The sequence below is a fragment of the Opisthocomus hoazin genome, chromosome 10, assembly GCF_030867145.1.
Source record: "Opisthocomus hoazin isolate bOpiHoa1 chromosome 10, bOpiHoa1.hap1, whole genome shotgun sequence".
Lineage (NCBI taxonomy): Eukaryota > Metazoa > Chordata > Aves > Opisthocomiformes > Opisthocomidae > Opisthocomus > Opisthocomus hoazin.
The window spans coordinates 11,961,341-12,095,269 of NC_134423.1; the positions used below are offsets into that span (position 1 = coordinate 11,961,341).

At 58.2% G+C, this 133,929-nt stretch overlaps 8 protein-coding genes across 14 annotated transcripts; 4 read left to right on the plus strand and 4 right to left on the minus strand.

The window, feature by feature from the left end:
- Positions 1–874: 874 nt before the first annotated feature.
- On the minus strand, positions 875–6,054 carry SNX33 (sorting nexin 33). 2 transcript variants are annotated; one of them, XM_075431564.1, is made up of 3 exons: positions 5,969–6,054; positions 3,736–5,590; positions 875–1,802 (listed from the first exon to the last, which is right to left on the minus strand). In XM_075431564.1, the coding sequence occupies exons 2-3, from the start codon at positions 5,174–5,176 to the stop codon at positions 1,549–1,551; spliced, it is 1,695 nt and encodes a 564-aa protein (XP_075287679.1). In that variant the 5' UTR covers positions 5,177–5,590; positions 5,969–6,054; the 3' UTR covers positions 875–1,548. The 2 variants fall into 2 exon arrangements, with proteins under 2 accessions (XP_075287679.1, XP_009939521.2); XM_009941219.2 differs by lacking the exon at positions 5,969–6,054 and having other exon boundaries at positions 3,736–5,662.
- SNUPN (snurportin 1) lies at positions 5,899–15,871 on the plus strand. The gene is made up of 8 exons (XM_075431565.1): positions 5,899–6,341; positions 6,477–6,627; positions 7,574–7,678; positions 7,816–7,912; positions 8,508–8,605; positions 8,930–9,007; positions 10,897–10,977; positions 14,857–15,871. Exons 1-8 carry the CDS (start codon positions 5,929–5,931, stop codon positions 15,181–15,183), a joined length of 1,350 nt encoding a protein of 449 aa, XP_075287680.1. The 5' UTR covers positions 5,899–5,928; the 3' UTR covers positions 15,184–15,871.
- A 2,103-nt stretch (positions 15,872–17,974) lies between these two features.
- On the plus strand, positions 17,975–28,669 carry PTPN9 (protein tyrosine phosphatase non-receptor type 9). Of its 2 annotated transcripts, none has more exons than XM_075432201.1 (13): positions 17,975–18,329; positions 22,313–22,456; positions 22,535–22,624; positions 22,709–22,833; positions 23,587–23,692; positions 24,331–24,441; positions 25,124–25,452; positions 25,869–25,962; positions 26,049–26,118; positions 26,241–26,319; positions 26,511–26,700; positions 26,798–27,005; positions 27,248–28,669. In XM_075432201.1, exons 1-13 carry the CDS (start codon positions 18,297–18,299, stop codon positions 27,472–27,474), a joined length of 1,806 nt encoding a protein of 601 aa, XP_075288316.1. In that variant the 5' UTR covers positions 17,975–18,296; the 3' UTR covers positions 27,475–28,669. The 2 variants fall into 2 exon arrangements, with proteins under 2 accessions (XP_075288316.1, XP_075288317.1); XM_075432202.1 differs by having other exon boundaries at positions 17,987–18,329; positions 26,550–26,700.
- A 4,098-nt stretch (positions 28,670–32,767) lies between these two features.
- SIN3A (SIN3 transcription regulator family member A) lies at positions 32,768–66,816 on the plus strand. The gene is made up of 21 exons (XM_075432200.1): positions 32,768–32,953; positions 40,240–40,460; positions 42,087–42,263; positions 44,263–44,369; positions 44,788–45,070; positions 47,251–47,502; positions 48,044–48,196; positions 48,540–48,698; positions 49,954–50,043; positions 51,406–51,524; positions 53,589–53,799; positions 55,922–56,038; positions 56,764–57,002; positions 58,098–58,281; positions 58,465–59,038; positions 59,555–59,724; positions 60,827–61,000; positions 61,840–61,932; positions 62,275–62,369; positions 62,931–63,138; positions 65,628–66,816. The coding sequence occupies exons 2-21, from the start codon at positions 40,272–40,274 to the stop codon at positions 65,856–65,858; spliced, it is 3,825 nt and encodes a 1,274-aa protein (XP_075288315.1). The 5' UTR covers positions 32,768–32,953; positions 40,240–40,271; the 3' UTR covers positions 65,859–66,816.
- A 1,817-nt stretch (positions 66,817–68,633) lies between these two features.
- On the plus strand, positions 68,634–83,581 carry MAN2C1 (mannosidase alpha class 2C member 1). Of its 2 annotated transcripts, XM_075432287.1 has the most exons (26): positions 68,634–68,743; positions 69,289–69,414; positions 69,971–70,094; positions 70,999–71,069; positions 71,303–71,480; positions 71,964–72,153; positions 72,627–72,733; positions 72,893–73,003; positions 74,212–74,304; positions 74,672–74,788; positions 75,534–75,629; positions 75,946–76,091; positions 76,582–76,705; positions 77,207–77,328; positions 78,151–78,236; positions 78,783–78,953; positions 79,238–79,320; positions 79,492–79,586; positions 79,714–79,818; positions 80,020–80,176; positions 80,504–80,647; positions 80,733–80,842; positions 81,441–81,520; positions 81,634–81,779; positions 82,787–82,890; positions 82,971–83,581. In XM_075432287.1, exons 1-26 carry the CDS (start codon positions 68,649–68,651, stop codon positions 83,086–83,088), a joined length of 3,099 nt encoding a protein of 1,032 aa, XP_075288402.1. In that variant the 5' UTR covers positions 68,634–68,648; the 3' UTR covers positions 83,089–83,581. The 2 variants fall into 2 exon arrangements, with proteins under 2 accessions (XP_075288402.1, XP_075288403.1); XM_075432288.1 differs by lacking the exons at positions 68,634–68,743; positions 69,971–70,094 and having other exon boundaries at positions 69,325–69,414.
- Positions 78,594–88,397, minus strand: NEIL1 (nei like DNA glycosylase 1). Of its 3 annotated transcripts, none has more exons than XM_075432290.1 (9): positions 87,857–88,397; positions 87,640–87,759; positions 87,224–87,302; positions 85,999–86,098; positions 85,715–85,839; positions 85,195–85,222; positions 84,711–84,772; positions 84,342–84,543; positions 78,594–81,908 (listed from the first exon to the last, which is right to left on the minus strand). In XM_075432290.1, exons 1-9 carry the CDS (start codon positions 88,273–88,275, stop codon positions 81,835–81,837), a joined length of 1,209 nt encoding a protein of 402 aa, XP_075288405.1. In that variant the 5' UTR covers positions 88,276–88,397; the 3' UTR covers positions 78,594–81,834. The 3 variants fall into 3 exon arrangements, with proteins under 3 accessions (XP_075288405.1, XP_075288406.1, XP_075288404.1); XM_075432291.1 differs by lacking the exon at positions 78,594–81,908 and adding an exon at positions 83,834–84,186 and having other exon boundaries at positions 87,857–88,394; XM_075432289.1 differs by lacking the exon at positions 78,594–81,908 and having other exon boundaries at positions 83,834–84,543; positions 87,857–88,395.
- An 88-nt stretch (positions 88,398–88,485) lies between these two features.
- On the minus strand, positions 88,486–91,121 carry COMMD4 (COMM domain containing 4). Of its 2 annotated transcripts, XM_075431721.1 has the most exons (8): positions 91,066–91,121; positions 90,922–90,993; positions 90,769–90,834; positions 89,334–89,373; positions 89,125–89,244; positions 88,938–89,018; positions 88,709–88,867; positions 88,486–88,626 (listed from the first exon to the last, which is right to left on the minus strand). In XM_075431721.1, exons 1-8 carry the CDS (start codon positions 91,066–91,068, stop codon positions 88,586–88,588), a joined length of 582 nt encoding a protein of 193 aa, XP_075287836.1. In that variant the 5' UTR covers positions 91,069–91,121; the 3' UTR covers positions 88,486–88,585. The 2 variants fall into 2 exon arrangements, with proteins under 2 accessions (XP_075287836.1, XP_075287837.1); XM_075431722.1 differs by lacking the exons at positions 90,769–90,834; positions 90,922–90,993; positions 91,066–91,121 and adding an exon at positions 90,037–90,046.
- An 11,558-nt stretch (positions 91,122–102,679) lies between these two features.
- On the minus strand, positions 102,680–112,949 carry C10H15orf39 (chromosome 10 C15orf39 homolog). Its single transcript, XM_075431712.1, has 4 exons — positions 112,870–112,949; positions 105,023–108,176; positions 104,446–104,536; positions 102,680–104,260 (listed from the first exon to the last, which is right to left on the minus strand). Exons 2-3 carry the CDS (start codon positions 108,114–108,116, stop codon positions 104,448–104,450), a joined length of 3,183 nt encoding a protein of 1,060 aa, XP_075287827.1. The 5' UTR covers positions 108,117–108,176; positions 112,870–112,949; the 3' UTR covers positions 102,680–104,260; positions 104,446–104,447.
- Positions 112,950–133,929: the final 20,980 nt, after the last annotated feature.

A 133,929-nucleotide genomic window follows, 5' to 3' on the forward strand; every position in this document is an offset into this window, starting at 1 on the left:
GATGGATGGTGCCAAGGTAGGATGGGGCTGGGTAAGATGAGGTTGGGATGGGATGAGGTTGGGATGGGATGGGGCCATGATGGACAGAGCTGGTCAGCTGTGGGATGCAGGAGGAAACAGCCCTGGGGCTGGGGTGGGATGAGGCTGGGATGCGATGAGGTTGGGGTGGGATGGGGTGGGATGAGGTTGGGATGGGATGGGACCGTGATGGATGGGGCCAAGGTAGGACGGGGCTGGGCAGGATGATGCTGGGATGGGATGATGCTGGGACGGGATGAGGTTGGCATGGGATGAGGTTGGCATGGGATGGGGCCATGACAGATGGGGCTGCCAGGCTGCGGGATGCCAGAGGAAACAGCCCCAGCCGGACAGAGGCTGCACCGGCTGCATTTCGGCGTGCTCGTCCCCACGGGCTGGGGCCGGGGAGGGCTCTGGGCGGACGCAGCGCAGCCCGCCGCATTCCCAGCACCGCTGTTATTTTCACAATACCCCGCCAGCCCGCGTGCCGGGGCTAATTTTAACCCTGGAACCAGGCCAAGCCGGCCCTAACTTTCCTCGCCGTGATTTATCCCAGCCATTTCCCTTGGAAAACAAGGTCCCCCCCCCGCCAGCCCCGCTGTCTCCCCAGGCAGTGGCACGCCGCGCCGGGTCCTGCCCCGCTGGATTTGCCCCTCGGCGGGATGTTTGGAGAGCGGGAGGGCGGCCGGTGCAGCCCCCCCGGCACTCAGCCCCCTGCCACCCACGGCATGGGGATTTTCGGAAGCTGGCTGGAAGCCGGGGGACGCTCGGATGCGGAGCCTTGCCCGGGATCCCGCGGCGGCGGCGTTTTCCACACACGTCTCTGGGAGGGAGGTGGGTGGGGTTTTTTTCTACCGACAATTTTATTGAAAAGGCTGCGGGGCTTTTTTTTTTTAATGTCTTTTCTCCCTTTTCCCAGTCAATGGCCACGCTCGAGAAAGAGATTCCCCTTCGCCTCTGTGCATCTATTTAAAAACTGATCTGTAAAAATGCTGCAGAAACGTTTGTGAAAAATGGAAAATGTTGAAAATACCTCGTGACAAAATAAAAAAAGAAATCATTCTCTTCCAAATAAAGATCTTTTCCTTCTCTTTTTTTGTTTTTTCCATCAGAAAAGCTTTTAGTGTGCAAAATGTCAACCGCTTTTGATTTCTTCTCCCAGCAGGCCGGGACGCACCCACCTCTCTGCTCCAGGAGGATGGGTTTTCAGAAAGCTAAAAATCACTGGGCGGAGGCAGCGGCACCGTCACCTCCACGCCCGCCTCTCTCGCGACCTCCTCCCAGTGCCCCTGCCAGACCCGCGGCAGGGTGGGGGTCCCCGGGGACAGTGGGGGCACGGCCGGCCCGCGGGCGAGCCGCTCCCCGTAGCACCGCAGCCTGCCCACTCAGGAAGGGGGAAGGAAGCCCGGCGGTATTTGGTCACTAGCATCATGAGTTCCCGTTCGTTCTCAGCCCGCCGCAAGCAGAGGAGGTCTGCAAGGCTGCGGACAGAGAAGCGCACGGTTTCAGCAGGGGCAGCAAGCGGAGGCGTTAGAGGTTGTCGTACATGCGTAACGTCTTCTCCAGCTGCTGGCTGACGCGCTGGTAGAAGACGATCTGCTGCTTCAGGTAGGACTGCATCATCCTCTTGAAGTCAGCCACACGCCGCTCGTGGAAGTGGTTCATCTCGGCTTGCAGGGCGAAGCCCACCACGCGGCAGCGCTTGCGGATCCCGTCCGCCTCCTCCTGGTCCATCCGGCCCTCGTCGCTCATCCGCTGGCTCTCCTTCACCTTCGCGAAGGCGCCTGGCGAGGCAAAGGGCAAGGGTGAGCAGAGGCTGACAGATCCGTCCGTCCCTCCAGCCCCCCTGCCCGGGCACCGGCAGCACCGGCGCGTCCCACCGCCCTCCGTGCCGGGGCACGGGCACCAGCCTGGCCCCACAGCGTGGGGCAGTACCAGACAGGTCGGCGTGCTCCCGGGCTGCCAGCTCCCCGTGCCCATCGATCCCCATCCCTCTCCTCCAGGCGGGGAAAGACCAGGAGCCTTTTCCCTTGGGACTCCAACCTCCCCAACTCCCTTCCTGCCTCGTCCCCGGGGCGGTCAGTCTCGTATTTGGAGGGGCTTTTGGCGGACTCGGGCTGCTGGAGGGGTGCAACTCAAGGCTTGGGGGTGCAAAGCCAATGTGGGGCGGTGTTACCACAGCCAAGTGCCCTGGCCAAGCCTGCCCTGACGATGTTCGACGTCACTCCGTGGATGGAGGTCAGGAGCGATGAATCGGGGAGACCCCCACCCGGGGGGCAGTGAACTGGGGAGACCCCAGCCCAGAGGGCAATAAATCAGGGAAAGCCCAGCCCGGGAGGTGGCAAACTGGGGTGCGGGAAGGGCGTGCGGTGCCGGCTGGGAAAGCGTCTCCCCCTCCCAGAGGCGGCTGGTGCTCTGACACTGGTTTTTTCCCCCTCCTTGCATTTATTTTTACAGCTCGGTTTCGAAAGAATCCCACCTGGCTCCGGCCCTGCATTCCTCCCCCCTCATTAGCCTGAAATCAGGATCTGGCCCACTTCTTGCCGGGCTTTTTTCCCCCCTCTCCCAGCTCCTTGCCGGGAGCGCTGAACCCAGGGTTACGGTGCTCCCACCGAGCTAGCCCTGCTCCCAGCAGAGAGGAGGAGGAGGAGGAGGAGGAAGAAGCAAAGGTTGGAGGCCAAATCCTGCCTTCCGCTCTGCCCACGCGGCATCGCTTCCGGATGGGATCCGGCCCCTGCGCACCCGCCGCGGTAAACAACGCGGGGAGAAGGAGAGGCGAGGGCTGCATCGCGCCCTCCCGGTCTCCCCTCGCCCTCCCAGCCTCGCCCAGGGGTGCGGAGTGACGCACGGACACCCGGACACCGACAGCCCGGGCTTTGCCCCGGGGAGATCTCCCTGCCCCTCGAACTCTGGGGACACGGGCGTCCCCTCCCCGCTGCGGGCTGCCGGACCAAGAGGAGCGCAGGGACTTTGGCCCCGCTCCCGCCCTGCGTCACCGCCCGCTGCCGGGGTGCAAAGCAACACCGAGCCCTCCCCAGCAAGGGCACAGCAGACACCCCCTCCTTCTTCCTGACCCCCCCAGATACCTACAGGACCTGCAAGCACAGGGGACAGGGACAAAGGGGACGTGGGGAGCCTGGGGTGTGAAACCCACCCCTCCCAGCTCCCTGTGCTTGAAGACTTCGACCCTGGATGTCCCCAGAAGGTCCAGCGTGTCCCCCTCAACCAGCGAGGCTGGTGGGAAGGAGGGAGGCGGTCACATCCCCCCGGCCCACCCAAGGCCATGTCCCAGCCTCGGGGGAGCGAGCCCAAGCATCCCCGCTGCCTACCCGACCGCTGCCTCGGCTGGGGAGGGAGGATGAGGAGGGACAAGCGGTGGTGAGTGGGGATGCGATGCAGCCCCTCACTCACGAGGTGCCGGGCAGGCCATCCCGGAGCCAACAGCTCCTGCTCACGGCTCAGGGGAAGCGACGCCTGCGCGGACCCCCACCCCGGCATCACCTGGGGCAAAACCTGGACCCCACAGCCCCAGCAGCCACTCCCAGGCTGGGGTGACTGGGCAGCCATGCCAGCGGGGACCATGCTGCTTGCCCGGGATCCGCGGGCAACGGTCCCCATCCCCATCGCTGGACTTCCTTGCTGTGTCGCCATCCCGCTCCCCACGCAGGGCCACCACACAGCAGAGGTCATCGCGAGGGCAGAAGGAGCCACCCTTACCTTTCTGGAGGTGGATGATGTCTGGGAAGTTGGAGAGGAGCCCTTGGTACAAAGAGAGAGTGTCCAGCATGAGGAACAGATCGTTCTTGGGCTGCTCGGCGAACATCTCCCCCACGGTCTCATACGTCTTGCCTGTGTGGGAGATGGCATTGTTGAGGGCGTCCAAGCTGTATGGGGGGTCCATGTGGAAGGAGTGGCTGATGGCTTGGAAAGCGTTTCCCAGCTTCTGGAACTCCTTCCGGAAGCCCCCCACGTGCTTGCGCACCAGCTCCGAGGCCACGTTGGTCAGCTGCAGGACACTGTCGTCCATCTTCTTGCTGAAGGCCTTGAAGGCGTCCACGCGGTCCTCCACGTCCTGCAGGTCCTGGTGCTCCGTGGGGATCTGGATGGTAAGGAGGAAGCTGGCGCCCACCATCTCGTCCTTCTCCGCCCGGCGTTTACCCAGCTTCCACTGCTTCTCGTCGCGGCAGCAGAGGAAGTGCTGGAAGCCCTCGTACTGGGAGAGGACCGGGTGGCTGGTCATGTGGTCCATCCAGAGGATCAGCCGCCGCTTGCGCTTCTCGATGAAGTCCTCCTCAAAGCGCCCGGTGGCCTGCTTCTCGGGCAGGTGGGGCACCGAGATGACCGTGAACTTGTGCAGGAGGCGGTTGTAGAGCCAGTCGAAGTGCTTGTACCGCCGGTAGACGGGCGAGTTGATGTTGCTGGGGGTCAGCTTGTAGGAGATGTAGCTCTTGATGCCCTTAAACTTGGTTTGCTTGGTCGGGTCCTCCACGGAGCAGATGAAGGGGTGGGGGTTCGCCCTCCACTGGGGACCTTTGGAGCCCATCTCGATGCAGTAGGCCTCGGCGATCTTGGACATCAGGGGCACGTCGCCCAGGATGAAGGCTTCCACCCCGGAGCGGACAAAGCAGGAGAAGCGGTTGAGGTTCCTCCCCACCACGCTTCCCCTCTTGGAGGAGCTCATGCTGTCCTGCCTCTCCAGCACCGGCTTGGGACGGTAACCAGTGCGCTGGTGGTGGCCGTACGCCGACGGGTGCTGCAGCCCAGGTGAGGGGTGCCCGTTGGTGCCCGGTGCGCTCCGGGGCTCCTCCACCACCGTGCCAGCATCGTCCCAGTCGTCCCAGTCATCGTCGTCGTCGTCCTCGAAACTGCCCTGGTAGGAGACGCCGGGGTCGGCAGGAGCTGCGTAGAAGGAGGAGCCGTGCCCGGGTGAGCCGGCCGGGCTGCCGGAGTAGTCCGTGTAGCGGGAGCCCGACCGGGAGCGGAGGATTTCGACGTAGGAGGCAGGGAAGAGGCCGGTCTCCCCGCGGCTGTTTTGGCCCTGCAACCACCCGTCCAGGGAGTTCTCGCTGAAGATGACGAGCTCCTCGTTCTCCTGGATGCTGATCTCCTCTTTGTTTTCGCTCTGGAAGTTGTAAAGCGCTCTGGCTTTCAACGCCATGGCCGGGGCGGCGGGGGGGGACGCACGGTGTTCAGGCAATCCCCGCAGCCAAAACCAAAAACCGACCCCGGCGATGCCGCAAGCTCGCTCGGCACCGGGCCAGCGGGAAAAGGCTCGGCCGGTTTCTCCGGGAAATGGAAAAAAAGGGTGGGAGAAGAAAATACACCCCCCCCCGCTTACAAGGCGACGCCAAGGTCCGCACGCCCGAGCGACCCCCGCGATCCCGCGCCCCCGTTCAAACCAGCATCCCCTGGTTCAGACCAGCGTGCCCCCTGCCCGGTCAGCAACGGCGCTGCCCGGCGAGGCGCACAGCGTGGCCGTGGCTCCCCGCAGAGCTCCGGCACCCCGAGCCCGGCTCGGCCATGTCCACGCAGGTTCGGTCTCGCCGGGACGCCAATCCCACGGTTTCGCTTTCTGGGAGGGAAAAAGATCCGGTTGGCAGCAAGGAAATCGATCCGAAGCGGCTCTTCTCGGGGTTCCTGCGGATTCAGTCTCCCCCCACCCCCCCGCTGCCCCCCCCGCCGGCGAACCCCCCAGACCCAGCCCAGCCTCCCGCGATCCCGGCCCGGGGCTTTGGCAATTCCGGTTTTCCCGGGATTCGGGGCGGGGGGGAAGGTGTTGTTTTGGGTGTATTTTTCCCTCCCCCGAAAGCCGTTCCCCGGGGGGCAGCCCCCGTGGAGGCCCTCCCCCGGTGCCGGAGGTTTGGGGGAGGGGAGTAGCCCGGCCACTGTCGGTGCCGGTGCCGCCGCGCGATGTCGGTGCCCGGGGGCGGGGGGCTGGCCGCCGGCCTACCCGTGACGCTCCCGCGGTTCGCGGCTCCTCGGCGGGACTTCACGGCGGGGGGGGGGATGTCCCCCACTCCCGTGAACGGACTCTCCACGCCCGCCTCCCGCCGTGAGGGGAAACTGAGTCACGGAGCGCGGCGGGGGACCTCCGCGCCGCCAGGGGGTGCCTGCGCCTCCGGCCAGCTCGAACCAGAAGTGACGCGCGCGGGCGGGCGCGCGGGCGTTGCCATGGAGGAGCTGAGCGCGGCGCTGGCGGCCGGCGCGGCCTTGTCGGGGCCCAACAGCCCGGCGGCCCCGCACCCCCGCCTGGCCGCCTACAAGGCCCGCGGCGGCCCGGGGCAGGCCGAGCGCCGCCAGCGCCTCCTCCGTCTCCAGAGAGAGTGAGGCAGGGAGCGGGCGGGAGGGAGGGGCCCGGGGGAAGGGGAGGCCCGGCCGGGGGTGGCCCACGCTGGGCAGGCGCGGCCCGGGGCCTGGCGTGTGGCGGCGAGCCGGGCTCTTCGCTCTTCCTCCCTCAGGAGGCGGCTGGACTACGTGAACCATGCCCGGAGGCTGGCGGAGGACGACTGGGGAGGGCTGGAGAGCGAGGGCGAGGAGGAGGAAGGTGGGGAGGAAGAGGAGATGGACGTGGATGCCGGCAGGAAGCTGCCCAAGCGCTACGCCAACCAGGTGAGGGGGGCGAGGCGCCGGGGGCGACGCATCCTGCCCGGCTTGGCGCTCCCGGAGGGACCGTGCCTCGGCTCCGACCCCGAGACCCGCTGCGGTCAAGTGGAGAAGGTGGGGTGCCTGCGTAACCGGGGGGGCTTCGGCTCCGCTGGCAGCGTCTGTGTCCCCTTGTGCAGCGCCCTACTAAGATTTCTGTCTCTCCACGTGTTTGGGACGCTGGGATGGAAGGGAAACCTGACTGGGGCAGGATTTCAGCTCTGCTGGCAGCGTCTGTGTCCCGTTGTGTAGCACCCTACTAAGATTTCCGTCTCTCCCAGTGTCTGGGACGCTGGGAAGGAAGGGAAACCTGCATGGGGCAGGATTTCAGCTCCACTGGCAGTGTTTGTGTCCCGTTGTGCAGCACCCTACTAGGATTTCTGTCTCTCTGCATGTCTGGGACGCTGGGAAGGAAAGGAAACCTGTATGGGCCGCTTGGAAAGAAGGGGAACAGCAGCTGATGGGTTCTGTCAGCCTTGGCTGCCATGTGGGTCCTGAAAGACAGGCAGCCCCTCAGGTGATCGCAGCCAGACGGTCGGCTCCTCTGGGCTCTTTACTCCTGGTGCTTAGGAATCTTTGAGCTCTGCCGTGAGTTTATAAATAAGTGAACTAAGAGCGCCGGAGTGGGGAGCAAGGTGTGGGGGTGCCCGAGCGAGGACTGTGAGCCCCGTGCCGTGGTCAGCAGCTGGGCAGCAAGAGGAGAACCCGGAGCAGGATTCTGGTGTGCGGGTTGGTTGGAGGGAGCGGCGCCCCTTTGGCGCTGAGACGTGGGGTGAGGGGCAGTGTGGGTTGCCGCTGAAGCACCCAGCTGTGTAAGCCAAGCGGAAACCTGCTTGCTTTATCCTCGAGCTGTGAGTTTTCCATAACTTCGGGAGGGTTGTTACTGTTTTTTTCTTTCTGGATTTCTCCATAGCTGATGCTATCTGAGTGGCTGGTCGACGTCCCCTTGGATCTGGAGCAGGAGTGGGTTGTAGTGATGTGTCCCGTCGGGAAAAGGGCGCTGGTGGTGGCGGCCAGGGTAAGCGGCAGCAGCGGTGACATCTTGCCGTCCGGTGCGGGCCCTGTACCCGTTTCCCAACCAACAAAAAACTGGCCCCTGTGTCTTGCCTGACGTTCTTTTTTTTTTTTGACTTTTTCTCTCCCGTTTCCTCACAGGGCACAACAGCGGCTTACACCAAGAGCGGCTTCTGCGTCAACAGGTTCCCGTCCCTGCTGCCGGGGGGGAACCGGCACAATTCAACGAGCGAGAAAGGTAACGGTGCGAGGAGGCTTGTGGGCTGGAGCGAGGGGAAGCGCCTGCCACTCCCCACGAGCGCCTGCACCAGCAGGCTCAGCGCCGCTCCTCCAGCCCCATGCGCCCCACAGCTGGGCCCTTTCCTGGTGCCAGGGGGTAGTTAGCCGCAGGCCTGTTTGTTTATCCCTGGGGATAATCCCCCGGGCAATCTCAGCTGCTTTTGCGCTAGGTAAGAACATATTTTAATAGGCTGCCAGGTTAACTGACACTCTTGGGCCTTGACGTCTCTGTCGTCCGACAGAGCTGCGTACAGTGCCGTCTTTCTTAATACCTCTCACGGTTGCTTCGCGTGTCACGAGGAGGGGCTGCTGTGTGATAAATGCCATTTTCTGAGACGTGCCTTTGCTTGCTGCACTGCCTTGGTAGCTTTGTCGGGCTCCTGGGGCTAAAGGCTTGTAGCGATCACAGCTTCTGTTAGCAGAAGGGGAGCCATCGGCACCTCTCAGCCTTACGTCAGGGCAGGCTTGACGCGAGGGAGGTGTAACCTGGCGTTCGCCCGTTGGGTTGGGAGGCCCTGGAGCGTGTCTGGACCTCCCTGTGTTCGTGTGCGCAGTGTACTGCATCTTGGACTGCATCTACAACGAGGCGAAGCAGACGTACTACATCCTGGACGTGATGTGCTGGAGAGGACACCCCGTTTATGACTGCCAGGTAGCGGATCTGCCCCCCTCTGCCCTGCTCCCCCTGTTGTTGAGCTGCTCTGCAGCCAGCACTGGCCGTAAGCCCCCAGGCAGTTGGGTGGGCACTGCATCCAAGCATCCTTGCAGCTTGTGGACTGCTGGCTACTGGAATAACTGGATGCATCTTTTGGGGCGGGGGGGGGGGGAGAGCGGCAGAGTTTGGGGTGCTGGCTGGTTCCGCCAGTGAAACTGAGTTTGCAGATCTCCTGGGTAAGTGTGGAGGAATGGAGACGCTCGGCGGGTGCTGGTCGGTGGTGTGCGGTGGAGAGTCACTAAGTCTTTGCTCCTTTCACAGACCGACTTCAGATTCTTCTGGCTTTTCTCAAAGATCCAAGAGGAGGAAGGGCTGGGAGAGAAAAGCAGAATTAATCCAGTAAGTTCTTTTGTTCTGGGGGGAGGAGGAGCATGGGGGGTAAGCTCTCCCGTTCAGCAGGCTTCAGCACTTTCTTTCACAAGCGGAAGCTTTTTTCTTTCTATTTTTTTCCCCCTCGCAGATCAGGCTTCAGAGTGTACTTCTGATGAAATGGGATGCCGTGTTCAGGATGCAAATAGAACTACGGAGTATTGTAAATGAGTGTAGGGCTGGTTTTTTCCTTTTTCCCCCAGCCAAAGTGCCGAGGCAGATCAGACTGCAGGGTATCAGCTAACTTCCATGCCATTTTTAGCTTTCCCTTGAAGCGGAGTGGAAAAACCAGTCTGGTTTCTACAGGGGCAGTGTTGGTCGGCAGCCTGACTACAATGGGGATTATTTTACGTAGTCTTGAGGGCTCACAGGCAAGGGGGAAGGATCGTAAAGCTTTAGCCTTCCCTCCTGCTGACGCTGATCACTGAAGTTGTCGAGGTGGAGGCCGGATTGCCACCCGGAGTCCCTGCTGGGCAAGGATAAAAAGTCTTCCTTTGAAGGCATAGCGTGGAGGTCAGGCCTAGAACCCGCAGCAGCTTGGAAGGTGATTTTTGGGGACAGACGTGAGGGATTCGGCAGCCTGGCTTACAGAGCACAGCTTGTAAGCGGGACCCGATGGCTGCACCGCCCCGTGCGTGCACAGGCACGGCTCAGCAGAGCAGCTCCTGTGGGTTGAGCAGATCGGTCATAAATGGGGAGGACTGCTCCTCTGCCAGCAGCGACGGTATCTGTGTTTGAAGAACGTCCCGCTGTGACTCCAGCGGGAATACCCAGGAGGCAGCTACCTAACGAAGCGGGGCTAGTTTCAGCTTTCATTTCCTGGGTGGAAAGATTTGCTTGGCAGAGCCAGCAGCCTGGAGCAGGCGTCTGTCTGCTTTGCATCCTGCCCAGGGGTCATCATTTTCTATTTTGGTTAAAAGAGCATCTCAGGGTCAGCTCTCCTGAAGAGCCCTTCTTGCAGTCTTAGATGCTTGGAAAGAAGGTAGCGGGAGCGTGTGGGAGCTGTGCGCTGAGTCTCTGCCATCCACAGCTCTCAGTAAATGCCGGAGAGAGGGTCAGCTGGAACGGGGACGATAAAATACCTGAAGGAGATCTGGCTGGGCATCACGGTGGCAATCCCCAGGTCGTCTTGTAAAGGCTGTCTTCTGTTACTGCAACGGGATTTGTAAAGTTGCAGCGATGTACGTGCTTTAGCCAGCATTGCTGGAGAGGTGGCAGGGATTATCTCTAAAAACGTTTCCCACCCCATCTTCTCCAGTGGCTAGGGTGATTTCTGTAGGTTTTCCTGCAGGCACTTCCAGTTGCTCTGGTGGGATGTGATCAGCACCGATGGACAGCTTGGTCCTGTTGTCCCTAGATGGGGGGTTTGCTTAGGAATTGCTGTTCTGAATCGCATCAGAGGTCTGTCTGGCCCAGTCATCTGTGGCAATCACAGAGACCAGTTGCTGTGCAAAGCGTAAGGAGTTGGGGATACCTGTCACGATCCCTCTGACTTCATCGGCCAGCGGTTGTACCTAGACCATGGAGTTGGGTTCCACTGGGGGACCTGCCTTCCAGGAGCTGGTCTAATCCTCTTTTGAGGATTAATCCTCTTAATCCTCTTTTGAGCCCGCTTGTGCTTTTGGGCCCCAGTACCCTGCGGCAGGAAGGCCAGCGGTTCAACGATGTGGTCCCTGCTGGAGATCTCCTCTCTGGTTACTTTGTCTGACGCCCGTCCCTCACCCTGTCTCTCTCGTGCTGGATCTTGCGCTGGGGGAAACCCTGCCTTCTTAGCCGCCTCCACACCAGTGCTCGATTCAGTGACTTGCTCTGCTTTAGGCCATGCCGTTGTCCTTTCTAACCCTCTCTTACTCTTTCAGTTCAAATTTGTGGGCCTGCAGAACTTCCCCTGCTCCTCGGACAGCCTGTGTAAGGTGCTGGCCATGGACTTCCCCTTCGAGGTGAGAACACACAAGTGGGCGCCTGGACCTCGGCCCTAGAGACAGCCCGGCTGTGCATCTGCCGGCGCTCAGGGAGGGGGGCATCCCCTTCGCTTGGGAGCTGCGCTCGCCCGAGGCCCGCGGGAAGCTCCCCAAGCCGTGCTGTGGTAGGGGCGATGGCTGCCTGTCGTGCAAGTGGCCGAGTGGTTACAATCGGCGAGAGTTAAGCCGCAGCGTTCCCTGCGTTTGGGCTGCCTTTGCTGCTGTTGACTGTTGTCTGAAGGAGCCCTTGGGGAAGAGGGGGGTTGCTGCGGAGACACAGACTGCCTCCAGAAGCAGCGTAGCTCACGTTCACACGGCAGCATGACGGACAGCTGACCCTTTTAGGGCCAAAGCTGGTACTGCCCGCTGCCCCGGGTGGGCTTGCGGGGGTGTAGATCTCGGCGGTGCGCTCCCTTAGGTGGTGGTGTTTCTCATGAGGGGCGGGCAGAGTGGTGTCTTGTCTCCACCTCTGCCATGGGTTCTGTGTCTCCTGAGTCTAGCTGCTTCCATCTCTCTACGTGCGAGGCACCCAGCTGTCTCGTGCCTCGTGGGGAGGACAGGCAAGGGTGGTGGTAAGCTCCCGATGGTTTCTGGGGGGTGCGGGTGTCAGTGGTGAGCCCCTGGGACGTGCTGGAGCCGGGGGCAGGTGGCTGAGCAGAAATGGCTGGGAGGGGTTCAGAGGAGTCTGTCCTCCTGCCGTGCTACTGTTGGAGGGGACACTGCAAGCTCTGCTTTTCGCTGTGGTGCCAACCTGGCAGCTTCCTCCCTTCGGCTTCTGCTGCTCTTGACTGGCTCCGAGGTGGCCATCTCCCTGGCAAGGGGGAGAACAGGACACCTGCATTTGCTTCAGCAGCTTTAGAAGTCGGTGCTGTCGGGGCCTCTCTGCTGACCCGTGGGAGAAGGGCAGGACGGCAGCTTGGTGTGCCGCACCGCTTCAGCTCTGTGTGCTCCGCGAGCAGCAAGTCGGAGGCCCTCGCGAAGCAGCTCGGGCTGCTTTTGGTGGCTCTCCTGGCCGCCTTGGCACTGAGGTGGAAGAGGATGGAGGAGGCGATGGCACTGCGGCACGGCGTCGGTGACAAACGTCTGGGAGCCAGAAGCTCCTCCAGTGGCTGCAGCGGCTCCGGCAGAGTGCCTGGGCTCGGCCCTGGATTGGGAGCAGCCTCTGCAGAGGTCGCTTGTCCCACTGAGCCAAGAGCCACGTTGATCCGACTGCGTCTCTCGCGCTCGCTTGGCCCAAGCTAGCGATTAATGTCAGCGCAGGTTTAAGCTTAAGGGACCCTAATATGGCTCTGAGGGCTGACTTTGCCTTCAGCTTGTCAAAGCCAGGATGGCCGTTAGAGAGAGTCGGAAAGTCCCAGCCCGTCGCTGGTCTTGCCAGCCCCTGCTCTGAGCACAGAGCAGGGAATGGTGAGGAGGCAGCCCAGGTCTCCCGCCACTGGCTTGCTCAGTTGCAAATGCTCGGAGTGCCTCTGTGGAAACGCTCATTCCCGTCTTTGCTGAAGAAAGCTTCATTCCTTCCGGAGGCATCTGCTCCCACGAGGAAAGGCTGAGGAGGATTGCCCCACTGCGGTCAGAGCAGAAACGTTTCGGCCCACGAAGGAGAGCGTTGCGAAACGCCGGCAGAGGGAGGTGGAGCTGATCAGACTCTCCCGTGCCATCCAGCCGTGGTTTGCCCCTGGGTTCTCTGGCCGATACGTCGGGGTGCAACCCCAGCAAGCGAAAGGCAGTGGAATTTGGCGCAAGGCAGCCGGTAACCCCGCAGAAACCGTGGTGCTGCTTCCAGGAATGGAGGGGAGCGCGGGTTTCTTTGTGACGTGCCGCAAGAGGGAGCCCAAGAAATCCCCGTAAATAGCTTCCGCCAACAGAACTTGGAGAGGGAAACTTTGCAGAAGAGAAAATAGAGCCTTGCTCTAGAGAGCACGGCGTGATAGAGGTCTGCGTGTGCCTGGGCACGGCGTCCCGGGAGCCTTACGAGGAGCTCGTGTGTGTGGTGGCAACAGATGTGGGCAGCACTTCCAGACCTGGGTTTTCAGGGTTAATCTGTAACCATAGAGTTAGGACCTGAGCCGCTATATCCAGCTGATTGTGGTTTTTTCTGCTGAATTCAGTGGACTTTGGAACAGTTGGCTGGCACTGCATCTGAAGTGGGTTTTGGAGTGGATCTGAAGAGCTATTGTCCTGCTCGCAGGTCTGAGTAAAACACCGCCTGGGTTTCCACGAAGGCAGGGGCAGCCAAAGTCTCTGAGAACACCCCGGCGCGAAGGAACGGGCATGCTGCTAAGCACCGAAAATCTGACAAGTGTGGCCGTGAAACGGGCAATCCTGCCCGGCCAGTTTCTTGTCAGGTTCCATTGTTTAGGGATGGTGTCAGCCCTTGTCAGCGACGCAGGGCAAGGGACCCGGCCAGCGAGTTCAATAACTGGGATGAATATGGGAGTCGGAGTAACTTGGGAGGAATGAGGGGAAGGAAGAACATGACCTAACTCTACACCAGGCTGAACTCCTCTGAACTCTCCCGTTTGGGGAAGATCTTTGGAGTGGTCTGGAAGGCAGAAGCCTTTCCGGGCTGTGATCTTCACCAAAGCATTCCGGCGGCTCCCCAAGCACCGCAGACTCGCAGGGATGGGCTGGATGTGTGGGGTGCCGCAGAATCTGGCGCTTCCCAAGTCTTCCTGGGAGGCAGGGGGAGGGAGAAGCTTTGTGCTTCGGATATCTAGAGGGTTACACAAGCTCACCATGATGCTTACTGTCCTGGTTTTATGTTTTCCTAGCACAGGAATCCCCCTTTTTCTGGGATTGTTTTGCAAGATCTTAACAGTGACTGAAAATTATGGACAGAGTAGGGCGAGAAGCTCTGCCCTCTCTGCTGGAGGTCAGCATCCACGGAGCAGAGGTGGACATACGCTGCTCTTTGCTCAGCCTGGCTCGCGGGCCAGCGTGGGAGCAGGTAGGTGCTACCTTGGGTCTGCTTGACTCGCTCTGGTTCGGCTCACTGCCCGTAGGTGCCATCCTGCCGGATATATTCTGTAGGCTCGGGGCAGGGCCTGCGAGCAACTCAGCCCCAGGTGGGCTCTTTCAGCGCTTCTGCCCACTCAAAATGCCCTTTTAGGAACTTGCAAGGCTGAGCTAAGAGGAGCAGCACCTCCAGCGTGAGTCAGCCCGTCGGCAGGATCGAACCTCGCAGAGCGCAGCCCCGGGAAGCGCAGGAAGAGAGGGGGGTGAAAACCCCCGAGCATGGCAGGGAAGCGGGGATAACGTCAGCCAGCTGCAGGATTGCAGAGTGTGGAAATAGTAGCACAAGAGTTAGGGCCTAAACCTTCAAAGCCCTGAGTGCCCTTAACTGCCATTGATTGCTGGAGAAGTTCTCTCTCGGGAAACATGAAGAGTTTATTTTGCAGAAGCCAGCTGAAAGAGCTGTAGCAGCATTACAAAGTGGGGCTCCTTGGCGTCATGTGCTCTGACTAATTACTCTCCAAATGTATTACTTAAAATAACTTTAATCCGGTAAAGTGGCCTTTCTGTGTACTGCCTTGTTCAGAAACCTGATGGCTTTTCTCCAGAAGGGGATCGTAGCAACCAGAGGAACAGTGCCGGTCCACGCCGACGTCGGGCTGACATTGTTTGCCTGTGACGATTTCGAGCCGTCCGGCAGTTGCTGCGCTTGCGCTGGTCTCTCAGGGCAGCAGCTCTGTAGGTCTCTTCTTTCCCTTCCGCTATTTATTGCACTGCTTGAGGAAAAACAATCCAGCTGGTAGTTTTGGCCTGTAAACGGAGAGCGGTGCTGTTGTCTGGCGCTGCGTCGTCCACCTGCCGAAGCCTCCAGCTCTGGCCTCTCATTCACCTCTCTCCTTTTTACAGGTCGACGGACTTCTCTTCTATCACAAGCAAACCCACTACACCCCCGGCAGCACCCCGCTGGTGGGCTGGCTCCGGCCTTACATGGTTCCCGAAATCCTGGGGCTCGCCGTGCCTGCCACGGTGCTGACGGCCAGGCCGGACTACGCCACGCGCCAGCTCCAGCAGATCATCGAGAGCAAGAAGAGTAAAAAGCTGGCGGCGGAAAAGGGTCGCCCGAGCTGTGCGGCGGCAAGGAACGGCCATTACGAGCTGGAGCACTTGTCTACGCCCGAGCCAGCAAACGCTCCGCAGGGCCGGGATGAAGCCATGAGCCAGATGGAGAATTAGGCCAGTGGGACAGACCCGGGGTGGGAGGAGGAAGCAGAAGGTTCCCCGCTTCTCGCTGTTGCTCACGCTCCCTGAGAGGGGGCAAAGGTGATGATACAATGGTGGCGTTTAAAGGGCATGGAAGTGGAGTAGCTTACGCCAAGTGCTGCTGGATTTTCGTTTTGTTTTGTTTTTCCCATTTTGCCAAGGTTTCTGTGAGGCCTTAACAGGATTCTCTGGTTCTTCACTCGGGCCGTTGTGTGCTGGGAGGCGGAACGATCCTGTTCAGCTCCTGCCCCGGCTTCTGTGAAGACCTCTGGCAAAGCTCCAGCGTAGGAACAGCCCTCGGACTTCCGAGGTGCAGCTGCTGCTCCCGGCCCCAGGAACTGGGGCCTTGCAGCCTGCAATCCAGCTGTTTACCGAGGCCTTCGCAATGAAAGTTTTGTGGTCGGCCCACTTCCAGTCACAAAAAGTTTGCGGCAGGCTGCTGTAAAATGCAGAGGCTGGGCTTTCCGCACCCCCTGAGAAAAACCAAATTCCCTTGCATCGCAGCGGGCCCTGCCTCCGCGCGGAGCTTTGTGCGGTGCGAGCCGCGGCAGAAGCCTGTGCTCGAGGCTTTTCTCAGTAGGGGAAGGAAGGAAGGAAGGCTTGCACTCTGAAAAATGCCAGCGGTGGTCGCGCCAAATAAAAGGTTTCTCAGAAAGACAAATTCCCGAGCCTCTTGCTGCTACCTACGGGTGGATGCGTGCCGTGCCTCCCAAACAGGGACCGAAAAATCGGCTGGCGGAGGAAATGCTCCGGCGGGTTTGGTTCTCTGGGGTGCTTCAGTCCCTCCTCGCCACTGCCCCTCTTCTCCCAGCTGCTGCCTTTCCCCCGTGTTACGGGGGCAAAATGGTTGTGCTTGCTGTCCCCGGGGTGTTTTCCAGAGGGGGGTTAGAAGGCCGGAGCGGGACCGCTCTCCCGCGGAGGAGGGAGATGGAATATCAAACGGAACGCTGGGGAGTCCCCTCCCCGCCGACTGTGAAGATGCCCTGGGGGAGATATCGAGAGCGGGGATGGCCGCCTGCAGATAGCAGGGGCACTTCTCTCCCACCCTCGCACCCACCCATCCCTGGTTTTCCTGGAAAAACGCTCGTTTCTGTGCCAAGCGTGCGATCACCCGGCCGTGCAGCCGCTACCAATGGTGGCAGCGGGCACTGCCCCAACGGCGGGCTGCAAGAGGGGGCTGCCCTCTGCGTCCTCCTCCTGGCACCCCGCCTCCGCAGCATTCGGATGCACGCCTTCCCAAATGGCTGCTTATTTAATTTTAAATTTATTATTTTTGTAGCCTGTGAAGCAACTGGCCCTGGGGAAGAGGCAAATACCTGGAGCACCTTGTCCTCCCGGTTGCTCGAGGCTGCGCCAGCTGCGGGTTCCCCCTGCACTTCGGCCTCGCCGGCTGGCAGAGGACCACGGGGAGAGCCCCAGAGAGCGAATCCAGCCTCCGGTCAGCGCAGTTTTCCTTCCATCGGGGAAATTAAACCCAGAGGTGGGCAGCTGGATGTCAGATCTGCGCATCCCTCCGGGCAGGGAACACTGCAGGGCTCAGTTTACTGCCGCCCTGCAGCCTTCCCGGCTCTTCCAGCCAAGGGCAGGAGGGGAAGCGCAGCCGAAGGACGAAGGGCTGCCCGCGGCTGCTCGCTCTGAGGGACGGAGCAGAGCGAGAGGGAAGCGAGCACAGCTTTCCACCGGCTCCGGTTGATGCCGCAGAGTTTCCCTTTTAAAAGCGTGAGGTGGGCTGGAGGAATAAATATTTGCATTACAATTCCTGTTGGAAACCCGAGGCTGTGTTTGGAGAGAGGGTGTCGGACGGAAGTCGCCGGGGCCAGCGCAGTTCGTTGCCGTGAGCATTTTATTTGCTGGGAGCGATCCCGCTCCCAGCTGTTCCCTGCCCTGTTCCCAACTGGAAACGGCGGCAGCTTCGGCACCGACCGAGGAGAGGTCACACACACCCCCGGGGGAGCTTAAATTTAGTCTGGGGCAGGAGAGCTGAGGCGGCAGCTCAACCCGGAGCCGCGGCCCAGGGCTGCGGAGGATGGACGGCCAGCCAGCCAGCCCCGGAGCCCGCGTCCAGCTTCCCGTGGCATTTTCTTCCATTTTCTCCGAGTTAGGTGCAAAGGCTCCGGCTGCGGGCACATTGCCAAGGCACAAAATGTCCCCCACGGCCCAGGGCCTGGCACGTAGGTGGGGTGGCTGCGCGGTGGCATGGGGGGTCCCCGCTCCTCGCCGGTGGCCCCTCCGGAGGAGCCTCAGGGGTCCCCAGCCAGGGAACACCAAGGAGCGATGGCGGAGGAGCGGCTGGGAATCCCACGCTCCCGCAAGGAGCCCACCGCCCCCGGCCTGGCCTTGCCACTCACACGGTTTGGGGGTCTCGTGTCACATCTAGGATTGGAAAAAAAAAAGGGGGGGGGGAGGCTGATTTTGGGTGCTGGGGAGCTCTGCTTACGGGTGGGCTTGCACACCACATGGCCTTGGGGTCTCCGCGAAGGGGCCCCGGGCTGGAAGGCAGAGCTTGGGGGGGGCTTCAGGAGCTTGGAGGGGCTTCAGGAGCTTGGGGGGAGCTTCAGGAGCTTGGGGGGGGGCTTTAGGAGCGTGGGGGGGCTCCGGGCCCCCGTCTCCAGCGCCGCCCCCCGGCTGCGGTTCCCCCCCGGGCGGGGCAGGGCTGCGGGTCCCCACGCCAGCCGCAGCCGGGGGTACCGGGAGGGTGGGCTCGGCCCCAGCCCGCCCGCGGCCCTCGCCCCCCCCCCGGGAGGGCTTCCTGCCGCCGCCCGGCGGGGGGAAGGGGAGGGGGCTGCGGGCGCTTCCTGCCGCCGCCCCGCCGGGGCCGAGCCGAGCCGGGCGGGGCGGGGAGCGGAGTGCGGCCCAGCGCCGCTTCCCCGGGCGAGCCGAACTTCCCGGGGGAAGGGGAGGGGGGGTACGCATAGAGCGATTGATATTTTGTTCATATTTATGATTTTTTTTTTAATCGTTTCTTTCCTGTCGGCGGGGAGCCCGCGGCGGCCGGCGGGGAGGGGCCGGTGCCCGCGGAGCCGCCGGCCCCCGGGGATGGGCTCCGGCGGGGGGACCTTCCCCTAGCGCGGCCCGGCGAGAGCAGCATGGCCGCGGAGCTGAGCGCCGAGGAGGAGCAGGTAGGACCCGCCGGGCTCCCCCGCCCTGTGCAGCGCTGGTATCTCCCAGCGGGGCTGTTCTCCCCCCCCCCCCCCCCATTCGCAGGGCCTGCGCCGTGGGGCTGGTGTCTGGAGGCCTGGCCCAGGCTGCCCATAGGGGCTGTGGAGTCTCCTTCTCTGGAGATATTCCAGACCCGCCTGGACACGGTCCTGTGCAGCCTGCTCTGGGTGACCCAGCTTCGGCAGGGAGTTGGGCTGGGTGACCCACAGAGGGCCCTTCCAACCCCTGCCATGCTGGGATTCTGTGATTGCCCCCTCCCCCGGTGCTGGGGTCCCCCCCCCCCAGCCGTGGGCAGCCGGCGTGGGGGTGCGTGTGCACGCGCTTCCCACGCCCCAGGCCTCCCGTGACGTCCCAGCTTCCTCTGCCAGCCTTGCGTCAGCGCCGGGGGATGTCGCTGGGGCTGGGGGAGTGGGGCCCCCGTCGCCCACCCTCCTCTGGCTCCTGTCTGTGTGTCCCCCACACCCCCGAGGGTGCCCGTCCGGGACGGGGAAGCGGGGTCGGATGTGCCGCCCCAAAGCCGCGCTCCCACCGGCCTCTGCGGCGATGCTCGGGCTGGCCAAGGGCACGGCGTCGCATGCAGTGCCGAGGCCGGAGGGAGCGAGCCGTCTCTCTCCCGTTTGGCTGGTCGGGTTGGCCTGTTTTCCTAAAGTGTCCTTGATTTCTTGATTTCTACCCTCCTAAGGGTTTGGAGTGTCCCGAACACCCCTCGGCCTCGCGGGGAGCTGGAGGAGCCCGTCCCGCAGCCGGCGCTGGGGAAATGTGGCACTCCCAAGGCTTTCTCCTCCACCCCGCCTCGCCCTGCTCGGTGCCGCGATCGCCGGGGTCATAAAACCTCGAGGAGCGAGGGGTGTCCGTGCCCCACGTCCCCGCGGGCGCCTGCAGTTCGTGCTTCCCCCTGCGTCACGCAGGGAGCAGAGCTTCCGCTGAGCGAGGTTTTAGAAGACCCTGCTCTGGCAGGGAGGGGTTGGTTTGCGGCGAGACTCCCCCAGAGTCCCCGAGATGTTGGGTTTGTGTGGGGATACCAGAGGGAGGAGACGAAGGGAGCTTTGCGATAATGGCTTCAGGTTTGGAGCATCGGGCTGGGGCGGGGGCAGGCCGCCCTCCATGGCCTGGAAGCTAAAATAGTGGAAGTTTCTCTCTTTCTGTGGGTAAAGCACTGGCTGGGGCTGCGACATCCCCTTCCTGCCACCCCTCCGTCCTCCTCGGGACCGTCAGGATTTCCTCCACTCTCCCCATTACTGACAGCGATCCGGGAATGGGGGGAATTCACCCCTCTCCTGCTCCGTAGGATCTCCGCAGGTCCCTCCCCAGCCTCCCCCGGAGGAGCCAAACCGATTTTCCTCGGGGGGGTTTCAGCCCAGCTGCGATTTGCACAGGACTCATTTCCCCCCATCCTGGCACTGAAGAAGGTGGCTGGGTTTGCTGCCTGTGCAGCCCAGGGGACGAAGGCTTGAAGACCCCCCCCTCCACATCCCCGCAGCAGTGGCTTTGTCACCACCCTGCCCCGGCGCAGCGAAGCAGGGACGCGGATGACGCCAGCACTCCAAAGACCAGCATTGTTCCCGACGCCCGGCCGCGGACAGTTTCACCCCACGGCGCTGCCGTCGCTTGTGGAAACGGGGCTGCTTGTGGCGGGGATCGATCCCTGCCGCGATCGGCTCGGCGTCTGGACAAATCCGTATAGGACTGGTCCAGAAACGATGCTGTGACACGGTGGAGCATGCGGGGGCGGGGGGCAGAGCTACGGCTGGTTTTGATGCTCGGCTTGGTAACTCCTGGCTCACCCGCTGTTGAACATCAGCACTGGTGAGTTTGAGGGTTCGTTTTGCTCCCCAGGAAAGCTGGAACTCATGGCCAAGCCACCCTGCAAAGCCGGCACCGGTTCTTGTGGGTCTTCCCCCTTGCAAAAAAAAAAGCCAAACCCCCAGCATCCCTGGTGACGGGTGCTGGAGATGGGACCGTGTGAAGCGTGGTGGGTCAGGTGGTGAGGAAGGAGACCCAAGCTGCAGGTCGCATCCTCCCCCCGCTGCCACCGTGCCCCTCGGCGCGTCCTTCCCATCGTCTCGGGGCATCTTTCCCATCTCGAGTCACAGCGGCAGCTCTAGTCTCCATCCGAGGGCGGTGGGAGCGTGCCCGTGGCTGGCCCCCGGCTCCGTGCCATCCTGCACGTGCTGTGGAAGGAGCATCTCGCTGGTTCTTTGGGCTTGCATCTCCTTGGGTGGCCGGGGACTCCCTGGCGAAGGTGGGGTATGGCCGGTGAGGTTCCCCGTCTTCTACAGCGGGGAAATCGTTAGAAATTTGTGCCGGAGAAGAGTTGCTTTTGTTGTGGTGAAGCGGAGGCGGTTGGAGATGACGCTGTGGGGATAAAGGCATCCCGTGGGTACAGCTCCCAGGAAAAGCTCCCGCCGGCCGAGAAACGGGAATGCGAGGCAGGGAGTGTGTGTAATGCTCCCCTCCAGTCCCTTCCCCCCAGCATCGGCAGAGACGGGGGTACCGATCCATCTGCCAAGCCGTAGCCGGCTGACCATGGCACGCCGCCACACCGGGAGGGCTCGTGATGCTTCAAGGGGGATTTTTGCGAGGGCTTGGAGCTGGGCAATCGAAATCTGCTTTCGCATTCCTCCCGGCACTGTGGCGGCAGATCCAGCCCAATTCCGCGAGTTCCCTCCCAGCTGGTGCTCGCCCAGCCGCTCTGCGGGGCTGGGATACTGAGCGAGGGGGCTTCTGGCAGCTGGGGGTCTGGGCTGGCCCTCAGCAGCTGCCAGCAGCCGGGTGAGCTGGTGCGCCTTCCAAAAATGCCTGTGTGATGGCAGGCGGGCTGCGGAGAGACCCTCAGACGAGCCAGGCTCTTGCGGTGTGTCCCATGAGAGGGGCTCGCTGCCCCCTCTGAGCCGATAAACCCCGGCCCTTCGCTTCCTCCCGTCGGAAGTCATTAACGCCGACGAGCTTTTCTGGCTGAATGGCTCCGCCGTTGACATCCAACCCTGCCGCCTTCCCGCGTTCCCTGCTGGGGAGCAGGCCTTCAGCGCTCACCATCCCTCCTCCTCCTCCTCTTTGTGCTGTCATCGCCATCCTCTGCTCCTGTGAGGATGACAACCCCCCGTTTTGGGGTGTGCCCTGGTGGGAGCGGGGCGTTTCGGGGCAGGATGCTTCCTCCTGCCCGCACCCTTTGAGCGGTACGCGGTGGGAGGCTGGGCCCTGCTGTCCCGCCTCTCCTGGTCACCTGGTCAACGGGGGGTCAATACACACAGAAAGCAAAGCTGCTTCCGTTAGCGCGGCACTCAGAATCACTGAGCCCACAGAGCTTGTAAAAATAGTACATTTTGGAGGTGTTTTTTCTCTTGCCTTCAGGGCTTTAAGCCTGCCAGGAGGTTGCAGGTTGGATTTTGAAACTCTGCTCCATCGGCGCTAGGATTGGACGAGGGTCTTTCCTCGGTTTATCATGGTTTCGGGTGTGTGCGGTGCCGGTGCTTTGGGAGGGGAGCGTGCTCATGCCGGGTGGCCTCGGCGTGTTATGGGACTGTGGGGAGCAGGGTGGGATCCTCCTGCACCGAACCCTCCTCGCCTGGTCTTGTGCAGCCGTGTGAAACTGGCCTTACTGGGCCAGTTGGTCCACGTCCCTTCACCCGGGTTCACTGCTCTGCGCCGGAGCTGCAGCCCCAGGAGGCCGCTGCCGGCTGATGGGTTCCTCTGCGCCTGGGCTGCTGTGCCCGAGCGGGAGTTTGCTGCCTGTAGAATCCTCCTTTCGCCCTACTCCAGCCCCAAAGCCGATTTTCCTCTGCCAGCACTCCTAGCACTTCCTCCCAAGGAGCTGCTGGGTTTGCCAAGCCGTGCTTAGCCCCTGCCCGCGCACCAAGGACCATGTGGCTCCTGCAGCGACCAAGGATGCTCCTCGGGTGCTCCTCCTCCCATCTCCCTTGCACGCCCCTCTTCTCTCCCGCAGGCGACCAAGCAGTTCCTGGAGGAGATCAACAAGTGGACGGGCCAGTACAATGTGTCCCCGCTCTCCTGGAACGTGGCTGTCAAGTTCCTCATGGCCCGCAAGTTTGACGTCCTGCGGGCCATCGAGCTCTTCCACTCCTACCGGGTAAGCGAGCAGGGCTGGGTACCCAGTGGTGGGGTTGGGGTGCCCATGCTGGCTGTCACGCCGGCTCCCTGCCCGCAGGAGACACGGCTGAAGGAGGGCATCGTGAAGCTGAAGCCACATGAGGAGCCACTGCGCTCGGAGCTGCTCAGCGGCAAGTTCACCATCCTGGTAGGCGGGGGTGTCCCTTCCCTAGGTTGCTCTGCGCGGGCGTCCTCGGCTGCCGGGGAAGCCTGACCTGGTTTTCCTCACCAGAGCGTGCGAGACCCCTCGGGAGCCTCCATCGCCCTCTTCACGGCCAAGCTGCATCACCCCAGCAAGAGCATGCAGCACGTGGTGCTCCAGGCGCTCTTCTACCTGCTGGACCGAGCAGTGGAGAGGTGAGCCTGGTACCCGAGGTACCACGTCGTACGGCCGCGGGTTCCCAGGGAGCCCCTTCCCTCATCACCGGGGCAAGGGGAGATGCTGCTGCGTGCTGAGAGTTCGGTGAAATCCCTTCAAAAGGCTTCGCAGGGGAAAGATGTGCTGTCTCTCCTGGGAATGTGGGTTTCTGAAGGTGAAATTGTGGCCGAGTCCACATGCCTCCGTGTTGTCCCATCTGTAGTTAGGGGACAGAAGGGGTCGCAGCTCCCCATGGCCTGAGATTCCCCGTCTTCCCCTGGTTGGGACTCAAGCCAGTCACCCCCATGGGAAACAAAACCCCCGAGCCCTGAATCAGGCTCTTCGCAGCCTTTCCCTGCCCATGTCCACGTTCCGGCTTAGCAAAGCCCCTGATTCCTGCAGGCTTTAGCCAGGGTGGGGGCAGCCCTGCCGCTGGCGAGACATAACGTGAGCCCTGCCAGAAATATAAAGCCGGGGATGTCCCATTCCTCCTGCTGGGCTCTTTCTGGTTTTCAGCTTGCCCATTGTGGGCGGTGCAGAGCTGGGCTTAAATAAGGGTTGTGGGAAGAGGTGGTGGAGCAGCTGGGAAATGCAGCTGCAAGCTTTGGGTCCCTGAGTCCTTCTGGAAGCACAGAAGGGGATTTTGTGGGGTCGGCAAGTGGAGGATGAAGTTAGCGTGGGGCAGGTCTGCTCGTGCGGGAGCTGAGCAGTTGGATGTCGCGGGGTTGACATCGCTCTTTCGTCTCTCTCAGCTTCGAAACCCAGAGGAACGGGCTGGTGTTCATCTACGACATGGCGGGCTCGCAGTACACCAACTTCGAGCTGGACCTCAGCAAGAAGATCCTCAACCTGCTGAAGGTAACGGCCGGGTGTCTGGGGACGTCAGGCGGGCCACTCGCTCAGCTGGTACCTGAAGTCCTGTGGTTTTGGTGTAAATTCTCGTGCCAGACCGTGCTGACCGCGTCTCAGCCGCAGAGCACTGGCTGTGGCCCCGCAGGACCTCAGGACGGTGTTGGGAGCCTGCGCGGCCGGACTCGGCCGGGGCTGCCGTGTCCTGCGGGTGGGAGGGGATGATCAGCTGTCCCCGTGCCGGATTCCTCTCGCAGCTGCTGGCAGCGCTTTTGGGAAAACAGATGCAGATTATTTTTCAATCGTGCTGGCATTTTGTGCCTCCTCCCTTCTCCGGAAAAAAGAAATGACAGTAAATATTGGCCGGGGTGTGTTCTCCGTGCAAATTCCAACTCCCGGGCTTTACCTCTCCCCCGCGGAGCCAAACCCTCTGCCTGTCTAATTCCAAGGAAATAATTTGTTTCCGTATCGGAGCATGAAAATAAGTGCAGCCGTGGGCTCGGCATGCTTCGTATGCGGCGTTGCCACCTCAGGGACCGTCTGCTGGTCATCACTTCTGCTGGGACGCATCCCCCCGCCCCAGGCAGAGCGCGGAGAGGGGCCGGTTCCTCACCGGCGGCGTGGGTCTGAGCCCCTCCTGCCCGCAGGGTGCCTTCCCGGCTCGGCTCAAGAAGGTTTTCATCGTGGGAGCGCCCATGTGGTTCCGCGTGCCCTACTCCATCATCAGCCTGCTGCTGAAGGAGAAGCTGCGGGAGCGGGTGAGCACGGGACCTCCCGCACGGGATCCTTGGCGGGGAGGGCTGAGCTGTTCTCCCATTGGGACAGAATGGTGTGAGCAGCCCGCGCCCCTCGGCTGCATCCGCTGGAAGCTGCTGAGCCCAAATCCACAGGGAACGGAGGCTTTCTCGGCCCTTTTCAGTATTTTTAGCAAGTATCTTGAACCCCTTTTGAAATCGCCTTCGATTTCTCCTTCCGCGGTGAGGCTGCCAGCGGCAGCAAGTTAGGGCGATGGTAAATGATTAAAAGGAAAAGAAACTCTGCTGAGTGCGCCGGAGAAAAGGGAAACTTGAATACCTGTGCTTGGGCCCCGTCCAGCAAAGCCAAAAGTACCTAAAGAAATCCCCTCGGCGTCAGCGGTGCCACTGACAGAGCCCGTTTCCAGCCCGCCGTCTCCCTGGGCTGGACTTTGCCCCTCTGCTTTTGGGAGGAGCTCGGAGCTGCTTGCAAAGTCGGAGCCGGGTGTCGGTGTAGGGTACATGGAGGTGGGGGACAGCGCCTGCCCCACCGCTGGCGTTCCCCTGGGAAGACCCCAACGCTGTCGTGGGAGAGCTCCGAGCTCCGTCGGAACTGCGGCAGAGCATTGGCGCCCCTGTCACTGTCCCCAGCCGACCCTCTCCATCCTTCTGGGAGTCACTCCCGGCCCTCCTTTTCCTCCCACAGGTGCAGATGGTGAAGATGTCGGAGCTGAAGGAGCACCTGCCCCGGGAGTGCCTCCCCGAGTACCTCGGGGGGTCCCTCAAGCTGGACCCTCTGAGCTGGAACTGCCGGTTCCTGCCCCAGCAGAACGGACAGCCCGACCCCCTGGATGAGCTCATCCTGGTGCCACTGGTGGCCCCCAAAGATAACGGCTCCGTCCACGTCCCCGGGCCCAAGTCCGTCACCCTCCAGGAGCTGCTGGAGCATGTCAGTCGCAAGCAGAAGCGGGGCATCTACGAAGAGTACGAAGATATTCGGCGCAGGAGCCCGGCTGGCACCTTCGTCTGCTCTTTGTGAGTCAGGGGGAGGAAGCTGGGTGCAGGCCAGCGTGGGGAGCCCGCCCCCCTCACTCCAAAAAAGCTGCATCTCCCCTGTCCCCATGCTGCTGCTGCTCTAGTGGTGGCCCAGTCGCTTCTCTGGGGTGCGGTGCTTTGGCCTAGTGCTGGAGACGCCCAGCTTAGCGCTGGAGACCCCCAGCCTAGCGATGCTGCGAGCCCCTCTGGGGGCTCCCGCAGCCCCCCGGGGTAGGAGGGAGCAGCGCAGGGGACCCCGGGGACGGGGACCCGGCCGAGGCTCGGCTTCCCGAGGCTTTGGCCAGGTGATGGCAGCAGAGCCCAGGCTACGGGCACCGGAGGCTTGCGCGGAGAGAGGGATGCTGCCTTCCCCTTCCCGCCTGGAAAACCACGCTCCCCGCTCCCCTGCCTCCCAGGGCACCCTACAACCAGGAGAAGAACCGGTACGGGGACGTGCCCTGCTTGGACCAGACCCGCGTCAAGCTGGCCAAGCCATACAGCCGCCCGGAGGTGAGCCAGCCTGGGGGGGGGTCCCGCCCGGAGCCCCTCCGCGGGGCTCCGGAGGGCTCACTCTGCGCCCGCTCTTGTCCTCGCAGCTGACCGACTACATCAACGCGAGCTTCATGGATGGCTACAAGCAGAGGAACGCTTACATCGGGACTCAGGGTACGGCCCCGAGGGCCAAACCGCTGGCGGCTCCGGGCAGGGCTGGTGGATCCACGCTGCTGGGCGAAAGGGTTGGCCCAAACCCGCCAGGTTTTGGGCCGACGCGCGGGCTGTCCCCGCAGGGCCTCTGGAAAACACCTACGGTGACTTCTGGCGCATGGTGTGGGAGCAGAACGTCCTGGTGATCGTGATGACGACCCGGTGAGTGTCCACGGAGGCGGCGCAGCCCTGGTTTTCTTCGCGAAGTGAGCGCGTTTGCTGTTGGGCGGGCGGCGATGTGCTCCCTGCAGTGACCCCGCCTCCTGGGGACACCGTGTCAGGGACCGACCATCCGGTCCCTGTGAGATCCCCAGGGGACCGAGGCTGGGTGGCACAGGACGCATCCCTGGCAGGGCGAGGGGGACGTCAGAGGCTTGTCCTTCTGCTCCCAGGCTGGAGGAGGGGGGCAGGAGAAAGTGCGGCCAGTACTGGCCCCTGGAGAAGGACTTCCAGGTGTGCTTCGGGGCCCTGACCATCACCAACCTGGGCGTGGAGAACCTCAACCATTACAAGAAAACCATCCTGGAGATCCACAGCTCGGAGGTGCGTGGCTGCAGCTGCCTGGCAGGGGGGCACCGGGGGTCCTGCATGGCCCGGGGCGGAGGAGGGGAGAGGGTCTAACCCCTCTGCGTTCCCCCAGATGGGGGAGCGGCGGCTGGTGTCCCATTTCCAGTACCTGAGCTGGCCGGACTATGGCGTGCCCTCCTCGGCGGCCACCCTCATTGACTTCCTGGGGGCCGTGAAGCAGCAGCAGCGCGTGGCTGTCAGCGCCCTGGGACCGCGCTTCAAGGGTCATCCAGGGGGACCCCCGATTGTGGTGCACTGCAGCGCCGGAATCGGCAGGACGGGTAACGGGGTCACCCTGCTGCTGGGGTGGAGGCCTGGGGGGGGGAAGCCATGGACCTGGGGCGCGTTCGCAAGCTGGGGTGCGGTGTCTCGCAGTGACCTGTGACATCTCCGCTTCTCCTGATGCCGGCAGTCTCGTGCAGGGGGTTGGTGGAGGGGGGGCTGAGGACCACCCTGTTCCAGTTCTCTCCGGGGACCGTGGTGGCTCTTGGGTGCCCGACGCCATCCCCGCCGTTGTCCCCAGGTACCTTCTGCGCACTGGACATCTGCCTGTCCCAGCTGCAGGACGTGGGCACGCTGAACATCTCCCAGACGGTGCTGCGCATGCGGAGCCAGCGCGCCTTCAGCATCCAGACCCCCGAGCAGTATTACTTCTGCTACACCGCCGTCCTCGAGCACGCCCAGCGCGAGGGCCTGCTGCTCGCCAACCACAGCCAGGCCGGCCCGGAGCGGAGCTCGCCGGGACACTGAGAGGCGCCGCCTCCCCGCGGAACCCCCTTCCCGTCGTCCCGGGGTGCCGGAGTTTGCTCCTTGGCCGTTAGCACTGCTGCCGAACTGTGCCTTAAACCAAACCGCGGCTGCCGCTCGGCTCTCGCTCCTCCCCGGTTTTTCTGTTGGGGGGTTTGGTTGGTTGGGGAGGTGGTTTTTCTTTTTTTTTTTTTTTTAATTTTATTTTTTCATTGGGACCATCTAAATTGTGTCTAGAAGGGGGGCTTTGCGAAGCCCTGGGAGATGCATCTCCAGTCCTGCCCTGGCCTGGGGCTTGGGAAGAGGCGCCTGCTTCAGCCTTGCCTGCCCCGAAGTCTGTGTGTCCGTACGTACATGTGTATATAACGTATCCTCGCTGTGCCCGGCCCTGCCTGTGCTATAGACACATATATACAAGCGCCTGTGGTAGCAGCTCTGGCAGGTCCCCGCCGTCCTGTGATCCCCGGAGCAGTGAGTTTGGTCCTGGCTCTGTCTTGTCGTCCCGTCCCCCCCCCCCCCTTATTTTCCCCTTTTCCTGCCCTTGCTCGTGGGCAGCGCTGGGACCCGGTACCCACTCGCGTGCTCATCCCGCGGGAGGCAGGGGGATGCTCAGCGCCACATCCCCCCCTTTCCTCGCCTCGTCTTCCCCATCCTTGTTTCCCGCTGCGAGATGGCACCTCTGCTCCCGGGAGGAGGATCTGGAGGATTTTGGCCCGGGGTGGGGCAAGGAGCTCGCTGGAGTCCCCTGCTGCTCGGGGCGCACTAGGTACGAGGGGCTGGGGACGGATGGGGACCGACTGGCTCTCCAGGTCACTTTCCGGAGCCGGCGGTGGGAACCACCAGGCCCAGCCCTGTGGCGAGTTGTGGGCTGGAAGGCGCTGAGCGGGAAAAGCCAAAACCCCCGGCCCCTCCGTGCGCCCGGGCCTTGGTAACTGTATACTGTAATAAGCTCTTTGAATGTGTATATTCTTATTTTTTTTTAAATCTCGGGGGGGGGGGGGGGGGGTGTTATTTTGTTTTTTGTTTGGGGTTTTTGTTTTTTTTATTTAACATTAACTTGATCCAAGCCAGAGCCGGAAATATTTGTAAATGTTCCTGGTTTGCTCTCCTTAGAGAAACGTTTTTGTTGTTGTTACTTTTTGGGTTTTGTTTTGGTTTTATTTGTATCGACATATAAATATACCACCAGTGACCAGTCCTCTCGGCTCTCGTGGTGGAGTTGGTCAGAAGCAGGAGAGGAAAGGGGGGGTTATCAGGGCTTTGCACGCCCCGCGGTCCCCAAAAGCGAGGTGCTGCCATCCCTGGGGACCCATCCCTGGGGACCCACGGGCCTGCTGCGGCCCCCCCCAGCACTCTGGGGGCAGAGGGCTGTGTTCAGGGCCGTGCCAAGCGCAGCAGCCGCAAGAGCCGTCTGGCCTGCTGCCGGGTGAGATAACCGGGCTGCGGGCAGGATAACGGCGGGGGGCGGGAAGGCAGCGAGAGGGGGCTGTGCCACACACAGCCCCGTTAGCCTGGGGGACCAAGCCATGCCTCGCCGAGCTCCCACGTCTTTTCCCAGGGCCTCGCCGAGCCCCAGAGCATCGGTCTGCTGTCCTGCCCCGAGCAACGGGCTCTCCGGAGGCTCCTCTTCTTTGCATAGTCACTTTCTCCAGTTGTCACCTTCCAAATATCTGTATTTATTAGTCATTATTTAGAAAGTCCCCAGGGTGCGTTGACCGGGAAGCCAAACCTCTGCCTGCATGGAGTCTCTGGGTCCCGGCCGGAGAGGCAGCACTGTGCCCTGGATGGGGAGGCTGAGCAAGCGGGGCCGGCCACAGGCTGGGATCTGCCTGCTGCTGCCCGCACTTCAGGGGGCTCGGCCCTTTCGGGGCGGCTGGGGGGGTCCAAATACTGTCAACAGAGAAAGGACGGGCAGCTGCTAATTTGAACGAGACACGCTTGACCCCCTTGCTGCTCCATGTAATGCTTGAGGGATGGGAGTGGAGATTGAAGGACTGGAGTTGCTGGGCTCTTCGGGTGTTATTTCCCAGCCGGCCAGCCCCAGCGCCTGCGGGTGCAAGCGGTGGCAATCCCCGACCGGCAGCGCAGCCCGAGGCTTGGGGTGAGGGAAGGCAAGGAAGAGGCGACTGGTGCAAACTGAGCCCTAGAGCCAAGCGGGAGAGCACATGGCCCGGAGCAGAGCAGCCATTCCCGGCGAGGGAATGCCGGCGGGTGGGAAGAGCAGCGCCTGTGTTTGCGCAGCTGGAGTCCGACGAAGCCAAGGATGCTGGCATCTTTCTGGGACTGGCAGAGGGGGAAGCTCTCCCCGCTGCGCTCAAGGCGTCGACAGGCTTGGCTGTGCCAAACCGGGGCCAAATGCCTGGGCTGGATGGCTGCAGAACGGGAGGCAGCACGGCGTCCAACTTAAGGGCACCCATCCTCTGGCTCGGGCAGGTGTCCCTCCCGGCGCCCATCGCAGGGTGGCTCCAGCATCCGAGGGAGCCCCTTGTCCTCAGAAGGAAGGATCCCTGCGCGCTCCCTCCTTGCTGCCAAGCATGCTCTCCGCCCCAGTGGGCTTTCTTGCCTGGCACACATGCAGAAAGCAGGTGTTTGCAGCTTGTTTCCAAGCTTAATTTTTCTTTTTTAACTTTTAAAATGCTTCCTTTTTCTACTCTTCTTGTGGTAAGATCAGCCGTCAGCGGTTTTGGACTTTAAACTTGAGGTTTGGGGATTTTCAACCCAGTCCAGACAGACAAATGACAGCAGAAGACGAGCCAGAGGGCTTCTTCGGCTGCCTCCACCCCTCAGGCTCACCCTGGGGCAGCACAGGCAGAGAATCAGCCTCGAGGAAACTGTGCTTAGGTGAAGACAAGAAGGAAGGAGATGACCGACGCCGGCTCTGAATGGGAACTGCTTGCACATGGCACTGCTGTAAGCCTTGAGGAGGGACGAAGATCCCATCTGTACCTGAGCTAGAGGAAAGGGTTGTGTTTTCCACAGGGAAAACAACCCAAACGCTCCAGCCCCCCCTGCCCTGACTATCTCTGTGGTTCTTGTCAAAGCCAACGTTTTCGGTCCTCTTGCACAACGCCAGGTTTTGTTCCACCCTCTCCTTCAGATGTGAGCAGGTCCTGCTCGGCAGCAGAAATATGGATTTCTGTGGAAACAGCTTCTTCATGTGGAGCGCCAGGCGTCACTGGAAAGTAAAACTTTGTGTTGTTCGGAGAACGGTGGGAGAAATGGGCCGCTGAGTGCAGGTAGTGAGTTTGTCTGCAGCATCGCTCCTTCCCCGGAGTGCCCCAGGGATGCGGATTGGTCACTGCGGGCACAAGTCAGGGCAGGGACATCCTAAACCAAAACAAGCCCAAGGAGGAAATCCAAAGTCAAGGCTGGAAAGGGGATTTAAAGCCACTGCAAGGAAACCCCGAAGTGGCGATGCTATCCCTGTGCCCACCTGTCTTGTTTGGCTTTCTGGGCTTCTTGGCTGTGTGCACACCAGCTCACTAATTACCATTACTTTAGTGCTAGTAATTTGCCCAGCATGTGTTGAGCCCTGGGAATTTGGAATCAGCCTGGTTCCGCAGCACTTCATTTCTCAGCCCTCCTCCTTCCTCGCCACCAGCTTCCCAGGCTCGGGCTCGATCCCCAGCGGCCCAGCAGCTCGCGCAGGTCCAAACACCCCTGGCCAGAGACCTTTCGGCAGATAAACTGATCTGCAGCTCCCAGCCAGAGAGGCGAGATATCCTCCTCCGCCGCTGTGTCTGCGTGTTGCCTGCTCCCTGCCCTGGCTGGGGGGGGTTAGGGCCGAGCCAAGGAAGAGCGGCTGGAAAGAAAGAAAGAAAAAAAAACACGAGAGGTTAGACCTTGTTTGGGTGAAGGTGCTCGAAATACGCCGTTTATGTGTATTTTTATCATGCTCCAGAGGAGCAGCAGGCCCAGTGATAGGTGATCTAAGGGCAGGCCTGGCTCCTCCAGCCTTGCTCTGGGGCAGGCGGGGGGGCCAGTGCCTGCAGCTGAGGGGAACCCAGCGACTCCCCCCGCAGCAAATAATAATAATGATAATAATAATAATAATAAACTAAACCCGGCAGCCGCTGCCCCATCTCCACCTCGTGTTTTCGGAAGGGCAGAGGGGCCTGGGCAGGGCTCGGGTCTCGCCTCAGGACCCTCAGCGGCGAGCCCTCTCCCTCAGGCCGCCCTCAGCCCCGCCGGTGGGCGGCCCGGCCGTGACGACGGGCACACGGCAGAGCCAATCGGCCCCCGGGGGGGAGAAGTTCCCCTCCATTCAGGCCTGCGCTGAGGGTAGGGAACAGCTGCTTGCCCACCACCCCCCCCCCCCTCCCCGCCCAGCTCTCGGTCCCTCCCTCACCGGGGTTCCGGCGGGAACAGGCCCAGCGCCGCTGAGGGAACGACGCGCGCGCCACAACGCCCGCCGGCGGGAAGCGCGCGACGCCTCAGCGAGGGAGAACGGAGGGTTGGGAGGGGGAGCGGGGGCTGGCGCCGGCCCCGCCCCTCGCTCCTATTGGAGGAGGGGTGGCGGGCACGCCCCCGCGGCGCGCGGGCCTCTCCTCCCCCCCCACCCCCCCATCAAGTGCGTGCGTGCGTGTGTGTGTGTGTCCCCCCCCCCACGTGGGGCGCTGCCATCCCGGAAGTGAAGGGGTCGGGGACAAAAGGCAGCGCCGCCCCCCCCTTTGGTCCCCGCCGCCAACCCACCCCCGCCCCCACGTCGCCGGTTACCGGCGACGGGGGGGCGGGGATGGGGGGGGTTGGCGGCGGGGACCGGGGAGGGGGGGGCCGCGCGCGCCGCTGCCGATGTAAACATTCCACAAAAGCGCTCCCCAGAGAGGGGGGCGTGGCCTCGGCGGTCGGAGGCGGGGCCGCTCCCGCCGCGTGGGCGGGCTCCCCCCGCCGTGACGGTCGCTGCTGCCCGCCCGCCGGTTGGCTGGCGCTTTTCGGCCTCCGCCAATGGGGCGGCGGAGGAGGCGGGAAGGGGGCGGTGCGCGCTGCTTATACGGACATTTTTCTTCGGCGGTTGCTCCCCCCCCTCCCCCGCCCCCCTCTTCCCTCCCTTCCTCTCCACATCCCCTTCCTGGGGGCCGCGGCCAATAGGGGCGGGCGGGGTGGGCGGGACCGAGGAGGCGATTGGCCGTGAGGCTGACGGGCGTGCGGCGCGCCCAGTGCGCCTTCGGGGCTCCCCGCCCCCCCCGCGCGGGGAGGGGCGGGATTTCCCGGGGAACAGAGAAGCGGGCAGCGCTCCGCCGCGGCGGCCGAGAGACGGTTACTCCATCTTATCCCCCCCCCCCCCGCCCACCCCCCACACCCTCCCGCCCGCGGCTCCGGCGCCGGCCCCGCCCGCCCCCCCCCCCTCTCCGGGAGGAGGGGCACGGGGACACTCCCCCACCTCGCCGCGCCGGGGACAGCCCGCCCCCGCCGCCCGCCCGGGAGGGCCCTGCTGCCCCCTCACCGTGAGGGAGACTCGGCCGCTGCCGGGGCCCGCTTCGAGGTAAGGGGGGGGGGGGGGGGGGAGGAGAGGAGGGGGTGTCGCCAGGCCCGGTGGCGATCCGTAGGGGGCGGGGCCTGGCGCCGGTGCCGCCGGCGGGGGGGGAGCGGAGCGGGAGGAGGAGGCGGCGGAGGGGAACGGGGAGGGGGGGATGTGTGTGGGGGGGTCCCGGGCCGCGCGTCCTCCCGCCCAGCACCGCCCCTCCCCGCCGGGCGCGAGGGGGGCGTCCCGGCCCCGGCATGGCGGGAGCGGCGGGGCGGAGCGTGCGGCGGCCGCTGGGCGCGCGGCGAGGCGGGCCCCTCCCTCTGCCCCGCCCCCCCACACCCCCCCCCTCCCTCCGCCGCCACCGCATTGCACGGTCCCGGTACCGGCGGCGGGGGGGGGGGGGAGACGACACGACGATGATGATCCCGCTCCCCCCCCCCGCTCCGGGCGGACCCGCGGCAGCGGCGGATGGATACGCGGGACAGGCCCCCCCCCCCCCCCCCCCCCCCCCCCCGGGGTTCCCCCGCCGGGGTTTCCCCCCGCGCTCCCGCAGCCTTTTTTTTACCTCGCCTCCGTCTCTGCCGTTGCGTTTCCCCAGCCCCGCAGGAGTTTTTCTCCCCCCGCTCTGCGCCCGGATCGCGCCTGCCCCGTGCGCTGCTGGGAGGGGGTGCGTCCCGCCGGAACCCCCCGCCAAAACGGTACAAAAGTTAAAAATAATCCGTTTAAAACGGCGAGCGGGTGGCCCAAGGCGTCCCCGGTCGCGCCAGGGCTCATTGCCTCCCGCGCCGGACCGAAGCCGGAGGAGACCCCGGCGGCCCATTCCCGGCCGGTTGGTTCTCCCCTGGTCGGGCGAGCCGAAAGCTGCGGGGCCGGCAAGCGGGTGGGGATCCGCTGTGTGTCGCAGGACGGCTCCGTCTGCGTGCCGATCTGCTGCTCCCAATTCGTAGTGTTTTATTTAAAACACAGTTCAAAAGAGCTATACGGCGTTCAAAGCCACCGTGCCGCTAACGCTACACAATAAAATGGCACCTAATTCCAAGATTCTTGTTTTAAAGCACCTGTAAAATTCCTTCGTCGTGCAAAAGTGCCTTGGCGGCCTGCTGTCAGCCCGTGCTGGAGCTCTGGGAGTGGAAAAAAACCCCCGTTTTTAGGATCTTTTCTTCCCTCCCCGGGTGAAGTTGGCAGTTTTTACATCGGTGCGCTCCTTGCAAAGGGAAGCTGCGCTTTCTCACCCCAAAGTATCTCGTCCCTCCCGCCCAACCCCTTTCTGGTTGAGCCACACGGTCTCGGCATGAGAAGCTCCAGTACGCCCAATAAAATGGCAGAAATCTGGGGAAACTCCGGGTGATTTTGGCTGCTTTTGGAAGCAGGGTGGGGAGGGGGGATGCTGTGCCCCCAGCCCGGATTGCCGGGGGAGCCCCTCTGCACAGGCTCCTGGTGCGTGTGGGTCTCGGAGCCGGGAGCATCACATCGGAATTGGCAGGCGGATCGTTTACCTTGCCAGGATTTACGAACGGTTTTCCGTCCGGATTGCTGCTCTGGTCTTCTCCAGCGTTGGAAAGCTTTTAGGGCCGTTAAACCTGGAGCAGAAGAAAGAGTCCCGTAATCGCTGTCATTTCAGCCTGGTCGGTGAGGGCTGCGCTTTTGGGGCGGTGCTGCATTTTTCCAACTCCCATGGGGTCTTGTCTCTTTTTATTTAAGAAAAAAACCAACAACCCACAATGGAATAAATACAGGTGTTCTGATAATTCTCTCTGTGCATGGGGGAAGTGTACGCGGGGGGAAGTGATGCCCAGCTCAGTGCTGAGCGCAGAGCTCGGTTTGGATGCTCTCTGCGGTGGGGTTTAGCACTTGGGCCGTTAGCTGCTTCAGCAAAGCACAGATTGGTGCTGGCCCAACTTGTCACCCATCTGGACAGAGATGAGTGGGCTTTATTTGTGTCCCTCGTGGTGGGTGCCGGCACGTGATCTGCAGGCTGTCACCACGTCACCCAGCGGGAAACCTCTAACTGCTCTGGAAGCTTTGCGTAATGCTTTTCCAGCATCTTTTCCTGCTGGGTACTTCTCATTTGGTTTCGGAATGACTCTCCGCAGCGGGGCCAGCGGCTCATTCCCATCTCGCAGGTGAGGGATCCGGGCTGTGTGGCACCCTGCGAAAAATACATCGATGACCACTGAGCAAGCCAGGTCATGTTCTGGAAGTCGTGCGGCTGGGTCAGTGCACAGACAGCAGCGCTGCCGCAACCCGCGCCGGCTGCGTTCTAGCTGGTGTCGTGATATATGGCGGCGAAATCCTCAGGGCCACTCGTTCCACAGGACATCCGCGATGGCTCCAGCCTCAGAGCCGCCCCTCCGGTGTCCGGAGCCGTAGCTGAGCCTTCCACTTGCTGCTCTCGAGTTTTGATTCCCTTCTGGCTTTAAAAAGCCACCACGTGCGTTAAACTCTGCCGCGGTGCGATTTCCCTGCTCTTTTTCAGAAGGGCCCTCCCTCTGCAGGGACCGAAATCCTCCCCCATGTGCTTTCTTCCTATTCCCTGCCTGCCTTTTTCTTTTTGCTGTTGGTTCTGACACCTGATTGATAGCTGATCTCTAATGCTAGAAGACCTTGCGTAACTGATTGGAAAACACGACATTAAAAAAAGCAGATTTTTGAGATCGTTTGGTATTTGGTGTAATTATAATGTGGATAATTATTTGGTGAAAAGCTGGGGAGCGGAGCTGCCCTGGGAGAGGCAGTTTTGCGTGGGATGAGGTGGTTGTCTGGGCTCTCTCGCCTCCGTTGCTCCAGCAGAGGAGTGAGTGGGCCAGAGGGGAGCTGGGCAGTATCCAGCCTTGTCCCCGCTTTGCTCCTTCTCTTTCTGTGTCAGTGCTCCTGTTCCTCTCCACGGTACCGGGGGGAAGGGATGCGCTCCACTTGCGTTCATCGGTCCCGCCGGCTGACATGAGGCAGATGGGTGGGGAAATCCTCTGCTGAGGTCGGCGGGGTAGAATTCCCCAGTTCTGGTGGGGTTTCTGAGATGCGGTGTACCTTTTTCGAATTTTTTTTCTTGCTTTACCAGCTAAAGATCCTGTGCGCGTTCGTGGTTTGGCTGCCCGATGCGCCCTACCTGTAGCACTAAGCAAGGCCGGGGAGCTGGGAGGTGGTGCGGGTGGGAAGACCAGAGGCGCGTTCCTACGCGGTCTCCTTCACCCGAGGAGGGGAACGCTAAAAACCTCGGAAAAGTTTTTTTTAAAAAAAAAAAAATAGACCCAGAGTGTGTATTTTTCATCCTCCTGTAGGCAGAATGCAGTGTACACTAACTGAAGGTGCCAGGGAAAGGGGTTGCAGTCCTCCATGGACTGCGTGGAGTGGAACTCAGTCTGTGCAGCTGTCGCTGGGCTCTCCTGCGTGCCTCCGGTTAATGCTTTTAACGAAGGAAAGTGCCTGAAGCGCGTGCCTTGCTTTCAGTCTTGTGCGGTCCTTGCTGTATTTTGGGGGCTTCCCCCCCCCCCCCCCCCCCCCCCCAAATTAAGTTTACAGATGATGCCATTTGACTTGGGGCTTTCTAAATCTTGGAGTCAAAGTCCGCAGGGGGATGCCAGAGGCGCGCGTTATGTTTCTGAGAAGACAGCATAAAATTGGCGTAGTACCCTTCGCCGCGCCGCCGCGGGGGAGGGCGGATAGGGGATACGAGGCTTTGACACTGCTGATTGCGATTGTGTATTTATCCTCGAAACGCCTTGCCGCGTCCGCTGGGCCTTTGCCGTCAGCCAGGAATCGGCTCTGGCTGAGGGTGGAAGGGGGCGAACGGCCCCTTTGAGCGGCGGGCTGCGGCCGAATCGGTTTAAAATGCTGTGCCTAGTCTTGGGTTTCGTCACAGCCCTTGTCGGGCATCTGGCGTGCCGTCGGAGGGGCTGGACCTGCTGCACCACAGATCCCTCCAGCTGCTGGGTGGAGGAGATCCCTGGGAGACGCCGGGTCACGATCAGCGGGACCTCGCTGAGGAGGTGAATGTGCTTTGGGAACATTCAGCAGCCCGTTTTCTGCCACAAGATGTGGGTGGGTTTCTGCTCCGGCGCTGGTTTGCTCACCCCTCGGCGCTTTCCCTTCTCTGTAGAGTTTCGGTGCTGGTGGGGGATGCGCGGAGTTAACATCGCTAGTCTTCCTCTGGGTATGGCAGAGTGTCGAGATCATCCCTCTGCTAGGATTAAAAAAGCGTGTGAATTAGTAATCTTCGTTAGGTGGTGGTCCGCTGCGAGCTGCTCTTATGCAGCAGACACAGACCCTAACTAGGAATTCAGCGAGGTGTTATCAAGGGAGACTGACTAATGTTATTGACTATTGCCTATACTATTGACTCTTTATACTCTTTTTATATGTGTGTGTATATATGTATAGACTACAATATGAAATTTTAAAGTTGAAGCAGGTACAGTGCTTGGATAGAAGCAGAGTCCAAGCTCAGTTCGTGAGGGTGAGAGGAATTCAGAGGCAAAAAGAACCTGCAGGAGCTTGAGTTTTCACTAAACAGAAGCTTTAATGTCAGCCATACAACATACTAGGTTTCAGGACGATGGCTCGCTTAGTCTGCGAGAGTCCGGAGCTTCAAAGCCTGATGGTCAGGCTGCTGGTGTGGATGTGGCAATGCGTCCTCAGTGCTACTGCCGTTCCCATGGCCTCGCAGGGCTGAGATGTTTGGTGGCTCCACGGGGAAAAGGCTCCTCGGTCAGCCTGAGGTGGCATTTTAATCCTCGTGAGGGTACGTGAGTCTTCCAGCCAGCCTCTGTCCTCAGACAGCCTCTGCTGTGAAGGCTGGTTAGTCTGTGCAAAGCGACAAGCGCGGAGCGTTGCTTCGGGAAGCGCGGCACGCGGGTGGGACACCCAACAGCCGCCACACCACGTATGCACCAAGTATACATGTATCTATACAGCCCACTTACGGCAGACGGCTTGCTAAGCCTGCGGGAACCGTTCCACTTCTTCGTAGCGAATCACAGGTGAATTTTTTTTTCATTTTGGGGCTCGTTGCTGCTTGGTGGATATTGTGTGTACGTGTCTGCGAACCAGCAGCTCTTGGTTGCTCCTGTCAGGAAGGAAAGCTGTTGCCCCGTTGAGAGGGTAAGGGGCGAACCAGCCTGGGAGATCAAAAGAAAGTGGAAGGACTGGCTGGGGTACCGGCGTGGAGAGCAGAACGGTGTCTGAGGAGGTGAGTGGGTGACCAGCCGATGCCACCGAAGCTTTACCTGGCCTTCGCTCGTGCGGTCAGCCGTTGTCACGCAAAGCTGTGGCTAGCTCTGCTCACCAGCTGGAGGTGCATGGCCAGATTTGCTGGCCTTGCTTGCTTTAGTCCCAGCCCTATTAGCATAAAACTGTGTGTTTTTACAAAGCTGAGTGCGGGCTGTGCTTGAAGGGAGTATCTGGAAGTTCACCTGCCTGGCTCTGTATTTGTCAGCAGAGAGCAGCTGGATGACAGGACAGCCAACGCAGGCATCGTTAGCAAAGTGAGCTCCTGGAGCGCGCTCCTCTGCTTTCGGAGTGCGTGCTGGAGGCCAGACCTCCTTGGGATTTGTAACTTGTAAATAAGATCCGGTTAGCGAGCTTTCTCCTTTACTTTGGGTGAGGAATCCTCCTCTGCCTCTGCCAGCTGTCTTCTACTTGCCAGCTGCTCTGGGGACCTGGTGAGGGACTGTTCTGAGAGGTTAAGCTTGAAGAGCAACTTCAAAAAGAAATGAAGTCATCTTCCTTCTTGTCCTACCCCCTCCAAGCGAAAGAAGAGCCTAGGAGAGAGGGACACAGAGGGCAAAATGCTTTGTGGCACAAAGCCTGCTTTTTTGAAGCCCGCCTCGATCTGTTCTGAACCTCTGTCCTGCCGGTTCCCGTCTACATATTTGATGAATGATCTTTAGGTTATTTGGTTAATGACGGATTTAGACTGTGAAGAGCTGTCCTGACTTGGTAGAGATGTCCCTGCTCGTGGCAGGGGGGTTGGGCTAGGTGACCGTTGGGCTAGGTGACCGTTGGGCTAGGTGACCGTTGGAAGGTCCCTTCCAACGGTAAGCATTCTATGGTTCTATGACCCTGTGACTCAGGAGAAGAGGAGTGGCTTAGCTGTGCTGTCATTCTGGGGGGAACTTCGTTGCCTCCTGTTTGTCCCTGTGTCTGTGGTAGCAGTGAACGTGCTTCACTGCACTGGGACTGAAGAGGACTTACTTCGGAGAGGTCCTGGTGGATTGGAGGCGGAGGAGGGTGAATTTCACTCGGTTTTCTGTCCATCCTCGATAGGCTGCGTGTGCTCTTGAGCACCCAGCAGTTTGATCAACAGCAGAGAGCACCTCAGGGATGGTGATAACTATTGATGCATAGAAAACAGCCCTGGAATTTGCTTGCAGAAAAAGAGCAGGTGAGTAGTTTAATCAGAGTGAAGAATTTGTGGTGCTTCTTAGAGCGGGACAGTGGCGAAACGACCTGTCAGATTTGAAGTGAAGTTGCGTAAACTTGGAACAGGAACGTGCCTGCGTGTTGGGGGAGAAAAATGCCGGAGGGTAAGTGAGAAAGCTGCTGGTGCGTGCTCGCCGGCGTCCCTGGCAGGCGCGCAGGATGCCCGCCGTGGTGCCTGCTAGCACCGCTCCGCATTGCGCTCTGCGGCTTGGTGCTGCTCAGCGGAGCTGGGGAGCTGGGAGCACCACGGCCAGCCGTGCGGTATCCGAAACACTCCTGGCGTGGGGGGTCTGTGGCTTTCACCGAGGTTACACCCGTCCTACGTGCGTTAAACGGAGAGCGCTTTACTTTGTGGCTTTGTGAGTGATTTCAGAATCTGGCTGCGCATCCTGCTGTTCACTTCCTTCTTCCCCACTCGTCCCACGTTTTTAAAGCGTCTCTCGCAGCTGGCTGTCACCCTGCCTGCACTGTCCGGGAGGTTCTGTTTCTGCTGGCAGCTTCAGCCAGGCTGTGGGTGCGTAACGCGCCCTCGCCCAGCCCGCTGTGTTCAAAAGCTGCGTTCGCTGAGCTGCGCGCCGCTCGGGGTCTGCGTCTGCCTGAGGTGCCCAGGCTAGCACCGTCCTTGAAGTGAGACTGAAGAGACTGTTAACTTTTAAGCAGAGTGTTTTATTTCCAGGGGTAAGGCTGGGGTTTTTTTGTGATGAAACACGATCGCGCGTTTTAGGCAGAAAGCCGGATCTTCATCCCGCTTTCCTATCTCGAGATATCAGTAACCTAAATGAATAGACAGAAACTTGCCCTACCTGCTCGGGGTGAACTTGGCGTCCGCGGCGCTGGCGGGGAGCAATGAATCAATGGCGTTTGTTAATGGGTCTGTTTTTTCACAGGTTTTGCAGTGCTTCCCGAGCATGAGTTCAGAATGAAGCGGCGATTGGACGAGCAGGAGTCACCCGTGTATGCGTCGCAGCAGAGACGTATCACCAGCAGCACCGAAGCTTTTCCACACCAGCACCGCGTGCTTGCCCCAGCACCGCCGGTGTATGAGGCCGTTTCGGAGACCATGCAGTCGGCCACGGGGATTCAGTACTCGGTAACTCCCAGCTACCAGGTGTGTGCGCTCGCCCCTTGGCCGCATCTTGGCTGCGGTCCTGCCGCGGGACCAGCCAGCACCGCGTCATTTCACGGCAGAATTCTGTGTTTAAGACAGGGTTTTATTTTAGTAACCAGGGTTTCCTGAAGAAAAACTGAGATTGGACAACGTGCTTATCGTTCATCTCATTTTAAGCTCTCGCTTTAGGATTGTCAGCTTCATTCGTGTTCAGAGCTACCTGAACAAACGTGGTGTGACTTGGCCTTCTTGAACACAATTCTTTTAATAACTATCTCCAGTCGCGGTCTCTGAATCCTAGAGCCAAGTGTGTGCAGGGCTTTTTTCTTTTTTTTTTTCACCGGGAAAAGGTTTCTTCTTAGGGTTGCTCTGTCAGAGGCGTATGGTATCTTGGGTGATCTTACGCCTTGACAGACTGGATCAGATCAGCATTTAGGCTGGAGACTTTCAGGAAGCTTGAAATATTTCAGAAAACATTACCCCAGAGTCATTAGGTGGCACTCTGCCCTCTCTTGCCTCCTTTGTGAGGAGCTGGCAGCCGGGGAGAGGGAAAAACGTACTGGAAGAGTGCGCTGGAGATACCTCCCGGGGAGAGACCAGGGAAAGGCTGTTCCTGCGTTACTTGTCTTTGCCACGTTTCTGGCATGTTGCATCTTCCACGCTTGCGTTGCTGGTGTGCTGCCCTCCCTGTCTAGTGCCTAATTTTACACACAGCTTCTTCCTTACTTCTGCAGGAGGGATGTTCACGCTGACAGTAGCAGCCGCAGAGCTGAAGAGCCTGCAGGCAGACACTTGCAGGGACTGGAAGATGACGTGTTTATGCTGGCAGTCCTTCCCAGAAAGAACTTGGATGGACCAGCAGGCAAATTGTTTCTTGTTCATGGGAAGGATTAAGAAAAGTATATTCCATCTAAAAGAGGCCTGAATAGAAAACAAAATTTGTGTAAAATGAAAAGCTATTGGTTTTTTTGTTTTTTTTTTTAAAGACTCTTTTAGTATATTGTCCAAATTGAAACTTTTCTGGTTTAATGTGTGAAGGAGGCCTGAGAAGTGCACGCCTTCTGTTCCTTTCCCAGGTTTTCTAGGGGAGATACCGAGCTGAGTTTTCCCCTGAGTCTGCTGGGGCCGGAGCATCACACTTTGACTTCCAGTACCCAAACTGAACGGCAAGAGCGTGGAAGCTCTTGAAAGATTTGTTCCTTCAAATTATTGCATATGGCACAAAGTGGTTTGTAGAGAAAAGCGAGAACCTTGACGCTATCAGTCTAAAAATCCCGTTTCACGCTCCTCTTGCAGGTCTTTGTGTTAGTGGCTGAACAGCCAGCGAGATGCAGGCTGGAGAGGACCTGCGTCTGTAACGTGTTTGCAGAGAGGGCTCTTCTGTGTTGGGAGCGTAGTAGGAGAGTTGTCTGGTTTCGGTTTCAGGTCTCTCTGGGTCATTGCTGAAGAAAACAGAGACATTTTTTGAGTAAGGTTGTTAGCAGTCATGGTTAAAGGTCAGACTGACTGTGTTCTGCTTCTGTAAAACGTGACTTGTGTGCCAGGGTCTGGGAAGAGCGGTGCTGCTCGCTCTCCGCGCGTGCGGTGAAGCCGCAGCCGTAGCTGATGCCCTCTTTGCCTTGCCAGGTGTCGGCTGTGCCGCAGAGCTCGGGCAGCCACGGGCCAGCCATCGCAGCCGTGCATGGCGGCCACCACCACGCTGCGCCGGTGCAGCCGCACGGGAGCCAGGTGGTGCAGAGCCACGCTCACCCCACGCCGCCCGCCGTGCCGGTGCAGGGCCAGCAGCAGTTCCAGAGGCTCAAGGTAAGGCGCGGCGTTGCTGCCTTCGGTCACCCGGCCTTTTGGAGGGGGTCTGCTGTCAGGCAAGAGGGGCTCAGCCAACTAGCAATAGGACGAGAGGCAATGGCCTCAAGTTGCATCAGGGGAGGTTTAGATTGGATATTAGGAAAAATTTCTTTACTGAAAGAGTGTTCAGGTGTTGGACCAGGCTGCCCAGGGCGGTGGTGGAGTCCCCATCCCTGGAGGGGTTCAAGAAACGTGTGGATGTGGCACTTTGGGACATGGTTTAGCAGGCGCGGTGGTATTGGGCTGACGGCTGGACTGGATGGATGATCTTAGAGGTCTTTTCCAACCTTAATGATTCTATGATTAATTGCGTGTCTGAAATGAAAGCACAGTTAAACTGGCTATGGGGATGCACGAGTAAGCTCCTCTGCTTCTGGGTGAGAGCAAGAGGGACGGAGAACGTCCATCTACACTGAAGACATATTGCACTAAGCGCAGAGAAGACTGTCCCACATCGCCTTGGGAATCTAATAAGCTTCAGCGAAAGTTTTTGTAGCAGCCTGGAGGAATGGAGAAAGTTGTTGAAGTTATTTCTGACCTGACTTGTGGAATTGCTAGGTCTGTGCCCGAATCCTGGGGCAGCCGGGAAGCTTTTTCTGTTTGGTGTGTAGGGGAGGCCTCTCTGCAAAGCCAGCCTTTGTGACAAGGCTTAGATGCTTCTGCTCAGAGGGCCACTGAATGCAGAAAGGGACTTCTCCTTCTGCTGAAACCCTGTTGTTTCAAATACTGGAATAAAAAAGTGGACTTACTAGGAAAAGGAAGAAGTATGGCTCAGAGCATGCATACGAATGGGTTAAATTACCAAAACATTTGGTGCTTTCTGAACACATGGCTTATGTGGGTGGTTGTGTGGGCGTAATTTGGGAGTAAGGAAGGCTCTATTCTCGGATTATGTGCTGTAAAATCCTTAATAAAAGAGACAACTCTGCCAAAAATAACCCATGTAAGTAGCTCCGTTTGGTTCGGCTCTAGCGAGAAGGCACGTACGTATGAACCGATGCCTATTTCTTAGTCTCTTCCAAACGCGGTGCCGGCCTCTTCCAGTGTTGGTGGAACCCACTGCCTCGCTGGGTGAGAGGCCCGTTCCTTTTGCTGAACGTAGGATGCTTCATTTCTAGACACCTCCAAAAATGACTTCATGATGTGTGGTTCTTTCTCCCAGTGAAACTGGTGGCAGATCCTCTGCCGACGTGAGGCTGGGGCTGTACGTAATAGTCTTTCTTCCTTCACTGCCATTTAATCTCAGACGAAAGAGAGGTCCTGTGTGTAGCTCTTGCAGCTGGCGAGCTTGTGGCCCAGCTGTCGCAGGTGACGGGGACCCCGAGTTCTCGCTTTAGGTTGGGTCTGTTCCTTCAGTAGGTCTGAAAATTGGCTGTTGGTACACGAACGGTTCATGAAGTTCTTGCTGTTTGAGGTGTAAAACAATTTACCGCCCACAGTTGCCATTTTCAAAATCCTTCTATGTCGAACTGAAATGTCTGGCTTTTAGAAAAAAAGTGCAAGCGTGTACCTGGCAGACATCTACTACACTGAATATGTCATTTCCACTTTCTGCTTATTCTTAGACTTCCATAATAATTTCCACATATGAATGCAGGAAAAATACTCAGTCTAGTTCTGTTTATCCTCGCAGCCCCTTCAGTGATGGTAAATTTGGAGTATGTTTTTTTGTTGTTTTTTTTTTCTCTCTGAGTAATTCTGCTGATCTATGTTGCTTTTTTTCCGTTTTGTTTCTTTTTGGTACAGTTTTATCTTGTGAGCCAGGAGTGGGGAGTGAGTATCTCTTATTCAAATAGTGCTGGTAGTACACTAACCAGGCTTACAATCTTTTGCTCCTTAATTCCCTGCCCAGGCTCAGGGCTAACAGCTGTGTTTTCAAATAATGCGTGTTTTGCAGAACAATGGGAGGTGAAATAAAATCTGCTCTGCTAATATAACCTGTCTGTTCTGTCTCCAGGTGGAGGATGCCTTGTCTTACCTGGACCAGGTGAAGCTGCAGTTCGGTAGCCAGCCACAGGTCTACAATGACTTCTTGGATATTATGAAGGAATTTAAATCTCAAAGGTAACAAGCTGTGCTTTGCTTCTTCCTTCCAGGTTAGAAAGAGTGTGTGCGGGCATAGGAGCACAGAGCAGGAGCTGGATTCTGTCCTTCCACGTGCAGAGTAACACACCTCTAGCAGCAGTGTAAAAGCAGTGGTGTGCTTCCTCGCCCGAAAGTTGAACGCGTCCCTTGATTTCTGCCGAATCTCTGCTTAGAGTGGGAGCTCACAAGTTCAGCCTTGGTAGCTGATTCATCTGGCTGTCTGGTTGTCTGCCCTTTAATAATGGGCAGATGTGGGACTAGATCTCCTAGATATAAAAAGCTGTCTGGGCTGATAAAGTAATTCGAATGCCGTTCTTAAGTTCTTGTGTGGAGAACTCTGTGCACCACTGAAAGGGTCTTAGAGGATCGTGACGTTTTGATCTTATTCCTTCTTCAGTATTGACACTCCAGGAGTGATCAGCCGCGTGTCGCAGCTCTTCAAGGGCCACCCAGACTTGATCATGGGTTTCAACACCTTCTTGCCACCTGGTTACAAGATTGAGGTGCAGACAAATGATATGGTGAATGTGACAACGCCAGGGCAGGTTCACCAGATCCCCACTCACGGCTTGCAGCCCCAGCCGCAGCCCCAGCCACAGCATCAGTCGCAGCCTTCGGCGCAATCGACCCCGACACCAGCACAGCCAGCGCCGCAGCCTCCGCCTGCCAAAATCAGTAAGGTGAGAGGCTTTGGGTGACATACCTCGATAAAACGGGGATCCTGCTGCCTCCTGATAATGGAGCTAGAGGATGAAAAAGGAACTTCCACGCTGCTTTTTCATAGTATTTGTGAACACTGCGTGGTTGTGCTTCTGCTACTGGATTAGTTCTCTTTTTCAAAAGTTGCTCAGAACATCTGGTAAAATGTGCATGTGCTATTCAGGGAGCAATCTGGGAGCCTTGGGAAAAGGTCCTGTTTGACTTTGCGAGAAGGGCTTCCCAATTAAAGCACTGGGCACACGTTGGACTGCCTGCTTTTGTGTATGTTTTCATAGAATACCTGAAGTCCCAAGAAATCCCCCATAAACCAGAGGCCGTGATAAAGATGTTGCTGTTGCTGTGAACGTTAGCATGTGATTTCAAATGCTTGGGGCAGTTAAGCCTTTGGAAGAGCTTGATTAGTGACGTGGTAGATTCTGTGTTGATGAAGTCTTGCATTTGGATTGGACATTTGTTGTACAAGAGTACTCTAGTTCAGTCATCGGTTAGATGGGCAGAGGAGTCATTGGCAAGTTGAAAAGTGCAAGAGTTCAGACAAGAGAACGATGATATTGCCTTTAGGTATCAGTCTGTGTGTCTGAAACGGAGACCTTTCCTTTACAAAGGGAATTTGACTCTCTGCTTTAGATATAATCCAGATGCTGGTGTCCAACAGATGTATTTAATGTGATTGAAAACAAAATAGGATAATATAACAGGCATTCAGGGAGCTTACTCTAGATTAAATATTATATATTTCAGCCTCAAAATGTGGGAAGATGTGAGAGCCTTAGGGAGGGAGAGAATCCCCAGAGTTTCACGGGTTCATCTCTAAACTGTATGATTAGCTAACGATTGGCTGGAGTAGAAGGAAAAAGGAATATGCAGTTAGAAAGCAGCAGGATTTAAAATGTGGCAATGAGATGATCTCTAGAGAAACATCGGTGGGACTTGCAGCCTCCTGTTCAGAAATGGCAAAGGAAAACGTGCTAAAAGATTTGCAAAGCTGAAAGCTGCAGAGCTAAGGCATTCCGGAGTTAACTTACCTGTACCAGATTTCAAGGTTTTTGCTCCGGAGAAGTAATACGTGCTCTGAGTGAAGAGGTAGCAGCCTCTTGCTCATCACTCTGGGCCAAGTGGTTTTCTCCCCGTGTCATCCTGCAAAGAGTTGAACTGTTCTGTGACAGGATGCTTCTGGCTGTCCGAAGACAGGTATCTACACTGCCAGTAGTGAAAACTCTGCGTAATCCTCAGTTTGAAGTTTGGAAGGTGACAGGAATGAGTGCTTCCGTTTGCATTTAAAATTGCCACTGCAAAACTGGTGATAAATTTTCCTGTGGCTGTTGGGTGTCTATTAAGAGTATTCAGAATAATTACTCCGAGAGCCTGGTCTGCCTGCTCTTTGTCTCAATATTGAAAGAAATTCCAGTTTTCCCTTGCTGTTGCCTGACTTTACGCATCCCAGAGTTGTTCGCTAGGGGCGAAATAACTTGCAGAGCTGGAGCAAGCCATGCCTGTGCGTTTCGGCGCTGTTAAATTTTGGAGACAGTATGTGTCAGATTTCAGTCAAAAGCAATTAGCAAGGAAAACCAGCTGTTAGTGACAACAGCTCTAATGGTCCCCGTGTTTTGTCTTCCTGAGGAATTGTAGTCTGTGCTGGCCCACTAAATTTTTATCTGTTTATTTGCTTTGGGTAATGGTTTTCTTCTGCTTAGTCTACCTGTGTTTGTGCTCCTGTTAATCTTTAAAACCCAACTCTGGCTGTGGAATGGTACTTCTCAATTTTGAATCTTAACAGCAGTTTCTGCTTGGACAGCCACTAGGAAACGTTCACTTTGTGGAAGATATTGTTAAAATTCTCTGGACCTGTAAAGGGAATAACTGTTTAGCAGCAGTTTAAAAGACCAGTCTTTTAAGGAGGCACAGCGAAAGTTGTCCAGGGCCGGTATAGGGGTAGAGGTGGTTTGACTGGGTGTAGCAGCAGGAGATTTTGTCCACTTGATACATTCCAGCTCAGAGGCATCTCTACAGAATCCATGTCGTTCCACCATTATATGCTGGGCCATTTCCTCTGGATACGGTCTGTATAAGAAATAAAAATGCCTTTATTCCAAACAGAAAGGAACCTGCTAATTTCTAACACGGCTTCTTGTCTTCCTAGCCGTCGCAGCTGCAGGCACACACCCCCACCAGCCAGCAGACTCCCCCGATTCCACCATACGCATCACCGCGCTCGCCACCGGTCCAACCTCATACGCCTGTGACAATCTCTCTGGGAACCACACCATCCCTGCAGAACAATCAACCCGTTGAGTTTAACCATGCCATCAACTATGTCAACAAGATCAAGAATCGGTTCCAGGGACAGCCAGACATCTACAAAGCCTTCCTGGAGATCCTCCATACGTATCAGGTGAGCATTACCTGGGCAGACTAGAGCATATATATGTATGGTTATTTCTCTGTCTTTGCTGTGGGAGCTAACTGTGCATGCCCAAGACTTGCCTTTGGGTCTTCTGCTGGATTCATATTGGCCAGCAAGCTAAGCAGCGTTCTTGCAAGTTGAGAGGTTGCGTAGAAGCATGAAATAGTAGACTTCAGTCCAGCATCTTCATTTGCAAGCTTTTTTTAAAATCCTGTTTGGCGTTTTTCCATGGGCATGGATCAGGAAGAGACAGCATGACTGTAGTACTGTGTTCAGAAGTAAAGAAACCCCTTCCTTGAGCAGGGTCCTGCTAGTCTGGGGCCAGCTGGACACTCAGTATATATAAGTACATATATTTAGTATATATAAGACTTATGCTATTAGTACAGTATAATTCTTCATGTAAGATGCTGAGACCTTTGCTGTTTCATTCTTTCTATCACTGAAGGGGTTTTTTTGTTCTTTGTCACTTAAACATAAACAGTTTGTGTGTCCTTTCTTCTGACGCTTCTCCTCGTTCCTATGACAGAAAGAGCAGCGCAACGCCAAGGAGGCAGGAGGGAACTACACGCCAGCTTTGACCGAGCAGGAGGTGTATGCGCAGGTGGCTCGCCTCTTCAAGAACCAGGAGGATCTGCTCTCGGAGTTCGGGCAGTTCCTGCCCGATGCCAACAGCTCTGTGGTAAGTCGTCTTGGAGATAGACTGGAACTGAAATACCTAGCAGAAAACTGTTCTGTGCTTAGCCAGAGTTCAGAAAAAAATGTGCTTCTGCTGTTTGTTTCTTGGGGTTTTTTTTGAGTGATCTTTTACTGAGTGTGGGAATGGGGTCAGGGTGATAGACTCTGTTTTCTGGCCATAACTTGTCTTTTAGATACAATCCCTTTGCCTAAAAGGGTTGTTCTAAGACTGCGATAACTGCAGTAAGATACATTGGTCATGTAGAGCTAGGAGGAACAGGCATATTTTTTTGCCTGGATGCGTGGAACTCAGCTCTAATGGTCTTGTGGGTTTGTCTCTAAATAAGCTGTTAAGTAAGACAACTGCAGAGAAAGTGGAATCGGTAAGAAATGATCACGGTGGCACGGTGAAGAAGCCACAGCTCAACAACAAACAGCAAAGACCCAACCAGAATGGCTGTCAGATCCGACGGCACTCGGCAACTGGAGCAACCCCTCCGGTGAAGGTAAGAGCTTGTGCTGCTCGGTCAGCAGCCCTGTTTCTCCCAAGAGGCTGTGGCACAGTGCGATGCCTTTTACGAGCCTGCGCGATTTTTGCGGCGCACGCTGCAGCTTGAGAGAACGGAAGCTAGTGCTTGCCTGTAGAGGAAACGTTTTAAAGTCCTTGTTTCTGAGCGCAAGGCTTTGTCGCTGATTTTTACAAACTGGTGGTGTTGTCTGTACCTGGGGACGGTTAAATAGTTACTTTGTTAGGATGCCGCAGAACGCGTGGGGGTAGTTTTATTGGTTAATAAAGCAGTGCTTGGTGACGAGGGGGAGGTGCGGAGGTAAAAGTCTCGGCCAAGTCGCATAATAAATTTGTCCAAAATTTGCAGCGCTGTTTCTAAGGCACATCGGAAGATAAGCAGAGGAAAAGATAAAGGTGTGCCTGAAAGCTTCCTTGTAGTAGAATTTAGAGCAGATGCGGTGGAACCGTGTTTGCTCATCTTTCCAGTGCTAAACCTTATAATAAAATGATGAATGATTATTCTCTTAGCAGAGTTTGCCCTTTTCAAATGACGCACGTTTTGAGGGAGCGAGGCTTTGTAGTGTAATAAAAATGGTCTCATGGCCAGGTGGTTTAGCGTTTGTGCATCAGGGACAAGTTCACCTGCTTTACTTGAAGGTGGTGTATCTTGCTTTTTGATGAAAAGCATTAGCACGCGTAATTGTGTCATTTAAATCCAGTGATTTACTCCCACTTCTGCCCTTTCTCCTCCCCTTCAAATAAAGGGCAGCAAAATAAAACACATTTTGGAGGCAGTTTTCTGAGGATGTGGAGTGCAGTGCTGGTGTGGGGAAAATAACGGATCTTGCAGCGGAACACAAGAGAGAAAAACAAATACCATAATTTTAGGGAGGTGTAGTACTTGAAGAACTGGGTTAGTGATAGGGAAAAAAAACAGATTTATTTTGCTAATTTTGCAGACTAGTTAGAAAAATGAGATATGCTGCAACCAGCGACTGTTTCAATCAACTAGTTACAGAAAAGGATACAACAGTGTATTCAAAATATTTGGAGTCCTATGCTACTGGTTAACCGCTAATAGAAGAACTTGCAACACACACTTCCACGCAAGTTTCCTTCCAGAAAAGCCACCTTTCTTTGTTCGAAAGCGAATGGTGGGGTCAGGAAGCTGAAACCCTTGCATGATAGATAATCAAAATATCGCAACTTGCTCTGCTGAACAGCCCTTTTTTTTTTTTTTCTTTTGTTAACAGAAGAAACCGAAGCTGCTTGGTTTAAAAGACCAGTCTTTGGTGGAAGCCAGCAAACATGGTGTGGGGACAGAATCTCTCTTCTTTGAGAAGGTGAGAAGCGAGATTCAGAGCAAGCGGTCTCGCGTCGCTGATTTGTGTTCTTAGCGTGTGTACATCCGGATCTTATCGCAGGGAAGTATGTGATATACATACCACCCTGATAACGTTTGTCAGCTTGGCCTCAGAGGTATCATGCGACCTCGAAGTCAGATCTGTTGGACTTTTTTAAAAGACTGGTGGTCTTTTTTTATGTGGGTGTTTGTGTCTTTTTCCCCAAAGGTCGTTCTCCAGCTTTTCTCCCTCTGCTGATGCAGTTTATTTGCAGGAATGGGAATTTTTTCCTATATTGCGCTCTCCAAACTTTTTTCGCCTTTGTGAAGTCCCCGTACAACTGACGACGTGCGTGGCGTGTCTCGCCGTGTTGGCACAACTTGCTGTACCCATCTGCAACCAGCTGCCTGCAGTGTGGGAGCTGTTTACAAAGCAGCTGATTCATGTCGGCGTTGGGTTTTTTTTTCGCCCGAGAGATGAATCTAATTAATTGCACAGTCATTACCTGTTGCTGGTTTACTACACAGAACAGAAGAAGGATGTGTGGGGTGTTTCCAAGTGGTACCTTGGTGTCTTCCCTAAGAAGTCCATACATTTCCTTATGGCTCAGAGGGGAGCATATAGCAAATGTAAACAAGCCTTTCAAGTAATATCTATGTGTTGATGAAAGTCTTGCTTGCACTGTGATGATGTGGTGCACTTTGCAGCACTCTGTAGACCAGCTAATGGTAACTGGGAACCAAGCTCTTGCTCGGAGGGTGTGTAGGTGTTAACATGAGTAAACCTAGAAATCCCTGCTGTAGAATTATAACCGTACTGACGAATATCTTAATGATGATAGATCTCCGTCTGATGCGTAGATGCTAACTGTTCTCATGGGACAGGTAATGGTGTTGGGATGAATTGCTGGGTCTCCTAGTACCGTGAAGATAAGGGTTACAGAAGCTGGCTTATCTGTGACAACCCAGGCTGTAACGCAGGCAGAGGCCGGCGCGGTGTTACCCAGGGTGCAGGTCTCTTACCCCGGCTCTCTACTTGCAATATCTTCTGGTGTTTAGAGAGGACGATTTGTGGTGCTGCAGTTACGACTGACGTTGTCCACGATTCCAGCATTTTGTAATCCATCTGTTAGGGGGTTTTTTGAGGAATTTCATTCTTCACTTGCAACTCCGTTCTTCAGAGTGATGCACTGGGTGCTGATGTTGCAGAGCATACCCAGCACGGAGACGGCTCACACTGGTATCTGCTTGTCTGGCCCGGCGTATGGGGGGGAAGCACAGTGTTAAATCCAGGTCTCCTGGACAGCAATAGCTTGATCTCACCCTGACACCAACTGTTCTCCTCTTTTCTTCTCGCTATAAGGTCCGCAAAGCTCTACGGAGCACAGAAGCATACGAAAACTTTCTTCGCTGCCTGGTTATTTTCAACCAGGAGGTGATCTCCCGGGCTGAGCTCGTGCAGCTCGTTTCTCCATTCCTGGGGTAAGTGGAGCCCGTTTCCTTAACGTGAGGTGGGAAGTTTGATCCACTTGGTCTGTTCCCATTGGAAAGCCAGGAAAGAAGTGCTAACCTGTGTGGTCTTTGAGGGGGAATGCATCTTGTGTGGTTGCGTGGCACGGAGGAGGAGGAGGAGGAGGAACACCGCTCTGGGAGCTGGGAGGTGGTTTCCTGGGCCAGAGAGTACATCTGAGATGGAGTCTCCCTGCGCTGCCCACTTCCTCCGCTGCTGGTTGGCTCAGCCCTTATCTGGATAGCCTGCCACTGCTTAATGGTCAGTCCACCGAATGATTGCAGGAGTTGCTTCTACAGCAGAGCATTCTCTGCCATCTCCCATTCCCTCCAGCTCCGCCTGAGTGTCACGGATGCACGTGGTAAGGTGCCAGGGAGATACTGGTGCATCTTGGAAGCCCTTCAGTAGTGTGCAGGTGCCATGTGCTTTAGGCTTTCAGACTTTTCCTGTATTGGAGCAGGACAAAAGCATCCCGCTTCAGTTTTCCTTCCAACTTCATGCTCTTCTGCGCTGCCTTTTTTTCTATTCATTATACAAGAGGAGGTGAGAGAGGCATTCCTAGCTATGTCTTGGCAGGCAAGCAGCATTCAAGAGCAGTGCCGGTACTGCTTGCTGTGTTTCTTCCTTTTTCAGAAAAGCAAACAGAATTATTTAGCAGCTTGTTATTGCAGTCTCTTGCTCTGGAATCGCGGACTGTTTCATTTGAGAAAAGACTTGACTGCCTAATAGCATAGGAAATGTCTCCTATAAAAGAATGCTGGTATAAACTCACTGAAATTTCCAAAAAGCAACTGAACTCTGTCATGAAGCCAAAAGTGATACAGAATACTATAGTGTAAATAGGAATTATGGGTTCTGTAATTGCCAGTAGTGTACAGAGCAACTCTATATAATATAATCAGCTAGAACCAACCAATATCCTCTCATCAGCTTTCGGCAGTAAAATTAATGTTCATTCTTCCTGTGAATTGAGTTCCTTCTTCCAAGGGAGAAGGCAATAGCAACGTAAATTGGGTTCGGGACCCCATTACACTACCTGTGCAAAGAAACTGCCCCGAGGAGCTTCCACTCTCTCTGTAGCTCCACTGGAATTAGTCAGGCATCAGCAGGATGCTAACTTCAGCTAGGAAAGGTGAAATATTTGACAAAACATTCCAGATTTCTCCCTCTACTGTCTGTGCTCCTAGCTTTAAGGGTGAATATCTGTGTTGGGAAAGGTACAATACAGTTTTCTTATTCTGGAGTTGGACATTCATGTAATGAAAAAGCAATAAATGAGCAGTGATTCAATTAGCCTCAGTAACAGGTTCAATTCCTCACGTTGCTGGAGCTTTGCATGAGATAAGAGGGGTTGAACAGAAGCAGTGTTTTAGGCTAATACATTCTTCAGAAAACTTTTCTCTGCAAGCAGGCGACCTTGGGCCTTGCAGACAATTTGTGCTGGCCTGTAGTCTGGCGAGGAAGCTCTGGTTGAAGCGGTTGCTTGGCACTGAAACTCTTTGCCATGTAGTCACAGAATCACTTTCCAGTTTCTTGCTGCTTTTGGAAAGGATGGGTTTCTTTTAAGGTTAAGAACGTTGGCAAACAACTGGGGATCTGGCCTGGGTTCGCTGCTGGGGTGGTTTGGGAGACCCAAGTGTGGCCCCACACCTCGCAACAGGTGCTCCCCTTGCAGTGAAAGCTTTGGCTTCCTCACTGGTCACTTGTCCCGCGGGGACTGTACCCACGAGGGGTGGGGAGGATGTCTGTGCTTGTCTGTGTATCCCTGGCAATATCGGGGGTGGTCCTAATGCACCTTAGTCGCACCAAGAGAGCAACCCACCACCTGATCAACAAACAGGTACTTGCTTCCCCTTTGATCGGGCTCTGTGGAAGTGGGACTGAGCAGAGAGGGTCCTCTCTCACCAGACCGATAATTCAGAGAGTCTTCTTGGACACAGGCTGCCTGTAGCAATCCGTTCTAGCCTCAGCATCACAGCTCGGCGCTGTTTGGTTTCTACTTACTTAGTTTTTCTCTTAATTCATTTTATTTTTAGGAAATTCCCAGAATTGTTCACTTGGTTTAAAAACTTTCTGGGGTATAAAGAGTCTGTTCACATGGAGACATACCCGAAGGAACGGGCTACCGAGGGGATTGCCATGGAGATAGACTATGCCTCCTGCAAAAGGCTGGGCTCCAGCTACCGAGCCTTACCCAAGAGCTACCAGCAACCCAAGTGCACGGGGCGGACTCCGCTGTGTAAAGAGGTAAGATACTCTCGGACAGGAATTACGTGGCAGAGGAAGGCTATTCCTGGCCTGCTTGGAGGGATGGAGCAAGGATGAGCGGAACAAAAGAATAGGCGGGGGAATTTATTTTGTATCCCTGCACTGGGCTGAAAGGTTCCTGGGGACGTCAGGGCACGTCGGCTCTTGTGCCGTGGAGCTGTGCTGCTGCCTGCGCCCCAGAACTGGCGCTGGGCATGGGGCTGGGGCCGGCGGCTGCCGGGTTAGCACTGATCCAGCTCTGTGCCACACCGCTCCTGCGCCCAGGTGTGTGCGGGCACACTGTCCTGGCTCGGGATGGCTGCGGTACATGTCGGAGCCCGAGGTGAGCACACCCCGAGGTGTGCCTAGGGGTGAGTGAGCGTCGGCACCCCTGCAAACATCTGGATGGTGTCCAGAAGCTGTTGCATGGGGCAAGGCTTTGGTCTAGGGATGAGTTAAGCAGGAAGCTGGCTGGGAGATACCCACATGGCTTTGATGGTTGGCATCAGCTCTTCTCCAGCGTTGCTCGTGAAAGGGTTACGTAAAGCATTCACTGGGGAGCAGCTGGAAAAAAACCCCAACCAAATAGTTGTGATGTTTAAATAAATTAAAATATAGGGTTATTAGATATGTGTGTTTTATGTAGTGTAACGTGTGAAAAGAACATAAGGATTACAAACTTAAAAACTCTTAAGTAGGAAAGGGCAGAACTATTTTTTTGTATGGTCTTAGTGCGATTTCGGGGATCTTTTACAAGGCAGTACATAATTCAAGATTATTGCTACCTTTTTAACCAAATTACCACTTAGTCTGCTTTCAGAGTTGTCTCTAGCCCAACTTTAAAAGAAAATAACATTTTCTGTAGACAGATCCTCCCACGTATCACTCGCATGCTTCTTTCTTTCTACCTGAAATGCTAAGAAGACCTCTTGTCTTCAGAAATGGTGTGTTGCCTTGGGAAATGGGCTCTCTACAGGGAACCAGCCTTCTTGGCCAAGAGTCAAAGCTGGTCTCCCAACAAAGTCCTGTGGGATCAGGTGTACTCACCGAGTCCTTTAATGTGCTGTAATGACCTTTTGATCAAAGTGGGAATGGTACTGGCTGATCCTGTTCCTTCACTGGTGTTGGAGGTGAGTGAGCAGGACTCCTGCTGAAGGCCGGTTAATAAACATGCCGCTTAAGAGCCGTCACTGGAGGAGGGAGAGCCCCAGAAATCCTTTCCCTGGGTGACTGCTGTCAGCAGTGGCACCCACAACAAATAGCGAGGAGATTGCTCTTTGGGAGCATCAGGGTTATTGTGTCCTTGCACTCCTTGAGAGACGAGGACGACGAATGTGGGTGACCAAGTCACGCAGTTAGCAGTGGTGATAGGTGTTCAGCAGAAGTGGTGGCAAGATAGCGGAAACAAGCTGGGCAAGAGACAACTGAAAGTTTTTTAATCTAAGTCTTGACGCATCTCCCAAAAGTGTCTTGTGTGATGCAGTTATGAGCTTTTCTTGCTGTGAGAATCTAATGACTCAGTAGTTCAGGCTTCAGGTTTGTGAATACTGGGCCTGACTTTCAAGACTGCCTGCCAGAATCCTTGTTTCTTTGCCTTTGGCCTCTGAGGTTTTTTTGAATCTTCTATTCCTGTTTTGGAGGTGGTGAAAGCTGCAGGTGCTTGGCTGCTTTGTCAGTAAAGGTGTTGCTGAGGTATGGATTTATGTTCCCAATTAGCCTTATTTGGAGGTGGAAACCACGTATTGTCTAACAGTCGTGGCTGATGTGATGACCACCCAGTGCTGTCGACGGTGAATCACGCACACGATGAACCAGCTGGTTGCAGTTGACTAATCCAGAGTAACGGAAAAGCTCCTTTCATCTTTCTTTTTTCTCTTCCTGTGCAAGTTTTTTTTCTCACAGCTCCAGCTGATAAATTTTCCAGACTGCCTGGATGTTTCGGTTCTGGCCGTTCGGGGTTGCCCCCTGAATGCTGGGCTTTGGAAGGGGCACACGCAGTTTTTGCAACTGGGGAATTAGATTCCCCCCCTCCCCCCATCAGTGGACTGGGCTCAGAGGTGGCCAAGTGTGACCCACTCAAAGACTGACTGTGACTCTCGTCTCCCCCCCATATCCCTCAAAGGTTTTGAATGACACCTGGGTCTCCTTCCCGTCCTGGTCCGAAGACTCCACGTTCGTGAGCTCCAAGAAGACGCAATACGAAGAGCACATCTACAGGTGTGAGGATGAGCGTTTCGAGGTAAATTGATTTTCCTTGATTCGTGTCTCGGAAAGCTTGGGGCTCTGTAAAGAGTTAACAATCTTGATGTATAATTACACCTTTAGTACTGCTGCTTAGAGTCTGTTTTTATTGTGTGTCTGTCACATGTTTTTCGCTTAGAAGTTTGCGTTCTCTTAATGCAAGAAGCCGTGGCTGCGTAACCACCTCTTGCTCCAAGCTACCACCCCTGCCCCTCGCTTTTTGCACAGAGCTCTTCATTCACACCGCTCCAGATGAAATGGCTCAATGGCCAGCATATAATCGAGGCGTCTCTTCCATTCTTACTGCCCACGCAGCGCACGAGAACATGCATTCCCCTGTAATAATCTGAAAAGCGATACGTTCAGGATGTTAAATGATTGACATCTTGACTTGAAATGGAAGTTGGCTTGGCAATTACCTGAATATGCTGGGATTCAGCATGTCCTTTTGTAGAGTAACTGTCAGTTGTGTTCTGTTCCCAGGTGGAAACTATAATTTCCTAACAGTATCATTCTGGTAGCCTTTAAATTCTTAGGCAGTATTATCTAGGAAGCAGATAAAATATAATTGCGTTATTTTAAAGCAGCCCAACGTGGAAACCAGGGCTTGAGAACATCTTGTTAAACATGCACGGCTTCTTGTTTCGTGTCATTTAAATGTTACCCTCTGTGAAGTATCATGTTTTATCTATTCAACGATGGCTAATGCACTGTTCGCTTCAGCTGGATGTTGTCTTGGAGACCAACCTGGCAACGATCCGCGTCCTTGAGGCAATCCAAAAGAAACTCTCGCGCTTGTCTGCCGAGGAGCAGGCCAAATTCCGGCTGGACAACACTCTGGGTGGCACTTCGGAGGTGATCCACCGCAAGGCTCTCCAGAGGATATATGCTGACAAAGCAGCCGACATCATTGATGGACTTCGGAAGAACCCATCCGTGGCTGTTCCCATTGTCCTGAAAAGGTACTGACGGCTCTAGCACCCTGCCGCGGGGGCTCTGCTGAAGGGTAACGCACCATACTTGATCCAGATTTATGTAGAAGTAGCTAATTTCTGCCGCTAAAGGGTGTGACCTCCACAAGGCTGTAAATTAAGAAGTGCATTTGATGTTCTGGTCGGTTGCTGGATTTCATAATAATCACCAAGAGAGAGGGAATTACCCTTCTGAAACAAACACCTTACCAGCTCAGCTGGAGGGATGCAGAGCTTTTGTTTTCTCCTTTTAAACTTTATTTGTTCCCCAGTGTCAGTGTCATGTGTAAGGTGAGGAAACTGTATTGTGTGGCTTGATCCAGGGCTAAATTTGATCCCTTTCCAAGTTCCGCGGCTGTACCTGGCCGTGGGCTCAGACTGCGGTGGCTGTGGTGCCCTCAGACTCCCAGTCCAGTTTCTGTTGTCAGCCTTCCCTTCCTCGGTCAAGAAAAGGATGCTGCAGGTCCTTGGGGAAGCTGGAGGAGATGTGGAAGGAGGAGATACACTTCTCATCACTGCGGGACTCGCTCCTGCATCTCAGGGCTCTGAGAGCCGGGGGTAACAGCCTTACCCAGGATCCCTGCAAGGTCACAGCTTCCCCACCCTGCTCTTCCTCTGAGCTGAGTCTTGAGCTGCGTCGGGTGCTTTGCTTAAGATGCGGAGTTGAGGTCCAGGAGTCTGTTCCCAGGAAGCGCAGGTGGCTGCAAGGCAGTAACTTTGTTGATCATCCAAACCAAGCTGCTCCTTGTCATCAGCTAGAGCTGCCTGACTTTCTGGGGATTTCTGGGGGAGCTGGGGCAGCTCTTGTGGCTCTCCGGTCCGGGGAAGCGCCAGCCTTCAAGCTGCTCTGTTCCTGAGCTGTGTTCCTTAAACATGAGAGATGTCCGGAGGGGTTTATTCAGAAGAGCATGCGCAGGGCCCCCTGCTGTAAAGCCCCATTCAGTGGGACAGCTTTCGTTTATGCCTGTTTCATGAGGAGTTCGTCTCTCCTCAGCACTGGCCAGGAACCACGGGCCTAGGTTTTCCTTACATGCTCAGAGTGGGACCTTTATGTGTCTTAGTTCACCTTTGTTTTCTTGATCCAAGGTTAAAGATGAAAGAGGAAGAGTGGCGAGAAGCCCAGAGAGGATTCAATAAAGTCTGGCGAGAGCAGAATGAGAAGTATTACCTGAAATCCTTGGACCACCAGGGCATCAACTTCAAGCAGAATGATACCAAGGTCCTGAGGTCAAAGAGTCTCCTCAACGAGATTGAAAGCATCTATGATGAGGTGAGATGGTCACCAATAGTTTCCTTCCCTCAAGCTTTTGTAGTTTGCAAGTGCTGTTTCAGTTCCCATTCCTCACCGCTCAGTGAGAGAGGAAGTCTGCGCCACTGGCAGAGCTTTCTGAAAGGCTTTTGGGTAGAGAAAGGTGTTTGGGGCTAATTGCTGCGCTGTGTTTCTCATTTGTAGAGGCAAGAGCAGGCTTCAGAAGACAATGCTGGAGTCCCCACAGGCCCACACCTATCGCTAGCCTATGAAGACAAGCAGATCCTGGAGGACGCTGCCTCTCTCATCATCCACCATGTGAAGCGGCAGACGGGAATCCAGAAAGAGGACAAGTACAAAATCAAGCAGATCATGTATCACTTCATTCCAGACCTGCTGTTCGCTCAGCGAGGTGAACTCTCGGATGTGGAAGAGGAGGAAGAAGAGGAAATGGATGTGGATGAATCTACTGGGGCTGCGAAAAAGCACAACGGTGTTGGGGGTAGTCCTCCCAAAACCAAGCTGATGTTCAACAACACGATGGCCCAGAAGCTGCGGGGCATGGATGAGGTCTACAATCTCTTCTACGTGAACAGCAACTGGTACATATTCATGCGGCTGCATCAGATCCTGTGCTCGCGGCTGCTGCGGATCTGCACCCAGGCCGAGCGGCAGATCGAAGAGGAGACACGGGAGAGGGAGTGGGAGAGGGAAGTGCTGGGCATAAAGCGAGACAAGAGCGACAGTCCTGCCATCCAGCTACGACTGAAGGAGCCTAGTGAGTGATTCTGGTGGGAGGCTGGGGAAGAAAGGTGCTTCTACTCGTAGCGTGTTGACAGGGCTTACTGGGTGTCTTCAGGCACGTTACAGCAGCGACCCGCTAAAATGGGAGGCTTTCTCTTTTATTATCGCTGGGCAGCACTGAGGTGAGGGAGGAGATGGGAAGGTGTAGTGTACGTGGGACTCGAATAGCAGAATGGTAATGTGCAGCAGTTGTTTCATAAGAGATTTCAGTTTGCACATTGGTATCTGAAGTATCCGTGAGCTCCCTAACTAAAAGCTGGTTTTAAAAGTCTTTCAGAAGTAAAGACCTCATGGAGAAGGCTAGATCTAGAAAGCAAGAAAATACGAAAGTCCCCCTGGCCTTAAAAGGACTCGTTTAAATGCCTATAAAAGGCAAACTTAAGTCTATTCCAGTAACTCTTCACCTTGACAGGGTAGTCTGAGGACCAAAACTCAAAGCAGCCCTGCCTGGCTGTGGTGTGCTCATCTCTTCCATTCTCTCTTGTTGCAGTGGACATCGATGTTGAGGATTATTACCCAGCCTTCCTGGACATGGTGCGCAATCTCCTGGATGGGAACATGGACTCGTCGCAGTACGAGGACTCCTTGCGCGAGATGTTCACCATCCACGCCTACATCGCCTTCACCATGGACAAGCTGATCCAGAGCATTGTTCGACAGGTGACTGCCAGCAAAAGCTGGAGGGCGGGTGGTCCGGCGTAGAGAAAGTAGCCGGGTTGTTTGCTGCGGTGAGAGCCCAGGCCCACATTGGAGGGGGAGTGTAGTATGCCTACATTGGCAATTTCAGGGGTAAGTAGGTAAATTCCGGGTGTTTTGTAACCTAGCTCTAACACTGCTGTAGAGAGACATGATAAAAGGTAATTCCTGATGTATTTAAATTCTTGAGAATATCCTCTCTGTGCATATAGAGTTCTCCCTTTGTTTTCCAGGAGTTTTAGGATATAAGTATTCAACTTCAAAGTGTCTCCAGAGTTAATCTTGCTTTAACTTTGAAAATTAATTACATGGCATTTAAATATAATTTCCTTCCTTTTCACCAGTGTTGCAGGAGCAGCGTGTGCCTCTTCGAAAAAGCTTTGTCTCTCTTATCTGGCTGTTTGAGTAGCTCGGTTTGGCTGTTAAGCTCTAGTCCTTTTATTAGGCTGGTAGGAAGAACGTGTGACCCAGGGAAAACTTCTCCGTGCGCCTTTTTGTAGCGGAAAGAACAAAAACCCACACAAGGGGCTGGGAGTGGAATGGCTTGAAAGGCCTTTCCTCGTTCAGAAGGGTAGAGCTGCTTTTCAGAAGCCGTGTACCTTCAGTCCAGAGATCAGCTGAATTCAAAAGACACTCGAGCAACTTGATTTTTAAACTGGTACAAAATAAGGATTTGATGCTGAGTCTCCCCTGCCTCTCCCCAGACGCAGCAGCAGCCCCGTGCTGTGGAGGGGATTCACGAAGTCACGGTGCTGTAGCCTTTCCTCCCCTGCTGCTGAGCAGGATGTTCCCTGCCCGCAGGTTTTCTCTGAGTAGCTATACTTTGCCACCTGCTAATTTTTTTAAAGTTACTGTGTTCTTTTACATAGCAGCAGAGATCATCTACAGCTGAAAGAACTTACTAAAATGTGGCCTTGGACTCCTGCTTTTTGAGCCCTTTTGTTTGGTTGTTTTTTTTGCTTGGGCTTAAACCCACGGTTACAACTTCCCTTCTTGCTGTTCTGGGCTGAGGGGCGTGTAGCGGACTCCCTGACGAACACCTTCCCCGCGCTCTTCCTTTTTGCAGCTGCAGCACATTGTGAGCGATGAGATCTGCGTGCAGGTAACAGACCTCTACCTGTCGGAGAACAACAATGGCGCAACAGGAGGTCTCCTCGCTTCCCAGTCTTCTCGTACCCTTCTAGAGGCCGCGTACCAGCGCAAAGCCGAGCAGCTTATGTCAGAGGAGAACTGTTTCAAGGTAAAGCCGGGCTGCCAACCGCGGGATAAAAGCAGCGCAAGCAGTGAGGATCCCCCTGGAAAGGCACCAGTCCTTTAAAAAAGGAGCCTTGTTTAGGCATCCAGGAGCCCTGAGGACTTTATGTACCTCTGAAAGTTGAAAGGAAAGTTTTGGTGGCATGTCCCCAGCTTTTGGCACGTAGATTAGTGCTTCTGTAAGGGCCCCTCAGAAGCGAGGTTTCAAGGAGAAATATATTTCCTGGAACAGCAATGAATATCCCTTGCGCTTCACAACATTTTTGGGTTGTATCATATTGACTGCTTTGCTGTCACCGGTTTTAATTTACTAGCTCAAACTCTCCCATTTCTCTTATGTCGACAGGGGCGGGGGGGGGCGGGGAATCTGCTAATGCTGGCTGGGCATTAAATCATTGCTGTCTGCATACATTGCTAAATAAACCTGGTGCGCTCTGCTAATCAAATCCATACTGCCCTCGCCTGAGATGCAGGAAGTGGCCAGGCCCTTTCTGAGCCAGTAAAGCACTTTGGGTAAAAGTCTCCATGTCTCGTCTCTCTTCCCTTGCCCACAAGCTTATTTTGGGGGCTCAAGAAGGACCCGCACCGCTCCTGAAACAACAGAAAAAAGAAAGATTTTCAAAAAGCTTTACAATTTTTCTGTTCCTCAAAGATTGTGCGGTTTGGCTAGTGTTTTCCCTTTGCTGTCAGGCATGTGGGAAGCACAGTGTTTTCCCTTAAAACGATGCCAAGTTGCTTCATTCTCCCTTTGCCCCAGTAAGAAGTGGAGGTTGTTTTTTCTATTTGAAACCTTTTAGTGAAGTCCCTCCTGCCTTTGCGTTATAGCTGATGTTCATTCAGAGCAGAGGTCAAGTTCAGCTAACCATTGAGCTGCTGGACACAGAAGAGGAGAACTCCGATGACCCTGTCGAAGCAGAGGTAAGAGCAGCTTGTCCAGAGCAGGCTGTGATGGTCAGGGGTGCACTGGGCAAGGGTGTCCAGTTGGCTGCTGTTGTGGTCCGCTAGCACAAGATAAGGAAACATCAAGGACACACCGTAAAGCTTTCGGTGATGTGACCAGGCAAGTCCTTCTTGGTTTATTTTGTGCTAGAAAACCCTCAAAACAATATAGAGAAAACTGCGTTTTGGGGGATAAGATGCATGGAGCCTTCAAAAGTGACCTTGTGTTCATCCGTATAACTTCCAGCTTATCCTTGTTAGCTATCCCCTGTTGTTTGGTGGGAAGGCAGTGGCTGATCTGTGCTCTGTGCTCGCTTCCAGCGCTGGTCGGACTACGTGGAGCGGTACGTCAACTCTGATTCTACCTCCCCTGAGCTCCGGGAGCACCTGGCCCAGAAACCGGTCTTCCTGCCAAGGTGAGCGGCCAGGCCGTGCCATGAACCCTACCCAATGGGCTCTATCTGGCCGTAGAGAGCAGAGCGGCTGCGCTCCATCGCAGCACTGGGCGTTCAGTCTCGCCTGTGTTTTACTGCTACAACAGAAGCAGTTACCCCGGCAGCGTGGTGTCGAGTCATCCTAAAAGCCTGTGGGTCCACCCCAGGCTCCTGCTCTCCAGTGACTGAGAGATGGCATGGTCTGCAGGTCGGGGAGAGGGTGAGGGCTGGTGGCTCGCCAGATTGGGTTTTTGGCAGTCCTGCCATGGCTTGCAGTAACCTTCTGCCTGAAAGCAGCGGGTGCCACGTTGGGGCTTTTCATGAGCAGGGAGCTGATGGCATGATATCCGTGATTTCAGAAATAAGATAAACCCAGTGGGCTGACTCGCTGTAGGGGTCTGAGCCCAAGTGACTGCAACGGGCAGTTGCGCTCCAAGCTGTTTGCCAGGCTTTTGAGGGGCCAGCACAGATCCACCAGCTACATCCAGCCTAGTAGTGCTAGAGGGTGAGCCCTAATTCCAAGAGAGGTTCTCTGGTTTGCAGGAATCTGAGGCGGATCCGTAAGTGTCAGCGTGGTCGGGAGCAGCAGGAGAAGGAAGGGAAGGAGGGAAACAGTAAGAAGTCCATGGAGAGCGTGGAGAGCTTGGACAAGCTGGAGTGTAAATTCAAGCTGAACTCCTATAAGATGGTGTACGTGATCAAATCGGAGGACTACATGTACAGGAGGACTGCTCTGCTGCGAGCTCAGCAGGTAGGAGTGAGCGGAAGGACTGGGGTGGGCAGCCGGTGTTTCCCGGGCCCCCCTGCTCCCAAAGGTGAGGTGGGCAGAGTCAGGTGAGACATCCCTGGGGATCCCGCTTGGTGACATTGAGCGGTCGTTGCGTTGCCAGGAGGATGGTGTGCTGTTTTGTCCTCCCGAGACACTAAAGACCTTCTGAACGTTCCTGGGGTGTAATCTTTTCTCCTTCCACCTCTAACTCTCATCGCCCTCCCACCTCTCCTCCCTTCTCTCCAGAGAGTTTTACTGCTGTAGGACAGTGGTTTCGACCGTTGGCTCTCACATTTCTTCCAGGAGGTACTTCCCATGGGTGGCGTTTCCCCCATTTTAGGGAAGACTTGTTATCTTTGTGGTGGTGTGGTGGCATGCGAGAGTGCCTGTCCTGCCAGGGCTTCCCCAAAGAGGACTCAGAGCGCAAACATCAAATGCCTTCTGTCCCCCGCAAACATCAAATGCCTTCTGTCCCCCCCAAACATCAAATGCCTTCTGGGTACCATCTCCTTGTTGTTTCCAGTCCCCCCAGTCATGGAGAGCGGGAGTCCTCAGGTCGATCCCGCGTGGCAGAGCGCAGCCAACATGCGACTGCAGCTCTCGAAAAAGCTGCATTTGTGGCCAAGATGGGAGCGGTGAGGTCACCCATACAGAAAAATCCCCATGGGTGTTCTTCCGGGACCCAAGAGAGCAGTCTGACATCTCCCATCTAGCCGTCAACGCTTGCGACTGCCAATTTAAATTGGAATTTGACTTCTTGAAGTTACTTAAATTTGCTCTTGGTTCTTTGTGCCAAACGTAACTGTTGGGGCAAGGGAAGGAGGATGTGGCTGGGATAGGTGGGGAGGCAGGGGAGCAGAGATGCTGGAGGGGATGGAGGCTCTGGCCTTCCGGCTGGCTTTCAGCTGTAAAGGTTGGGGTTCATTCAAGATGAAAACGGCCTGTGACTCCAGATCGGCCAAATTCAGGAGGATTTTGGACTTCTGAATGCTTTGACACTATAATCTATTTAAAACACGTGAAGCAGAATACCATTGCTTGGATTGTAAAAAGAAAGTGAAACCTGCTAGATTCAGGCAAAAGTCACTGACTTAAGCAATGAGAAGCAGCAGTACCCAAGCGGCTCTGTCAGCAGTAGCCTCTCCTGCAGCTGCAGAGGGCATTTTCAGTTTATGGAATTATTGGCTTTTCTGAGCAAATGACTGAGCACTGAGAAAATTCCCTGGGAGGTGAGGGAGTGGGAGAGGTGCGCACTGCTTCCTGCCTAGTAAGTCATCCTTCACAGCTCCCTTTTGGTCATGTACTTAGACTTAGAAAACAACTACTTACATTCCATTTCTTGCTGATGAAATACAAATCATGGTTTTATTTCATTAGCTGTAAAGTAATTGTGTTAAACTTGCATGCACATTAGATGAGTGTGTTTAATTCCAGTAGTGACTCTCTGAAATGCCGATACTGAGGATTTTGATGGAATTCCATCTATCCCATTCAACCGGCACAAACCTCGAGGAAAAGTAACCTCGTGAACAGGACAGTACATGCCAGTGCTTTTCACAGAGAATATGAGCAAAAGTCAGACTACTGAACTGTTAAATATATAGCATGCAGCCTAGCCCCTCGGTTACAGAAGTAGGCCACAGGAGCTGCGGAAGCTACCCTGGACTACAAATCTACTGGACTTAACAGCTAACACTGAGAAGCCTCTGGGAGGAGAACAAAACAAATAATAAAATGCATAACTTTTAATCTTGAGGCTCAATTATATTTGCTGGGTTCAGTTATGACTGTAGCTCGTCAATGTCAATTATGACATGGCTTGAAAGCCGTGGCTGTAAACCATCTGTCTGGGATTTTGCATTCCTGAAGCAGATGCTCTTACTCAGGATGAGTGCCGTTTTTCCTCTCCCAATGCTTCTGTTAAGCCAGAGCTCGTAGTCCTGACCTAGTTCTTAGTTTTCCATAGCTGTTGGGTCTCCGGACCTGTGTAATGCCTGTTGAGCTTGCTCCCTCCTGGGACTGTGCCCCTCCATGGGGGGCTGGAGGCAGGCCCCGAGGGCTGGGGAGAGCAGGGCCTGCCTGCTCTGGGGTCTGCCTTGGCTCCTGGCTGCTGCAGGAGGAGGAGGAGGAGGCAGCACCCTTTGAGCAGTGCAGAAGGGATGCAGTGCTGAGCGTGCAGCTCTCGGGCTCCTGCGGGATATGTTTTGTGTCCCCAGCCTGAGACCCACTGTATTAAACAAAAAGCATAAATCTCTTGGTATTCCCAAGTTCGTTTTGCCACTGTAATTGCCTTGGAGAGGAGGTCAGGGGGCCTTTATCGCAGCTTTTCCTCTGTTGGCCCATGTCTGCGTTACAAATTCCCTCTGGCTGTTGATCCCCTTGGTCGCATCGACCACCAGCCGAGCTTTGCGTAACGCTGCAGTCTGGGGGCTGAAGCTGCCTTCTTGTAACACCTCTTACTATTTCTGTAGTCCCACGAAAGAGTCAGCAAGCGGCTGCACCAGCGGTTCCAGGCCTGGGTGGACAAATGGACCAAGGAGCACGTGCCCCGCGAGATGGCAGCCGAGACAAACAAGTGGCTGATGGGCGAAGGGTTGGAGGGCTTGGTGCCCTGCACCACCACGTGTGACACAGAGACCCTGCACTTTGTGAGCATTAACAAGTACCGCGTCAAATACGGCACGATATTCAAGACGCCGTAAGACTCCCCCGGGGCGAGGGAAGAGCCCGGGAGGTGTGTGTGTGTGTGTGTGTGTGTGTGTGTGTGTGTGCGCGCATTCGGGAAAGGAGGAAGATGCCTTTCTCCCCTCACCGTGTATCTCCGTAACGTGGCCACTTGACTAGTGCGTGGCTGGTACAAGCCGTCACCAGCGGGATTCCCTGTGGGGACGCGGTCTCTGCCGGCCCTTTGACTTCGGCGCGCGTCCCCGGACGGCGGCAAGGACCCTTCTCTGAACTTGAGCCATCCCAGAGAAACACAGCGAGCTCGTACACACCAGCAGTGCTGAGGCTTTGAGGCCCCAAGCGGAGAGGGAAGAGGACTGGAGGCTCCCCACCGCTTGGATGTGTCCCCAGGTGCCTGTCGCGACCGGATTCTCCTCCCGCTGGGCTCCCGTGCGGGGCCCTGGGGCAGCCCCATGCCGCCTCACAGAGCGGACCCTGGGCTCCTCGCCTCCCTCCCGGGCTGGACTCACCCCGTGCAGATCGGTCTGTCCATTCTAGTGCCAGTGGAACTGTTTTATTTTATTTTAATTTTTTTTTTTTTGTACCTGCTTGTTTACTAGTCTCTCCTAGTGCCATGCACCAGCTTTTCACACACATGTACGTACACACACACAACAGAGAACAACACGATTTTAACATGTTTCCTCCTTTTTTGTAAATAAATGTACAAATTGTCAATTTTGGGGGTTTTTTTTGGTTTTGTTTGGTTTGTTGGTTTTTTTTTTTTAATTAAAGGAAGTATGCTTGATGTGCTAGCATAACTGTACTAGCTTCTTGTGTACCATAGTACCAGGTGGCTTGAGAATTAGTACCGACAGACAGACCGACGAAGACATTTATTACACTTTTTACCAAAGGGAGTTATCATTGTAGTGCTTTTGTGTGGAAACTTTTTTCTCCTTTTTTTGTAAATAAAAATAATGTCTTTGTTCTTAACTGGAGGAAGACAGTCGCTCACCCACAGCCCTGTTCCGGGTCTGAAAGGCACCGTGCAGCATGCAGTTTTTGGGGTGGGGAAGGGCAGGGGGGGGACATCCCACCATTTTATATGATCGGCTTCACAATCTGAGAGGAAAAAGCAGAGGCAGTGTGTGTTGTGCAGTTAGCAAAACCGAGGTATAAGTGGCCTGTTAAGATATATAAATATATAGTATATAATTTTTAATTTTTAAAATTTTTCTTTCTCTTGGTGGGTAGTTTTTATCCACCCAGTCTTCCAGCTCCAAGGACCTTCGCTTTTGGGAAGTGTTGCTGAGCTACTGATTGTGCTGATGTATTTTTCCCTCTCAGTATTGGAGAAAACATCCTGTGAAGTACCCAGCCAGTATTTGACAGAGCTGCTGTGCGTGTGTGTTTGTGTGTGGTGTGTGCGTGCGTGCAAGAGAAGGGCGGGGGCGCGTCTCGGTGCATTTCACTAGTGAAATCCACATATGGAATATATATTTTTTTAAGTATAGAAGTTTAGCGCTGGCAGATATTTAAAACATGGGGGAAGTTTCTGATTTAAAAAAAAAAAAAAGTCGGCATGGACTTTGTAAGCCATGACAGACACAACTGCACTGTCTCTCCTCCTCAAAGGAAGCGGCTTTCCTTGCACGATCCATGCTGCCAGTCCTAAGCACCGAACCAGGCTCCCGTCCTCCCTGGCTGGGCAGACGCGAGCAGGGCTCTGCCGCTGCTGAATCCTCTCCCCGGGGATTTGGTTTTTCCAAGACAGCAGATCGTCTCCCCTGCCTTCCGCAGGCAGGGAGCCGGGGCGAGAGGGGAGCAGGCGCGGAGGGGGACCTGTGCCTCGCCAGGAGAGCCGACGTGCAGCAGGCAGATCTCCAACGGCAGCCTCCTATGGACAGAGGGAAGAGCCCAGCGGAGAATATTCACAGTTTGCCAGCAATATGTTACCCGTCTTGTTTCTCCTCCTTCGCTGTAACCAGGCAGGAAGGGGCTGTCGCGTGTGCTCTTCCGCTTCAGGGGTTTCACGCGTGCTCCCCTGCTCTCTCTTTCCCCTGTTTTTTTCCCCCCTGTTGTATCCTCACGGTGATCTGGAAGCAAAATGCTTGGGTGATTTGGACTTTCTGACCAGCTCGGGAGCAGCGGCGGCAGCTGCTGCTGCTGGTAGGCATCTTGTCCCGGGAGCCTGTGCCTGCACGTCAGTGAGCGGGAGGGGGCTGCCCTCTGACGTCCCACCGCTGCTCCCAGCCTGTACAATAGCAGAGGTTCGGGGGAGTTCCCTTCTTTTTCAACTCGCTTTTTTGTATTCTGTAACGCGATCCTCGGCCCACAATCCGTGTGATTTCTATACAAATGTTGTAAAGTTGACTGTAGTGCGGTATTTCCATTAAAATATCAGGGCTAATGGTCGCGTTACAGATCCTTCCTTCCTTCCCGATCGTACGCAGTGACATTCTGGGCTGCTTCTGAGGGAAAAAGGGGGATGGGGAGAAAGAGGCGGGTGCAGAATGGCCGAGGGAGCGGGAGACTAGACTCCGGCCTGCGCTCGGCTTCTGCCTCCGGATAGCCCCCCGACGCACGGATCGCGGTGGCGGGGGGCACCCCTCAGCCGTCCGTTTTCCTCACGAAGGCGGCACGGCGGGGACAGACCGGCCCCGCAGCCAGGCAGGCCCGGCCCTTTCCCCCGGTCGCAAGGCCGCGCCGCCTCTGCGCATGCGCTGTAGCCGGGCCGGGGGGGGCGGTGGAGGGAACCGCGCATGCTTCGCATCCGGGGAGGGCGCGCCCGGGGCCGCGCATGCGCAGAGCGCGGCGGGCGCGCCATGATGGCGGCGCCGAAGGACAGGCGCACGGTGCTGGAGCGGGTGGAGAAGTTCATCTCCGACATCTACTTCACCGACTGCAACCTGCGGGGCAGGTGGGCGGCGGGGGCGTTCCCCGCAGTCCCCTCGGGCCATCCCCGGGGTAGTGGCAGCAGGCGGGGCGGGTCGCGCTGCGGCCGGGCCTGCTCCCGTGTCCCCCCCTCCCGCCATCCACCGCAGCCGGCCCCTCCGTGAGGCCGCAGCCCCCAGGCCGGGGCTCGGGGGGGCTTAAGTGAACAAAGCACCCCTCCCTTGCACAGCCAGCCCGCAGCTCTGCCTCGGGGTGCCGCGGCACAGGGCCCCCCCGCGGGGGGCGGGGGTCTGCCTAGAAGCCCTTAGGGAGATTTCATGAGGAAACAGGCCGAGGCATATCTGTTACCAAGGAGAGAGAAGAGCCGAGTTCACTGCTGGGAGCTCTGGCAGGCCCCTTTGCCGGGGCAGGTTGCTGCCCTGCTGGTCAGTGGGTGCCGTGAGGCTGTGAAGTGGTAGCAGGGTGGTACAGCCACACTGGGAAGGCGGGGAGATCTCTATTCCCCCCGCCCTGGGCTGGTCCCCACAGGACTGGCTTTGTTAATGGTGTCCCGACCATCTCCTGCTGCAGGCTTTTTGGGGATCACTGTCCGCCAGCATCACTCTCCTGCTTCCAGATGCCACAGCGCATCCCTTACCATGAGGCCGTTGGGCAGGAATTCAGACCGGCTGAAGTGGGAGACTCCTTCGGGCCCACGTGAGTACCAGGCTTCGATGGAGCTGGGAGCATGGTGGGGCTGGAGCTCACACCTTCAGTCTTACTCGTGCGCATGAACCCTCATGAGCTCTCAGTGGCGAAGAAGTGAGATTATAATCCTCTTCCCTGTTGCGAGCTTTCGGTAGAAGGTGTCTGCCTAGAAGCCCAGAGGAGATTTCGTGAGGAAACAGGCTGAGATGTGTCTGTTTCCAAGGAGAGTGAAGAGCCGAGTTCACTGCTGAGAGCTCGTGTTCATAGTCGTGGTTGTGACCCTGATGCTTGCTTCTGCATGGGATCTGTGTGCTTTGTCAGGGCTGGGAGAAGATCGGAGTTTTTTGCCAGCAGTGGTCAAAGACACGATGCTACTGTCTGTTTCGGTTGCAGAGGAGGCTGGGTTGGGACCAGCACCAGGGGGTTTGTGTGCTGCCTTCTCAGCTTCCTCGCCCGCTGGCACTGCCGTGCCTCTTCGCAGCCTGCACGGAGGCTCTGAGGAACTGTGGCTTCCCTCGGGGGAAGGTCTCGCGGTGGGCTGAGTGTGCTGCCTGCTCTCTTCCAGGTGGGAGACGTGCTGGTTTAAGGTGGAGCTGAGCATCCCCCCGGGCTGGGCAGGGCGGGAAGTGCACTTCGTGTGGGAGAGCGACGGGGAGGGCATGGTGTGGCGAGATGCCCAGCCTGTCCAGGTGAGGAGACGTGGGTCAGGGGTGTGCTGGTTGTGCCAGCCGCTCCACTGCATACAGAGTGGTTATTTCCCTTAGCCCTCTGCAGTGGGGCAGCAGAAGAAACCCCCTCCTGTTATGTGCTCTCCAGAGGAATGCCTATTTGTGTTGGGGAGCGCAAAATAACACAGGGGCCAACAGGAAAGAACCAAGAATAATCAGAGGTCTAGAGAGAGTGGTCACAAAGAGAAACAGAAGCAGGATATGTAGTTGTAGAGTTGTTTAGCCTCAAGTGGTAATCCGCAACAGAGCTGTTTTTAAATAAAGGGAAGAAACTGCTGTCCAGAGAAGCGCGGTGTTTGTGAAGAGTCTGGTACGCGGGGTGGGAGAGAAGACTACTCTCGTAGTCTATTTCCAGAGTTTCACCCAGAGAGGCAAGCCTGCTGCTGGTGGTGGGTTTCAGTCTGTTTTCTAGAGCCAGCTTCCCGCCAGGAGTTAAAATTCTGGTCTGCAAACCATTAACGGCTGAAAATCCTTTGCTTAGGCGTTAGCAAATGCATCTTGGAAGAAGGCTAGGCAAGCACTGGGCCTGAGGTGTGAATCCCCACTGCTGCCAAGAACAGTGGGACAGATGAACAGTGGGACAGACTCTTGTCACACAGGTCAACTTTTGTCCTGCTCTGGGGAGGCGGAATGGCTCAGGTGACATTTTGCAGCCCTGCCCTGCTCTGCAGTGGTGTCCGGGGGCGTTGTGGCACTGTTGGGGCAGCAGCAGCAGTTTCCGTGCCTGTTGTTCTTGTGGGAAGCATTGTCCCAGGGCACGTGGGGCCAGGACCCTCCATCCAGCCGGGTGTGTCTTGTCCTGCCCATCCAGCTGCTGTCATGGCCCCCTGAAGATGTGTGTTAAATGTGCCACCTCCCCCTGCAGGGTTTGACTAAGGAAGGCGAGAAGACCAGCTACATCCTGACGAGCAGCTTGAAAGAAACAGAGCCCCACAGGTGGGTGGCCAGCGTGGCCGGGACCCCCACCGTTGGGCCACCTTGGTGTTGTTCAAAGCCAGGAGGCCAGGCTGAGACATCCTCACCTGCATCCAGGTGCTCTGAGAAGTATCTGGCGTTCGGCAGCTCTGTCTGTTGTTCAGGTGGGGCCGGTCCCACCACAGGGAGGGGAGTGGACTTTCCCGGCTGATTGCCTGTGGTCTGCTCCCTGATGGTTGTGTTTTGCTCTCCAGTCTGACGCTGTATGTGGAGCTGGCCTGCAACGGTCTCTTCGGAGCTGGCAAGGGCAGTATGATCGCCCCTCCGGACCCTGACAGGAGGTTCACCCTGAGCAAGGCTGAGCTGGTCGTCTTCAACAGGGATGTCTATGAACTGCTGGTGGATCTGGAAATACTGCTGGACATGGCCCGGGTCTGTGAGCTCATTCTCTTCTCTTCTCTCGCCCTTTCCACCTCCTTCCACAACTTCATTTTATCGCCTTCTCCTGCCATTCCCTGACCTGTCTCCTTCCACCAGGAGGCCCTGGAGGAGCAAATGTTTGCTCCTGCTGCTTTAGCGCAATTGATCTTGTCTACAGTAGGAGAAAACTGAGCAGGGAGAAGCCAAAGGTGTTTTTTTCACCCACATTCCACTCGAAGGCAGGATCTGTTAGACCAGAGTGCCCTGGGATGGGCGTATGCATAACCTGGCTTTAGAAGGCTCATAAGTAAGGACGTACGGTTGTGTCTGCGAAGCAGGGGCACAGTGTTTACCTGGCACCGCTGGCAGTCAGATGTTGGGTGGAGGTAGCAGGTTGTCCCTGAGGCAGGTGGCATCTGAGCTGGTGCAGAGAGCTGCTTGGAGCCAGAGGGTGTGCTGAGCTCTGAGTCAAGCTGTTATTGCCCCCAATCCCAGCTCCTCGGGGAGGAAAACCAGAGGAGTTTCCAGGCACTGTACGCTGCCAACCAGATGGTCAACGCCTGTGACGTTATGGACCCCTCCACCTTCCCTGCTGCCCGTGACCTGGCTGCGGCGATCTTCAGCCAGAGGAACGGCGAGAGCCAGCACACCATCCATGCCGTGGGTCACTGCCACATTGACTCTGGTGAGAGCAGCACAGCGTTCCCTCCCTGCTGACCGGGAGGCCAGGGCATGCTGCCCAAGGGGAGAGCTGGCTGCCTTTGGGCTCCAGGCACTGGGTGCTGTGCCCTGAGGGAAGGGAAAGGGACCTTTGTGCTGGTCTGTCGCCGAGGCAGGGGAACGTGTGCCTAGCTAGCTGTGCCATTTGGAGCGCCAGTGGGGCTGGTGATGAGGGGTGAATTACAGACCGCTGTCTGCCAGCTGCTGGACTTCACCCCTCGATTTCCAGACCCCGGAGGGGTTTCGGTCTCAGCAGAGAGGCAGCAGGAGGAGTGGGAGTTGGAGGCCCCAGGCTGCGTTGCTGTCAGACCCTAAGTCAAAGGACAGCGTTTTGCCCTAGCATTTTCCCTGGCTGATCCACGACAGGCAGCACAGCCCCGTTCCCAGGGGAGCTTGTGCCGAGTAGTAACCGCGGTGGGGCCATGCCTGTCCCTGCAGCCTGGCTGTGGCCGTTCGAAGAGACCATCCGTAAGTGTGCTCGGAGCTGGGTCACGGTGGTCCGTCTGATGGAGCGCAATCCGGAGCTCACCTTCGCCTGCTCCCAGGTGAGTGATCTCCCTCTGGGGACCTCTCCTTCTGCTTGTTGCTCCCCCAGCATGGCCCAAAATGAGACGGGGGGGGATGAGCGGGAGCGTCCCATGCAGTTGCAGAGAGGAGGGACGTCGGTGTGGTGGGAGCTGAGGCTGACCTCTGTGCTGTGGCAGGCGCAGCAGTTCGAGTGGGTGCGGAGTTGGTACCCCGGGCTCTACGCACAGATTCGGGACTTCGTGGTGAAGGGGCAGTTCATTCCTGTTGGAGGCACCTGGGTGGAAATGGTGAGAAGCACGGTGAGCCTGGCTCGCCACACCCTCCCAGCACAGAATCACACAATTCCAGCATGGTAGGGGTTGGAAGGGACCTCTGGGGATCACCCAGCCCAACCCCCCTGCCGAAGCAGGGTCACCCAGAGCAGGCTGCACAGGACCACGTCCAGGCGGGTCTTGAATATCTCCAGAGAAGGAGACTCCACAGCCTCCCTGGGCAGCCTGGGCCAGGACTCCATCACCCTCAGAGTGAAGAAGTTCTTTCTTGTGTTCAGCTGGCGCTTCCTCTGCTTCAGTTTGTGCCCGTTGCCCCTTGTCCTGTCGCTGGGCACCACTGAAAAGAGTCCGGCCCCATCCTCCTGACACCCAACCTGCAGATATTTAGAGGCATTTCTAAGGTCCCCTCTCAGCCTTCTCTTCTCCAGGCTGAACAAGCCCAGCTCCCTCAGCCTCTCCTCGTAGGAGAGATGCTCCAGTCCCCTCATCATCCTTGTAGCCCTCCACTGGACTCTCTCCAGTAGCTCCTCATGTTTCTTGAACTGGGGAGCCCAGAACTGGACACAGTACTCCAGATGGGGCCTCACCAGGGCAGAGTAGAGGGGAAGGAGAACCTCCCTCGACCTGCTGCCCACACTCCTCTTGATGCACCCCAGGATCCCATTGGCCTTCTTGGCAGCCAGGGCACACTGCTGGCTCACGGTCAACCTGTCATCCCCCAGCACTCCCAAGTCCTTCTCCGCAGAGCTGCTCTCCAGCAGGTCCGCCCCAGCCTGTACTGGTGCATGGGGTTGTTCTTCCCCAGGTGCAGGACCCTGCACTTGCCCTTGTTGAACCTCATCAGGTTTCTCTCTGCCCAACTTTCCAGCTTGTCCTGTCACCATCCCTCTGGGACCAGTCCTGGCACTGGAAGGGGAGAGCAGAGCCTTTGCTGAGCCTGTCTGGTTGGGGATGGTCTCCAGGCCCAGCAAACAGCAGCTGTCTGCAGTGCCTAGTGTAGCAAAAATACTGTCCCTCTCCCAGATCATCTCATTCCCCGAGAAAGGAGCTTTGGTCTGGACTTGCTGAGCAATGTTCCTCCTTTTGCCCTCTGCCGAGCTCTGTTCTAATCGTCCCCGTGATCTGCTGGGTCAGGATGGCAGCGTGTGGGAACGGGGTGCTCACAAGACGTCCCCTGCCCTGGCGCCTGGCTCGCCACATGGAATCACTGTGCTCTCCCCCAGGACGGGAACCTGCCCAGCGGGGAGTCCATGGTGCGGCAGTTCCTCCAGGGACAGCGGTTCTTCCAGGAGCAGTTTGGCCGGATCTGCTCAGAGGTACTTGCTCTTTCCCAGCGCCCCTTCCTCACACACCACCTCTTGCTGTGCATGAGGGTTTCTCTCTGGTTCTGCAGATACGCTGTTCAGGTGCCTCGCGTTGGCCTGCTCTTGGCAGCTAAAGCCATGATGAGTAAATATCTACTTCCCCGTGTATCAGGGCAGTTAGCACAGCCCCAGGCCTTGGTTATATTGCTTTTGAGTCCATGGCAGGTCTCTAGAGTTGCTCCTCCTCTAGCACATCCTCTGTCCCCTCTGCAAGAAGGCCTGACTACCAAGAAACCCTCCACGAGCTTAGGCTGCGGTTTGTGGCCAGTGTGACTCACGTCTGCCTCTCTCCCTCCGCTGCTGTCGCACCTCCTCCCAGTTCTGGCTGCCGGACACGTTTGGATACTCGGCTCAGCTGCCCCAGCTAATGCGTGGCTGTGGGATCAGGCGGTTCCTCACGCAGAAGCTCAGCTGGAACCTGGTGAACACCTTCCCGGTGAGCTGTGCTTCCCTTCCTCCCTGGGGTTGCTCGAGTGTGTCTGCAGGGCTGGGCCTGTTTGTGCTACAGGTTGGGCCAGTCCTTCAGCTCAGCTGACACAGGCTCTTCTTCCAGAAGCCACCAGTTTATGCTGGTAGCAATGTCCTGTCAGCGTTTAGGGGAAAGGAAGGACGCGGTTAGAGATCCCAGCTAGGCCCTCGGCCTACACATTCCCTCTGCTTCCAGATGGGAAGCTGCGAACTGCATGCAGGTCTACCAGACAGCAAACCCAGCTGCTCCTCTGCTGTCACCTGCTCTTGTGGCACTCCTCATCCGACGATGTGACTGTCTCCTTGCACTGATCTGTCAGGGCATCCCACAACCCCACGGAGAGAAAGTGAAGGCCCGGTGTGAGTCCTCAGGGGGCTGTGAAGCGCCCATCACCTGTGCACTTCCTTGGTGACAAAGGTGCCGGGCTTTGTGTGTTGGCCAGGGCTTGCAAGGAAGCTCGGGCTTTTAGTGCACAAGCTTTGTGCTGATGTGGTTGAAGCATGCCCTCCACGCACACGCGTGCGTGGGAGGTGAGTTTGGGAGCCTCGAAACACTGAGCTAAGGGTGAATTTCTCTTTCTGGTACTGCCATGACCAGAGAGTTCCTTTTGGGAACTCCTGGGAACAGTGGGGCTGTGCTGCAGAGCGTTCCAGCACTGCGTGGGACAGGGGGGCTGTATGAGACACCGCGCTTTCCTTTGGCTCCCCTCCAGCATCACACCTTTTTCTGGGAAGGCATTGATGGTTCCCGAGTCCTGACCCATTTCCCACCTGGCGATTCCTATGGGATGCACGGGCAAGTGGAGGAGGTGAGTGAGATTGCCAGACCTGCGCGTGAAGTGCAGTGCCAGCCCCTCAGGGCCAGGTCTGAGGCTCCTAGGAGAGGGCACTGCCTGCGAAGGGAGCAGGACAGCTGGCAGCATTGCTGGGCAAAGGCTGTTCGGGTGCCTGGCAGTCAGTTGCCTGCCTCTGAGATGTGTCCGTGCCTGATTTTTGCAGTTTGGGCAGAGGAGGAGAGGCAGGACTGGGCTTTGCACCCCGAAGGCTGACCTGGCTGTCTTGTGTGGAGCGGTGGGAGCTGGGGCTGGGCACCGGGGGATTGCAGCCACCCAAAATTCCTTCTAGATGCTGAAAACAGTGAAGAACAACAAGGACAAAGGACTTGTGAACCACAGCGCTCTCCTCTTTGGCTTTGGAGATGGAGGCGGGGGCCCGACGCAGAAGATGCTGGACAGGATGAAGAGAATGAGTGACACAGACGGGCTGCCAAGGTGAGAGGGGAGCTCCCTTCCTCCCTCCTTGCTGGAGCGCTTGTTCTGCGCCAGGCCTGGCCTTCAGCAGCGCCAAAGGAAAGGGGGTGTGAAGGAGGGCAGGGAGCAAGCGGGGCGAGCAGAGGGCTAGGAAGGGTTGTCAGGGAGACAGAGCCTCTCCATCATTGAGGGCTGTAGGAAGAGGTACATGGGGTAGCCTCAGACTGCTCGTGAGCCCTCCACTGAGCTGTGGGGCGAATGGCCAGCACGGCAGTGGTGCCTGGCAGTCTGTCCCTGCCTGGGGAACGTCCCTGTCCCCAAGGCAGGCAGCAGGAGCGGCACGGAGTGGGAGAAGGCTAGGAGGAGGTTGGGGAGAATCCGGTGTGTGTGGCAGTGTCGGGGTTTCTGAGTCCTCAGTTCCAGGGCTGTCGCCTTGCTGGTCAGGGTTCACTGTCAGCCGTGTCACAGGCTGCTGCCCTGGCTGATCGCTGTTTGTGCATCTCTCCCGCAGGGTTCAGATCTCCACTCCTGACCGACTCTTTTCTGTGCTGGAGAAGGAGTCATCACAGCTGCACACCTGGGTGGGAGAGCTCTTCCTCGAGCTGCACAACGGCACCTATACCACCCAGGCACAGGTGACTGCGTCCATGGGACAGGGGCAGCAGTCTCCCCCACCCCAGGGAAGGTGGCTGTCCCCAGTGCTCTTCTCTACTGCTCAGGCTGCTCCAGGGTTCAGGCAGTGCCCTTTAGGTCACAGTGGTGGGAGCCACCTTGTAGCCAGGACTCCAGAAGGCAGATCTGTTGTCAGACCTCCTTCAAGGGGTGAGAAGCAAGGCTGGACACAGCAGGGCCCCTTTGGTCAATAGCTGTCACATCCGTCACTTTAGCAGATAGCTGCAGAGGTTGGGTGAAGAGTCGGATGAAGGGGAGGCAGGTGAGAACAGAGACAGGGGAAGCTACGTCCTGTGCCGGGAGTTTCAGTTTTATCTGTGGCAAAACAGAACTCGCTGGTAGTGGCAACATCATGACGCCTACAAATAACCGACCTTCCTGCACTGGAGCTGGGCTTTTGCTGCAAGAGATCCGCTCCTGGCTACCAATTTCCTAAGCATCTTCTCTCCTTGCTTTGACACCAGATAAAGAAGGGGAATCGGGAGTGTGAGCGAATACTCCACGACGTTGAAGTGCTCAGCACCTGGGCTCTGGCGCGGGGCGGCACATTCCAGTATCCTGCCAGCCAGCTGCAGCGGCTCTGGAGGTGAGGGCAACCGGGAGCACTGACGGCACCGGGGGCAGGACGTGGTGAGGGCTGGGGACTTCAGGGTGAGAGCTGGCTGCTCTTGGGACACCACTCCCCATCCCAACAGCTCCTTGTCCCTGCCTGAGTCAGGGTAGAAATCCTTGCTGTCAGTGCACCAAAACAAGCCTGGACCAGTTGGACCGCACTGGTGTGGACAGTTACTGGGCAGCTCGGTGGGCTGATGGTGGGAGATGGTCACTTGGTTCTCGGCCCTGTTCAGCTGGAGCCAGAAGGGTGACTGCCCGCAGCCTGTCCTTCACCTGAGCTGCCTCTCTTGAGTGGGAGAGTGGCGCATGGTTAGGATGTGGGGACCTGTGCGGATTCCGTACCGCAGCACTGTGTGTACACAACCTCTTCCATAAACTGATCGGGGCTCCACCTGGCAAGTGCTTCAGTGCCTCGCTTCAGTCTCCTGTCGGAAGATAGCTCCAAAGCCTCGCTACTCTGCCGGCTGGAAGCTTCATTTCCGACCTAAGCTGATTACTCGCCAGTTTGGACTTGTCTGAACTTGTGCAACAATATATCTGGTAGCCCCAAGGGATGAAAACGTTAGCTCTTACTCCCCATGGTTGTGGTTTACTAAGACGACAGTTGACAAGTCCTAACATAAAGGGATTTAGAGGGTGCTACAAAAAAAAATCCTTTTCTCTCGAGCGTTTGCTAACAGCAGGACAAGGAACAGTTATTAAGTTTGTCCATCTTGCAGACAGGGCTTGGTAAGCCAGAATAAATCCAGTGCTCTCCCCTGCTTCGTCACCTGGTTTCTGCTCTGTGCTTTAGGTTATTGCTGCTCAACCAGTTCCATGACGTTTTGCCAGGCAGCTGCATCCAGCTCGTGGTTGAGGATGCCCTGCAATACTACACAGGTGAGCAGGGGGTTTGGCGAGAAGGCCCTGATCTGTTGGAGCACACCAGCTCCTGCCAAGTCGAGCTTCAGAGGTTTCAGTCCTGGACTGTCAGGTGCTATGGGTCGAACATGTGCAGGCATGTTCCTGTAATAGCGCTAACTCAGCAAGGAACTGGCAGAGGAGCTAAGGGATTAAAAAAAAAACCAAACCCATCCTGAGTTATTGACTTCTGTGCTTGCTGTTGGCATGCCGGGATAGACCCCAGCAAAGGTGGGCGCTGGAGTTCGCTCCTGCCTGCCCACAGGCACTCGCAGTAGCTTCACTTTGTTGTAGCTCCACAGTTTTCTGGGTGAGCTGGCATAGCTCTTTGTAATCTTGTAATAACAAAGTTAAGAATAAACTTTAATTACTTACTAATAGATAACAGTGATTAATACTAACGATAACTAGTAATTGTAGCCTGGAAGTAGCTAAAGTGTGCATATGTGGCATGGGAGCACCAGAAACTCTCTCGGCTGTGAGAAATGTCCTGGCTGGGTCCCACCGGGCCTCTTATTTGCTCAGAGATCCGCAGGGCTGGCATTCAGCTGCAGGAGGAGGCTGTGCGGTCCTTATGTGGGGATCTGCTGCAGCCCAAGGCAGGGAGCGCCGAAAGCACCCTCGTGTTGAACACTCTGCCCTGGGAGCGGACTGAGGTCATCTCAAGGACTGGGCCATCTGGAACAGAGACTTTAGGTATGTCTAACCTTGGGGTAACTAGTGTATCAGAATTTCTTACAGGGGCGGAGACAGCTAGCAGAGAAATACTCTGCCTCTCCCTGCCCTGGGGAGGGTTTACTGACTTGTCAAATCGCTTCGTGGGACTTTATCCCACTTCAAGTTCTACCCTGAACTGTGGATGAAGAAGAGGAGGGTGTGACAGGAGGTGGCAGGTCTGACGTGAGAGCAGCAGGGCAGCACAGTGCGACATAGGGTTAGGTCTGGGGGAGATGTTGCAACAGAACCTCTTTGCTTTCCAGCTCTGGTGACAGTCCCCAGCATGGGCTATGCTGTCGTGAGGGAGCCGTCACTGCCACCTCAGCCTGTGGCAGTGAGGAAACAGGTAAGCGCAACGGCAGTTGTCCTCAGGTTGATGTACCCTGCGTCAGAGGTTGCCTGGGGAGAAATCTAGGGAATCCAGCCCACAGCAACTCCGCGCACTAGGTCTGCAATTGGGGCGCTCAGCTCCCGCGGGCGTGGGTCTGTGAAATCTGTTTCTGTCGGTTCCCCCAAGGAGGATGGCACCATTGCCATGGAGAACGGGGTGATTGCAGTCCGCCTCGACGTGGCGGGGCGCCTGACCTCGCTTCGCCTTGTACACTCTGAGAGGTATGCGTCTCCTCCGGTTCCTGCAGCCGGGCTCCTCAAACCCCTCTCAGGTCGTCTTCTTACTGAATGCCCTTTTCCACTGCCAGTTCTTCTTAAGCTGCTGTTTCTCTGTTCCACTTTGTTCCAGAGAGTCAGTCCCAGACAGCTGCTACGCCAACCAGTTTGCACTCTTTGATGATGTTCCCCTGTACTGGGACGCCTGGGACGTGATGGATTATCACTTGGAAACCAGGTAGAAGAGCGGTGCCTGCAGCACTTGGATTTTGTCTGTGCTCTGAGGTTCTTGCCTCCCATCGGTCCTAGCTGTAACAAAAGCTGTAACAGAACATTCGCTCTGGAGAACTGGGTGCCTCCCATGCAGGAGGCCGGATTGGGGTCTGGGGACCTGGATCTACCAGGCTGAGACCAGCTCTGCCTTTATCCCTTTCTCTAGGAAGCCAGTGACAACGCTGCTGAAGCCTCTGGAAATCACCCTGGCTGGGGGCCTGCGGGGAAGTGCGAGCTTCTCCCTGCGGATCGGGGAAAGCAGCACCTTAACCCAGGAGATCATCCTGGATGCCATGTGCCCGTACCTCCGCTTCCAGACCCAGGTCTGTCCAGCAGCTGCCGTGCGATACGGACATCTGTGCTGTGCAGGCAGGGCCCTGGGGAGCTGAATCTTGCACCTGAATTACGTTCTCCCTCCTGTTTCCTCCCCAGAGCCCCTCACTGCCTGTCCTCCTCTGTCTTAGGGGGAGGCAGCCCAAGGGTGGGGGTTCTGAGGGCCAAGGTGGAAGAGGAACTCACCACTTCCTCTGTGTTCAGACTCTAGTATGGTTTTCTTGTACCTGGTCTGGTCTGGGTGCGAGCTGGGGAGGGACGAGCGCAGCCCCTGCCTGTCAGCCCCTGTGATGATGATGTTCCGCTACCGCATTTAGGTTGAGTGGAAGGAGGCTCACAAGTTCCTCAAGGTGGAGTTCCCCGTGCAAGTCCGGAGCACCAACGCCACCTACGAGATCCAGTTTGGACACCTGCAGCGGCCGACGCACTGGAACACGTCCTGGGACTGGGCCCGGTTCGAGGTGAGAGGAAGGGTGGCCTGGGGGCTACCTTTGCTCCCAGGCAGGAGCTCTGTGTGGTGAATACGTCCCTTGGTACCTCCTGCAGGTGTGGGTCCACAAGTGGCTCGATCTCTCCGAGCACGGCTTCGGGGTGGCACTGCTGAATGACTGCAAATACGGGGCATCAGCCCATGGGAACATCCTCAGCCTCTCGCTGTGAGTGGGGTTGGAGCAGGGGTGGAGCTGCAGCGGTCCCCTGGCCGCCTGAGGCATCCCTTGGAGGCCGAGGCAACGCTGGGTCCTGAAGGATCATAGTTAATAAGGCAATAGTCTGGTGGCTGGCTGTCACCTGAGGACTTCTGGCTGACTTAATTACAGTTGACTAAGATAATGTAACTCCTGTGAGTAATGCTCATAGGTAATTCAGGAGAACGTTTGCACCAAGTAGTGTTTCTGTTGCTGGCCAAAACATACCCCAGGAGGGGAGACTTGAGGAAAGGAAAGGAACGGCAATGTTACGGATGCGTACAAAGCTGAGAGAAACTGTGTGTTTCAGTTTGACTCCAGCAGCCATAAGTTTCACAGGAAAACATCCTTCAAAGGTCGATTTTAGCTTCTGGGACTGTCCAGGGTCTGTTTGCTGTTGCCAGAAACCAGCAGCATGTCGGCTCCCACCTCGGGGCCCAGCCTCGACGTAGTGGGGGGAGGCAGTCATCTCGTCACAGTGCTCTGGACCGGGTGGCAGGGGGACAGCGTCAGGCTTGGGCTGGCAGAAGATGCCACCGAGAGCCTCACCTCCCTCTCGCCGCCTTAGGCTGAGAGCGCCCAAGTCCCCCGATGCCACGGCAGACATCGCCCACCACCAGTTCTCCTACGCCGTGATGCCCCACCAGGGTGAGTGACAGGCAGAGCAGGACACGTAGCATGGAAGGAGCTCCGCTGAGCCTCGGCATGAGCACACCCGGCTGCGCCCACCGAGCGGCTGGTGAGAGGTTCTTCTGTTGCAGGTTCCTTCCAGGACGCCCGTGTGATCCAGTGTGCCTACAACTTGAATTTCCCTCTGCACGCGGTGCCATCCGGCTCTGCCCAGTGCCCAACCTGGAGCGCCTTTGCTGTCAGCTCACCCGCCGTGGTGCTGGAGACTGTCAAGCAGGCAAGCCCCCAGGGCAGCAGCGTGAGGGCGGGTGGGGTGGGTTCAGCTGCTGTTGTCAGGCACGGTTTGCTGGGTGGTGGGCAGGCTCAGCTGGGCGGAAGCAGCGATCCCTCTGGTTCGTGTGTCCTGCTAGGTGAGGATGAGGCGAGTTAGCACCCCTCTGTGCCAGCTGATGCAGGCACTCACACCGGGGATCCTGGCAGCATCCTCACCTGTACAGGGGTACGGCAGCCACAGTCGTTAACGCTGCACCGTAGCATCACAAAATCATTGAGGTTGGAAAAGACCTCTGAGATCATCCAGTCCAACCGTCACCCCAACACCACCGCACCTGCTAAACCATGTCCCGAAGTGCCACATCCACACGATTTTTGAACCCCTCCAGGGATGGGGACTCCCCCACTGCCCTGGGCAGCCTGGTCCAACGTCTGACCACTCCTTCAGTGAAGGAATTTTTCCTGATATCCAGTCTGAACCTCCCCTGACGCAACTTGAGGCCATTGCCTCTTGTCCTATCGCTAGTTACTTGGGAGAAGAGACCAGCACCCACCTCACTACACCCTCCTTTCAGGTAGCTGTAGAGAGCCATAAGGTCTCCCCTCAGCCTCCTCTTCTCCAGACTAAACAACCCCAGCTCCCTCAGCCGCTCCTCATCAGACTTGTTCTCCAGACCCTTCACCAGCCTCACTGCCCTTCTCCAGGCACGCTCCAGCCCCTCAATGTCCTTCTTGTAGTGAGGGGCCCAAAGCTGAGCACAGCACTCAAGGTGCGGCCTCACCAGTGCCGAGTACAGGGCACAATCACTGCCTTGTTCCTGCTGGCCACACCATTCCTGATCCAAGCCAGGATGCTGTTGGCCTTCTTGGCAATCGAACAAAACAAAAGGCATGCACACACTGGCAGAGCCGCTCAGCCGCGGTCACTGCGGTTGGGCTGTACCCTGAGGTGTTGGATCGGATGCGCCCATCTCGTTTCTCCGAACAAACGTTTGCACTGTCCCCCCAAAGGCTGAGGACAGACCTGAAGCTGTGGTGGTTCGGCTGTACGAGGCGCACGGCAGCACGGTGGACGCCTGGCTCCAGACCTCCCTCGCCGTGAAGGAGGCGATGCTGTAAGTCCCTGCAGGAGGGCTGGGTGCCTGTGGCGATGGCCGTCGGGCACTTCAGCCTCACGCGCCACTTTCTTCCCCAGCTGCGACCTCCTGGAGCGTCCGGCTGCACGAGGCCGCCTGCTGCTGGAGCAGCGGGGCGTGAGGCTTTCCTTCACACCCTTCCGCCTGCTCTCCGTCCTCTTGGTCTTGAGGCAGTGACGCCGTCCATCGCCCTTTCTGACGCCGCAGCAACCTGGACCAACACCGTGAGCCCAAATCGCAGCCCAGGGCTTCCCCCGTCCCAAGAGCTGTGCAAGCAGGCGGTGGTTCCAGCCAAGGGCAGCGTCTCCCCCTCGCCACCCACCCAGCCACCAGAGAACAGCGGTGGAGAACCACCTTCAGGAAGGGAGGACAGCTACCCCTGCCTAACCAGGGCAGGAGGGCCCCAGCGAGCGCCCAGCTAGCCAAAGCGTGGGCTGGGGCTGTGGGACAGGCTGGCTTGCCCCGCACAGGCTCTGCTCCAGCCCTGGCCGGCCTTGGGGAGCAGCAGCTTTGTGTCTCGGCCTTCGTCTTGTCCAGACCCAAGCAGCACCAAGCTGTAACAGGGCAGCAAGTTTAAAGACACACTGCAGTCCTTCCCCTCGCCCCGTGCCTGCCTCTTGCACTGGCCTTATGAAAGGGGAACAGAAGAAAATAGGAGAATTACATGAAAACAAACTCCAGCCTGTTTGCTCAGCTTATTTCCAGGTAACTGCGCTGATCTGCCTCTTCCCAGCTGTAGCTGCTGCTCTCTTGGTGTCCTCCTCACCAGGATCTCATGCCTGGGAGGGGGGAGGCAGAGCTTACCTTTGGGGTTTTTTTTTCGGGGGGGGGAGGTGGAGGGGAAGCCTGCTCCAGCCCACTTAGGGAAGAGGCTGCGCAGTGGAGGGGTTTATCCTTAGCACACAAAAGGCATGCACGGCAATTTCTACACAAAGTATTTTATAAGTCAGCTAAAAACAGGGATCCAGGCAGCAGCCAGGAAGAGGGAATCTGCTTTTGGGCAGAGGGAAGGGTCACAGTCCAGCACGCTGTGCAGTGGCTCTTACCCCCTCAAATGCCTGGGGACAGCAGGAGGATGCTGGATAAATCAGCCCCATCACCGACCCAAACTTCTTCCCGCACTGGCAGGACGCAGTGGTAGCAAGCGGGCATGAGCACAGCTACAGAGCAGCCCCATCTCTCCCCAGCACGACCCCAGGCCCCCAGACTCCTGCAGCCGTTAAAACGCCCCTGGGAGAAGGGCGGCGTGTGGCACTCACACGGCGGGGGCTGCGCCTGGGCCAGGGAAACAAGAAGTCAGAGGGGACAGGGTGCCCGGTTCTGCCCTGCGAAGCCCCACTGGGCTCCTGCCCCGTGGTACCCGCTCCGTCCCCCCGACACGAGGGAGCGCGCCCATGGCGTTCCAAAGCCGCGGGGACTGCCAGCCTCACCTCTGCCCCTGCGCGCAGCCGTCCGGCGGCTTCTCTTGGCTTTCACCGGCGCCTTGGGCTCGGACGAGGCCGGAGCAGCAGTGGCTTTCCTCCTCCCGCGGGAACATCCCCTCCTCGGCCTGTCAGCCACCTCCTCCTCGGCGTCCGACTTCAGGGGGCTCGCCGCAGCCCTGGGGCGCCTTTTCGAGGCATGCGTGGTGACCTGGGTGGACATCGGGGCCAGAGCTTGGCAGCAGCAGTGTGCTTGGCCTGCTGGCTGATGAGAAACTCCACGCAGGAGCCCCGCTGTGAAATTGGGGAGCGGCCTGAGCAGGGGACGGGACGGCCTCTACCCCCAGCAGGAGCCACACCAACCACAAAGCGTCTTACCTTGGGGCTCCGAGGCTCGGCGTCCACCTTCAGCTGCGCACGCTTCTTGCGAGGTGTCTGCCCTGCACGAGAAGACGTGCCTGGGTTAGGTGAGGCAAGGAGGAGACGGGGCAGAGTGCCTGCGCCTTGGGGGACGGGCTGCGGCACCGTGACCTTCACCAGACTCCCTCCCCTGCCGAAACACCACTTGGATCAGGTGGAGAGCACACTCTCCAGCTCCCAGCCTGGCAGGCAAGGAAGGGGACATAGGTGCTGGCCTGGAAAAGCACCCTGTGGGCACAAAGGCTGTGCACAGGCAGGCGGCTGTGCCGGGAGGGAGCCTTGGGGACAATGGGCTCCGTCCCCTAGTGCCACCAGCCATCACAGGCCCGTCAGTGCCGCAGGGAGAGGGGCTCTGCTCCCACCTTCGCCAGTGCAGGGCTGGCCAGGCTCCAGCCCTCCCAGAGCAAGAGCGGGTCCCGCAGGGAGACGAGCGGACACTTACCTTTGGGAGCCATGGGGCCAGGATCTCCCTGCAAGGAAGGCGACAGAGCATTGACGGGGGCCCGGTCGTTCTGCAGGTGGCAGCAGCAGAATGCATGCCCCTTCTCCACCCAGCAGCCGAGGCAGTGACAGGGAAACAGCCACGTTTCCCTGGGAAGCCTGGGGGGAGCCGGACTTGCTCTGCCTGCCCTGTGCCTCAGGGACCCTCCTCTCAGCCCCTGCTCCTTCTGCAAGGCCCCTCCCCGGCACCTTGCCCAGATGCAGGAGGGAGGAACAGGGCTGCCAGGCCTCGTGAGCAATCAGCCCCTCAGCTCCAGACTGCCTGCCACCCCTGGGCCACTGCACAGAGGGTCCTTGTCACCTCCACATCCACCAGTCACAGTAGTCTGGCGGCAAGGGAGACCTCCCACGACACAGCGTAATGCTGAGGGGGTCTCGGGAAGCAGAAAACAGGCTGGTGTCCCCTTGGAGAAGTGGTTGGGGGGGGCAGCCAGCCCCAGGCAGTGAGCCCAGGCTCCTACCTGGAACCATATGGTCCTGCCGCTGCGGTCGCGCAGGGAGCTCATGCCAGGCACCAGGTAACACTGCAGCCAGTTCTTGAAAGCGGCGTAGTTATCCGGCTGTTCTGGGTCCAGGAGCTCCTTCCCTGGGAAGGGAGAGAGGCCAAGGACAGGAGTAGAGAAGAAGCAGAGACCGTGGTGGCGGGGTGCCCTCCTGAGCCTCCTGCTGCTGGGAACACAGAGCCCAGGGCTCGCCGCCACCCCCCACTGTCCCCGTCCCCCTGCTCCCTGTCCCGTCGCCTCACCCGCCACAATGACCTCCATGGGCACGGTGTGGCACAGCTCCAGGAGGTCCGGGTGCTCCTGCATCACCTTCAGCTTCTTGCTCAGTGTCATGGAAGGATTCTGCAGGGGCGGAGAAGGGGAGGGAAGTCACCTGCCAGCCCCCCAGCCTTGTCGGGCTCTCCCCAGCAGCAGCCGCGTTCCCCATCTCCTCCTGCCCTCTTGAGGACAGGCTGCCACGCTCCCCACGGCACGCACCAGTGCCAAGCTCACCCCCCAGCCCCCATCCAGGCTGCAAACCGCACGTTCCCTGTAGCTGTGAAGACACGAAAGAGGGCTAGTGCACAGGAACGCCAGCAGTTTGTAAAAAACAGCCCTCAAGTCGCTTATGTTGTTATCAGCCTCCGCTAAAACAGCCACTTCCTCTCCCCCAAGGCCACAAGATCAGCTGTGAGCTCTACTGTGGGCTTCCCCGGAGATTTTATGCTCGCACGGTGTTTGTTCCCCTCGCCCCTTCCTCTCCATCCACCCCAAATGTACCGCGATGGCTGCCAGGGCAGCACGCAGGCGTGTGCCAGGGGAGCAGTCACGGTTCGGCAGCCTGGCCACAGGCGAACAAACACTGCACGCGTGAGACTACAGCACTGCTGCGCCCTGTTTGCTGCTCCGCTGGAGGGGAAAGACGTGTTCAGGCACGGGTGTCTGTGGCAAAGGACAGTATATAATGTGCTGGAGGAGAAAGATCCCGTGTGGCAAGCGTTATAGCTGTGAGGGAAAATGCCTGCTGTTGGACTGGGAGCAGCAAATCCCTCCCGACAGCGGCGCGTGCAGAGGCTGTGCGAGCTCTGCCAGGGCCTGGTGGCAACGTTCTGCCCCATCAGCGCGAGGAACCAAACACGAACTGAAACTGGCCCCGAACCCCGGGCTGGAACAAGCCCAGATCAGCAGACCTGAACCGGAGCTGCACGCCCGGCTGAGCCCGAAGCTGAGCCAGAGCAAGGCAGCTGGCTGAGTGCAGCCGGGGGGCTGGAAGCAAACCGAACCACCTCCCCCACTGCCAAGCCCAGACCCCAATGGGGAACGCGGCTCAGCTCAGTCCCGCTCCCTCCACGGAAGGCAAGAGGCTCCCGGGACCCCAGGGTGCTGCCGAGACGTCCCACAGGGCCACAGGCAAACAAATCCCCGGCACAGCATCTGTCTGGGAACCTGCCCCTCTCGGAGCCAGCAAGAGCACCAGGCGTTCCTCACATTCTTCCTCCTCGCCTGCTCCTGGTCCTTCAGGGCCTCCAGCACGGTCCGGGCCTTTTCGAAGGGACGGGTCTTCGACCTGAGAGAGTCACAGAATCACAGAATGTTCGGGGTTGGCAGGGCCCTCTGTGGGTCATCCAGCCCAACCCCCTGCCGAAGCAAGGTCACCCAGAGCAGGCTGCACAGCACCACGTCCAGGCGGGTCTGGAATATCTCCAGAGAAGGAGACTCCACAGCCTCCCTGGGCAGCCTGGGCCAGGGCTCCATCACCCTCAGAGTGAAGAAGTTCTTCCTCATGTTCCGTTATGCACAGGTTTTGCCACCTGCCTGCATCTACCAAGGAGCCATCAAGCCCTGGCAAACTCTTGCCGGCCAAACCCCCGTGGCGTGTCAGCTGGCTGCTCGACCCACCTTACCTGTACAGGATCTCAGCGCGGAGGTAATTCCCGATCCCGTTGAAAAACTTCTGGTTTAAGAGCGCCTCGCAGATGGGCTTGTCGAAAGCCTTGTCGCCCAGGTTCTTCAGCACGTTCTCCCTGCAGCGGGAGCACGGGGCACGAGGTGGGTTCACCACCAAAGCGGCCCCCAACGACACGGGGCCGGCCCGTGCCTGGCACGGCGGCAGCCGCTCACCTGAAGGCCCGGTACTCGGTGAGGACGCAGGGCCCGCGGCCCGGCTGCCAGGCCTCGCCCAGCCGCCACGACCCGAAGCGCCGGGCGTCAACGAAGCAGAGAGCGCGCGGCGGGTCCTCGCCGGTGACGAAGCGGAGGTGGGCATGGCGGGGCAGCCCGGCGACGGGGCACAGCCGGAACAAGCCCGACATGCCGAAGCGGAAGACGAGGGCCTGGGCCGCGCCGGGGCCCAGCGGGGCCAGCGTCAGCCGCAGCTCCTTGCCGCGGGCCGCCGCCCTGACGCGGTAGGCCTCGCTGCAGAACGGCACCTCCGGCCCCCTGCCCACCGCCGAGCGCTCCACGCCGCCCGAGAACACCAGCCCGCCGCACGCCTCGTTGATGTAGCGACCGGCCAGGTGCAGCTCCGGGCACTCCGGCATTTTTTATTGCGACTTGGCGCAACAGCGCCCGCGCTGGAGGGCGCCCGCCGCCCCGAGGCCCCGCCCACGGGGCACGCCGGGAGCTGTAGTCCCGCCGGCGGGGCACGCCGAATTGTAGCCCCGCCCATCTCCCCCGCGGGGCACGCTGGGAGTTGTAGTCCCGCCCGCCCCCCCGGAGGAAGGAGTGGGACGCGGCCCGTCACGGCCACCGGTGCCTTTATTAGCGCTTCCCCCCCCCCCCACAAGGCCTCGCCCTCCGGGACGGCGGGGAAAAGCCGCCCCCGGCTTCCTGCTGCCCTCCGCCGGCTCCTCACAGGAGGGTGTTCATCAGCGCCTGGGCCTGCTTCAGCTCTGCGGGGCAGGGAGGGCAGTGTGAAGCGCGGGGGGATGACAGGCCCCCCACCAAGGCTGGGGTGCCCGCCGCCGGCCTCACCTGCCAGCAGCACCCGGAATTTGTCCGCCGAGAGGGAGAAGGCTGTCGCGCTGTCGCTCAGGCCAAAGCTCAGGTGCACGAGGGGCTCATCCACCTCCCGCAGCTCGCTGGAGCTGAGGGCGTAATCCACCCGCCAGCGCACCGGGCCCGGCCGGCTGACTGCGGCCGCGGCCTCAGCACCCCGCAGGTGCCCGGAGAACCCCCCGCCACCTCCAGACCCCGCACTCACGCCTCAGGCTGCAGGCCCTCAGGCTCTCCTGCAAGCAGCTCTGCTTCTCCTCGTAGGAGCGGCACAGCCCGCCGGCGTGCTCTGCGCAGCGGGGGAGAGACAAGAGGAGAAACCCACCGTGCTCCTGGCCGGACCCCTGAGGAGCAGCCACCACCCCGCGGCAAGGGTCCCGTCCCCCTCCACCTACCCTTGGGCAGCCCCAGCTGCTGCAGCTCGCTCGCCAGCGACTCGCTGTCCACGTTGTGCTTGGCTGCGCTGGAGAGGATGAAGCCGAGGACGGCGATGGTGGCCTTCACGTCCCCGGACTCTGTGGGCAAGATGGTGGGTAGGCTCCCCCCCCCCTCCCCTGCTGTCCCAGGGTCCCGGGAGTGGGGGGGCTGCGGCGGCCGTGCTCACCCAGCTTGGCGTCCGATGTCAGCTTGAGGATCCTCTCGTACTGCGGGAGAGCAGAGCGGGGGCCGAAAGTGTGGACAGCCACGCAACACAACACTAATGATGCCAGCGACGCCAATGCTAACGACACCCGCCTCTGCGCTCAACATCGCTGCCATTGCAACTAGCCCTAGCAGCGTTCCCAGCCCCGAGGCTCACACTAATGCCACGGAAGCCGGTAACGCTGCTCGTTAGGGAGGCACCGTGCCCCCCCAACCTGTGCCAGTGACCCCGTGGGGGTGCCACTCACCTCCACAGCCTCCCCCTCCACGCCGGTGACCCCCGCGGTGGGGTCCCACTCACCTCCACAGCCTCCCCCTCCACGCCGGTGACCCCACAGGGGGGTGCCACTCACCTCCACAGCCTCCCCCTCCACGCCGGTGACCCCACAGTGGGGTCCCACTCACCTCCACGGCCTCCCCCTCCATGCCGGTGACCCCCGCGGTGGGGTCCCACTCACCTCCACAGCCTCCCCCTCCACGCCGGTGACCCCTTGGGGGGGTCCCACTCACCTCCACGACCTCCCCCTCCATGCCGGTGACCCCACAGGGGGGTCCCACTCATCTCCACAGCCTCCCCCTCCACGCTGGTGACCCACAGGAGGGTCCCACTCACCTCCACAGCCTCCCCCTCCACGCCGGTGACCCCGCAGTGGGGTCCCACGCGCCTCCATGGCCTCCCCCTCCACACCGGTGACCCCGTGGGGGAGGTCCCACTCGCCTCCACAGCCTCCCCCTCCACACCGGTGACACTGTGGGGGGGGTCCCACTCACCTCCACGGCCTCCCCCTCCACACCGGTGACCCCGCAGTGGGGTCCCACTCACCTCCACAGCCTCCCCCTCCATATCAGTGATCCCACAGGGGGGTCCCACTCACCTCCACGGCCTCCCCCTCCATATCAGTGATCCCACAGGGGGGTCCCACTCACCTCCACGGCCTGCCCCTCCATATCAGTGATCCCGCAGTGGGGTCCCACTCACCTCCACGGCCTCCCCCTCCATGCCGGTGACCCCCGCGGTGGGGTCCCACTCACCTCCACAGCCTCCCCCTCCACGCCGGTGACCCCTTGGGGGGGTCCCACTCACCTCCACGACCTCCCCCTCCACGCCGGTGACCCCACAGGGGGGTCCCACTCATCTCCACAGCCTCCCCCTCCACGCCGGTGACACTGTGGGGGGGGTCCCACTCACCTCCACGGCCTCCCCCTCCACACCGGTGACCCCGCAGTGGGGTCCCACTCACCTCCACAGCCTCCCCCTCCATATCAGTGATCCCACAGGGGGGTCCCACTCACCTCCACGGCCTCCCCCTCCATATCAGTGATCCCACAGGGGGGTCCCACTCACCTCCACGGCCTCCCCCTCCATATCAGTGATCCCGCAGTGGGGTCCCACTCACCTCCATGGCCTCCCCCAGCAGGTCCCGCAGCACCTGGGCGCAGATCAGCTTCAGCTTCACGGAGGACTGTGGGGGGGAGAAGGCGGGTGAGCTCGGCAGGGGGTCTAAGGGGTGTCCGGGGGATTCAGGGTGGGGTGTGGGGGGGTACTTAACGATTTTGGCCAGGGTACTGATCTCGGCCAGGACCCAGTCGGGGCAGTCCAGGTCCCCGCAGAAGCGGAAGCGCTGTGGGGGGAGGCGCGGTCAGAGCCCGCCGTGCCCCCATCCCCGTGCCCGCCATCCCCATCCCATCCCCACCATCTCGCCGCCGGTCCCCGCTGCACACCCCGCCTCCGCGACCCGGAACCTCTCCCGGGCGGGCCCCGCCGAGTTCCCCTCCCGCCCCGCTTTAAAGCTGGAGTAGCCCCAAAACTCCCCGGGGAAGGGGCTTTGCCTGGGCTGGGGGTCGCTGGGATCCTTCGTGATGCAGCCAGCCGAGTTCGGCTCCGGGGACGTCCAGCCTCGGGTCGCTGCCGCGCTCGCAGCGGACGCAAGGCATCCGAGCCAGCTGCTCCCGCGCGTCCTCGCCTGAAGCTCCCCAGCGTTTGTCCTTCTGCTGAGAGATGATTTACTGACCCCCACTCGGCAGCGATCTCCTGGGTGCAACGAGTCCGTGACCAGTTCCTTGACTAAGCCACTTGAATACTTTTTCAGGAGTTAGTAACTATCCTGAAATCCTAACCTTAGCCTTAACTGTTAGTTTGCCTTATTAAAACATATCCAGATGTTAAGAGCCCAAGGTACCACCGGCCCATCGCCACTCGCCCACGCTGCAGCTCCCAGAGCTCCCAGGCCCACTGATGGACACTCCAACGGTGGGTCGGGCATGGAAAAATAATAGAATTAACGGTAATAATAAATCCATTACCATTAATTGATTCTGTTATTCCGAACGTGCCCTATGGTGACAGCTGAAAGACCCCAAGTGAAGCCGGGCACAGTGCCACTCTCAGAGGTGGGGGCTGCCCTGGGACAGTTCCCCCCCAGTCCCAAGCTCTCCCAGCCCAGGGTACAGCAGCCCCAGGCCTGCACTTCCAGAGCCTGAGGGGTTCATGGCTCAGGGCTGGGCTTCGGGGCTCAGAACCAGCCCCAGAGCCACCACCTGTGGGGGGGAACTGGGGGCCAAGCGGCCGTTCCCGGCCCCAGATGGGGCTGGAGCCATCGTAACATGCGGAACTGAAATAAAAGGTGTAAGGGTGGGGCTGAAATAGATACCATAGAGTAGGAGCTGAAATAAAGATCCTAGGGCTGGGGCACAAATACCAAACATGGGGCTGAGGATGAAACCATGGCAGAGCAGGAGCCAAAATAAAAACCCTGGGGGTAGGGTAGAAATAAATACTGTAGGGCTGGAGCTGAAATAAAGACCCTGGGGCAGAAATACAGACTGTAGGGCTGGAGCTGGAACGCTGGAGGGGAAATAAAGACCCTGGGGCTGGAGCTAAATACAGACAGCGGGGCTGGGGCTGACAGGACACAGAGCTGGAGCTGAAGTATCTGCTGAGGTGCTGGGGGTGAAATAAAGACCAGGGGCTGGGGCTGAAATACCGACCTTAGGGCTGGAGGTGATGGGACAGAGATGGAGCTGCACTCACTCTAGGGTGGGAGCTGAAATAAAGATTGTATGGCAGCGGTTGGAGCTGTGCAATGAAGACCTAGGGCTGGGGCTCAAACACAGACCATAATTCTGTGCTGGAGCTGAAATAAATTCTGTAGGGTTGGAGATGGAGCTGGAACGTCACAGAGCTGGAGCTGAAATAAAGACTGTAGGGCTGGAGTCAAAATAAAGACTGTAGGCCAGAAGCTGGGGCTGAAGCAAATACCCTGGGGCTGAAAGACTGAGCTTAGGGCTGGAATAAAGACTCTGCAGCTGGAGCTGAAACGATGGAGCACTGCAGGGCTGGAGAAGAAATGACAGAGCTGGAGCTGAAGCAAATATCATACGGCAGGGGCTGGAGCCAAACTGAAGATCCTGGTGCTGGGGTGGAAGCACGCTGCAGGGCTGGAGCTGAACTAAATACAGTGAAATAAAAACTGTAGAGCTGTACCTGGAGCTGAAACATCACAGAGCTGGTGCCGAAGTAACAACGGCTGAAGTAAATAGCTTAGGGCTGGAGCCCAAATAAAGGCCCCAAGACTAAAGCTGAAATAAATCCTTTTGGGCTAGAGCAGAAATAAAAGCTGAGGGGCTGGGGCTGAGCTGGAAGGCTGCAGAGCTGGAGCTGAGCTGCATGGTGCTGGGAGAGGTATGGCAGACAGGCAGCACCTGAAGGAGGATGAGGAGGGCATTGCTCCTGCAGGAGAGCTGGCAGAAGCACCCCACCATCATTCCACCTTCTTTGTATCTTTCCCCAAGGAGGGGGAGAACAGTGTTCAAGTCAACACCAGCTTTCAGGGCTGGGGATGCAGAGGGGGTGGAAGGGGCCCAGAGCCTGCAGCACCACAAGGGTTTGCCCAGGAACTGACCCTGAGCAGGTCCCCAGTGCCAGCTGAGTCACCTAGGAGCAAGGTGACAAGGTGGTAGCACCCAAGGTACCAGCACTCAGCAAAACCCAGTGGGTCTCAGGGTGGTCAATGCTGCTGGTGGGACCTCAGGGACACTCCGGGGTTCAAAGGCATCAGGCAGGGACCCAGCAGCTGCCAGGCCCCTACCATTCACCCCCATGACCTCCCACTGCCAAACAGCCCCATCATGTCATTTCTGGATGGACCAGGGGGTTTCCCCCCCCCACCACCTTGTTTTTCTTCATTATGGTTTGTTTTTCACAGACTCTCACACTCAACTCAGCCCATTTGTTGGGATTCACCCTTTTTTGGCACTCTTGCTTTCATCACTGCAGGTTCCCGCCTGCACCCTCAGGTATGTCTCACTTCTAGAAAACCAAGATTTAAAGAGGCTTCCATAGAATCGCTTCCTTTTTTCCTCCTAAATACAGCAGAACCGGTCTGGTCAGGCTTTGGGTTACACTGACTACTCTTAGCTCACGTGCTGGGGTGGGTGGCAGCTAGGAGAGAAGATGATGTTCAGAGGAAGCTTGCAGCCCTTGATTTTCTAAGTCAGCCCTCCAGCTTCAAGCTGACAAAAACAGGGGCAGCTGCTTTGTGCCTTTGGGTGCCCAAGCTCCGATTCTCACCTTCTTCGGAGAGTGAGTTTGGAGGACAGTGGCACTGGATGACTTAATAGATTTAAAAAAAGGCAACAAAAATTTCTTTTTGAAGCAATTTCTTTATGTAGAGCCTGCTTTCTGCCACCCTGCAGAGCCCAGTCCCCCACACCAGGGAAAAGCAAGCAGCAAGGAGGAAAAATCAAGGTTTTGGGTGCAAAAATCTTTGCCTGGTAGTTAAGTAGCCCGCAAGAACAGCCCCCAGGATGGGGTGCTTTGGCTGTTGGGGGTGAAGGGAAGCACCCAGTGCAGAGCAGGAAGGGCTGCTTTACCCAGGGAGCAGCCTGGGGCTTGATCCCCCCAGCCCAGCCCAAAGAGGGATGCGTTTCTGTGGCTTTAACTCCCTCACACTGGCGAGTAGTTAGGCAAGAGCTGGAGAAGACCACGCTCAGCCTAGCGAGGCCAGCAGCACACAGCTCTGGCTGCTCAAAGCCAGGTCTACACAGGAGGAGCTCGCAGCTCTCAGACAGGCCTAGGTGTAAAGCACAAGCCACATGGGATGTAGTAGCCACCCATTCCAGCTCCTACCCCCGCCAGGAGCTGCAGCCACTTCACAGAGAACCTTCACGGCTGGGTTAGATGTTCTATAAACAGTTTAATAAAGTTCAACATACAAAGTCCTTCCTTCATCCACCTGAGCCTGCATCCTTCTCAGGGAGAGGTTGGCAGCCACAGCCCAATGAGCAGGGACACAGCTTCTCAGCATCTCTTCCCCCACAAACTCTTTGGGCTCCCCCCAGCAGCTGCATCTTCTCTCCTCAGGCAGAGTCATTTTGCCAGCATGTAGGAGCATCCTCCATGTCCTGTGGGTGAGAAGGGGGGGAAAGTTGCTGTGCCCACCTCCAGCAAGGGCAGGGGGCAAGGGCTCCTCCCCCCAACCCTCAAGGGGTTCTCCAACTCCTGGCATTGCCCAGGACCAGCACCAGGTACATCAGGGACCTGTGACCTCCAGAAACACCAGCTGTGCTTCAAAGCTCCAGCTCCAAGGGACAGAAACTGATTGAAGGGACTGCGAGGACCACTTGCCTGTTCAGAGGCTGCCCAGAACCCTTGGTTATCCATTTCGAGGGTCTGGATCCCCACTTCAGGGTCTCTTCTGTCCCAGAGGACCACCACATCCCGCCAGCCAAGCCTCTTGGTCCTCATACACTAGGGAGGAGAGCACGGAGGCTGCACCCATGCCCAGGTCCCTCTCACAGGGACCAGGGCTGTTTGTCCCAGCAGGCAGACAGACAGACATCACTCTTACCACCAGCATGACGATGGGAGCAATAATGATGCAGAGGCCACACACGACCATGATGGCCATGCCATACTCAGGAAAGCCGGGTTCAGGCAGGGGGGGCTCCAGGGTGTCCTCTGGAGCAGGGCACAGCAGTTAGCAGAGCCAGCAGGACACAGGGGCTCTACCCCATGAAGTGGCAGCCCCCCACCCCCTTGGGACACAGCAGGCAATATATAGAAAGCCAGTAACACTTATCTGACCCCCTCTCTGCGCTTTCCAGATAACCCTTCCCTCCCTGTCCTACACCAAGGTCTCTCCAGCTTCAGTGCCCCCAGGCTGTGCAGAAGGACAGGGCACAGTTGTTGCTGGAATTGTACTTTCACATCAGCCATTACAAACTGGTCACCCCACCAGCCAAGACATCTCGCCCTCCCTTTGCACAAAGGATCTGGATCTGGTTGGTTACAAATCTACTCTTGCATCGCAGGCATGGAGCCACACACTGGTGAACCTCATGTTCCCACACCCCAAAGGGAAGCCTACCTCCCACGGCAAGAGAGAATGGGTCCACCTGGAAGTCTGAACCAGCCAAAGCCTTGTTTGGCCCAACTGAGAGCACAAGTGCCTCCAAAACCTCCAGGCTGGTCAGGGCAGGATACTGGAAGATCACATCCCCATGGCAGATCAAGGAGCCAGGCCTGTAGACAGGATTGGGAAGAGCTCCAGCAGCTGCCAGTCCCACCACAACCCCACAGCTACGTGCCAGGATGATGTCTCCACACTCAGGGAGGCATTGATTTTGCATCTGCTCTTTGGGGTGGGACATCCCTGGGGGACTAGCAAGTCACTGCCAAGGCAGTGGGTAAATGCTTGACCTCGGCTACCTGCTGCAAGCCCTTCTGTGGCTGAGACTGTACACCCGACGGCCATGACCTATTGGTTGATGTCTGCAGAAGACCTCCCTGGATCCATACACCCTCGGCCTCACCCTCCTGCCCCAGCAGACCCTTTGCTCCCACTCACAGGAATCCTCTTATCACCACTTGCAGGAAGCTCCTGTGGTCCCTCAGGGCTCTCGCCACCTGGAAGAGAGGCTCTGCTCAGCTCCTCACCAGCCTTTCGGGTGTTTCACCCACCAGACCACCACTTTCACAGCCATGAGGCAGCTGGGACAGCCACTACAACAAGGCCAGAGAGCACCTCCAGGTCCCTGGCTGTGTTGTGGGGTCCTGAAGCACCATCAGCAGAGGGTCTGGTTTGGACAAAGCAGTCCCTCCTCCTCCAGTGGTCCTTGGTCTCCTTTTCTCAGCACCCTAGGACTACCCCATCCCACCAGCCAAGCCTACCGCATCCTGAAGATCTCTGCTGAGCTCCTGGTGCTCTACAGCAAGTGGATCCAGAAGGTCCTCACTGAAGTTTCTGTTGGTGATGAGGAAGGACACCGGGTAAACTTGCAGGTGAAGCCTGACCCCTGAAGGGGCAAGACACAAGCGTTAGGCAAGCAGAGCTGGCAGTGAGCCCCACCACACACAGGGAATGTCCTTACCCTCCACCGAGAGGGAGGTCAGGTCCACAGAGCAGGTCACAAGAGCTGTCAGGGCTTGCAGTATCTTTGCGACATCAGCATGGACAATTGTGTCAAGGTAGATGTCTCCAGTGATCTCCAGGTCGCTACTGAGGTTTCTAAGGGGAGAGAAGGGCTCTAGGCAAGGCAGGAGAGCTGGGACCAGGCTCAAACACACCCTTGCTAGTCTTTTTCCAGCAGCTCACAACCACTCAGCCAAGGAAGGTGCTCAGTTATGGTATTTGCCATCAGCTGCACATCACCCTCCCAGGTTTCCTAACACAGTACAACTCATCCTCCCCATCTTTACAGCATCACTAATTAGCTGCAGAGCACACAACAGGTAGTGAAGGTAGTTTAATGATGAGCTTTGGAGAAGCTTAGCTGTGTCCCATACCTGAGCTGGGTGATGGTGAAGTTCCTCACATGGTAGGTTGCATTGAGAGACTGAACCACCTGAGGAAGAGGAGACAGCAGCTCACACCCTGGCACTGCTTTAGTACACAGTATCCCACCACACAGGCAGAGCAGCAGCCAGCACCCATTTCCCCGGATGGTTCCCAGCATCATCCTTTGGAATAGCCGCCAAGGCTTGCCATACCTCACCAACCAGCCGCTCTAGGGAGTTTGGCCTGCCCCTCCCAAGTGGGAGGACAGCAAGAGAGAGGGACAGCTTCTCTGGGTCCAGGTTCTCCAGGCTGAAGCCTAGAAGGGTTCAGAAGACAGTTATGCCCACACCTGTTTCTACACCTTCCTTGGGACATATCATCAGCCATGAGCTCATCCTCTGCCACATGCTGAAAGCAGAAGCCAGCAGGGCAGTTGAGTGAAGATGAAGACGTATCCCTCTTCAGGTGGAAAGGGCTTGGGATCTGCCCCCTCCCAGGAGGGAAGCAGATCAAGGAGGGGAAGCCAGCAGAAGCACTGGACCACACAAGTCCAACTGCTGCAGATGTTGTCCCCAGCATCCTCAGCACTGGAGGGCTTTGCATGGGTCAGGAGAGGGGACATTAAGTGAAGGTGAAGCCTGAAGTCCAAACTGGGCAGGTTTCAGCTTTGATACAGCTGTAGGGAGCCACTCTGCTGTCAGACGATCTCCATGGCTTACCACCAGACTGGACAGATTGTGGCTCCAGTTGCCAGCTGAAGGTGCTCCTTCCCCTGCTGGCCTCTGTGATGACTGTCCGGATGAGGTGGGAGTTGGTGGGAGCATCCCCCTGGAACACAACCTCCCCTCGTACAACCACCGAGCCATTCCTGGGAGGTAGATGAAGGGATGGGCAGCCCACCTCCTCTTTGAGGGTGGCTTTACAGCCTCATCACCCCACATTAACACCCTATCCACAGAGAGGTCTCAGGAGGCATTGTCTGGAGCCTCAAACACTTTCAACAAGGATCTCTTGGGGCAGCAACCCTGGGGAGGGAGCACAGCCCCTCACGAGACCCACCTAGAGCATTTTGGTGGGCAAACTCTTCCTTCCAAGCCAAGCCCACCCCTCTCTGCCTATTGCCCCCGGGGCAGAGCTGCATACTCACATGAACTCGAGGACATTTGCCTGCAGGAAGGTCTTGTAGGTGGACAGCATTTCACTTAGCTGGAAGAAAGAAGCACTGGTCAACAGAGAAGCTTTTGCAGATTTCCCTGTGTGAATAGGGCAGGTATCAGGAGGTTTGCAGTACACGCAGAGGGGAGCCAGCTCGGTTTGCCCAGGGGTAGGGGACACCGGGGTGTGCCAAGCCTCCAGGGAAGGCCATGGCTGAGATGGCATGCCCACAGCTCCCATCAGCCTAGGGACAGCATCCCAGGAAGACTCCCGTCAGCCCAGGAATAGCACCCACAGGGTGTGCAACAGCCCTGCTAGCTGCCAGAGGTGAGGGGGGTCCAGCCCCTGGACCCAGCAGTACCAGTACCTCCACTGACCAGCTCCTGCACTCACCATCAGCCTCACTTCTTCCTCCAGCTCCCTGTAGCTCCCCGAAGCCTTGCTGCTCAGAGCCTGGGTGTAAGCGATGCCCGACAGTTGGAACTGCAAGGGCAGCACGTGCAGAGGCTGCGCAGGAGAAGAGAGCCCAGGGGAGCCAGGGTTGGCCATCATCACCAGCTCTGCTGGGGTGAAGACCTCTCCTGCAGCTGCAGGGAGATGCTGGGAGGTGACAGAGTGGCCGGACACGGACTGAGCATCAGGCATCCCTCCTGCTGATGCAGCCAAGCTTTGCAAGCTGAGCGGGGAGCTGGCAGCAGGCACAGCTCCGGTGGAAGTCAACAGGTAAGATGGAGATGGCAAGCTGATAGTGGTGTGGCATACAGCCTCAGAGCAGTGCTCCAGAGCAGGGTTGTTGGAGCTGGGGGGAGACACAGAGCCTGGGCTGGCACGGGTGGGCTCTGTAGGGTCTGTTGGAGCAGAAGTGGGTCCTACCAATGCTGCCCTGGGCTCGCTGCACCCAGCTTCTTCTGCCACAGCCACCGTTCCAGGCAGCATGCTCATCTCCACCACCTTCGTGGCCTGGCTTTGCCCTGCATCCTCAGAGGCTGTTGTGAGGAAGGGATCTGGATGCAGGGATGGCTTCTGGGTAGGTGACCCCAGGGGGGACACGTGTGTCACACCTGCAGCTCTTGGAGAGGGGGAAGCCATTGTAGCAGGTCCATCCTCACAGGGGGCTTTGGTTGCTCCAGGCTCTGGGATGGCATCAGGGACTGCCAAGCTCATCCCAGTCACATTGGGACCTGCAGCACTGGTCCAAGCTGGGGAGGGGTGGGCTTCAGTGGATCTCAGAGTCTGCTGTGCAGGAGAGGAAGACTGATCACTTGGTTTCTCCAAGGTGATGGCAGGTCCCCCTGACTCTGCTGAAGGAGGAAAGGGAGCCAGTACTTGCGGGTGATTGACACCCTGCACTGATGCCACACTGGGAAGTGATGCTAAGATAGTGGCCAGCAGTCCAGACACATTCCCTGGGACCTTGGCCAAGACAGTGTCCTCCAGCAGAGCAGCTTCACCATGCAGGAAGGTGCCAGCAGGCCATGTGTCCCAGAGCATCTCAGGTGTCACAGCAGAGGGTACCCACATGGTGCCAGGACGTGTTTTAGTCAAGCTGGACACCCTCTCTCCTGGCAGAGCTGAGGGCATCCCTGGAAGTGGCACTAGGTGAGGAGCAGCAGTGTGGTCCTCAACCCCAGACAGGCCAAGGCTTGGTCTCACCTCTTCCTTCTGCCCATTGCAGCTCCTCATTGTGGCTCCAGCAAGTGAGACTCCATACTGGACATCAGAGAAGCCACTGGCTGTAGATGGATCAGACACAGCCATGCTGCTGGGAGCCTGTGCTGCTGTCACAACTCTGGCCCGAGAAGGCAAGTGGCTGGCTGTGACCACCGCAGGAGGCTCAGAGCTCACAGCCAGGCTGAGATCTGCTCTGTGGAGCACAGCCCGACAGTCAGGGCTTGCTCCAAGGGCCAGCATCTGGTCACCTCCAGACTGGTCCATGGTGCTGTAGGTCTGGGAAGGGGTAGCCATCGGTGTCCTTACTAGGACATCAGATGGGACTGGAGTCCCCTCAGCAGCCCCATCAGGTGGGACCAGCTGTGTGGGCACCCCCTCCAACAAGGCAGCCCCCACAGAGGGGGCCGTGGGCAGGGAGGAAGGCTGCTGCCAGGCTGGGGAGGCTGCAGGCACCCGGGCAGTGCCCAACCCAAGCCCTTCCCCATGCCCAGATCCAGGCTGCTGCTGTGGAGAGGTCCGAGCTGTCGAGGGAGAAGCAGCAGCTGCAGTCAGGGTCCCCAGGCTCCATCCCTCCGGACCCGTACCGCAGGACACATCTCCTTCCACCCCTGGGAAGCAGCCCGGGGTGCCCACAGAGCCCGCCACTGCCCTCCCACGCTGCCCCATTGCCACATAGGTGGGCAGGTCCCCACGTGTTGCCACCAGATCGTCACTTGTCACTGGCTGGGAGGCTGAGGAGCCCAGCCGAGCGTGGGAAGGAGGCGTGGAGCCTGGAGGAGCCCAGGATGGAGCAGCCAGGGACCCCAGGCTGCACAGCAGAGCGGAGGCAGCCAGGCAGATGGCCAGCACCAGGAAGGCTTTGCACCGCAACCTGCCAGTGGCCACAGGGGCAGCAGGACCCAGGGCCGTGGCCTCAGCCACTTCTGTCTCACCACAGAGCATCATTTTGGGCTGTAGGGTGGTGACATCCGTGGGGTCCGGTGGTTCTGCCCCTCGGCTCTGCTTGGGAGAGGCCACAGGGAGAGCCCAGCTGTGGACAGGTACAGCAGGAGCTTTAGGCTGGGTCCCCTCTAAGCTCTTTTCCCCCAGCCACAGCAGCTGGCCCAAACCCAGAGCATCCCACGCACCAGAGCCAGAAGGTCCCTTGTCCAAACCTCCCCCCCCCCCAGCCTCCAGCAGCCCTGAGGATCTTCTCCAGCCCAGCAAGGCTTATACCAAGGCTCAGCATCTCCCAGGAGCCAGGGAGGCTCCTGAAGCAGGGCAGGGCTGTAGCCAGCCTCAGACACAACCTCCACCCCTGCCCAAAACAGCCACCTCACAGCAGGGAGGGCAAGCCTCCAACACCCCTTACCTGGCAGAACCCAAGGAGAAGAGAGCACCAAGCCCCGAGCCCAGCCCGGTGCTTTTATCTCATCTCCCAGGGGTGGGGGGGCTGTGTGTGTGGCTCCATTCCAGCTGCTCCCAATTAGCACACAAACTAATTTGCGCTCCCCCAGGTGAAGCTTTTTCCTGGCTGGAGGGGTCCCAGCTTCCCCCTGCTCCTCATTAAGCCCTCCAAGCCGGTTGTTCCCCAGGCACCAGCCCCAAACACCACGGGTGCTCCCCAAAATGCCCCCTTTGCAGGGGGGAGTGGGGTTCGCTGCTGTGGAGCAAGGCCTGTAGGCCTCGTTTGACCAAAGTATGCCCCAATGGAAGAATCAAGGACCGAGGAAAAGTACAGAAAGAAGTGAACAAGAATGGAAGCAAAGGCTCATAAGGAAATGGGACTGGATGATCTGCCAAGAAATGCAATTGGCAAATGAAGATGTCGATGTGAGGAAGTTATGTCCTGTACTAATGAAAAAATAAATATCAAGTATAATCAGTAGCTGTCACCATAAATATCAGGTATAATCTGTAGCTGTCACTAGAAAACTGCATGTTCCGATGAGATAATCTTAAAATTAGTATATAAGGAACTGAATCTATGAATAAAGTTCGACATTAGCAGCATTCATATTGTATGCGTATGCTTTGTCCATCTTCACCACAGAAATGTCGCAACAGGGGGGGTCGTGGCGGTGCTGTTTCCCTGCCGGGCTCGAGAAATTTGGGCTGAAAAACATGGCTTGGGGTGCTTGGCTCCCAGGACCAGGCAGATTTCATGCTTCTGATGGGGGGGCCTCAAGGGGTAGGGGGTCTCGGGGGTCCGCGCTGAACCAGCCTGGGATGCGTCACCCCAGCGCCAGGCAGAAGAGCACCAGGGAGCCGACGCCAGCCCTGCAGCACCCCGTGACTCTCCTGCCCCGTGTCTGATGTGCAGACACCTCCACCAGCCCCCTGCTCCGGGGCTGTCACCCAGGGGCTCGGGACGTACCCCTTGCCAGCGCAGGGATGTGGTCCCGTACCGACGGGTGACCCCGGGGCTCCCCACACCCCCGGGCACCCACGGTGGGCCGGACACCGGATCCAGACCTCCGACGACGGGACGGAGGGGCTGGGCGCATCGCTCGTGGCTCCTCGCAGGGAGAAGCAGGCCAGTCTGCTGGGTGGGGGGCCCGATCCTGGGGTTTGGTCTGCCCAGCTGGCTGGGAGAAGCAGGGCACTGGTTTGGCACCCCTCCGTCCCCAGGAAGGTGCCATCGTGCCCACGGTGGCAAGCAGAGACCACAGCACGGCATGTTTGAGAACCAGCCAAAGCCTTTAATCAGGTGACACACCGCTTAAAATTCACGTTCTTACAAAATGTTAAATAAAGTGAGGGAACTTTCTTCCCAGGAACCTTTTATATATATATATATATATACACACATATGTATAAAATTACAATATTAACAAACACTGCTTCCCGAATCACTTTACGATGCCAGGCACAGGCCTGGTGCGTACACCCCAGTGGAAACCCAGACAGGCACCCGGCGAAACATGGCAACGGCAGCCGCCACCTCCCCAGGCTGGCAAACACACCTTGCAGCTACAAAGATTCTATGGTACAGTTTGGGCAGGTATTTTTTTCCTTTTTTTCTTCCATTTTCTTAGTTTAAAATAAATATTTCCTGTAGTGAAATAAAAAAATAATAATAGTAATCCTCATTTTGTTCCTCCACGCCCTGCACCAGCTGGAAGGACACCTGAGTGTCGAGTTTGTCAGGCCTGTGCCACGTATCGCCGCTGCGGACCGGGCGAGGGCGAGCCCACCCGTCCTCAGCTGCAGGGCTCCCTCCCGGGATGCCCACCGGCCTCTCGGTGCCCGCGGGATGGAAGCGGTCCCTCCGCCCAAGGTCTCGCAGCGTTGCTCCCCTCTCCTGTCCCTCCGGCCACGCCGGGGTGGCCACGTCTCGGCCAAGGTCATCCCCAGACGTGCATCTCCCACGCTTGGCTTTGGGACGGCCGGGATCCGCGTTGTGAAGCGGTTTGGTTTTCCTGGACAGGCTTTAAATCTTCCTCGCAGCCTTTTTCAGCTGCGATCAGGACTGAAATTGTCAGCCCAAACAGCATCGCTCCCGCCGCCTTGGTCCAGCACAGTAAACAGGTGAAGCCATGAGTTTAAATAAAAAACCAAGTATAAATTACTGTATTTTTTTAAAAAAAACCCCACATAACCTGAAGGCAGCAGCTCCTTATGAAGGTAAACTCGTAACATTTAAAAAATGTCTTCATTTAAACCAACAACAAAAAAAATCAGTCCTGTAACCACAGAAGCTGCGATTCCCTTGACCCGTAACCTTGTGTCAGGTCTCTGCAGAAAGATTAAAAACCAGGAGGAAGGGACGTTTACTGGGGACAACGGGCATGAAGTGGAGAGGCGAGTTAGAGGAGAGAGGAGGGGGACGTGGTAAAGCACCCCTGCGGTAGACAGCCTTTCTCCGAGGCTGGGCACGGTGGCGTGGCTGTGTCCACGTTCCTCCCGTGGATGCAGACACTGCTCCAGCCCTCCAGCTCTGCTGGGACTCCAGCCGTCCCCCCCCAGTTTTCTGGTGGTGGATGGGGGTCGGAGTGGGACACCAGGAGCAGGGGTACCACGCCAGCCGTCCCTGCTCGCAGCCCCGGAGCATCTCTGGGTCGTGCGTCCCCGCCACTGCTCCCCACCCCGAGCATCGTCCTCGGAGGGTCCCTGCGGTCTCCAGGCACCACGTCCCGGCAGGACCTGTCCCCGGCCTTGCTGGTGGGAGCCGAGTGTCTCCCTGCTTCGTCTCGGCATCCGTGTCGCTGCCGGGCGGGCGGCTCAGCTGCTGCCCTCGGTGCGTTCCCCAGCACCGCGGCTATCACTTTGCCGTCAGCTTTCAGCGCCTCTGCACCAGGGTTACCTGGGCCAGGAAAGACAGGGAACTTAGGGACGGCAGGGTCTTCACCTTGTTAGCCTGAAGAACCCCCCGCCCCAGCCACAAATCCCCGCTCCGGCCCAGCCCAGGCACTGGGGCCACTTGTGTGCCCCCCCCCGCCAGCCCCAGCTCCCCGTGGTCATGGCGAATGCGCACCAGGACAGGCGCACCTTCACGGCACTACACCGACATCCTCGGAACGCGTACAAACCAGCGGAGTCACCTGCTTGGAGGGGTGCTGGCCAGCCTGCGAGCTCGAACCTGGAAGAAATGAAGCTGTTGGCAACGGCCTCGAGCAGCAGCAAAAGGGCGTCCGTGCAGGGAGGGGTGGTGGGGCGGTCACCGGTGGGATGGGACAGCACTGGGCGGCAGGTCCAGCATGTGGCACGCACACTGCCCCGCTCCCAGCGTGCTCCTGAGGTGCCCGGCCCCGCTGCCCTCGGAGGGGGAGAGGTGGCCTAGAGGGGACCAACACCTCCTCAACACCCTGGGGATGATTCTTCTCACCCAGGCGGGTAGGGACAACCTCCCAGCTCCGCCACCAAGCTTTCTCCCTCCACAACCCGTGGAGAAAAGCTAAATATTCCATTCCGCAGATCCCTCGGCAGGAGAAGGATGCTGAGGGACCACGCAAGCGATGGATGCTCCAGCCAGATGGCAGCATCTGGGAGGTAGATGCGGCTGGAGCTTCCCTGGAAGAGTCCCAGGGACCCACCACGCCTCCACAGGAGACGCCGGGCTACCTACTGAGCTGCTGCCGGATGGAGTCATGCCAGTGGAGGTTCAGCAGGTCCAGGTAGATGTCAGGGAGCTGCTTGAGGGCCAGGAGCTTCAGCATACGTGAGGTGCAGCTCTTCAGCTCCAGGTCCCTCAAGTGCCTCTCCTCTGAGAGCGTGGTGGGACGCAGCTCCACCTTGTGCTCCTGCAGCACTTGGTCGACTGAGGCCCCAGCGAGCTTGGGGAAGAGGTTCTCCTTCACCACATAGATGGGGATGAAGATGGCCCCTGCCCGGACCACGTGGGGGAAAGGACACTTGCGCGCAAACATGAAGGTCTCCAGCTGAGACAGCAGGTTGGCGAGGAGAGTGGCCACGTCCTGGAAAGCCAGCCAGATCTCCTTGCCTTTGGTGGGCTTCTGAGGTTCGGGGATCCTGGAGCTGTTTTTGGGTTTGGGGGGGGATTTGGGCATCTCTCCGAGCTCCTCCGCTGGCTCTGCCTTCTTCAACCACTCCCGCAGGAGCTCCGGAGAGGACCTGGACACCGAGCACGAAATGACGTCGCAGAGCGAGGCGTGCAGGGTGGTGAAATGCTGCCTGGCGGAGGTCTGCGGGGCAGGGGCCTCGCACTGCCCGGGCAGCGAGACGCTCTCCTCTCCCAGCACGCGGGGGGCTTTGGGCGGCGGGGGCCGCTCCGGGTCCAGGCAAGCCCCCCGCAGAGCAGAGGTGCTGGGCTGGGGGCCGAGCGGTGGGACTGGGGGGCTGCTGGCCCCCGGGGAGGCTGTGGGGGTCCGCGGCGGCATTGGGGTGCTGCCGGAGGGGGCTGGCGGCGGTGGGCTGGGCTGGGGGTGCATGCTGCCGGGCGGGAGGGAGCGCAGGAGCTTGTATTTTTTGAACATGAAGGTGGCCGAGCTCTGAAAGTTGCTCTTGTCCCCAGAGCCCACCTCGAGCAGCGAGGGCAGCGCCTGGGGCTTGGCCCCTTCTCCCGCCCTCGCTTGCCCCTCTGCACCCTCTTTCTCCCCCTCCACAACCTCCCTGCCCGGCGTCCCCTCTGAGCAGCCAGTGGGTCCCCGCGTCTCCCCGGCTTTCACCAGTCTCTTCTTCAAGCTGAGGTCCAGCGCGACGTCCTCGGGGGCGGACTCCCCGCTTCCCACCCTGGCAGGGCCACCCTCCTCCGACCCCGGGTCTCGGGGAACAAGCTTTGGCTTTTCGGGGACCCTCCTGTGATAGCTTTCCCCTCGACTCTGGACCGCGCCGCTGCCCGCCGTCAGTGCCCGGCTGGCCGGTGTCCCCGCGGGCAGCAGGCTGGGGGTCTCCAAGACGTCTGTTAGGGCAGTGGGGTCCCGGCTTCCCCCCACGTTTCGGGGTGGGGTGTCCCCCCGCAGACGCTCCCTGCCGAAGGGGGCCTGGGCTGAGCCCTCGGTCCGCTCCAGGTAGTCTCGGTAAGGTGCCAGGCTGAAGACGTTGTGGATCACCGGCATGGGTGGGGAGGAAGGAGAAACCTCGATGTCCCTCGGGTCATTCAGCCCCTCTCGGGGGGAGGCGGGCAGTGAAAGGGGGATGAGCTCCTTGGCTGCATCCTTCACCTTGCAGGCATCTCCCTTCCCCACGAGGATGGGAGCTGGGGGTCCCCCATGGAGGGTCTCTGGGGGGGCCGGGCTGGCCCTCCTCCTCCTGGGGTAGGGGGGCTCCTGCTCCCCCCGACTGGGCTTCATCCAGCCCCCTTCTCCTTTGGGAAACGGCTCGGCGATCCCACCGGAGCGCCCGGGCCCCTCCTCCGGGGCGCAGACGGGCTGGAAAGCGCTGTTGTGCCTCGCCGCCGCTCGCCGCCGAGGGCTTTCCGCCCGGTGCCGCTCGCAGCCGGGCTCCTTGCCGGCGAAGGAAGCCCCGAACACGGCCGCGTCACCGGGGCTGAAGGCAAAGCCGGGGCTCGGCAAGTAGCTGGCTCGCTGCGGCGGCTCGGCGTCCATCGGCAGTGCTGCCAGCTTGGCTGGCGGTGATGCCACCATGCCTGCCGCCCTTGCCACGTAGGCGTCCAAGGGGCCGCGAAAGTAGCTCCGTGGGGCTTGGGGCTTAAGGTAAGAGCCGGGGAAGGGGTCCTCGCTTCCCGCGAAGCCGAAGCCTTTGTAGGTGCTGGGCTGTGCCTCAACGGTGGGAGCCGGGGAGGGGTAGAGGAGGGTGGCTTTGTGGAGGGGCAGCGGGTAGTGGGTGTGCGGGTAGCACACCGGTGGTCTCTCCCGGTACGCTGGGCTGGCGGCGGGCGGCTGGAGCTTGGGCCAGGGGTCCGGGCTGAGGCTGGGGACCTCGGGCACCTTCCTCTGGCAGCTGGCTTCCAGGAAAGGGGTGCCGGGGGGGAACCTGCATTTCTCAAGGGCGCCGTAGTAGGGGGAGAAGGTGACAGGGGAGCCCACCTTCTCCTTGGCGGGCAGCGCCAGGCCGGGGTGCAGCGGCAGGAGGCTGGGGTCAGAGGGGGGACCCCTCCTGTGCAGCCCGCTGCCGCTGCGGGGCTCGCCAGGGTGGAGGGGGTGGCTGGCAGGGGGCAGAGCCCAGTCTGCATCCCCTGGTCCCTGCTGCAGGCTCTCTGCCCGGGGTCCCAGCGGCAGGGCAGTCCTGGGGTCCACGAAGCACACCGTGGCTCTGTACACCGGCTTGGGGACAGCCAGGGGGGCCGCCTTGTTCACCCCCACCGGCTTCTTCACCGCGAAGGGGTGTCCCGGAGCCAGCAGCAGGCCGGACCACTTCTCCCGCGCCAGCAGCAGCTCCCGCATCAGGCTATCCTTGCTCTTCTCGGCACCCAGGGGATGCAGCCCTGTCCCCAGGCTCTCGGGTCGGTACAGCAGGCAGCTCGCCAGCGGCCCCTCTGCCGGCACGGGCTGGCTGCTGGCACCGCTGCCGTAAGGGAGGTAGGCGGCTGCCGGGCTCCAGCGTGCCAGGGGCTGCTCGGGGCCGTCGGGGCTTCGCAGCGGGCAGGCGAAGTAGGAGCCCTTGTAGTTGAAGTGGTTTTCGGAGCTGGGGTTGGGTGCAGGGCTGGGTTTGCAGAAGCCGGCGGCGGGCTCTGTCTGCAGCCGAGGTAGCTTGTTGAAAATCACAGGGTCCAGAGACTCCAAATGCCGTTTGGAGGCCATTTATACGTTGCTGCTGGCGTCCTGCCCAGGCCGTGTGATGGCAGGGGTGAGCTGGCCTTCCTGAAAGGGAGAGACAGAGAGAAAAATAAATCATGAGCGCTTGGACCGCGGCGGCACGGCACGGGGTGAAGGCTCCGCTGGGAGCTCCCCAGAAGCCAGCGTGCTGGAGCAAGCCTGTTGGTTTTCACGTGCAGCTTTCCCTTACTCGTTGGCGACGCTCGGCGTCGCACCGGCAGGCTAAAGGCGGGGGGGGGGGGGCTGTGGAAAGCCCTCACAGCCTCATGGTCAGCCTCCGCCAAGGGCAACAGGGACTCGCTTCCCTTTTCCCATCCTCCCGGCACCTGGCAGAGATCCTAAAAAAACCCAGCCCACCCCAAGGGAGAAGCAACGCTTGATCCTCAGCATGATCCGGTCAGGCGCTCCCCTCCCAGGGCAGGACCCCGAAGCTGGCGGGGGGGTGGATCCTGGCGGGCTGGCGGAGCATTTCTCCATCCGTCTCCTTGGAAAAGTCCCGAAAAGCTCTCTGACCGCTTCAGTTTCAAAGCCACATCTGCTGCGGGCAGCAGGGAGCCACGCTGGGTCAGCTCGGGTGAAGGGCCAACACGTCGCGGCAAGGCACCAGCGTGGGCTGCCCCAAATTCCCCAGCGATCACAACTTTCAAGCAAATTTGAGGCTTTCCCCCCAAGGCAGCAGCCTGCAGTTCGGGGGGACCCTCTCCCTTCTGACCTCCTGCCGGCCCGCGGTGTCGGGCGGTGCATGCCACCAGGTGGAGCTGGCAGACCGTCCCAGTATCACCCCGCATCCCACGAGCATCACGAGTATCCCCCCAGTATCTCCTGGCATCCCCCAGCATCCTCCCAGTACTGCCCAACAACCCCTGAGCATCCCCCCGAGACACCTGAGCACTGCTCGAGCCCCAAGAGCATCACTGGAGCATCACCCAGTATCGCCCCAGCATCACCTGGCATCACCTGAGCATCGCTTGAGCCCCAAAAGCATCACTGGACCATCACCCAGAATCCCCCCAGCATCACCTGAGCATCATGTACATCAGCCAAGCAAGCCCCCAGGCCTGCCTGAGCATTGCTGGACCATGGCTCAGCATGGCCAAACATCAGCCAGCGTCCTCCCAGCATGGCCAAACGTCACCCAGCATGGCCAAATGTCACCCAGCATCTCTGAAGCATGGCCAAACGTCACCCAGTGCCCTCTCAGCATGGCCAAATGTCACCCAGCGTCTCCCAGCATGGCCAAACATCAGCCAGCATCTCCCAGCATGGCCAAATATCACCCAGCATCATCCCAGCACGGCCAAATGCCACCCAGCATCCTCTCAGCATGGCCAAACGTCACCCAGCATCCTCCCAGCATGGCCAAACATCACCCAGCATCTCCCAGTATGGCCAAACGTCACCCAGCATCCTCCCAGCATGGCCAAACATCACCCAGCATCTCCCAGTATGGCCAAACGTCACCCAGCATCCTCCCAGCATGGCCAAACATCACCCAGCATCTCCCAGTATGGCCAAACGTCACCCAGCATCCTCCCAGCATGGCCAAACGTCACCCAGCATCCTCCCAGCATGGCCAAATGCCACCCAGCATCTCCCAGCACGGCCAAACGTCACCCAGCACCTCCCAGCACGGCCAAACGTCACCCAGCACCTCCCGAGCAGGGCCCAGCATCCCCCCAGCCCGCAGATGGACCTACTGCGGCAGGATCTCGTGCCTGTTCTTCTGTGTCAGGAGTCAGCAGACCAGCAGAGCAGAAAGGGAGGAAGAGCGCGTGGAGATAAGATAAAAGCCTCATCCACAGCAGGGGAAGCGGGGCAGATAACGGGGGAGGCTTGCGAGGGCAGATAAGGGCGCCGAGCGCGGTGGCTCGGCGTAGCAGCGCGGGCTGCACCCGGCTGCCCTTCCTTCAGGCCCCGTTTCTTTTCCAAACTCCAACAGCTTCTCCCTTCCCAGGCAGGGTGCTGCTCCCCGGGGGTTCCTCTGGAAACCTCTTCGGAAGGTCGGTGCTTCCCTGCTCGCGTCGAGGAGGGAGCTCATCGCCCCGCCGGCGTCCTCACATGCGTCCTCACCCCAAGAAAGCGGTCGTGGGGCGGCCGCGTCATTTCCAACAGCTTTATCCAGCTAAACTCGCCATCACTCACATCCAGGGAAAATGCTCCCCGCGGATTGGGAAAAATTGGAGAAAGCCCCAAAGGACCCCAAAACCATGCGAGACCCTGGCCCGAGGCACGAGGTCGACCCACCCCGGTCCCTCCTTGCCAAGTCCCGGCGGTGTTGCCGCAGGCTCCTCTGTCACCCTGCGCCGGCGAGGGATTTCGGGGACCCGCGCCCAGGCGGAGAAGCCGCTTGGACCCCCTGAAACGAGCCACGGGCTTTCCTTACTCCCCGACAGGGAGGATGTGAAGCGGGAGGGGGCTCGGCCGGGCGGGCGAGGGGTCCCGCACCGGATGATTTTCCTTCCCAGCCCTTCCCACTCACCAGCAGCCCCAGAGGGATCTCTGGGGGGGGGGTGTTGGGATCCCCCTCCCTGGGAGATGCTGCACGGGAGGGAGAGGCAGGCGCGGGATCCCCTCCGCGTGGTGACGATGCTCAGGGTGGGCAAACCGGGACGGAAACCCGGGATCTTGCAACTTCCAAACGTTTTCCCCACCGCTTTTTCCCCCCTTTCCCCAAAACGCCTCGATCTACAAGACCCGTGGGGTCGGGGACACGTCACGCAACCGGCCCGGGCGCATCGGCAGCGCCGACGCCATCGCCCCTTCCCAAACCTCCCGCAGCCGCAGCTGCCGAGACCCCTCTTTGGGGTTCCCTTCCCCTGGGGATCAGCCCCAGCCCTTCCTGCTGGTCCGGCGGGACTTCCAGCCTCGCTGGAGGGACGCGCGACGGAGCACGGCATCCCACAGCGGCAGCCGGAGCCAGCTGTGCGGATTCTCTGGTGTCTGATAGGGGTTGAGCTCATTAACCTCATTAGGGTGAGGGCACTAACGGGCTCCCTCTTCCCACAAAAGACACTTGGGGCTTTGGTGTCCCCGCGCCAGCGCCATTGGAGACCCAAGCAAACAGCTCTGCGTTTCGGTGATGCCCTCCTTCCTTCCCGGGGGGGTTTGTGGGGAGGAGAGGGGCACCCGGGAGCCGGGGCCGGGGTGGGGGGGATGCCTGGGCGAACGCTGACACGTGCGACCAGCGTTCGCCATACCGAAACCCCACGGCTGGGGAAAGCAGTGGGCGGGTTGAACGCAACCGATTTATTCCTCTTTTTGTTATTTTTTTTTAATTTTTTTTGGTGGGGGGTGGGTTCCCTTCCCCCTCCCCTCTTCTTCGTGGGGGATTTTTATTCCCAGCAGGGGCTGTTCGGCTGGGGAGGGAGAAAAGTCCAACCAAATGACGCAGAGCACGTGCCGCCCCGCTGCGTGCGGGCGAAACCTCCCCGATCAGCGCCCGCGGGCTGCAGCCAGCTTTACCCGCCGCCTTTCGGATGCCAAAAGCCCCTTCCGCCGCGGCTCCTTGGCCTGCCGGCGATGGCTCTGACGCCTCTTTTTGCTCCGCCGTCTCCAAACACGGCTCCCACAGCGTTCCCTCCCCCGGATGCGATGCCCCAACGCGATGGCGAGAACCGGGAGCCCCTCACCGCAGCCTCCCGCCTCCTCCGTCGCCGCGTGATGCCAAGACACAGCCGCCGACTCCCGGAATCAAGAAATCAACCCCAGAATCTCCGAAGCCCGCCGGCATCGGGCATCACCAGCCATCCCGCAGCCCTCCCCAGTGCCAGGGGGCCGCAGAGGGAGAGGGCTTCTCCCCGTATCACCCCGAAGCAAGCGAGCTTCTCCCCCAGTAAGGTTTCCCGTCCGCTGGCAATACTGGTTTCACCATCGCGGGGACCTTGGGTCCCTGCTGAAGAGGTCACCTTTCCCGTCTCCCTGGCGGGTCTGGAGGCGATTGGCGGCAAGGCTCCCCCCGCGGAGGTCATTTTTGGGGGGTGGGGGGTGAACAAGAGGCCTCAGCAGTCCCAGCTCCCTCGCTTCGTGCCTCATCCCCCCTGCAAAAAGAAAGTTTGCAGCTCCCCAGCTTTTGGCAGGCAGACGCAAGCCGGGCCACAGGCCTGGTGCGGAGCGGGCCGGCGGGTTTTGAGGACAGCATCCTCGCCGCGCTGCTTGTGCCGCCAAATCGGGGCATCCTGGCTCAAAAAGCCCCAGCGATATTCACTTTTTAGAAAACAATAAGCCATAAGGAGGCAGGTAGCAGCCACCGGCACGGCACAGCGCCTGCCGCAACGACAGCCGAGTGTTTCGGGGACCCAGCCCCCCCTGACGCACAGCGACGGACGCATTGCTCCGACCGGGACCCCCTGGGTGCCGCGTCCCAGGCCGGGGGAGCCCCCCCAAGCTGGCAGACCACCCGCAGCATCGCTCCCACCCTCCGACCCTCTGGTCCCCTCCGCGCATCTTTCAGTGAGGGGGGCAACGCCACAGCTCTGGCGGGGGGGGGGGTGGGGAACACCCACACGCTGCCCACCCGCCCCCCGAGCTAAACTGGCCATAAATGGGGGAAAAAAACCCCAAAAGTGCCGCCGAAGCCCATTATTCCCACCGAGAACGGAGGGCAGAGGGTGCGGGGGAGCGGGAGGGACACCCCCCCCCGCAGTGTGGACCCCCGAGCGGAGGCTGCATCGGCAGCGGGCCGGGGTCCCCCCCCCGCCCCGAGCATCCCCCCCCCGGCGCGTACCCGTCCCGCACTCACCTGCGCGGGGCCGCGCCCGGAGCATCGCTACGGGGCCGGGGGGTGATGGGGGAGTCCGGGGGCCGCTGCCCCGCTCGGCCGGCAGCCCGCCTTGTGCGGAGGAGGCGGGGGGGGAGGAGGAGGAGGAGGAGGAGGGCTGGGTGTGCATGTGGGCCGGCCGGAGGAGGGGAGGGGACGGGACAGCCCTGCCCGCGCCATGTGCGCTGAGCTGGTCGGGGCTCTGCGCCCCTCCGCCCGTCTCCGGGAACCCCCGTTGTGGAGGGGTCCCCGTTGCAGCAAGCCCCCCCCTCCCTGCCCCCCCGCGTCATGGAGGAGCAGCCGTCTGGGGGGGGAAGCCCAGTTAAGAGGAGCCCCCGTTGCGGGTGGTCCCTGCGTCATGGGGAGCCCCTGTTATGTGGAGCCCCTCGTTAAAAAGAAGCCCCCGTTAGAGGGACCCCCCCCTTGCAGAGAAGCCCCGGCACCCCCCCCAAGCCCGAGCCCACCGGGGTCAGGGGCTGGATGCAGGTGGGGATGGGGGCACGGGGTCCGGGTCTGGCCGGACATGAGTCTGTCCTTCCGTGCGCAGACACGTTCCCACCTCGTACGCAGGGACAGAGCGAAGCCGAGGGATCCGCCGACCATCTGGGGGGGCTGGGCATGGTCCCCCCCATCCCAAAGGAAAGACTCCCCTCTGGGATCTAACCCCCCTTTGCACAGGGGACCCCCGCACAGCGCAAAGACTCAGGCCCCGAGTCCGTTGGGATTTGCCGCCATTAATGTCCAGTGTTTGCCCAAGGAGTCGAGCCTGAAGAGGTCCACGCAAACGCTCCCCAACCAATAATTAACCCTCACAATGGGCCTGCAGATACGATTAACCCAGTGACGCTGCTGCTGCGAGATGAAGGGAGTTGACCAAGGCCGCAGAGTGGAGTTGTGGCAGAGGCTCAGCTCCCACCGGGGCAGAGAAATAAAGATTGCCAAGTGAGAAACAATGATTTCTGCTTTTCAATTACCCTTTTCTTCCAATATAGCCCAAGCTGCTCCTTGTGCAGTGTGGAGGTACCTCAAAACGCCGTCGTCTGAGCAGGGTTTTATGGGAACCTGAAACCTCCGAGCATCTTCACATGGCAGGCGATGGGAGCAAGGGGAGGAAAACGGTTCCCTTGGAGGTTTCCCAAGAGAACGAGCTTCCTGTTCGCCAAACGCAGAGGCAACACAGCAACCGTCAGTGGGGAGTGGGCTGAGCGGGTTATTTCAGCAAGGGATCTACCCCAGCTCCAGCTCACGAAGACGTGTGAAGCCGCTCATGCTCTTCTTGGCCCCAACTTATCACAGGGCTTAGGAATACGCATAATTATTAATAGCGGTGATTAAAGATCTTATTGAACACAGACCAAGAAGCCGGTGTTTGAATTCTCCGCTCCTTGGCCTCACAACCATTATTTTTCCCTCACGGTTCTATTTAATTTACGTCAGTTTCGTGGCAGCGGCCGTTGATTCCTGCGAAGAAAAGATGTCGCTGGGAGGAGCCGGATCTGAATTCCCAGTCCCTTAGCTCTGATCTTTACACACGATTGCTCCGTCTGAAGCTCATCGATCACGTGCTGCCGTAATATTTTCTTCGGTCAATCTGCAACGCAATCATATAATAACAAGTATATATTTAATTATTAGATGTTATATATTAGTATGCAATATGTAACTGTTGTTATATATTACAATAAGAATATGGGAGGATGGTAAAGGTTATTACTTGGAGTTGTGCTCATAAAAAAAATCTTGGCGTTAATTGCTCACTGGACAGAATTGCAGCTCGCTTTGCTGGGGTGGATAATCCCGTTAAGCTCGAGCTGGTTAACGTGTTTCCTTGCCTTCACACCAGCAGCACCCGTCCTCCTCCGTATCTGGACGCATCTCTGCTTTTTTTTTTTCCCCCCCAATCTGTAATTTCTGTAGCGTCCTTTTTCTCCTAAAAAGACTTCTGAACGCTGTGACGTGTGGCCAGAGGTTCTCACGTCAGCCTCCTCGAATTTCTGGAGGATGGTTTGTTCGTACGACGACTTCTTCTAAACCACTCATTATTTCCCACATCATCTCCCTCTTGAGATAACTCAGGGCCTTACACTTCTCTGGAGCTGAGGGTTTGGGGGGGGGGGGGTATTCTACCTGTCCTCTGAGCAAATACCTGCTCTGTTTTCTTCTTCTCGCTGTGAGTTTCCTTCTCTCGCAACTTCCTGCGTGATTCATCTCTTCACCAGCAACCGAAAGCGATTGAGCGGCAGCAAACCTGCCGGCACCACGAGTGTGGCAGACGTCAGCCTCCAAAGAAAATCAGATTTTAATTTTTAATTTTTTTTTATTATTTTATTTGTTTAGCTGTAAGCACTTGGGGAAAATGGCCTCTGGGGTAAGACGAGTGGCGATTCCCAGCTCAGAGGCACCCAGGGCACGGCTGAAACGCTTTGCCCCTCCAGCCTCCAGCACCCTCCGTGGTGGGTGAGCACCCGGGGGGGCTCGGGGAGCCGGCCAACAGGGAGCAGCGCAGGCAGCCCTGCGGGGCTGAGCAGAGCCCGGGAAGCCAAGGGTTTGACCAAATTAGTCAAATTTTGGCTGTGTGGTTTTCAGTTTTCTTTTTGAGGCTTCTCAGCCCCGGCAGCGATGGCATCTATCTCCGGGTTCATCGCCTGGGCGATCCGATCTGTGGTTTGCCGTGCTCGGGGTCCCTCCCGGCGCTTGGGAAACCTGCCGGCTTCAGATTGCCGTTGCCCCCAGCCTGCCGGCACCCCGGATGGTCCCCAAACCCTGCGCCCGAGGTGGGGCACCCGGGGTTCACCCCCCGCAGGCAATGGGGCCGGGGGGGCTTGGGCATCAGGCTCCCTCCTCCAGGCAGCGTTCAGAGTTCAAGTCATGGCTGCTGCCCAGACACAGCACCTCTCCTCTACCCCAAAAAGGGTCGGTTCTTGCCCCATCTTGGGCTCCCCAGTTTATCCCAGAGCTAATTAAGCCCCTCAGGGGCAGCTAACCCCCTTTCGGGAGGTGATGCGGGCCAGGGGTCCAAGCGATGGGGAAGGGCTACCCGGCTCCCGGCCATGGCAGGGACATGGCCAGGGGACGGATCCCTGCCTGTCTCCTCTTCCTGTGGCAGGCTGGCCCAGGAGCACCTTGCCTTTGCTCCTTTTCCTTCTTATTTTTCCTCTTCTCTTCGATTCACTCCCTGAGAAAGTTGCGCACTAGCTTCCGGAGAGCTGGTGGGCTTCACGCCATGCCTTGGTGACAAGGAGAAGTGAGGTTTAAAGGTCCTCCACTGCCCACAAGCATCGCAGCTAGCAAGTTTTTCAACACAGCATCCTTCCCAAAAGGCCTCGGGTTTGCTCCTAGCACCTGGGCAGGCTTCGGAGCGGGACCGGCTGCTTACACAGTGATGAGAAAACCCCTCTCCCTTCCTCAAATCATCCAGCACCCCCCCAAACCACCCAACGAAGCCCAAGCAGAGAAGGGGAGATGCCCGCTGGACCGGTGTCCCTGCGGCTGCCTTCCCGAGGGACGTCGGGAGGTGGCCGTAGGCTCTGCAGGGGACCTCGCTGCCATTTTAGTGTCTCAGCAGCCGTTGTCCCCCGGTTTCCTCAAGTGCCCGAGGAGTTTTCCTGGAAATTTCTCTGATTTCTGCTCGCCGCCAACTGAAGCAGGCGTGGGAAGGCAGTGGGCGGTTTTCCCCCCGGGCTGGGGTCTCTCCCTCCTGCCCGCCTGCCGGGAGTGGGGCCGCGGCAGCGCCGGAGGTCCCGGGCAAGATGTCAGTTTGTGCAGCTGCAGGGCCTCCCCCGCCACGGGAAGCGGTGGCTTTTTTGGCCCTGGAGCCGTTCTGGAGGGGAGCGGGTGATGGGGTCCTCTTCCGCATCCGGAGCCAGTATGGGATGAGGGCCAGTCTCCTGGGTACCACGGGGAATCTGGGACACTGGCACCCATCCAAGCTGACAAGAGCGGTGGCTTTAACCCCGTCCCACCGCACTCCCAGGGTCCCGCCGGGGACTTCCCGGCCTCGTTAGCAGCTCTCGACTTGGAGACATCCTTGGAGGCAGCGATGTCCTTGATGAGACTTTAATTGTCGAGCTAATTGGAGCAAGAGAGCTGTACAGACCGTCTTCATTTACTCAGCCCAGCGGGAGGAAAGGGGCTGGGTCCCACGTCATGCTGGCGAGTGAAGGAAAACAGGGATGAAGGGACGGAGCAGGATGGAGGAGGATGGAGGCTTGTAAGGGAGGGCTCCCCACAGCTTCCAGGGTGCTTGGTTTAAAATACACGTACCGAGAAGACAGAAAGGTCAGGGGCTTTCTCCTCCTGCACATTTCTTTCAGCGCCAAGATGGGACCGAAGCCTTGCAAGCTGCCGGCTCCCTCCAAGCGCCCGGCGAGCGGTGGGGAGGAGACCCAAGCATCCTCCGAGATGGTCCCGCACCTCTCTCAGCTGTGGAAGGGCTGGGATTCTTCTGGAAATGCCCTGGGGGAAGGGGGTTGTTTGGTGACAGGAGACAGCTTTACAGTTTCTCCTACCCCTCTTGCTCTGGAGCTCCTTCCACCTGGGGTGAGATGACCCTTTAGGATGATTTAAGGAGAAAATAAGGCGCAGGCGGGTCTGGGTGCTTGCCCAACATCAGGCCAGCCTCGCCTCCTTCGAAACTTTGATTTACATCACATCAGGGCCTCCAGCTACCTATAAACAAAATAAAACAACCTGCACGACTCACTGCCCCAGGAAAGCAATAAAGATGAGGCCCCGTAAACGGTAGACACAGGTATCTCATTATCTCCAGATAATTATCCACAGATAATGAGACATCCAACTCCCGGCAACAGAGGAGCGGGTATAAATTCCCAAGGGACACTAAGCATCACCTTCCCACCCGGAGGTGGAATTACTGTTGCTTCTCTGTCCCAGAGAGGGTGGGAGCAGACCTGGCAGACCCCAAGAGGGTTTTTCTCTGCTAAACCGTACCCTCAGCAAGCTGCTCTCAAAGGGACATCGAAAACAAAGCAAATCCTGTTCTCCCAGGGGGGAGGAAAACAAAAAAATAACCTCGCGGCCGAACGAGCAGCACAAACCAAACTGCTGAGGCTCAGGCTGAGTCGGGGAGCTGAAAGCTCTCCAGCTCCCTGTTCCTGTGTGAATGACTGCTGCTGCGTTCACGCGCTGTTCCTCCACTCCGAAAAAGCAACAAAAAAAAAAAAAAAAAAAAGCCATGGTGATTTTTTTTTGCGTTTGCTTCCCAGTGCGGGAGGCTTCGCCCCACGAAACCCTTGGGGAGGACACGGGGAAGGCAAAGCCCAGCAGACTCCAGGGCACCCAGCCCTGCCGCTGCCGCCTTTCCCCGTGGGCCGCAGGTTCGTTTCACAGTCCGGCAAAGCACAGCCTCTCCCCTGCTTTATTCTGCTCTTTCTGGGGCGCAAAAGCAAAGCCGCCATTTGGCAGTTGGGGAGCGATGAATTAGGGCTCTTGACAGCTTCCCCATGCCCTCGGCTTCCTGCGGCGGCGCTGCCAGGAGCCCGGCCGTGTCCATGACGGGGAGAGGCTGCCAAACACCCTGCTTCCAGCCGTGCCCCAAGCCCTCCCGGCGGGATGCTCCCGGGAAGCGGCCGGAGCAGCCGAGCACCCGCTCGCCCCTCGGAGCGGCTCGCAGCCTGATGAAACCCGCCCCAAGCCGAGGAAAGTGGCTCTCACATCGCGACGTGGCTTGCGTGCTGAAGCCTGGCAGCTGGGCGTGCTCGGCCTCGGCATCTTCAGATGCTCTGACGGTGGGAAGCGCCGTGGCTGGGGCAGCCTCGGGGATGCTCCGGATGCGCTCCCTGCTCTTTCGGAGGGCAGGACGCGGGCGTTGAGGTGGCTCACTCACTCTCTGCCCGCGGGAAGGAAGCAACCCCAAACTCAGCGACCCATAAATATCCCAGGCAGCCCCATGGAACAGCTTCTCCCCAGCGCCAGGGCACGCATGGGAGCGGGGGAGCCTCCCAGGCCGTGAGAAAAGGGTTTTCACAGGAGTCCCATGCACAGGAGCAGAGATCCCCAGGCCAGGCTTCCCCTGCGAGCTTCCCCTTCCCTTCGCCACCTCCTCGTCCTGCCCTCCTGGCCAGGCACAGCCCCCCGCCTGGGTTTGCTCCCTGGGCACCCAGCTGCCCTCACCTTTGGGGACAACCCTCAGCGTTCCCCAAAGCCTGTTTCAGAGGAAGAGGAGAGCAGGCAGGGCAGGGAGGCTGCCTTCCTCGGCACTTCGTGATGAGGAATAGACCTGTGGTCTTGAAAAAGGCTTGGATGTGGCAACAAGCGTGCCCAGGGGAAGCTGGCGAGCTGCCCTCTGCTCCGGCTGGCAGCAGCCATGCAGCTCCCGGCCTCGGGAGCACCAGGGTGAGCGCGCACACACAGGAGTCAGCCCCGTGCCTGAGCACTCCTCTCCCTCCTTGGGCTCCAAACCCTGGGGTGCCCAGCCCCTTCCCTCTGCATCCCGGAGAGCTCTGGAGCCGTAGCTGCCAGGGATGCTGGCGGCAAGCTAAGAACTGGCATCTTTTGAAGGTGCAGACCTTGGAAGGCTCTTCCAGCCGCCATCCCTTACTCCACAGCACTCACCGTGTCAGCGGTTTAGTGTCACCGGGAGCTGCCCCAGCACCGCGGTCTCCACCAGAGAGTGGTGTGGGGACATGCCGCGTCCTCCTGCAGCAGCACCCATCCCCAGGGACCTGCTGTCCCGGTGGGGAAGGGGCTCGGCTACCGCTGTGCACCAGTGGCCAGGCTGTGCAGGGGCTGTGGGGGGGTCTATGGGTGCTGTGCGGGGGGCTATGGGTGCTGTGTGGGGGCTATGGGTGCTGTGTGGGGGCTGTGGGGTGCTGTGGGGGGGTCTATGGGTGCTCTGTGGGGTCTATCAGGTGCTGTGTGGGGGCTATGGGTGCTGTGCATGGGCTACAGGTGCTGTGTGGGGGCTATGGATGCTGCGTGGGGTCTGTGGGGTAGTGTGGGGGGCGTATGGGGTGCTGTGCGGGGTCTATGGGTGCTGGGGTGGGGGCTATGGGTGCTGTGCATGGGCTCTGAGTTGCTGTACGGGGCCTATGGGGTGCTGTGGGGGGGTCTATGGGTGCTCTGTGGGGTCTGTCAGGTGCTGTGTGGGGGCTACGGGTGCTGTGTGGGGGCTATGAATGCTGCGTGGGGTCTGTGCGGTGCTGTGGGGGGCCTATGGGGTGCTGTGTGGTGTCTATGGGTGCTGGGGTGGGGGCTATGGGTGCTGTGCATGGGCTCTGGGTTGCTGTATGGGGACTATGGGGTGCTGTGGGGGGGTCTATGGGTGCTGTGCATGGGCTATGGGTGCTCTGTGGGGGCTCTGGGTGTTGCGTGGGGGCTATGGGTTGCTGTACAGGGGCTATGGATGCTGCCTGGGGTCTGTGGGGTGCTGTGGGGGGCCTATGGGGTGCTGTGCAGGGTCTATGGGTGCTGGGGTGGGGATATGGGGGTGCTGGGGGGGGGCTGTGGGTGCTGTGCATGCCTCTCCAGGGAAGAGGAGCTGGGAGGGTCTCTCCATGGGATCCCCAAGGGATCGGGTGAGCACCGGTACCTACAGGATCCCTGGCACAAGCCGGCTGCGGTGCAGCCCCCCAGGCAGGGGAAGCCCCCGGGGGGCCGGGGGGTCCCAGGAGGGTGCTGCCGGAGCCGGCTGCCGGCTGGGCTGGGGCTGTGGGCTCCTGCTGCCGGCGCCTAATGAGCACCATGATGTAACTCCGGGTAAGCCTTGCGAGAGATCAGCTGGGGAAGCTGCAGTTTCTTTGTCAGATTTGTTTACCTCTTTTTTCACCTCCCCCCTCCCTTTTTTTTCCGCTCTGAGGTCATTTGGTTGGAACCTCAGCAACACGTGGACCTTCCTCCCCTTCTCCTCCTGCCCTCCCCTGCCCGCAGCTCGCTCCCAGAGAGAAACCTTCGACCTCTCCAACGCTCTCCAGAGCAACTGGAGGTTGCATTTCTTGCTAAACCTGTGGTTTGGCGGCCTTGGAAATGCCACCTATAGCCACAAATGAACTCGAAGCCATGACTAAGGAGGCAGCCCTGGCTTGCACGGCCCCTGGGCTTTTCTCTGCTGTCGAAGGAGCTGGGAGAGGACGGGTGGACTGAGGAACCAGCCTCTCCATGGAGCTGATGGAGCTGAGCATCCTCCCTTTACCTGAACCAGACTCCGAGGCAGTGGCACAACACGGCACAAAACGGCATCACTGAGAACGAAGGCTCCTTTGTCCCGAGCAGGGCTGCTGCCCCGCACAAGGAGAAGCGGGCTTGCCAGGATCCGGAGCGAGCGGTCGGTTGCTTTCTCCATGGGTTCTGAGATCATGGAGGATGGAGGTGGCCTCTGCCAGCCGGGCTGGAGGTTTTTCAGCTCCTCAGCTGCCTTCAGGGCACCGGGGATGGTGATACCTCCTCCGCGAAGGCGGGCAGAGGGGCACGGAGGAGGTGGGAGCATCTCTGGCACTTCCCAGCCATCAGGAGGAGCAGGGGTGCCTCCTGCACCCCGGCAGCCCAGCTTACACAGCTGGGGCAAACAGGCGACGGCGTCTCACACCGAGCCATCGAATGGGAACCGCAGGACACGGGGACAGAGGCAGAAGTCGATCGGGCAGAATATGGCTGCTGACCAACAGCCTGGACGTTACACTTCCCAGCCCACGAGCTGCTCCCCAGCAGCTCCAGACCATCCCAGACCCATCTGCCCCGTTCCCACCTCCAACCTGCCCTTGCCCACCTGCTCCTGCCCTTTCCCTTCCACTGGCAATAATCGGTGAGATTAGGGGGTGAAGATGCCCAGGATCTGATCCGGCTGAAAAAACAGCCGGCAAGAGGGGAAAAAAAGGGGCTGCTCTTCCCCCCACCATAGTTTCCAGCTCTGGTGCTGTCTTCAGCCAGCACAAAAGGCCTGTGAGGTGGGACCCTTTCAATGGGTTGGACTGGGTTGGGAAGACGTTCCCAGTCACAAGCACCAAGGGTGCCGAGTTCTGTCTGTGCCACAGGGGTGGCATGTACGCCACTGCCCATACCTAAAGCTCAGGAATAGTTAATTTAATTTATTTCTGTGTGGTTCCCAGTGTGGGCATGGCTACGAGACTCTGTAAAACCTCTGGACTCTGTTCTCCATCAGTTATCTCTGATATCTATGTGCTCCGGTGCTCCTTCAGGCCAGCCTGCAGCTATGGACCTGCGAGCTGTCTCCCACCCACCCAGCCTGCAGGGGTCTCCCACGGACACGCTGAGATGCTCCCAAAGTCTTGAAGCCATTTTTGGTTTCCCCTGGCTGGGGTGGGAGGCAGGTTCACCTCTCTAGGGTGTTCGCACGGCATTGCTGTGGTGTCTCTGGCCCTCCGGTGTGGGAGGACAGGCAGCCGCACGGCTTCGTGGTGAGCTCGGTCTTTTTATTCTCCCCTTCTTCCTGCAGAATCTGCTGTCTCAGGAGAGCTGGAAACCGTTCAAAGTCTTTTGCAAGGTGTCCCGGCTCTGGGCTGCTCCAGTACTGCTCTAGAGGTTGCTCTCTTCCCTCTAGGATGGTCTAGGTAGGTTACTCCTCTTCCACTGGGAACCCTCAGCACGTGGCACTGATGGGGAGGATGACACCAAGATGGATGAAGGTTTTCTAGAGAAGAGCCAAGCTCAGCGGCACTGAGCCACAGACCTGGGGGCCTCCCAGGAGCTCCTGCGGGAACCCCAGGGACCAGGGCAGAAGGTGTCAGGGTGCAGCACCTGATGGGACTCATGGCTGCGGTGGTGGCCACCAAGTTCCCCGGACACAGGGGAGGTCTCTCTCTTGCAGAGAACACCTCTTCTTCTTCCTCTCGGCTGGTGCAGGGTCTTCTTGGCTGGGGTCTTACCAGCGTGCTCCACTCCCCCTGCACCACAGAGCAAATCATGAGCATCACTACTGCTGAGCGACCAAAACTGAGTGTGATATGGGCGATAAAAACATCAGAGCTGGTGGGAACAGGCTGCCTTCCTCCTGGTGGGACATCTTCAAGGAGCAACACGCAGGAGGGGATGTCGCAGGAGACCAGCTGGAGCTACACATTCTTCCTCTCCTGGGTGGTCTGACTCGAGGTCTCACCAGAGGAGAGAGCAAGACCATCCCCTTTATCTGCCAGGGGTGCGTCAGGGCTGGTCTCCTCCAGCCTGCAGAGACGCAGCTGAATTGCTGAGGTGGGACCAGGAAGAGGAGAAGTCTCTGTTTACTCGCATAGTTTCACGGTGAATAACACATATGTTGCCTGGCTCTGGCTTAAATTTGGTGGGGCTGTCAGAGAGAGAGACCTTCCTCTCCCGGCTCTCCCAGCGCTTGGGTTGCCAGGATGGGCAAGAAGCAGCTCTTAAGTGGAAGGACATGGGGCTTCCAACCCCCCTCTGCACTGTCCCAGCTGGGGGCTGGCGGCCACAAAACCCTCTTTGCCCGGCACAGCAGCTCTTTGTCCTCTTTTCCTCTCCCTCCCCCCTCCTTCTGCCAGACAAGGGGCTGCTTTGATGCCCTCACGAGACAGATTGTCCACCGATAACCGGTCCTTGTGGTTGCTCCTGTGACCGGCTCCTACTGAGTCATCATTCCTCTTGCTGGGGTGAAATCCCGCTGGCTCCAGCTCCCTCCGGCCGCCTTGGGAATGGGGATATCTTCCTTCCCCCACCTCCACCAGCAGCAGATAACCGTCCTCTGCTCCAGCCCTGCTCGGGGCTGCAAGCCCTGACGCAGGGCTGAGCCCACCCTTGGCCAGCACGTCCCCGGTGACTAGCTGCTGCTCTGCATCTTGGGCCGCGGCGTCAGCACAGGTGAGCAGATGTGCCACCCACCTCGTCGGTGGGATTTCTGCTCCGCAACCATCGGCTGGAGCAGATGACCAAGGGAAAACAGAAGACCTCGGAGAACAGGAGTTAGGCCCCTTGCAACACCCAGCAGAGCGAGCCGGCAATGGTCCTTGTGTCCTGGGTGCTTTTCTCTTGCAGGAATTGCTTTTTGAAGCCACGCTCAGCCTTCTGCATCACGTTGCCCTGCGGCAAAGGGCTCCACAGCTTAGTCATATGGAGAAGTATCTCCTCTGGGTTGCTTTGAACCTGCCGGCTGCTGGATGTGTTTGATGGCCCTGATTTTTGCACAACAAGAGGCAGTGAGTAATCACCCCCTCGTTTATCTTCTCCGGACTCGTCATGTCTGCCCCTGGTGCCTCTTCCCCAGGCTGTTTCATCACCCTTTGCACAGGAGCCCGAGCTCTGGCGCAGGCGGGCAGGGGACTGCAGATCTCCCAGAGTGCGAGCTGCCGGGGGAAGGATGCTCGTGGGATTTGGGAAGCCTCCCTCGTCTGTCGGGGTGTGACGAGGCTCGTGTGGGAACATCTCATGCTCTCCAGCTGCCGGCGGCGGGAGGCAGGGATGGCTCCCGACGGTTGCTGCTGTACGGGCGAGGTAAGCTGGACCAGCGCAGGGAGGTTGGGAAACGGTCTGGACCCTCTGGCCCGGGCTGGAGCCGTATTGCAGCAGGAGCACGAGCGGCTCATAGCAGAGCCCTGAGGCCACAGGCAGGCAATCACCACCCTGGCACGCTGCGACGTCTTATCGTCCTCGTCAAAACCTCGTTTCACTCATCGGGCTAACGCGTTTTTTAGCTGGAGCAATCACAGCCTCCTGAAGGGTCTGCTCACCACCTCCCTCCCCGCTGCGCCCAAGCCTTCTGCACGCTTCGGTGGGGCTTGGCTGCCAGCAGAACCCAGTTTTTTCCCTTCTCCTTCCCAAGGCAGCCTCCAAGTCCATTTGCTCTGCAGGGAGAATGAAGAAAAAAATCCCAAAGAACCCACAAAAAGGCCATTTCCCCTCTCCCCTTTCGTCTTTCACCGGAGCCGCAGGCGCAGGGAGCTGTCGGAGCAGGAGCACTCGGGGTTTTGGCACGGCAGCTGCCTGGTGAAAGGCGGCTGGCCCGTCCCTTATATAGCGCGGGGTGTGCTGCCGGATCCGGCCCCGGGGAGCCCGCAGCCCACGCGGAGCCAAGGCAGCCGAGCCTGCCAAGCTGCCGGGGAGCTGGAGATGAACCTGAAGCCGTTCCTCGACCTGGGAGCCAGCCAAGATGTATTGGCCAAGTGTCTTCTTTATTCCCTTCCAGGCTTTTTCTGTGCCTGGGTGTATTTCCACAGCTCGGAGTCGGGTGGAAAATTACTGGCGATGATCCGGCGCCAGGTCCCTGCCCCGGCAGAGGTGAGCTAAGGCTGCGCGTTCATCTGGGGAACTCCTTGTCACGGGATGCTGCTGGGGCTGAAATGCCTTGAAGAAGCGACTAGATCTGTTAGGTAGAGAAACACAAAGCTATTAGGAACAAATATATCAATTTTTGCTTAGAAACACTTCTCTTGAGAGAACTGTACACGGCAGCCCATGGGAGAGGGGTTTTTGCAGGCCAAGAGCTGCCTGGGGTTTGCTCCTCAGAAGTATCACAAGGAACTACAAAGACATCCCAAATGCCGATGCGATAAACGACGTGCACTGACGTCAACAGCCCGAAAGCCAAACTGAGGGCCTTGCGGACAGCAGTGGTACAGAAACGCTTCGAAGCCAAGGAGCAAACAAGCCGTCAAGTTTCAGCCCGCGGTCTCAGGCTTTGCGAGAGGGTTTCCAAGCCAGCGCGTGGCTGGTGTGGCTGTGAGGAAGGGGCTACACACACTGGGACATCAAAGCAAATACCCCAACCAGAGGGAGGACGGCAGCGTCGGCAGAGAACCTGAGGTGAGAATGAGTGCATGGGTTTGGTGCAGCGACTCCAGGATGGATGGATGGATGGTTAGAGGAGCAGGGAGCAAGCCCTGAAGATCTCCTTGCTGCTAACCGGGGCATGATTCATAGACGATGAGGCCAGCCAGTCAAGCTGCCGTTCCTCCAAGGACGCAGACAGGGACGTCACGATCCTCTTGTTCTGGGAAACCCCCGATTTCAACACACAAACCAAGGAGCCGAGACCCAGGCGCTGCTCTCGGTGCGGGCGCAGCATCCCCGTGACGTGGAAGCACCCATCCCGGCGTGGTTCCCCATGGGACTTGCACCCGCATCCCTCCATCCCTCCCGATGCCCCTCTGTGGGCATTTTCCTGGTTACAGGGTGGAGCTGTGGGACCCCCTTGGGCTCTTTGCAAGGGCTGAGCAGATGCCTCCAGGCTCAGGGATGCTCACCCAACCCCAGCTCCCGTGCCTGCTCGCATCCAGGTCAGTGGAAAATCCCCTTGGCTGGGATGGCAGCAGCACGTGGACATCACGTACCTTGGAGGCCCGAGCCTGGCCTCTCCCCCTCTGCTCCCACGGCTCTGAACCTCCAGTCTTCTCAGTTTTTTTTCTGAAACTGCCAATTGTGCTACCATTTGTGAACAGGTTTGTGGGAGTTCGCTCTTCCAGCCAGGAAGGGCAAGCCCAGGTGTTCGGTGCCCATAAAAAGAAAACATCTGTTTGGCAAACACAGCAAAGCCATCCATCACCGCCAGATCCCCTTCTTCCCACGCAGCAATTTTCAGGGCCTGGAAAGAAAAAAAACCAAACCAATAATAAATGATTGAAACTCTTGGCTGTGCCCACCACAGCGTTTCTGGATGCAGGCAAAAAGCTGGGGCTGCGGGATCTGCTCCAGCCTGGTACTGGAGAGGAGGTCCCACCAGCCAACGGCTCTGAAATTCAACTGCTCTTTCTCCATCCCTCTGTTACTGGGACGGGGACTTTAGGGCTCACCTGCTGGTCCCCAGATTCCCTCAGCAGAGCTTTCATTGTGAAACCACTCAGAGAAGAGGGCTGAAAATGAGGTAGTGGTGGGATAAGCCCTCCTCCTGGTGCCAGGACGGCTTTGCCTCCCCAGGTAGTGGAGAGGGATGGCCGCTCAGAGCTTAGGGATGAAACGACCCACTGGCCTGCATCTCCTTACCCACGTCCTCACCATCCTACAGGTCACGGAAACCAGTTTCAAGGAGGCTTACCCACAGCTGAGCCCTCCCTCGGGGATACCTGCTGCTGTCTGATCTCCAGCATCTGGACCAGTCCTTCCCATCCAAGGCCTTCAGGGAACCGCAGCATCTCCCCCCGCGCTGGAGGATTCCCTCAGTGCCACAGAAGTCCCCAGGGACTTCCCAGGGCTGGCCCGGCTGCGGCCAGCCCCGCCGGCATCAGGGCCAAGAGAGAGCAGCCAGCTGGGGCTGGGCAGCCTTTGAAAGGTCTCACCTTGCATCGGCCAGGCTTGGAGAAGCTGCCCCAACAACAGCCAGGGATCTTCTCCTCATTCTCTTGCTTCCTTATGAGCTTTTCCCACTTTGCCTGCTCTCCTTTAGCCCTGTTCAGCAGCCAGAAACATGGGGAGCACCCCAAAGCCGTGTCCTCTGAGGTGCAGCCAAGCCAGCCCTGCGGCAGGGCAAGCGATGCCATGGCACCGCAAAAGCTGGAGCCTGCCTGCCACGCTCCCACCATCCAGGTGAGATCCACATGTCAAAAACATTCTTCATTTCTGCCGCCGTAATCCTGACACGCTGCTGGCATCCTCAGTGTCCCCACGGATGCACCCCCACGCTGATCATCCCCACGTCCCCATCACACCGGGCAGGCAGGAGGTCTGCGCTGGAATTAACTGCAGCCTTGAGAAGGAGCTGCGTGCAGGTCCTGGCAAGATGCCACCTCGGGCCAAACGGCATGGGACCACGGCTGCTGTTTTGATGTCCCACAAAGGTGTTTGGGCAATTTGTGGGCACTCCAGCAAGCACCCAGGCGAAACTGTGGGAGATGCACCAAGCTCCGGCAGCGGAGCATCGGCCACCTCTGCTCTCACGTGTGGCTGGTGGACAGCAGCTACCAACACCAGGAGCATCATCCCTGTCACCCCGGGAAAATGGTCAGCCTGGCTGGTGGTCTGAAAACTGCTGGGGCACACCGATAATATGGCTACAGAGATGCCTTTGACTTCTGGAATCAGGTGAAAAGCCTTGGAGAGATGGTGTCCACCCAGCCCCTGGTGTCTGGCTGCTAAAACGTAAAGCAGAAGCCCTCTGCCCCCAGAAGGCCACCAGGTCCCCCCTGGGGCACTCTTGGATACCATGATGCCACCCAGAATGGGCACCTTCACAGACCAGATACTACGAAAACCCAAACACTCGAGTGTTGTCCCCAGGCAGGCAATTTGTGGTCCGGGCTTTGCTTACTCTGCTTGGTGAAGCCCGGTGGCCCTGCAAGGCATGGCAGGTCCTGGGTTTTCCAGACCTTTCATCAGTTGGCTGGTGGCATATGTAAATCCCACCTTGGGGAAATCCTGGCTGAGCTCTCCCTGTTCTCTACGGTCACAAAACCCAGCACTTTCCCATCAAAGCCCAGCACTGGCAGAAGAGCTATGCTCGGTGCGTGGTCCCATCCACTCTCCAGAAGGTGATTCTCATCTCAGGTGCCCACCTTGGCCTCCATGGGACCTTCTGGCCCCAACAGAACCTTCCAGCCCCAAGCAATGACAACTTTCTTGGAGAAGGCTCCATTGCCCAGCATGGCAGTGGCCATTCCACCACCGCTTCATGATGTATTTTTTCCCCAAAACCACACAGCAAGAGAGCAAGATTCCCCATAGCCTTTGGTGCTCTCATCACACCTCAGGGCAGCACCACCTCGGAAGCTTCCTGGATGGCCGGTCTGACCTCCTTGCTGCTCCAAACATCTCCGCACATGCCAAGCCAAGTGTCTCAGCGGGTGTCCTGGGGCTGAGTCGCCATGCCCTGCTGGCTTTGCCTCCGAGTGGCTGGGGAGGTAACACGGGATGCCCCGTAACCAACTCCATGGCCATACAGACCAAAGCTTGGAGACACCATCACTGCCTCCATGTTAAGCCTGGAATGGTCATAAGACGGTGCCATCCCCTGTATCCCCATGATCTTCCTCTTTCCCAGAAATTGTGAGCAGCCCCTGGGGAGCTCCTCCTCCATGCCACCTGGAAACACATCTTGGTACCACCTGTGAGAAGCAGTTCAGAAGTCCGTCGGCAAAAAGAAATCCCAGGGGATAAATCAATAAACTGCTCCCCAACACAGTTTTAATTATCACTATGAATGCAGACTGATGAGAGGAAGGAGAGGAGAGGAGCAGGCCATGCATGGTCCGTGAGGCTGGAGGAGCAGGAGCAGGACTGATTTACCCTGTTTAGCAACGTGCATTCATCTCCAGTTGTTTGCCGGGAGCAAAGATTGAGAAACTGATTGATTGCGCAAAACAGATGTTAGCGTATTTGTAACCCAAAAACCATGACCCCCCCCCACCCGAATCCCCACATCCGTGCAGTGACACCCATCAGCTCCTCCCAAACACATTTGGCTGGGAAGATGGCCATCAGTCGCAGAAGCTGGGAGGTCTTTCAGAGTGAACCTGCCCGCCTTGGAAACGCCCGCCTTGGCCTTCCTGATTTCAAGGGGCTCTTGCCAACGCCAGCTAGTCTTGGGCGTGATCCCCCCGCCCTTTATCTGCGGCTTCCCCATCACCCCCGAGGCTGCTCCTTCCAAGCTCGCCCCACTGATCCGGCTGGGTGGCTGCTCCTTATCGGCACGGGCCGGGGAGCATCGGGAGGCATGCTGAGGGAGATAAGGATCGCCGGGCTCCAGCGCCGGGGCGGGGAGGGACAGAGGACCCCCCCGAGTGCCCCCCAAGGACGAGGGGGAGGAGATCATCTGCCGTCAGACACCGGCTCTGCCATGGAGCCTGAGGGCACCTCGTGCCGCAGCCATCCACCTACGCGGCTGCTGGGCGCCCATCGCCCGAGCACGCCTGCGAAGGCAGTCCCACGGCTCGGGGAAAATGAACATAAAATGAGATAACACCAAGAGGGGAGGTGCAAGAGAAGCGCTGCACTTGGCCAGTCGTTTCCACGGCCCTTTTATCTAGAGCTGCAGTAGAAGAAAACTGATTTTCCTCCAAAGCTTTGTGCAGGTTGACACCAGAGGAGAACTGAGACCGTACCACATTCTTGGGGAAAAACCAAACCATGAGAAAAACCTTTGGGAAAAACCAAACCCATGACCGTGGTGTTTTGCATCTCATTTTCTTCCGGGCCTGGAATGATGCTTAGGAGAGGGGGAGCCCCAAAGCCCAGCTGAGAGAGGTCCATCTGCACCACCTCCATGGCCAGGAGGGACCCTGCTCCTGATCCCACCTCACCGCGGAGGGAAGGGGAGATGCTGGGGTGGTGGACCCTCATCGGGACCATCCCACCCGCACACCTGCAAGGGTGTGACGGGAGAGATGCCAGCTCCGGGGGGATCTGGTGAGGGCTCATGGAGAAATGCCGGGGCTGAGTGGGCAAAGCCAAGGAGCCAGAGCCGAAAGGCAGCCTCGCGTGGCACACTAGCCGGGCTCGGACGCGGCCGGCCGAGATTTTCAGCAGCTGAGTGAGCCAGCAAAGCAAACATTAGCAAACAGCTCCCAAGTCGTGTAAACAAACAACCAACTAAAAGATGAAATAAATCTCCCAGGTACATAACCTTTCTATTTAAACACTGGCCAGGCCTGGAAGAGCTCCAGAGCATCCGACCCAGCGACACCTGTGATCTATCTGCCGAGCTCCCAAGGATGAAAGCGGCTGAGCTTCAGGGATTGGCTCTGCCTTTCCCTCCCCCTCACTGTATTATTCTTTCTTGTGTTGGTTTAATCCAGAGGGAAAGCCCCCAGCCCCTCTCCTTCGGCATCCCCTTCCCCGCGCGGAGCAGGAGCTGGCAAGATGCTGCCTCCCTCCCCGTCTCGGTACTTCCGGCTCTGGAATCAGATGGAGCGTGTTGCCCTGTTAATTATGGGCCCTGTTAATTTAAGGCTGGTATATAGGAAGCACAGGGACCAGATTAACCCAGCAGCGCTCATGGAGGAGAGGGAAGGGAAAACCAGGGGTGTAGATGGAGGGCAGACATCCCAGGGGAGAGCTCAGCAGGAGGTGTTGAAGAGGTGCGGATGCTCCTTCCATGGCAGGACAGGCCCTGGGCATTTTAAAGTCAGAAATCCTGAAGTAGGCTAAAAATGACGGGTCTATGTGGCAGGGGTGTTGATTCCTGCCCCCCCCCCCCCCCCCCCGCCCAAGCCCTGTGCTCAGGAAATGCTTATCCTTGCCTTAAAAATTCAGGGTGTTTGGTTTCCACAGAATCACAGAATGTTCAGGGTTGGAAGGGACCTCTGTGGGTCACCCAGCCCAACCCCCCTGCCGAAGCAGGGTCACCCAGAGCAGGCTGCAAAGGCCCGCGTCCAGGCGGGTCTGGAATATCGCCAGAGAAGGAGACTCCACAACCTCCCTGGGCAGCCTGTTCCAGGGCTCCGTCACCCTCAGAGTGAAGAAGTTCTTCCTTGGGTTCAGCTGGAGCTTCCTCTGCTTCAGTTTGTGCCCGTTGCCCCTTGTCCTGTCGCTGGGCACCACTGAAAAGAGTCTGGCCCCATCGTCCTGACAGCCACCCTGCAGATATTTAGAGGCATTTCTAAGGTCCCCTCTCAGCCTTCTCTTCTTCAGCCTGAACAAGCCCAGCTCCCTCAGCCTCTCCTCGTAGGAGAGATGCTCCAGTCCCCTCACCATCCTCGTAGCCCTCCACTGGACACTCTCCAGTAGCTCCTCATCTTTCTTGAACTGGGGAGCCCAGAAGTGGACACAGTACTCCAGATGGGGCCTCACCAGGGCAGAGTTGAGGGGAAGGAGAACCTCCCTCGACCTGCTGCCCACACTCCTCCTAATGCACCCCAGGATCCCATTGGCCTTCTTGGCAGCCAGGGCGCACTGCTGGCTCATGGTCAACCTCCCATCCACCAGCACTCCCAGGTCCCTCTCTGCAGAGCTGCTCTCCAGCAGGTCAGCCCCAGCCTGTACTGGTGCATGGGGTTGTTCCTCCCCAGGTGCAGGACCCTGCACTTGCCCTTGTTGAACCTTATCAGGTTCCTCCCTGCCCAACTTTCCAGCCTGTCCAGGTCTTGCTGAATGGCAGCACAGCCTGCCGGTGTGTCCACCACTCCTCCCAGCTTTGTGTCATCAGCAAACTTTAGCCGTTGTCTAAAACAGGAGCCAGGAAAAACGCCGAGGAACACCGGCGTATTTTGCCCAACTCACCTTTAGGCGGGGCAAGCTGGGAGCACAGATTTGTGGCTGTGCATCCTGGAGCATCCTCACCCCTTGCCGCGTCCCCGTCTCATGATGACGGGGCCGGCGCGAGCAGCCTGCGAACGGCTCCCATCGCGGCGGGACCAAACGAGCCTCGCTCACTGAGTTGGTAGCCAAAGGCGATGCCCAGTAGCCACGTGCTGGGAGGTGAGGGCTAGGGTCCAGAGCTTCTAACCCACTCCAAGGTGCTTGTCCAATGCTTGTGGGGTATTTAATAATAAATACGTAATAATTCCCCAGCAGCCAGGGGAGAAAACAAACCTGACCAGTCAAAGGGCTGCACCCTCCACCACGGAGGGCTCGGTCCAGCCCCCTGCAAACGGTGACACTGCCCTAAAGATTCACCCCGAAGATTTCACCGTGGTTTCCGTCCCCCGCAGCTCAGCTGGGGGATGCAGGGGACCGACCGGCTCACGCCTGGCCACTGAGCCCTGCAGCCCGCTCCCTCCTTTCGGCTTCCAACGCCGCACTCCCCCGGAGCTGCCGGATCCCTCGGCCGCTCTCAGTCATCCCCGTGCAGCTGCTCTGCTGATTCAGGACAGCCGCTGATCCCAGGCTTAACTTGAAGCCTGGGTTCAGGGTCCCGCAGATGACAGCAGAAAGCATTCCTACCCCCCAGCCGAGGTCACCACTAAGTTACCCCGACTCTTGCTAGGGATGGAGGGGCAGGGGGAATGTGCTGTTTTAATTAGGGTTGCTAATTTGGCTTAAATCCACGCACCTGCAGGCTTCCGTTGCCCAAAACTAAGGGCGGAGGCTGCAGCGATGAGGACTGCTAAGGGGGAGCTGGGCAGCGTTGCTGCTTTTCGTGGCTGAGCACTGATTTTCCACATCACCCTGATGTCAGAGCCTCCCCACTCCACCAGCATGCCGGGCCTTGGCCATCCCTCGCCTCTGTTTTATTTCTGGAGAGAGAAAACACTTGCTCGGCTCCAGACTGGAAGCTCTTCCAGCCCTTAGCGACAGAGTTTCGTCTTCAACAAAAATGGCTTTTACTGAGGTTTTTGAGGTACCAAAGCACTCTGCTCTGCCCTGCTGCCAGGCCTCTGGTCCTGCGTGAAATATCTGGGGGCAGGGACTGGTGGGAGACGCCTTTCTGCTTCAAAGATGAAATTGTCTCCTTTTTCGGAGACCAAACGTGCAGACGCCACCCATGTACCAGGGACCAGAGAGGGGACGGAGGGGGGGTGACGTGGCTCGGAGACATCCCTGGCATCCCACCGCGGTGGGGATGCTCGGCAGCCCCCAGCTTTGGTCCCCTCCGAGCCCCCCATGGCGGATGGGGCACCCACCTCCGGCAGCACCGCCCTGGGGAGTAATTTATGAGCAGAGACAGGGGAGGGGGGAAAAAATAGACCGAAGCCAAGAAAACCTGCCCAGACGGGGAAGTGAAAGCCCCAAAGATAGAGCTCCCACTCTTTCACATTGGGGCTTTCAGTAATCACAGCTGCTTTCACTTCTCCTTTGCCCCTCCGCCTGTTCCTCCACTGGTGGGTTTTGGTTCCTCTCCGCTCCCCAGCCACCTTCCCCCTTCCGAGGCCGAGCCTTCAAACCGCTTCAGCTTCTGTTTCCAGTTTCTAAACCGCAGGGGTGCCGCTGGTTCCCATGTCGTGCCCGGTCTCTGCCCGGCTCCCGAGCCGCGGTCCCCTCCGAGGAGCTGGGGACACGGTGGGGACGGGGGCTGACGCTGCGGCCCTGCCAGGCTCTCTCCCGCTGCGGTGGTCCCGCTCGGATGGGTGCTCGGGGGGGAGGACGGGTGCTGGGTAAGGAGAGGAAAGCAGGGGTGAGAAATAAGCAGCAGAGCAGAAGCTGGAGCTCTCGTTCTCCATGGTTTTTCCTAGATGTTTGATTTCCCATAAAACCCCAATAAACACAACCATTTTATTTATACATTTTTTTAAAAGAATCAGCCAACAAAGCTGGTGCTGGAGG

Bases quoted from the DNA above. Each gene is read 5' to 3' on its own strand.
- SNX33 (XM_075431564.1), bottom strand. From the start codon at position 5,176: ATGGCGTTGAAAGCCAGAGCGCTTTACAACTTCCAGAGCGAAAACAAA. The intron at 1,803-3,735 runs GTAAGGGTGGCT...TTGCCTCGCCAG, and splicing joins CATCATCCACCTCCAGAAAG to GCGCCTTCGCGAAGGTGAAG.
- SNUPN (XM_075431565.1), top strand. From the start codon at position 5,929: ATGTCGGTGCCCGGGGGCGGGGGGCTGGCCGCCGGCCTACCCGTGACG. The intron at 6,342-6,476 runs GTGAGGCAGGGA...TTCCTCCCTCAG, and splicing joins CTCCTCCGTCTCCAGAGAGA to GAGGCGGCTGGACTACGTGA. The intron at 6,628-7,573 runs GTGAGGGGGGCG...ATTTCTCCATAG, and splicing joins CCAAGCGCTACGCCAACCAG to CTGATGCTATCTGAGTGGCT.
- PTPN9 (XM_075432201.1), top strand. From the start codon at position 18,297: ATGGCCGCGGAGCTGAGCGCCGAGGAGGAGCAG. The intron at 25,963-26,048 runs GTGAGCCAGCCT...TTGTCCTCGCAG, and splicing joins AGCCATACAGCCGCCCGGAG to CTGACCGACTACATCAACGC. The intron at 26,701-26,797 runs GTGCGTGGCTGC...GCGTTCCCCCAG, and splicing joins TGGAGATCCACAGCTCGGAG to ATGGGGGAGCGGCGGCTGGT.
- SIN3A (XM_075432200.1), top strand. From the start codon at position 40,272: ATGAAGCGGCGATTGGACGAGCAGGAGTCACCCGTGTATGCGTCGCAG. The intron at 59,725-60,826 runs GTGACTGCCAGC...TCCTTTTTGCAG, and splicing joins TCCAGAGCATTGTTCGACAG to CTGCAGCACATTGTGAGCGA. The intron at 63,139-65,627 runs GTAGGAGTGAGC...CTATTTCTGTAG, and splicing joins CTCTGCTGCGAGCTCAGCAG to TCCCACGAAAGAGTCAGCAA.
- MAN2C1 (XM_075432287.1), top strand. From the start codon at position 68,649: ATGATGGCGGCGCCGAAGGACAGGCGCACGGTGCTGGAGCGGGTGGAG. The intron at 71,481-71,963 runs GTCTGTGAGCTC...CCCCAATCCCAG, and splicing joins TACTGCTGGACATGGCCCGG to CTCCTCGGGGAGGAAAACCA. The intron at 80,648-80,732 runs GTGAGAGGAAGG...TACCTCCTGCAG, and splicing joins GGGACTGGGCCCGGTTCGAG to GTGTGGGTCCACAAGTGGCT.
- NEIL1 (XM_075432289.1), bottom strand. From the start codon at position 88,275: ATGCCGGAGTGCCCGGAGCTGCACCTGGCCGGTCGCTACATCAACGAG. The intron at 86,099-87,223 runs GTGAGGAACGCC...CCGCCCCTGCAG, and splicing joins AGCAGGCGAGGAGGAAGAAT to AATCCTTCCATGACACTGAG. The intron at 85,223-85,714 runs GTAGGAGCCTGG...CCTTCCTTGCAG, and splicing joins GCAGGACCATATGGTTCCAG to GGAGATCCTGGCCCCATGGC.
- COMMD4 (XM_075431721.1), bottom strand. The intron at 89,374-90,768 runs GTGAGTGGGACC...GCTCTCCCGCAG, and splicing joins TGCTGGGGGAGGCCATGGAG to TACGAGAGGATCCTCAAGCT. The intron at 88,868-88,937 runs GTGAGTGCGGGG...CCGCGGCCGCAG, and splicing joins GAGGGCCTGCAGCCTGAGGC to TCAGCCGGCCGGGCCCGGTG.
- C10H15orf39 (XM_075431712.1), bottom strand. From the start codon at position 108,116: ATGGCCTCCAAACGGCATTTGGAGTCTCTGGACCCTGTGATTTTCAAC. The intron at 104,537-105,022 runs GTAGGTAGCCCG...CATTTCTTCCAG, and splicing joins CTCCATCCGGCAGCAGCTCA to GTTCGAGCTCGCAGGCTGGC.